The sequence below is a fragment of the Rhyacophila brunnea genome, unplaced genomic scaffold (genome assembly GCF_057557595.1).
Source record: "Rhyacophila brunnea isolate RB1 unplaced genomic scaffold, BYU_Rbru_1.0 scaffold_1, whole genome shotgun sequence".
Lineage (NCBI taxonomy): Eukaryota > Metazoa > Arthropoda > Insecta > Trichoptera > Rhyacophilidae > Rhyacophila > Rhyacophila brunnea.
Genome location: NW_028232751.1, coordinates 9193119 through 9335810, shown reverse-complemented (window position 1 = coordinate 9335810; position 142692 = coordinate 9193119). Strand labels below are relative to the sequence as shown.

At 34.7% G+C, this 142692-nt stretch overlaps 1 protein-coding gene across 2 annotated transcripts; it reads right to left on the bottom strand.

Annotated features, from left to right (window-relative positions):
* Positions 1 to 27817: 27817 nt before the first annotated feature.
* Positions 27818 to 134805, bottom strand: LOC147079453 (cell cycle checkpoint protein RAD1-like). Of its 2 annotated transcripts, XR_015069519.1 has the most exons (9): positions 134614 to 134805; positions 131102 to 131343; positions 129361 to 129595; positions 123609 to 123772; positions 84266 to 84327; positions 78819 to 78910; positions 57043 to 57193; positions 54472 to 54588; positions 27818 to 28003 (listed from the first exon to the last, which is right to left on the bottom strand). XR_015069519.1 is itself a non-coding variant. In XM_085941176.1 (4 exons), the coding sequence occupies exons 1-4, from the start codon at positions 134725 to 134727 to the stop codon at positions 123626 to 123628; spliced, it is 738 nt and encodes a 245-aa protein (XP_085797302.1). In that variant the 5' UTR covers positions 134728 to 134748; the 3' UTR covers positions 123555 to 123625. The 2 variants fall into 2 exon arrangements, 1 of the variants encoding a protein (XP_085797302.1); XM_085941176.1 differs by lacking the exons at positions 27818 to 28003; positions 54472 to 54588; positions 57043 to 57193; positions 78819 to 78910; positions 84266 to 84327 and having other exon boundaries at positions 123555 to 123772; positions 134614 to 134748.
* Between the last annotated feature and the right edge of the window lie 7887 nt (positions 134806 to 142692).

The following is a 142692-nucleotide window of genomic DNA, read 5'->3' as shown; positions in this document are numbered from 1 at the left end:
ATATTCGTAAAAAATATATGTAAAAATAGTCAATTATTTGACAAAATAATTAATAAGTTTTCTAAGTTGGTGGTACGTTCCACTATAGGTGTAGACTTAAAATAAATTTGTATAGATGTATAATGTGATAAATTACTACACAATTTACTTTGTTGATAATTTATTATTTTCATGCATGTTTTTCTGGGAAACTCAAAATGAAAAATGATTAAAAAAATATTCCTTATTACTTCATAATAAAATATCTGCAACTCTATTTTGTAAAAGTGTTGTTTTTTTGCCGTTATGATTGATATCCTGATATTAGGGTGATTGGAGCGATTGAACCCAATCAGACCTTTAGCTCTATGGGTCTTCGCGTCCTGAATGACTTCATCATCGCAATAAAAAAATGTTAATAAATTGATTGTTAATGATTTTAAACCATTTTAAACACAAAGTCCTTGGGCAGTATAATCATAAAATTCTCAGAAAAAATTAATTTTAAAGCTCTTATTACAATGGGCCAAATCAGGCAAATGTTGGCGCCCTTTGATACGCGTTGAAAGACTGATACCATGTTGATACAGCAAACACTTGCTGGCAAATGCGGCCATCTTCACAAACATTTGCCTGATTTAATATTCAAGAAAATGGCTCGTTGGCATTGGTGAGATACAACACAAAATAGTATTCGTAAGGTGACTAAAAGCTGCACATGGATTTAGGTATCATGTTTTTTTTATCTGTAATATAAAAGTTACTGAAGAATGGGGAAAAAATGACAAAAACATGAATAACTTTTGCGGCAAAAAGGCAAAAAAATATCTATCTTCTTAGAGAAGTAGTATTGATATATTATTATGTATTATCAAATTTTCGAGTCAATATATTGTTATAGTAGTTTTTCAAGTAAACTATTCGTACTATCAAGCAAAGACTAACCCTTTATGGAGGCTAATAATGTAATAATTAAGTGAAGAGAACAGCATCTTTTTAACTTCGATTATAATCTTTAGAATCAAAGTCAAGACTTTTTAAGCTTTCCTTCCGAAAAGATGTTTCCTTTCCACTGCCACTGACTTTTGACGCCAACTACTCACAGCTTCTCGTTGCTTCAACAGCAAAATACCACTTTCCAGGTACATTCCTCATATCCAAACACACCGTACTTTGATTTTAGATATATACACTTGGCCTGCGGGTGTAATTATTGTAGATGACCGCATTGTTCATAGAATTACTGTGAGTGATATCCATGTTACTTTGAAGCAATAAAAATAACGGAAACGTGTTACCGTGTTCATTATTTAGAATAGCCCTGCAGAACTGTTGAACAACAAGATAGCTGGAGACAGTGGCGCACGCAGGGGGGGGGCAGGGGGCCTTGCCCCCCCCAAAATATGAAAATCATCAGAATGATTTTACACATTGAAATCGAAAGCCAATAAACTATACCTTGGGCTTAGACAAACAACACGGCAAAAAATGATTTGTAATTCTCCAGCACCCTTTTTAGTAAAATTTCTTAGATTTTAATTTCTAATACAAAAATTTCGAAACACTGATGACAGGTTTTTTTAGAAACCCGTTCCCTAATGAAATTATCGGTGTCCACCCGAATTCTGGAGTGGTATAGGTGATGGCTGGGGAGGGTTGACAGGGCTCTAGCCTGGGGGCCCGGGCTGTGGGGGGCCGGCGTGTCGGGTTGACCAGATAAGTGAGATAAACATACATCATAAATTATCTTTAATAGTAAAAAAAGTCGCCTGCGGTGCTATTACACTTCATGACTATGAACATTTTAAATTATATAATTGTCCATAATATTTTCAGATTATTATACTGTGTCGATACTCGACAGCTCCATTATTAAAGTAGATGTATTGAAAATCGCCAATAAATCACTGTATAAGTACCCTCAATTTGAACTAAAACACAATTTGAAAAACGTTAATGTAGTGTTTCACACTGTCTTTAATCTAAGCGGTGGATAGGGGGCCCGTCAAATACTCTAGCCCAGTGGTCGGCAAACTCATCAGTCAATAGAGCCAAATATCAACAGTACAACGATTGAGATTTCTTTTGAGAGCCAAATTTCTTAAACTGAAATTATATGCGTAGGTAGTAAGTAGGTACACTGCTAATTTACTTAATAAACTTTAGTTAAAGTTTTAAGTCCTAATTAAATTATAGGTAGGTACACTGAATAAAACTGAATATCATACGTAATAATGATCTTATTTATTAATAAAAATTAAATTGTAAGTAAGGTATCCATAAAATTGAATCATGACAATGACTGACAAACTCAATGTGAATAAACGCCTTGCATCTCCTTGTAAAGTTTGGGTAAGTCAGGTTCGTATGTTGTTGATTTAATTTTAAGCACGATTCCAGGTTCTCATCAATAAATCGATTTCTCAATTTACTCTTGATTTCCTCTCTTGGAAATCTTTTTACTAACCACAAAACTTGCAATATTAACATTGTTGAAAGATATTCAGTACCTAATTAAATACAGAACTTTATTTTTCTTGACTCTTCTCCTCAGCTTTCTTCCTTGCATCATCGACAGAATATTTAGCGCAAAATTACGAGTTTTTAGTTGTAGTATCTCTCTAAATTTGAATGCGCTAACTTTTCCCGACACATAAATAAAGGTCGGTAAGGCATTTAAGTTTTGAATAAACGCTAAGTCTCGGTCTATTCAACATTACATTTACGGTTATCCTCTTCCATTTTCTTTGCTTCTTCTTTGTAGCCATGTCAAATATGGCAGAGAGCATATGTGGCAGAGCCGCACTCAAGGGGCCAAAGAGCCGTAGTTTGCCGACCACTGCCCTAGCCTGAGGGCCCGTTTCAGGATGTAGGGGCCATGGTGTAGGTACACCGAGTGCAATAGACAAAAGACCGATAAACGAGATATTAGGCTGTGTTGTATTGAGTAGGTTGTGTATAATTTAAAAGCAATAATACTTTTTTTGTCCATTTTCAATTAATATGTTGAAACCTCAATATTAAAAAACCAAAAATCTGCGATAAACATTCGGCGAAAAGAACGACTACACCCACTACGGTGGTGGTGTAAATCAAAAGAACATTTTTTTCGGTGGAATTCGGCATAAATATTGTAGCTCTCTAGACCAGTGTTCCCCAAACTTTCGACATCTGTGTACCCCTTCTATAATTTTCGTAACACTGAGTAATTCTCGTCAAAGAAAAATGCATATAAGTACTTTAATAACAATCAAAATATATTCCTTTTGTAGTACATAAACAAAATAATAATAAACGAAAAATAAAATTGATTCATAATAAAATATAAATAAAAGTTATATTTTAAAAAATAACATTCATTATAAACCATGAGAAGGATGAAATTATTTATGTTGAAACGACAGATCATCATAATTTGGTTCCCTGGTTATTAATTTTAATCTGAGATGCGGTTACACACCCAAAGGCTGTTCCTTTTTTTGACTTAATGTCTACAAATGCTGAAAAAGCAACTTCACATAGATATGAAGTTGAAAAAGGCAACGTATTTCAGGAATTTCTCTGTTAAAACTGGATACACATGTTGCATTTGCAACCTAAATGATGGTACACTCCTTATATTTATTTTGCAAGAATCCGTCTGAAGCTAATAATTCCAACAATTGCTCTTCTTCCGCATGCGATAAACCTTCTAGCATGGATGTTGTATTAATGCTTGTTGCACCAGGCGTAGCCATAACCCGGCGCAGCGCGTATCCCCACCAAACTCTTCCCGTACCCCATGGGGTATGCGTACCACACTTTAGGAAACACTGCTCTAGACCAAGCGGGTAGCACAACCGATATTATGTAAGTAATGTTTAAGCATACATTATGGGTGCGCTACTGGCTGGGGATATTAAACAAAGAGCCACATGCATACATCAGATGTATTGCACCTAAAAGGTATCAACTTATTTACAGATTATTTGTATAAATATACGTATATAATATATATATATTATATTATTTCACTGTTGTGTTATATTTAAACCAAATTTTGAAATTTCCTCTATACCAATTTTATTTTCATTAGCAAATAGCAAATCTCATGCCACACCACATTTTCTCCCACAGGTAGTTCTTCCGGGCAGATGGTATTATGAACACTATCTCGTACAGCAGTTTCGAAGTCGATCTGAATTTTGCGGCGTCGGAGCTTCTCAATGTCAATTTGTTCGCGCTTTGGAGGCCTCGCCTGGTGACTGAGTTTTACTCGGATGTTTCCAATGAGTAACTCATGATCTCTAAGAATATCGGCGCCTCTGTAAGTACGCACGTCGAGAAGTTCATTTCGGTGCTTCAAACTGTACAAGAAGTGGTCAATCTGCGTCCTAGTGCGTCCATCAGGAGACGTCCACGTATATTTGTAAATATCTTTGTGGGGAAAAACAGTACCTCCGATGGCGAGCTCGTTCAGAGTGGCAAACTCTACGAGCCTCTCACCATTATCATTGGGGTCACCGAGGCCGTGTCGTCCCATCACCGTAGGGCCAAGCACCGGGTCTGCTCCTACTCTCGCATTTTAATCCCCCATAACAATCACGCGGTCTCTTCGGAGGATGGCGGAGACTGCCGCGTGGAGAGAATCGTAGAAGGCATCCTTTATCTGCGCGTCGGCATCCTCAGTGGGGGTGTAGCACTGAAAGACGGTCAAAGAGCTATCTGGCGTCTTGAAGGAGGCACGTATCAGTCTCTCCGAGATTGGTTCCCATTTCACGAGGTAACGGGCCGCTCTCTTTGACATCAATACGGCCACTCCCTGGTGATGATATTGCTCCTGACCTGAGTAGACAATAGAGTAACCCTCAATCAACTTTATCCCGGCTCCTTTCCAGCGCACTTCGCTCAGCCCTAGGATGTCCACACCGTAGGTGTGCATGATGCGTGTGGCGTGCAGGTCCTTTCCGGGGGTACACAGGGTGCGAACATTATATGTCCCAATGCGCATACACGAGTTGTTAGAGAGGATTACTCTACCTGTTTCATTGTCCATTTCCATGCAAGGTCGTCGTTTTACAGAGCCGGTTGTCGTCCGAGGCTGCTGTGTAGGTGCTGTGTTAATCTGTTTCGTTTAAGGAGGCAAGGTGATTAGCCCAGCGCTCCCGAGGCCTGAGCCACGAGGGCCCTGAGGGTCGGCTCGACCGGGTTTTTCTGTCGGGGATTTCCTTCCCTTAGCCAGAAGGCCAGTTTTATGGCGCCGGTCACTCGCCCTTCACCCCCTGCTATTAGCTACAGCTTACGCTGCATTCCTGGAGGTCGCCGCGGGGAGGCCAGCAGATGGGACTTGCTGACAGTTTGGCATTTCCCAACTTTTGCTATGAACACATCTACTGACGTCAATGTGTCCACTTGGTGCCGACCAGCCGTTGACCACCAAACTACAAACTTCACATGGACTTATCGCATCTACTGAAGATTGAAGACTGGAATTTGATTGACCGGATATCCCACAACCAAGCAACCAGACGATATATTTTGGACACTGAAAGGCACAAAAAGAAATTGAGCAGTCTATCCGTTAAGAAAGGTGTTTCGCCTTCACTCAATTTAAATGTTGTTAAGAACATGTCTTCAGCTGTCTTGGATGACGCAACAATAGCTGTAATCGGAAAAGGAATGAATTTTGCAATAACACCTAAACACATTCCTGTTGACGACATCATGCAAAGTTGAATCTGCTATACACAAACTACCCGCTGCTATTGCAGAAGAAATACGACAAGACGCTAGCCGTATCCTCGGGAAATCAAAACCGCCACAAAGTAACATAACGCCTGCGGAACGTCGAGCATTACACGATTTGCGAAAAAACGACCAACTGGTGGTTTTACATAAAGGAAACGCGACAGTCGTTATGGATGCAACGGACTATATTACCAAGATGGAAGAGTTACTGAAAACCCTTGTGTATAAACATGTAAAGCGGAACCACACCGACAAAATTGACAGAAAAACGAGGGAATTAGCTCGATCTTCTGATATTCCTAGTGAGGAATACTGGAAAGTATTTACTAAAGCGCCGAAGACTCCTAGGATATATGGGTTACCCAAGATTCACAAGTCTGACTGCCCACTTCGTCCAATAGTTAGCGCAATCGACTCTCCCACGTATAGACTTTCGAAATATCTGGCGTCCCTTTTGCAACCACATACCAACGCTACCGCATCATGGGTTAAGGATTCAACACATTTTGTCAAATTATTAGCTGATATGACTGTAAAGCCTACTGACCTCTTAGTAAGCTTTGACGTAGAATCACTATTCACAAATGTCCCCCTAGATGATACCCTAAAATTAATAGGTGAAGTTTTCTCCGCCGAAATGACTGGACTTTTCAAGCACTGTTTGACGTCAAGCTACTTTAGCTTTCAGGGCAAAGTGTTTGAACAAACCGAAGGTGTCGCTATGGGGTCTCCTCAATCTCCCGTGGTTGCGAATTTTTTCATGAAAAATTTTTAACAGACAGCCTGCTCTTGCCACGTGTAGATTAAAACCTTCATGCTGGTTACGGTATGTCGAGGATACCTTCTTAATAAGGCCTCAGGGTATAGAAGCTCTGGATGAATTTTTGGCCCATTTAAACAATCTACATTCGATGAAGATTCAGAAAATTGGATGGTTCTCTAGGACACAGAGTCTACCGGAAACCAACCCATACCAATCGTTATTTACATGCATTTCACCACCACCCTGTTTGAAAAAATGGGTCTGATTTCGACTTTGATGACAAGAGCTCGGCGTATCTGCGAATCTTCGTATTTAAAATCCGAGATATCTCAAGTATCAAAGGCTCTTCAAGCAAACGGATGTTCTCACAATATGATCCAAAAAGCCACCAAAAGCAAAATCAACCGTAACCCGGTCAGTCAGGAGGAAGAGATACAGATACAGTTAAAAGGCCGGGCCTATCTACCTTATATCAAAAACACCACCGATACTATTTCCAGGATACTTGAAATCGAAACAATATTCTCAACATCGACAAAGGTCCGAAATATGTTAAGACCAGTAAAGGACTCACAACCTTTAGACTCGGCAGGTGTATACCAGTTAAGCTGTCATGGATGCCCAAAAAAGTATATAGGCCAGACTTCTAGAACAGTAAAGAAGCGTGAGAAAACACGAGAGAGCATACCGACTTAAACATTACACGATGTCGGCAATTTCCGAGCACTCGATGGATACAGGACACAAATTTGACTTTGAAACCAAGATATTGGGTCGGAATAAAGGATATTTCGCACGATTGGTAAAGGAGGCGATTGAAATCCATAGAAACCCTGAAAATATTAATAGGGATGATGGATTACGGTTAAAAACGTCATGGCTTCCGGCCCTATCAGCAAAATCTAATATTCGAGCCGGTATCCCTGGTCGTAACGATTGACAGATTACTCTGAGCAACGTTTGCTCTTAGCTAATCGGATTCCTTTTGACATTCTTAGAGCAACGTTTACATTCACATACCTACACTACATTTTCATCATAAAACATATCATCTCTTGATAATGGTCTCTGCAACGAGCCCGAAACGTCGAGTAAAGAAGGAAGAAGGAGACACGGTGGAAACCCAAGAATATACTACGAGTGCATACAATTTCTACCTTCATAATTATATTCTTACCACAAAACTTCCTCTCCTAAGTATAAACTCGCTAAAGAAGTACTTCTTAGTTAGGTACAATATTAGGGATTGCAATACCGAATTAAAATGTCAATACCAGTTTTTCGGTATTTCTTAAACATTAAAAAAACAGAAGTAGGTGCTTATCAATCAATATAGCTATTAAAATCTTTTTACAATATTATTTCATAGCAAAAACCTACATTTAAAAATATGTATTGAGCATAATTGTAGAACTAGTGGTTTTTTACAAATAATTTGAATATATTGATAATTTTAACTAAGTCCTCAAAAATGCATCAAGTGCAAATAAGTCCGGCTGCAGGAAAAGCTTCATTCAACGCTTGTACAGTCATCAATAATTATAGAATAATTGAACATTTTTGTCTCAGATGTTTTCTATTTCGAATAATATTATGACAATTCATCGCGACAATTACTTATATAAATATATTTGATGAAACTTGTTTTATTATTTTCACCTCAATATATTTGCATTTTAGTTAGCATCACATAACTTATAATTCATTTTCAGAAACGTAAACGAATGTGCTTTCTTTATACTGAAAATTCCGGTATTTTGGATTTAAAAAACCGGTATTATAGGTCATCTACTATTTTTACTTTATTACTTTTAGTGCCCACATGCCCAACGAAGGTCAAAATGGAAAGTTTTCTTAAACGTTGTAGATAATCTATCTACATAATTTTGAAGCCTTATTATCCTTTATATTTATTTTAAGCATTTGATGACTCCGGTACTTTTATTACATAAAACAGTATTCTTTTAAACCTCTCCATCTATTTTAGAATATAGTCATATTTCAGTACATCCATGTGCAGTGGTGTTAAATTTTTTAAGTTTTATTAATTTTTATACGCAATTACAAAACCATTAGTAAAATTTATGTTGACATTATTATAGTGAAATATTTACGATAAAAAATTATATTTATAATATCTGTGATCCCAAATTTGACAAGAATTAGTCACTTTATTATTTAAAAAATATGCAAGATTACCACATTTAAAGATAATTCTAAAGATATTGATTATAAGCTATGTCTTTGACCATTCAAATGTGATAAACATCCTACGAATAATGATTGCTTTATAATAATTGATAATATATTGACCTAAGAATATGGTAATTTTAATATAATATGGCTTCAAAATTATATAAATATATTATCTATAACGTGTAAGGTATGTCCAGGATCATGCTTTGAAAATAGAACAAAAGCTCCATTTTGACCTACGCTGAGCATGTCCCCCCTTAAAACATGGTGGTCGTTTTTTTTTTTTTTACAAAGCCACGAGTATTATAATAATATACGATAGCTGAAAATATATTATACGATAATATTAAAATATGCGGACATTTTGACAAATGACAGTGAAGAGTATTGCACTATCCTTTGGGTGATATAGTGATATTCAACCAGAATCTTCTGATCCACGAGTTTATCATATTTTATTACGGCACCCACCAGGCGGGTACATACGGGGTGGGCGGGTTTTCTAAAACACAATTTTTCTTTTCTCAGTTTTTTTCGGCAAATAAATTCACAAAACTACAAGTTTCTCATTTACGCTTTGATTTATAATATAATATTATTTAATTCGTAACATGTATGCACAATATCAGTATTAAATAAAACCTATTACAATTGTCAAGAATTCGTAATAATAATGTCGCGATTTTAATTTATCATGATTTTGCCCTAGTAACTAGATAACATTGTGTTATAGGCTGAATATAATCATCATCATTATCAGCCGAGGTTAATCCATTTCTAGATGAAGGCTTTTTCTACCCCCCCCCCCCCAGAAACTAAAAAAATACAAATAATTTCAGTGAATGGAATAGTATTTAGGAAGCGTGGCACTAACATCTTTTCATTCTGACACGTTTATCGCGTAATGGAAGGCGGCCGTGTACAAATCTTGGCTGCATATACATGACGGGTGGAGATGGGGTAACTCAAATCGTAGTACTTATTTTTCTTCTTCGTCAAGATCTTATCACTGAGGGTCATATCCCGGATGATTTTACTGACTTTTCAGAATTCTACGACACTTAAGGCCTGTATCAGTGAAACTTGTGAATTATTGGTGCAATTATCGGACGCATCTAATGGTTGTTTTAATATTTTTTCAAGACAGCGTGGACGACACAAACGATCCTTATGTTAAGTATTATGACTGTTAGGTCACGCATTCGATATCCACTTATGGATGTAACAAGTCGCAGGTGAATAGGTGATAACTCATATGTAAGAAATGGCAACTGGGAATGGAAAAGATGCCCGGAAAAGTGCAGGGAGAAAAGGTTATAAGAAGTAGGTGGGTGAATGCGGAAAATAGAGCCAATTACTATATTTTTGATAAACCGTCCCTCCCACCATCTTAAAAATCAGTAATAAGTAAATGTGGATATTTTTTTGAAATGGACCCCACATACCTTTTTTCTGTGTGTGTGTTTGCCTGACACTGTTAAAGGTCCTTTCTTATTCGCTTATACCTATATCCGCCGAACAACGGACTTGTCTGGCCAATAATTGGCCATTGTAAATAATTATTGACATTGCATTAACTTGGAAAATTCTATTACATGGCATACTCTTCTCTGCTTCCTTATCAATATTTTAGAAGAGAGTTCTTTGAATCAACCTTCTCAAGTTATTTATTATTTGTACAAATAAATGTATATACATCATAATATTTAAGTAGGACTATTGATGAAAATAATGTGTTTTTATAAATAATAAATAACTTACGAGTAAATAGGATGATTCAAAGAACACTTCTGTAAAATATTTCAAATGTGAGTTAGCGTTAGTTAGTAGTTAAACATCCTACGAATAATGATTGTTTTATAATAATTATTGACCTAATAATAGGGTTTTTTTTTAAATACGCCATTTCTATTGGCATTTCCCAGTGGTTAGGCTACAACATACGTTGCACCTGACCTACGTTGGGCATGTGGGCCGTTAAAGTGTGTGCGAATTTTGCTGAACCCAGTTGGGAATCGCCCATGATGGTGGAAAGGTAATGTATCCGCTTAGTAAAACGAGGGTATTGGGATCAAATCCTGCATCTAACAAAATTCACGATAATTGTTGTTTTTCAATGTGCGGTTGAATCCAGAGCATAGACCGAATAGGTTGAGCAAGTGGCTAGCATCCATCGCTCGTTAAAAAAATGTCACGAAACCTCTTCGCAAGGTGACCAAGAGATCCACACTAGATTGTAGAACCTAAAATATTTATTATAATTATATTGTGTAGACCGCCTTACGTTACAAAGATTTTTCCGCGGTTTTTATGAGGCGGTCTCATAATATGCCTGGCCGAATTCAAATCAGTATTACCCGATGTGAAGATTTTTTAAAATATTTAGAATCGATATTTACGTGAATTATTTATGAAGGCAATTAGGAAAGATAAATACAGCATATAATTAATATACAATGGCATACATCCACACACATCGTATATATTTCAAATAATTTTGAGTCAATGCGAACAACATTCTTTTGAGACACTTCAGATCAGTTCTGGAAGACTACACCGATGTTTATCTAAGGATAGTATATCCAATATCATTAGTAGTAGTTCCAATATCATTGCACATAACAGTTTTCCCACATATCAAATCCATTAACACAAGGCGCGGAAGACCAATGGAGAGCCTTTTAACAGTTAATACCACAAGAACTATTATACACAAATCGCCATACAGTAAAGTTACTGAAATGAAGAAAGAAGATAATATTATAGACTTGTTCCCTTATGTCCCTCCGATATTCCATAATTTTACAGAAACCTTCATGTTGAATTACTCAAAGATTTTGAATAAAAGATAGAGCTTTTTTCTCTTTCCTATAACAAAAACTATAGAAGCAAAGACCATTGACGGTTGCCAGGTTGGCCTAACAACATAGATGACAGACGTATATTAATATTTTGACTATGTGAGCCCCAGAACCCAAAAAAGCGCATTCATAATTATAATAATTACAAGATAAAAAGAACTTTTTATATACAACGTTTTTAAATTGTCTGTTGAATTATTATGCTCAATATGCTCAAACTTATACTTGATATGAAGTAAATAAAAAACAAACAAACAAATATAGAATACTGAAATGTCATTTTGATTTCCATAGTAACGCACGTATATATTAATAATTTAGTTGCTAGGACCACTCCCTTAGCAACCAATAATAGTCTTTTACTTTTTACGGATTTTTCTGAAATAACTTTCCATACAAAACAGAATTAACTGAAAATGAATTCAATTCTGCTTAAAGATGGCCAACAGCCGTATTCATACAGTTTTATTAATTTATTCATTTGAAAAAGACACATTTAGTACATAACAAATTATTAATTCAGGACGTTCACAACATGACATTTAGAATACAAATTACAAGTAATCAGTTCAGAAAATCAGAAAAAACAAGGTGGAGGAAAAAAAGAAAGCAAAAATAGTTTTATACAAAAGAAATAAAATAAAAAAAAACAACAATAATTCAAAAAATACAAATTAAACAATAAAATAGAACTTAAAAAACAGAATATATAATGGATCGCCAAAAATATCTACATCTCTAGGGAGTGCATTGACCAGCCGCACAGCCCTCGCTATTGGTGCCTGGTGAGCCTGACATGAGGAAACAGCTTTCACCCAAAATAGGTCATGGCTGCGACCACGCATGTAATTGACGGGTGCGTAAAAATTTAAATTTTCTAGAATATCGGGATTGAAAATGATACCACGTGAGAGCAGGGAAAAGTGCTTTAAGAGCAGAAGTGACCTACGAGCTTCAAGAGAATGAAAGGCGAGCATGCCTTGAAGAAAGTTAGTCGGAAAAGACGTTTGAGAAGGTGTCAAAAGGAAAATAATTATAAACTTTAAAATAGAGATGACGAAGAATTTTTTTCTGAACACGCTCTAAAACAAGCTTATAGGAAACCTCATAAGGACTCCCGATGATGGAGCCATACTCAAGAATACTCCGTACTAACAACACATAGAGTGTACGTAAAACAGTTGGATTCTTGAATGACTTGGCTTGTCTCATGACGAATCCTAGAAGCTTTGAACCGTTGAACCGCGCTCAACGCAGTTAGCCGTTTATCGGCCGAATAAGAAAACTATAAAAAATGAGATGCGTACAGGAATGTGCACTAAAATGAAACATGGCGGCCGTCCACCTCCTGTCACTCTGACACATGACAGGAGCATACTTATATACATACGTAAAGAGTCGGCAAAAATGAATTTATTACAAGTTTTTTTGTTTGTTTATAATTGTCATTATACTATAATATATGTAATACATATAATTATAATTGAGAACTCATCAATTTTGTAGCTTCGGTAGAGCATTTGCGAACTTTTAACAGTAATTGTGCCTTTTAAAAAACACATCATGAATTTTAATCCATAGTCTAGATACAATGCTCCCGTGGTTCGATTTCCCACTAAAGACGTCATAAAAATGCAGTATTTCCCATGGATATTAAGATGGATTTACGTAACATTACGATAAAATAGGTACTACATAATAATATGAGCCTTCAAGTTAATGCTTTATTTAAGATAATATTATATATGCAATTGGAAGCAGTCTGCATTGTTTAAAAATATCACCAAAACTGTAATAAACAAGATTAAAATCTCAAACACACTGGTAAGACTGTCATATGCTGATTGGTATAAATAAATGATAATAATTAGATCCCTTTTCATTTCGGTATGGTACATTAGGACGGAATTCTCGCAGTCAATTAACACGTCTCTCATAACATAAATGAAGTTAGATGCGAGGCAAAAGTGTGGCCACTCGATTCCTAAAAATAATATTTATATTGTTAGAAGTATAAAATAAATATGATGTCATAACTAATAAATTATTTAAAGTACATGATAATTATTCATTTATAATTATTAAATTTATATGGTACCGTTTGTACATTTTTACACCAATTCACAATTTCAATATTTTAAATTAATTATCGGGGAATCAAAATTTAAAAATTGGTAACATTAGTCTCGGCATGACGCGTATTACGTCAGAGACGTGACGTCACTATTCAACCGACTCTATTTAGGTTTATGCATGCAAATTTTCATTAAATAGCTTGAATGCAGTTAGCTGTTATATGCATACGCCAGTAAAAATATTAAAATAATGCATTGGCATCGTGTTCTGATATTATATTCAAAAAGTTTCAAATATCTAGCTAGTCGGGAAGTTAGTTAAAAATCGATTGCAAAATTTGTACCGGACAAACAAGAATACGAGCTAATGATAACGTTGTAAAAATTTGTAGTAAAAAATAAATAAAAGTCAGATACGGTTTATTGCAATGATAACAATATTGACATTACAAACATAAATTTATAGGGACATAATTATATAAGTAATAATAATAATCGTAACGCACTCCGATCATGGTGATTATTTGTCAGCACTTCCAGTCAGATTGATGACTTCATTCATTTCCAATGTGATGTAGGTGGCCTGAAGATTTCATCATAAATTTTTCATCGCTTGCTGTTATACTGCGCAGCCAAAAACCCGACGATCGACAATATGTTAATATAGATCCTGAAACAATAATTTTAGAAATAAAATTTATTTTTTTATTAATGTAATGTCAAAAAATAAAATGACAATGGTCGCCGTGACGTGCCACTTAATATGGACATCAGAAAACATCATAAAATAATATGAGTTTATTTTTATATAGATAGCTTTAATATAGATAGCAGGACAAAAGTTTTTATGTCGATTTCGTCACGTCACACATAGCCAGTTTTGAAACAATATAATATTATCCCATTTTTCAAAATACTATATTATGTCCTTTGATATGTATCATTTATTTATTTATTTTATATCTGTCGAGTATGATAGTGCTGTGAAAATTCAAAAAATATGCATGTTAAGGCATGCGTTTTTGTCGTTTATTGACATTTTTCAAAGTAACAAAAACAAACATAGACAAAAACGCATGCCTTAAGACATGCGTTTTTGTCGTTTTTATTATTGATTTAACCCTTTACTGCATAGTGTCGCAAATTTGCGACATTTCAAACTATTTCGATATAGCCAATGCCATCTGTGTAAATTATCAAATAATATCCTTTTTCGATGCCTAGAAAACTGTTTTACCATAAACATCTTACTTTACCGATTTTGTTTGGAAATTTCAAGAAATAAAGCATTTCTGCATTATAGTCTCTGCATTTCTGCTTTGACAGTTGACGAATTCGTATGTACGCGAAAATCCGCATTTGTAAATAAATAAAAAAAAATATACAGAAGATTGAAATTGGTTGAATAAAAATATCTACACATCAAATAAGGTGTGTACATTAGTTTTTTATAATTGTTTTCATTTGGTTTTGTATTTTGTCATACTAAAATGTAAGATTTCCAAATGTCATAAATCTGCGACACCACGCAGTAGCATACAAAATGTAATGAAATTTTCGAAAAATATTTTTTTCATTATTTTTCCTTCATTCACAAGGCATTTTGACACCAAGAAAAAATAAAATTTTTCAAAAAAAAAAAATCATGCAGTAAAGGGTTAAATATAATAGACTGTGTCAACAACCTATTCAATATTATTTTACAAAATATCTTACCCCAACAATACACCGATAATAGTGGTTTAAAAAAAGTGTCGATAGATATGGCTCGCTGTTTTGATAGAACGGGATCTTTGATTAAAAAATATTTGTCAGTCAATCAATGCCTTTACATGTAATATAAAAAAGAAAATAAGTGTTGAAATTAAAAATAAAATTGACTTATCCGTTTTTTCGTGCCCGCTACATAAAAATGACACTATTGATAAATACATCAAATATAGGCTTTCTTTTCAAATTAATATGTTTTGCAATACCACGAACAAAATTTTGAATGGAAAATTATTTTATAAAGGGCATAATAAAGTTTACTTGCAAGCACTGGAGAAATCCAACAGAAAATCAAAAGGAAGCCAATAGTATTTCTTTCATGAAACTTTATTTCTATCGATGCAGCTACCTATATGAATATTTATCTTTATCATCAATCAAACAATACAGCCATTTAAATATAATAAATTATTTCTAGTTTTATTCAACTCCTTGTAGGCTCGTTATTTTTATTTCAACAATTATGTACAGACCTATCTGTTTGCAATGTCCTTAATACATATTAAATTTTATACCTTTTCAATCTAAATTTATTAATAATATTATTGTTGAATACATCAAATGCATATTGTCTGTCTTATGATTATATTATAACATTATGTATTATAATAATTAATATGTATTAAAAGCATTTTATCTTATCATTCAGTTTGCCGGTTGTAAATAAATTATTATTTTCTCTGTTATTATTTATAAGTGTGTCAATCACACTAACACCATCGAAAAGTGATTTCGTCGTGTCCGCAATGCGAAAAGAATAATAATATGTCCTTCCTGTACCTATATATTTGCTATTTTACATGAAATAATTTTCTCTTATTTTAATATGCATTTTAAAACACACCTCATGAGCTTTTTAACATATTTATAGTTAAGTACGTATTCCCATTTATTTTATAGTTGTTACTAGTAATGTTAAATATTTACAATATCTGTTTAAAAAAAACATATTTGCGTACACATCACCATTGTTTAAATAACATTTGTCAGTATTAATGTGAGCCAAACATATTATCTTTTGAAGAAGTCATTTTAAGATTAGTAATATACCGACACCTCCTACGTATACTATTGTAACTAACAAAATGACGTTTTTCACTTTTTTTCATTTTTCGTATCCATAGTATGTATTACATATGATGCAATTTACAGAATTTCAAAATTCGTATTATAAGTGCGATTTTCAAGCATTGCATATTATTGTATATCAAATTTCTTGAAATTTTTCCGACGTGAAGTATGGTAACGTATTTAGCAATACTATACGCGGGAAACGCGTGGAGATCTTGCCGCGCGGGTGTATTGTTACTGCTAATTACGATACTTCACTTCGGACGGGAGGTGACACACCGCTACCACTGTGAACTTTCGGTTATATTGTATTTTTGTATGGTTTGGTAAATATTAAATACCATAATGAAGAGATCTAGACAATGTCAATAAATATTGCGCAATATATCCGCCCCTACAAGACTTTAGTGTCAAGAATACAAAAATTGATAGAAAATCGATGCGTGCACAAAAATGTGTGATTAGGCCAGATGGGACAATTAATAGTACAGCGTATAATATTATAGAAACGGATAATAATAGTAAAACAACAATGGACGAAATAAATTCTACCCAGGGAAACTGTGACTTTAGGATTCAAAGTAAGTTAATATTTTTAATCTTTTTCTCGTACGACAACAAAAAGTATCGTAAGTTATACTTTACTTTTAGTTTTTTTACTTGTAACTATTATTGTATGTAATATTTACCATATTTTACGTCGGAAAAAACTGAAAAAAAATATTGTATCTATCACTTATAATAATTTACGTCGTGCTTATTTTAGTAAAATAAATTGTATGTAGTACTTATCATATTATACGGCGACATACAATTTTAGTTGCAACATTATACGCGTGAAAACTTCTATAAATTCATGTTTATTTAGTTGTTTTGCTTTTTACAGAGTCATCACTGCCTTCAAGTGCTGATTAAAATATGATAATGGAACTTTTAGACATTATTTGTGACGATGATGAGACTAGTGCCAGCGTTGCTGATACAAACAGACTACATTCTCTCAAAAAGATTAACAGTAAAAGTAATTGGATATATTAAAAAATATAGAGCTATTTTTGTGAAAAATCACCTCAAGAGGTACTGTTATCATAAACTATGAGATTTATAATGCTTTATAATCATTTTTTTTTAAAAAAAACCTCAATTATAATGGTTAAGGTTTCGGGTGATCGAAATAAAAGTGGGAATATGTTGCTAAATTAGCGATCAATAAAAAGCAACGCAGAGTTTTTACTGAAACTCAGTCGCGGCGAAGTTTTACCATTAAATATCATCTGACGAAATATCAAAATGAAAATAACATGGAGCTGGTTAAGGTCTGCAAAAAAAGTTTCTAGCTACATTCTCTATTTGTGACCAATTCGTATTCACAGCTTTGGACAAGGTGGATAATGAAACCGCCGTTTTAACACCTGATCAACGAAGTTAACACAAAAATTGCAATGTTGTATTAACTGAAGATATGAATACCAGTATTTCCGACCATGTTAAGTCCATCCAACCGGTCGAATCAGATTATGTTCGACAGCGATCAAGCAAACTTTACTTAGATGGCGACCTGGATTTTACCCATTTATTTAAACTATATAATGAATGGTATGAGCCCATAATATACACACATAAAGCTCAAACAGAAAGGCAGTATCAATTATTATTTATAACAAATGAAAATTTTAAATTGTGTTGTGTCACTATGTCCCTAAAAAGGACCAGTGTGACCAATGTCACATTTTCAAAAACTTACAAGTCCGAGTAGCATCCACGGAGCAACTCCCAGTTTATGGCAAGAACCTTGCTCGTCAGTTAAGATTATTTGATAAAAATGATGTTCAATCATTACACGGCAAAATTGTATCTGCGAATTTTGACTTCCAAAAAATTTTGAATGCCCTTCACGGAAATTTGAGTAAGTACATTTTATTATAAACGTAAATTATCAGTTTGAAATTTCACAGTTTTTCAATTTACACAAAAGGTAGCTACATGATACATATAGCAGGAAGCTGAAGGCAAACGAGGTGCAAATGAGGACTCAAGTTGCTTACTTATTGTGGTCTATAAGCAAAAGAATTCAGGTTATGCTCTAACAATATAGGCCAGAACAGAATTTGCATTGTTTATGACTTTAACGTGACTGTATTTGGTCCATAAATACAATGTTAATGTAAAGCACACATCTTTGGAAAGGGGACGTACGCAAAATGAAGAGGACTGCGTTCAAGCCCTGATTGAAAGATGTTCGACAAACAAACAAATTTTTGCACCTCCAGAATGGTACTGTTTAGTTGGATGGACAAAACAAGAAGGAAAACCTGAGGATATGGTAGAGATCAATCACGTAGTATGTTTGATTTCAGAGCTCCATTAAATTATCATATATGGACTAATACAAATTAATGTAAATCAGAATGATCCGTTTAAGATTAATTACAAGTGCGACTTGTCCAGCACTGTCTACTCGACCATGGTCGTGAAAAGTAACACATAGCACACGCAACGAGAAACTTCATTTTCGGTAAAGGTTCTTTATTCACAAATATTGCCAATTCCAAAAGCTAAGACAGATGATTTACTGCATATGTGCAGCAATGGAATCATTCCTGAGCGTTATCTTGAGTTTTTCAGTAATTTTATACCTGTTAATACCTACCACTGAAATTCCACCAGCAGTTTCTGAGGAAGATTGATTTTATTATTTGTAAATACGAACACTTATAGCAAATTGTGTTTTTGTAGGATGAAAATAAAATCAGCTTAATAATTAATATGTCTAAAAAATCTCTTTTCGGTTGTATGTTTTAAATTGTGCATGCTTCTTTTGTCGCATCATATAATTGAAAATTAATTCCAAACTAAAAATATAGTTGCAGAATGATTTCTTTTTCAGTTTCACTTATATTTTAACCTGAAGTGCACCCTTCCACTTAATCACCCATTGTTATTCTCTTGTCTGATTTTCCTTTGATATTTGATATATTATTTAACCAAAAACGTTGGTTTTAAGTGATTGTAATTTTTCTTTTTTGCTTTTGATTTTATTTCAATATTTACATACTTTCTTGAATTGGATTTTTGATTGAAATAATTTTTTCTCTGTTTTTTTCTGTATGTTTAATTTTTATCATGTCATGAAAGTCTTAAATTTATTTAATGTTTTATTAAATGACAATAAATGCAATTTTATATAGAGTATTTTTTCCAACCTACCTATCTGACGAACCATACCATAACTTTTAATTATTGTTATTACCGAATTATGATTTTAAATACGCAAAAAATCCTAGGTGAAGGATTGTATCTAACATATACAATATATTTCACCAAAACCATGACGACGTAAATTATGATAAGTATCACATACAACTAAATGCATGTAAGAGGTTCCGCCGTAAACTATTGTATGTGGTTTATACAATATTTGGATCAAATTCTTTTCCGCACTATAATATTGTAACTGCATTTTCTGATTAACCACAGAAAATATTAGATATCCTTTAATGCAAAACAAATCTATTTATAATTTACAACTGACATCCCAAATTTGGTGCAAAACATTCAAAAGGTCGACTTACACCAAGCTTTTGTATCTTTAAACCGCTCTCCTGTAAAGTTGCGATTTTGAAGTTACAATACTCTACGTAGGAGGTGTCGATACATAAACTTTATTTTATTCTTATTATGATTTTTTGGTTATATTTTTTATTTATTTCGTTGTCTGTTATGATAGATAAAAATACATAATTCACGTTTGCTTGGTGAAATTTCATGTTATATTTTTCAATACCATCAAAGTGTTATTAACATTTAATTGATTTTTTTTTGTTAGAAGAATCACTATTGTCAAAAAGTTGATATACATACTTATGTATTATTATAAAATTGTATTACTTACCTTTATTACAAAATGTCTTGGTTTCATTATTATTAAGTAATATAATTGCAATAAATTGTATCTGATTGAAAACTGCGCGTTTTATTTTTTGATCCGAATTAATATTTTAAAATTATAATTATAAATACTTTTTTGGGCTCGGATCTATGGTTCTGTCATAGTCAAAACTTCGAGTCACGCCAATAGATGGTGCTAATTATAAGGGGCATCTTTTTGTGTGGAACTTACGAATCTATATATATATATACGTCTGTTATCTATGGATGTACCTGCCTGTTGTCATAATTTATTTATTTTATTATATTTCAAAACTTACAATTCACTACTAGGTACTTACTATTCACGTGATATTAATATAGTATTAGATATCTAGTTTTTTTAGTCAATTTTGAATTACCTTGCCATTTAATATGTGATAAAATCTTGACTGTCGATGGTAGATAAATAAATATATAGTATGAAACTTATTTACTGTGATTGAATGTCGCGTTTTAGTAGAGATTGTTTATGAAGTACAAACACCTAATAAAGTATTTTCTTATTATGTATCCAATCAATTACCAATTCCTAGAATGATGCCTTATCTGTTATATTGTTGTTATATTAAAAACTCTAATAAATTGCAATTATTTTCTGCCTTTTTATTTCACATTCCATTTCCCCTTTAAAATACATATTCTTTAAATATTGACTGTTAATTGTGGCGTCTGATTATAAAAACCGATAATTCAATAACAGATATTTACGGTTTTTTGTTATCGTAATGAATTTTTGGGTCTCCGCTGCGTGTTCTTCCTCCTCTCTTGAGAATAGGCTCTTCAACGAGCCCAAAACGTCGGTAAAAGAAGGAGGACGAACATGCGGTGGAAACTCAAATCTATTATGATCAATAATAGTGGTAAATGATGTTTTTCTGTGTCAAGTGTAACTGATTGGTTTTAACATTAGTTTTTTCTTTTATTTTCAAACTAGGACAGTACGCCCATTTCTATTAACTGATGAAGGCCTTTTTGCAATAAATACATGACAAATATATTTATATCATTTTAAGTAATTGGTTTCTATAAATCGTTTTTAAATATTTTTTCATAATGTGAATTTGCACATGTTTTGTTAGGTTTTAATCGATATGACGTGTGACTTATCAGTTTTTGTTATTAGACGCCTGATTTCTTGATGAAAAAACATTGTAGTACTTAATTGCAATAAAACACAATATTCGAACCATACAATTTAACATAAACGAAACCGGTCATCACGATTATTAAATTATGGGAAATCAGTATCGCATAATATTATTGTGCTTTATTTTAATTACTAAGTATACAATATTCACCAAAATCTACTACACAAATACATCATTACATGACCAGAGTCCACAGAGCACTGAAGGCCGGTTCGAACTGGTCAAGTAATTTAGTAACTTAACATGTATAAACAGACAAATTTGGTCAAGTAATTTAGTAAAATCATCTAGTCGAGTCGATCCATTTTTTCGGTCGAGTAAAGAATACGAGACAAGCCTGAACACATTATCTTTAGTAATATTCATTAGTTGTCGTAGAATTTCTTCCTCCCATTCTTCTAATATATGAAGAACTTATTTTTTTTTTAATTATACAAATTTCAATAAAAAGAATATTTATTCCTAAACTTTGTGAGTAATTCGTTGAATTCATTTTTTATTTTTGCTTTGTTACGTTGTGCTTTATTCATTTTGACACGTCACTCACTGATGTACTGTGTTCGGACACTTTTCATTTACTAAATAATTTAGTGGTAACTGAATCACTCGCCACTCGACTAAGTTACTCGACCAGTCTGAACCGGCCTTGAGAGCCTATTTAAAAAGATTCAAACTGAGAGAGGACGACTGCTCTCCATGTGTGAACACTTCTTAATTAGGGTGGCATGTTATTGACGGTTGCCCGATATTAAAAAGGGCTCTTAGAGCCCTATGCACAATCGTCTGTCATAATTACAACAAAATAACAACAAAACACTATCCAGAAAGCCTTTCATAGTTATGATCGAGTTGTCTATGGTCCACCAGATCTGCAATAGCAAATAATACCATATATAAAAATTAGGTTTACCTAAATTTAGGTAAATTATTTTGTAATTGTTGAACGATGACAATATGCACTTTATAAATTCAATAACAATAAATACACAACTTTTATTTAATTATAATACTTTTATGTATCCGTTATCAATCATTATACGTGATTTATTCATGATTTCACAGGCCCCGTAAGATATTTTTTTAACATGGTGACACCAGTATTAAGCGCCAAACGAAACATTTATCGATCTTGACATAAATCGATCTTCACATAAATCAATCTTCACATAAATCAATCTTCATTTATCTTTTGCAATAATTATACTATCACAATGAATATTCCACGGGCACGTGCTGCAAATTTTACAGCGCAGGAGAAATCTATTTTAATCGTTTGTGTGGAACCGGAGAAGTATGTTATCAATAGCAGGATTACGGATGGTGAAACAAACTCCTCGAAATATGCCGCTTGGAGCCGAATCGCGGATTCTTTTAATTCCACGTCTGGCGTTACACCGGTAAGTTATTTTACTATAGTACCTAATTAAATATTACAAAGCATATCAATCCTATTACCAATTTATATCTAATGTAGATAAATGGCTTTTCCTTATCTCGTAAAGGTACTCGGCAATGTATAATATAGTGTCATTCAAGGTATACCTACAACGAAGTATAATACAAAGCCTACAGCTATTTGTGTATATAATACCTACAGTGTAGTTAGGTTTTGCTTTGTTTCTGCCTCTAAAGACCACCACCATAAAAACTATTGGATATCATTTCCCTTTTCTTTACTGACTATTTCAAGATTAACCAAGCAACTGACACATTAATTTCAGCGTACTCCCGATACCTTAAAGAAGATTTGGAATCAGATGCGGTATAACGCAAGGAGGGCGGATTACGGGCGCAGCGGCGAAGGACCCCTATGCAGCATATGCAAGAGTCAAATGATGCAGTGGTATGATTCATTTTTATATTATTTTATTTACACCTCCACTAGGTTATTTTAAAACTTTACACTCATTTTTGGCATGTTAAATGATATCTGCCCGTCACAGAATATCAATTGTATATTCAGTGGAGGACCATAATAATATGATCGTGTGTCAAAAAATATTTAGATTTGAGCGAGAAAATGAAACAAGCATGCTAAATATTATAATGCCAACCAGTCAAATGTATAATTTGTTCAAAGCAATAATGATAAACATTCTTTGTTTCAGATTGACACACAAGCACTCCAACGGCAGCTGATACAAGAGCAGTTTGATTTGACGGTATGACCTATTTTTATATTGATATTGGTTTGTTTTTAATTTATAATGAAACTTGTATGCTATATTATGTTTTGGATCTTCAATCATCATGAAGCAACAAAATATTGTAAGTCTGTATAATTTTAATGAATGAATTTTTAATTGGTTGAAATCAGTGATCACAAAATATTGTAATATTTCAGGTGCGTACACAGCAGCGCGAAGAAGAACGGCGTGACAAAGTACACACCTTATTGGTATAAAATATTTCAATATTAAACATCAATATTAAAATATAAAACAGCGATCACAAAACATTGGTAATATTTCAGGTACGTGAAATGCAATGCAAATTCGAGCAAATGCAATGCAAATATGAGCAAATGCTAAGCGAAGAGGAACGCCGTAAAGAGCAACATGCATTGATGGTATGAAACATTTCATTATATCTTGGATCACTCTTACAAAGTATTCCACTGTTGCTGGCATTAATCTGTGTGTTCCTGATAACTGTATGAGAAAATATAGACCATCAATTATTAATTCCTTCGTTCACCTAAAAATCCCATTCCACACAGAATAGTTTTCACATTATAATTTTTTCTTCTCTTCAACTCATTGAAATTTAAGCAAAGTGTTAACATGTGTTGGGAACAGGCTTCAATAATAATTTATAATGTTCATACGGTGTCAAAATAAATATATTTAGTTATAATCAAAAATCCCCCAATGACAAAATGTTATAAATGTGTGTATTATATCAAGCTATTGAATTTATAATTTGTTGAAAATAGTGATATCAAAACATTGTAATATTTCAGGTACGTGAAATGCAATGCAAATATGAGCAAATGCTAAGGGAAGAGGAACGCCGTAAGAGGCTACATGCTCCGATGGTATGAAACTTTTAATATATCTTGGATCACTCTTAGAAAGTTTCCCACTGTTGCTGGCATTAATCTGTGTGTCCCTGATAACTGTATGAGGATATAGAGGATCAGTTATTCATTCCCTCGTTAATATTCGATCGTTCGAAATATTATATTCTATAAAAATAATTTTATTTCGGTAGGAATGTTTTATAAATATTGCGATGAAGGGTAAAGTCAAACGCTCAGTTTGTTTGCCTTGATGAGCATTTATTGCAATAAGGCGAGAGAAGTACAGGGGAAAAATTACAAAAACAAAAAAAATTAATACAAGCAAGTCATGTCGAATATATATTTAATTGTACGTATTGTGTATATGTAATTTAATTCTATCGACACAGGTTATACAGACCTCTGCAGAGACCAGTATATTTCTATATTTAAACACTATCGTGTACAGGAGAGCTTATCAATAATCTAAACAATTAACTTATTACTAGGCTGTTCGGCGGGCGGTAGAAGAGACGCGGTGCTTCCCAGAGCTATTCAATATTAATTTTATATTCATTTCAACTAAATTATACGGATTTTTCGGCTTATGTAACATGGCAGGTACCTATTTTTTAGGGTGCTTAGGCCTTGAGGAGTCGATCCTTGTTGCGCCGTGCTTTCTAAATAACCGCTATGTATAATATATCAATAATCATATGTATGTACATTATATCGTTTCAGGAATAATAGACGACTGCAGCGGAATATCCAGCAGTTACAAAAAACATTACTTACTATTAGATACTATTTATATTAGGTGCTTATCAACTATTAAAATAGGGTCTGCTTAAGCTGCATTGACACGGTCCAAGTGCCATCCAAGCGCACTCGTATGGGATGAATAGGATGCGGTCCGAGTAGCTTGGATAGGAATAATTAGTATGAAGCTGTCGCTTGGATGGCACTCGGTCCAAGTGTACTTGGATCGTACTTGGACAGTGTCAACGCGGCTTTAGCTCATTCAGTGTACTTCCTTGTATCTAATTTATATTTTTTTGTATTCACACTTCTCTACTGTTCAATAACTTTTATATAATACTGTTTAAATAATATTCATTTGTACTTAAATTTATTGGGTAGTTGAAATATCTACATTTGTCGTGTTATTGCTTATAAATTTTAATAAATAATGAATATTTCAGTATAATATGTATGTACATGTTTTATTTAGCACATTGATCAGTTTCAGAAAACTATACAAATTATATTGAAAAGTTACAGTCCATTAAAATGTATCATTTATAACACAAACATCAAAAATAGAGCTTCCAAACCGGTTATAAGTGATAATAAGTAATTCTTTCAAGTATTAATAGCTGACTTATTGATTATTAAAATACTAAACAATTTAAAAAGATTAACAATTAGTAGGCAATACAATTTGAATTTGAAGTAGGCTGTGATTAATTACCTATCCAGTATCATAAGCAGTGATCTACCACACTCTACCTTTGTCATTCTTCAACTTATGTATTTGGCTGAAGATAGTGAAGCATTACAAATTAATCAACACGTCTTGTATTTTATCATCCTAACTAATTTCCCATTCGTCGTGAAAATGGTGAGATTGGTCTTCTTTTAGGCAATCATCGTCAAACTATTGTCTAAACTATTATTGGAGTTACGCCTATTTTATAAGGTTTAGGCACCAAATGCTATCAAAAACAAATGTCAAAAATAATGTTCACTTCAAATCATTCAAAACTTATGTCTTAACAATATTATATGTAGGTCTACAACAATTAATATTAATAAAATTATTTATATTATGTACCGCATGAGCGAGTGATAACGTCACAGTTGGAGCATATGGACACCACGAGGCGCTTCCAAGAATCCCTGTCGTCTTGCATCGTTCCAAATCAAACCAGCATCCCGTATTCACTATAGATAGTATTTACCGGCTTTCCATGACACCGGAATCCGGTTAGCTTGAAGAACAGGCAAGCCAGGTTGAAATTATCTTCTGGCATCCGCAGCACCCGGCCGAGCCAGGTCCAACGCCGCCTCTTCACTCTCAGCGTGATGAGAGGCTGCTCTGTGCATTCTCTTATCTCCTCGTTGCTCCTAAAGTCATACCCCACCGCACACCCAGTATTCGTCGCAAACATCTGTTTTCGAAGCTCAATATACGGTTGCTCTGAGCCCTCGTAAGGTGCCATGATTCGCTACCGTAAAGCAGCACTGTCAGAATACAAGCGTCAAATAGGCGGTATTTGGTTTGGACCGAGTACAATCGTGAGTCCCAGACACTCCACATCGAGTTGAATGTTGCTCCAGCCATTCCCATTCAAATAGCTTAACTAACTATAATTCATAAACTTAACTAAAATAGCGGGCGATCAACGCTCTACGGGCAGCGATTCCCTCTCTCGACTCAATTCCTCCATGTAGAACGCTGGGTTCCTCTGGCACAATTTCCACATCTGATTGGAATTCGGGGTCGATATTGTGGAGGACAGCACAAGCCATTATTACAGCTACTGTGGTCATAGGTTTGGTTGTTACACCTCTGGCCAAACAAGCGAACCTCATTTTCCACACGCCAAAGAGTCGCTCAACGGAATTTCTTGTTTTCATTTGCGCCTTGTTATACCGTCTCTCGCCACGAGAAACAGGGTTTAAAACTGGCGTAAATAGATACGGTAAGCAGGGGTAACCGGAATCACCAAGAAGTGCACCAGGTATAAGCCTTTCTTGAAACCGTTGTTTGACCCTGCTGTTTCCAAAGATGTAGCTGTCATGATAGCTTCCTGGCCAACGAACGACGATGTCGAGAATCTCTAGTCTTGGACCACCAACAACCTAAAAAACATAATCAATTTTATATAGCAGGTCTTTGAATCCTCTAATAGGTACACACTTACCATATTATCATCAAAAGCTAATTTTAATGTCGCTACGTACACAATATCATTATTGTGAAATGAACTGTATTACTCTTATGTATCCACAATTCCCTTCTCTACGATATCTCTCAATGACAGTAAATTTGTCTCAGCTCTACTCTCTGAGTTGTTTCACTGCACATCAAACTCTCCAGATTTCTTTCTCCTTTATGATATGTATGCTCTGACATTTGACTAATAAACCGACAGAAGGATTCTGTTGCCAATTTTACGATTAAATGTCATTTTTAAAGAGAACATGAATATTACCTGTACATTGAGGGAGAAAATTCTTTTTCTGTTTCGGAACACTTCACCGTGCCCACCACCAGGATTTTTTATTTTTATGTGGGTGCAATCGATACATCCAGTGACCCCAGGAAAATTTCCCATCGCACGAAATGCCCGTCGAGTCTCACTGGATGTATTGAATTTTATGTATGTGCTATGATTCTGAGCAATGGATTTTGACACTCGTTTCAGTGTCCTTGATATGGTTGACTGATGCACTCTGCCAATATCGCCATATATGGACTGAAAAATAGATGGTTTAATTTGAATTAGTGATAAGTAATGGCCATTATAAATACAGACATTTGGTGAAACACCTTGTAGGTTAATCAAAAAATCATTATTTTTTCTCATTATTGAGGTTATCTATGATGTTTTTCACTAAAAACAATCTCATAAAATAAATATTACCTATGTAAAGAGGTAAGTAATGTTTTTCTTTAATTTAACTTACTTGAATGCTCCCTGTGGCATAATATCTTAATGCCAGAAGTAGTTGAATTTCGGGAGTTATTGGCAGACCTCTTCGCGTAGTTTTCTGCAAATCTGGTGCAACCATCGCGAATATTACATTCCGCGTGACATCTTTTGTGAACCTGAACTTCAACCGAAATTCGGTCTCATCATATCTTGCGTACGGGTCCTGCATGTCCCTGATATATCTCCTTGGTAATGGAGCATTTTGCGCGAATTCAATCATGCGTACATTATTCGCAATAATTGAAAACTGCGTATGCATATTTTGCATATGCATGCCAAACGAATTCAAGTTATTAATATCCATATTAAGATAATTTTTGAAATGAGTTTGTGTGTACTGTTTTAAAGGCACGCGATTATATTTTGACAGCAGCTGTCAGTGGTTAAGCAGAAGGGGGCGAGTTCATAATAAACGTAGTCTATGGTTAAGGATTCCTTACATCTATAATCTATAGTTAACAGATGGATTTCGGCTACTTACAATTTTTACTGTTATTTTATGGTAAGTACGAATTGAGCATCGGGCTCTTAGAGCCTTTCATAAACCTCAAGAAATACTAAATAACAAAATATCGAATACTGGCAGGCATGCCACACAGTTTCTTAGAGTCTGGAACAAAAAAATACAAAAAATTTTGGTGAATTTTTCTTCTTCGTCAGGCCTCATGACTGAGAGTCATGGTCCAGATGATTCGGCTGTCGAGGAACCTTAGTTGCAGGGTAAGTATCATCACTACAACCTTTGGCGGGTTTTGGCCTCCTTCAAAAACTTCCTCGATTCTGGACGATCACGCGCCGACACTCTCCATTTGTGGTGTCCGTATTTTCCTTTTCTTGATAAACATTATTTTCGTCTTAATATGAAGCGCTTACTTTCAAAAGCGGCTAAAACGGTTTTTCAAGTATTTTGAGTTGGATATATATTTTGATAAATATATTTGTCTACCACAGTATGGTCTGAGTTTTAATTTCAAAACTCGGCTAAATACGTTGATATTGATTATTAAAAATCTACCTTAGTTTCAAAATCAGCTAAAATGGTAGTAAAAGATAGATAAATTGAAATAATAAATATTGCATAAAACCGTTTTAGCCGCATTTGAAAGTAAGCGCTTCATATCTGAGAAGGTTAGTTTTGCATCTTCTCCCCACGAGTTTACTTTTTGGAGCACACTGTTGGTTTTTGATTCCAGTTCCTCTGCGTCTTTTTCTGTATCGTCAGCAAAGGCTTGCATGTGTGTATTCTGTGGTAAGATTATTGTTAGTAGACTGTCTAAAGCAATGTTCCATAGTGTTGGGCCACAAGTTGATCCTTGGATGCAACCTTGGGTCTGATCCTGTTTTATTTCTTCGCCTGCATACTTAAGTACTACTTCCCTTTCTTGTAGATAACTCTTGAACAGTTTGTATAAATTAGGTGGTGTTGAATTTATTGCGAAGGCATTTTTTACATGTGGCCACCATCCATTATCAAATGCGAATCTTTCAATTCGAGATGCGTTGTGATTATATGTACGGCTTTGTTTAGTGCGTATTCTGTTGGTGTCTGAGGGGTAAAGCCAAACTGCTTCGCACTTAGTTTGTCTTTTGCAAGATGCCAGTGCACTCTTTGAATGGCTAGTTTTTCAAACACTATTCCGAAAACGGGAAGGAGGCCGAGAGGCCTGTATGATTTTGTGTCCATAGCATCTTTTCCAAGCTTAAGAACGGCCTTAATGATGGCTATTTTCCAGAATTTTTGGGAACGAATGTCAGACATTTAATTTATAGCAACAGTATTTCTTCTGGGAAGTTTTTTAAGAAATTTCAGCAGATATCTAATGTGAGGTTGTCGTGTCCGGGTGCCTTTTTTGGGGTCATGTTCTGAAAAACGGACTGTATCTCAGTGAGTGTGAATTGGATATTGTCCTCACTACCCGGAATATGGTTGTCCGATATGATGTATCTGTAGCTGGATCATCGTCGGAGAAGAATTTTGCCATTAGGGCTTTTGCAGAGTCTTGCGGTTGAGTGCTTTACTCCCCCTGTGGTAAGTGTTGATTGTATGTTGCTGGCATTTGTTCTTTTTGTTATTTTATATAGTGAAGTAACACCTCCAGTAAGCACAGTAACCGGATATTGACCTATCCTCAGTCAATATTCTTTTTATCTTGACTAGCTCGGGTTGCGGTACTTTCGGAGTGGTGTTAGAATTGTTTTTTCGTTGTGAAGAAAGTGGAGTTTAATTTTGGAATATATATATTAGTTATTTTAGGTAAACGCCTCAGAATACGATTTTAATCCGGTAGGTATGTGCGGGACTTGAGTTCAGTTTCAGACAGCTTGAGTTCTGTAATTTCCGTTTTGATCTGAGAGTCATTCTTTTCGTTTTTGCTAGTTCAGCGTTCCACCAGATTGGATTTTTCCTTATTACATGTGGCGTTTTTTTTGGGAGTATTTTATGGCATGTGATTGAGATTGCTGAGGTTATCTACCTATTCCACTGCAGTGTCGAGTTCAGAAGTTGTGTGTATGTTTTCAAGGTACTGTTTAGCTATGTTGAGTTCGCTCATGTTTTGCCTTGTCAATTCAGTTTTTTTTTTTTCTCCAGTCTGTTTTCTCATTTAAATGCGTGTTGAGTCATTCACGAGTGATGGTGTACTAGTTGTATTGTTCCAAGTAAAAGTGATTTTGTGTGTTGTGTTTGGTGATGAGATAGTAATGTCGATGTGAGATTTTAAGTGTTTCCCGTTCCGCCAGAAGTTGGAACTGATCCTTCATCACATACGTGCCACCCAATGTTGGCTCGTGTCCGGAAACTTGTACGTATGCAGTTCGCCGTATCACACTTCACCGTGAAATGTTGTATCGGAAATATATGGCCGTATATTAAAGACCATCTAACTTCTTTGGGTCGTATAGTAGTGACATAAAATTCATCTCTAAATAAAACACGATTCTTGTCAGTTGATACTTTACAGGAAGCCAGCAGCAAAAAAAATTTGAAAATAGCCGATATACTGGATTATTTGTTAGGGTTATTTATTATTAGTTATAGGGTTAGGAAATCGCGGGAAAGAAAAACGTAAATGCGGGTATTAAATGTACTGAAATACATCGGGACTGAAAAAAATACACGCAATTGCCAGGAAAACGTGAATTCCGGGCACGTAAAAACGAGGTTATACTGTATATATAAACCGTTAAAATTGGCGAAAGTATGATAATAATATAGCAGTGGTGAAAGGATGGAGGTAGGCTGTTAAGATCCGACATAACTAGTGCACACTAAACTTTGTTAGTCATACATATTGTTATCATTGAACCGCCTACAATTTTCAGATAGTTTTCGTTAGTTTTTTAAATTTAATTAAGCCCTATGTAACCAAGCCATAATAGATAATAAGGAAAAATATTCGTTTATCTATAAAATATCTAAAATTATGATATTAAATCATACTTAGGTACATCATTTTAGATATTTAATATATAGAAGAATAATTTTTATCTATTGTAGTTTGATTTAGGCAGGTTTTTAAAATAAACTAACTAACACCACCTGTAATTTGTATTCTCAATTCAACTTGAATTTTCAATTTGAAAACAAATAAATATGACAATGTGCAATATTTTTGTGGGATCGCCCATAGCATACAAGTACTTAAAGTATTATGGTTCGATTAGGCAAGGTTTAAATCAATTTTAAAAATTAGCCAGCACCATCTGCAAATTGTATTCTTAGTTCAGTGAAAACGAATAAGTATGACTGGTTCTTAGATGCGTATGTCACTGGTAAATCTATCTAATGTTTTATTAGTTTATTGCACTTTTACACATAGAAATTTCTTTACTTTTATCCCGTAAGAAGTAAAAACAAATACAATAATGCTTTTTTTGAAAAAACAAACAAACACTATTTACCCGCGATTTCAGATTCATCTAAAAATACACAAAAACACATGTTACACTCGTGAGCGACTGGTGAATATAATATTTGGATAAATCTAAATTAGGGAAGTAGGTACCTACCTATAAATCTGCACGTGTTATTGCTGGTCAAGGATGTCAAAAGTCAATCTGACGTAAGTCAGACTGCGTAACCCGACAAAAAATTACAGTCCTGTTAAACCTGTTATGTTATGAATACATCGGTATTGTCTGATTGTTGAAACCGGTATTTCGGTATCGAAAAATACTGGGATACCGGTTTTGAAATACCGGTATTTCAATCCCTAGGTGAAATGTTTTATGTACAATTTACATGTAGCCATGTTGGCTAGGCAACTGGTAACCTATTCGCGTCGCTCCCCCACCAGCAGCTTTTCAGGTTGGGTTCTGCTCAAAATATTATCTATGGATGCAATATCGCAAGTAACTTTAACGTACACACACATAGAAACTGTTAAAATTAATTGAAATTAGCATGAGTAATGAATAATAATTTAAAATACTAATACATTAGAGTTGGCACTCTCCATCATTGAATTTATAGAGATAGTGATCATTCAAAATATTCTGCGGAATGACTAAACCATAGACTAAATTTGTCGCCGTGCCAGCACGTGACATGATCATAATGTAATTGCCATATTAAGCTCATGTGTGGATTAAGTACATGGTCAGTGCCATGTGGGTCAATATTTTAATCAATATGAAATTTGTGTGGAGTCTACCTAAAGCATAAATTTTGTTTCTCTTATAAAATTAAAATTTATCACATCAGAGATTTTAATAACTCAACAACATGTACTACAAATTAATGTACAGCATTATAAGTAAAGTTCGATAGTCTTGCCAGGAAACAAGAATGAGCGAAAGGGACACCGAACGAGACGAGGCGATAACAACCATATACAATTAGCCCCGCCACTTTCTGCATACGAGAAAGATATTGATTGAAAGAATTGACATAGAAAGAAGAAGATCGAGAAAAAGATCGGTACCATGTTAACTTCTACTTTTTCTTAATGCATATTATCTGTTCCTTAGGTACTTTTTGAAGTCTTACAGGATGCCGGAAAAGAAAACTTTTTATATACCACGTTTTTAAATTTTCTATTGAATCATATAAAATGACAATTCTATATATTAATAGATACTTTTTAATACTTGATAGAAATACTGAATAAATATAGAATACTGAAATGTCATTTTGACATTTCATATTGATTTTCATAGTAACACACGTATATATTAATAATTTAGTTGCTAGGACTTTCTCTTCCTTATTCTTCCTTTAAAATCTGATCGATAGCCGCTGGCTCAAGAATGGAGTGCTTGGCAAAAGAATGAATCAAATTCCCAATATCGTCCGCATCAACGCACCCGTATTCGCTTATATTTAGAAATCTCTTGAGCACCCTTGTAAATTTAATCATCAAATTATTCCTATTGCATTAATTAGAGAGCTTTTTTCGGCCATTATTACAATTTTGCTCGAATGCAGGAGTGACTAACGCGCGATAACGGATGTGTGAGCTGATGAAACGAAACTTTCTTTTTCACCAAATGCGGTTGTTTTTTCTTGATTTCATTAATCGAACGCTGCAATAAGTTTGCATAATACAAGCCGTTGATTGGTTTTACTTTCTGAAGATAATCAATGAAAATTACTCCATGCGCATCCTAAAAAACTGACGCCATGACCTTGCCTGCAGATGGAACTGTCTTCGCCGTTTTTGGAGCCGATTCTCCCCTTTCAATCGATTGTTTTGACTGTTCCTTCATCTCAGGTGTGAAGTGATGGACCCATGTTTCATCCATAGTTATGAATAGACGAACGAATAGGCGAACGGACAGCCGTTGGACGAATACAGTCATTCAGTGGTACCCGAGGGGCACTAAGTGGCCACAGGGGCGCCCCTAAACCCGCTGGATTGACGAACTTGTCAGGTTTGGTGGAAGTACGTGGCAGAGAAAAGAAAGGAACCGAGAAGAGTGGAGGGAGCTGGGGGAGGCCCTCATCCAGCAGTGGATAGACCCCGGCTGAAAATATATCATCGGTGTTTTGTAAAAAAGGGCGAATCAGCCATTTTGGCGAAATTGAGATTTTAATGAAAACACAATATGTACCTCACTAGCATTGTTGTGTAAAAACGGCGAACTTGTATCTCCACGGGAAAGTACTTAAAAACGATAATCGTAAGGGCGAATATCCACTTAGTGTTATGAATAAAAGGCGAATGTGACATATTAGGCCTTTTAAAATAAAATATGTCCTAAAGTAGTGGGTAAGTGTTATGATGTAAGGGCGAATATACGATATTCGCCCTTCTTGCATATCCACCTACATATCAATGTGACCATTGTTAAATCAAAATTGTCAAATTCGCCCAAGGTCGCTATCATTCGTGTCATTTACTATTGACAAAGCGTATTGGCGGGATTATTTTTAGAAATTTCCTCAATGTAATTTATGGCTCGATGACATTGAGCTACTTTACAAGCTGCTTGTCGTTGAGTTTAAAAGCGGGCGAGTCAGCTAGTGCGATTGTGATGATGACACACAAAACTTTCCACTCGCTCAGAAGCCAACAAGCTAGCGATTTGAAACCGTCATTTTTGGTACTATTTTGACAGGACGTATTGAGTAGTTCATTTTTTTACCGGCTGGTTCGCCACTATCGCTCTACTGCGCAGATACAGATCGGCCCACACGCTAGCGTGTAACGTGTAAAATAGTCCGGCTTTCAACTTTTCTCGGTAGATTGTTTACAATCTGCTTGTTAGCATGTTCGATGATGACACTGGGCGAGTTTACAAGCAGATTGTAAATTCGCTAACAAGCAGCTTGTAAAGTAGCTCAATGTCATCGAGCCATTTGTGATAAAAGAATGTTTAAGTTGACAGTTTGTTAAACAATAGTTTGAAATATAGTTATTTGCTTTTTCTACTAACTGAACAGCATTTGTATTCAATATTAAGTATTCATCGAGTGATACAACATACTTTACCTCAAAATGAGCGAGATGTAAGTTTTTTTGTTTAACTTTTCGTGTTGTACATTTGTTAATTGGTTTCGTTATGTAATATTGTAATGTTACATTGACATATTAATATTGTTTGCGTATGTATAGATAACATACCTACTTAATAATATAATATTCATTCTTTAAAAAAAAAATCGGTGTGTGTACTTATGTATGCGTGTTAGAAGTTATACTTTGGCGTAATAAAACTTGCGATAACCTAGATTCTTCGACTAGCTATTAATTATCTTGTTAAATTACACTCGTAAGAAAACGGGCTGCTTATTGAAGCGCCGTTGTTTTATTTCTATAAATTTTAACTTATATTAACTAAATTATATAATTATTTATCGTTGTTTTTATTTTTAAAGTAACAACTGCCACTATGATGTTTAAATAGTTTGTTTACGTAAGTAATTTCAAATGGCCGACAATAATAAATTCACTGCCCAGGCAACGGAACACTTCAAAACTATAATATTACACTGTACAATCGTTACGATCGAAGTATCATACTGTGGCGTAAAGGTAGTGCTTTCGGCTGATAACCGAACAATCGGTGGTTCGAATCCAATCGAGTATAAATCGAGTATCACCAAAAATACACTATGATCTGATTTCCCAAACGCGCTAAAAGAAATATAACTTCAAAAATGTGTTGTACTTTACCGCTCGTAGGGATGTTTTGACACGTAGATATTATTTATATTACCATTCTGACACGCCTAAAATTACAAAAAAGTGATACCTACTCGTTATTTTATTGTATTTCAGATTGTCTCGAGGACAACAGATGGTTATATTAGTTCAGTTCAAATTAGGTGTAATTACTGCAGAAAGATTGAGTGATGCTACCGCTGTTCACACTAATTCGCTGGCGATTTTACCTGAGAAACCTTAAGAAATCCAATCCAACGAAACAATTGCTGTCTCAAGTTATCACTTTCGTCGAAGTGATGAAAATGATTTGATATTGGACGAGAAAACAGGGAGCTTTGTGTCCGCATTTATTTGTAATGATTGTGGGCAGAAATATTGTTATAAAAGTAAATTAAAAAATCATTTGATTAAACAAGCATATGAAAAAACACATTAAGATAAAATACCGGAAATCTGGATATGGAAAGAAAAAAAAAACAACTAAGAGCCGCTGGAAAAGAGTTTAAAACTGCGACGGGAAATGTTGTTCAACATAGGAAAGGATTTAATGTTTTCTGCAGAAAATGTACATATTATTATAAATGCAGTGATAGATTTTCGGAGGAAGAAAAGGACATGATTTTTGGGAAATTTTGGAAACTCAGTGAAAACGATGGCAACCAAGATCAACAGAGACAATATATTTCAGATATTAAACTATTGAAAACTCCAAAAGGCAGCGTGTAAACAATATTTCACACAATTTTATTCATTTTGTATCTCCAGTCCAGTTAATTTGTTCTTACTTAATAAAAAATAATCAGATGTTCCATAACTATTTTGATTAGGTATAATATGCCTTTTAAGGACAAAAACACTGTTAATTTTCACTAGAATATGGTTTTGATTTAATTTAACTTTCACTATTGTATTGTTTTGTCTTCTAAAAGTTTAAATAAAATATTATAAACATAATAAAATTATTTTAATTATAATTATTCCCTAATAAACCCACACATTCAAGGGTGAACGTGCAACTGTTTCGTATTTTTATCACACATAAAGGGCGAATATCCATTTAAAATGATTTTTCTGACCTTTTTATACAAGTTTGTACATTTTTTTTATATTATCAAAACAGTATTTCCTCTAAGCTTTATTATGTATTTGTTAGAAATTTATAATCATCCATAGGTAATTAATAAATAAATGTCAAAAGTTAAAAATCCTCCTCCTGTAAAATAGCATTTTGGTTGATTCGCCCTTTTTACAAAACACCGACGATATATATAAAAGTATAGAATACACACTGTTTATGCAGCACTTACAAGTGGAAAGTAATCCCATGTTCCTAGATTTATTTTGACATCGTTTTACCGAACAAGAATATTTATTACAAAATTATGTGTTTATTACAATATAGTATGAATAACTGAATAAACAAAGTACTATTCTAAATAAAATATTACCACAGTAAGAGTAATAATAAAAAAGGAAGAAGTAAAAATAAATGTAAATGTTATGTTTTAACCGATGAATAAAACTTAAAATTAGTGTCAAAATATGAATTCTATTCGATTTCAAAATCCAAAGATTGGATTAACCTTTACCTTTCTACATCGTCAGTATAATCAGCACCGTCATTATTGAGAAATTGGTAGAAGGGTTTGGCATCTTTGAGTACAAAGCTTAGTATTTTTTTTAGATCAGTTATTTTTTCTGCTGATAATTTTTCTATTTAATGTATTATTATATTTTGACGTGCCTCCAAAACTAAGAAAGGTATCTTCAATAACATTGACAATATTATCAATATTATCATCTACTGATAATACAACAATATCTTCTTCAATCATTGCCGAGCTGGTAATTTCTCTTCTATTTTTCAAAACCATTTCATTTCTTGCCATAGCAACCATGGGTTTGCCTCTATTCATCTTGGAAATAAGGGAAAAAATATGTTACCACCAATAATCCCCATTTACATATAAATAAAATTATTTTTATAGAAAATCTCCTTATAATACACTAATAAATTGTTAAAGACAATATTTTTATTGTTAAGGCAATATTTATGTATCAACCAAATATTTCAATAAATAATTTTGCAACTACCAGTCAAGCACCAAATAAAATGAAAATCGTGAATCACATTTCGCAATAATCAGTTAAGCAACTGATTATGCATCATAAAAGTGGGAACATAATTTTTGCAATAATCAGTTTAGTGAAGACTGAAAGTGACACATCCTAAAAAACCCTTTTTTATTATTCAATTCAGCTTATCTTTGCCTTATATTTTTACTGTAACCTATAAAACAATAATTATAATGAATTTGAGTAAGTGGGGCGACGATAACTAGGCAGATATTATAAGAAAATGCAAAAAACGACAACGTTTGACATCTCAGTTTTACAACAGCGGCCATGTTGTTTGGTGGATGACTGTTTACCGCAAAATGGATTTGTTTATATTCTATAAACACATTTTTTTAAAAGTCTCATAGATGACAATACAGACCGAATTTGACCACGATCTTTTTTGCAAAACGTAGAAAACATATTCATATTGTCGTTAAATCGAAAAACGCAAAAACACAAAAGTGTCGCTTAACTGGTTACTGCATAACACCGTCCAAATTATCTTAAGTTTAATATTATAATATATTGTGCAGTTTTCACAATTTTACTGTTCTATGTCAATTAAAAAAATACATGGAAAATTGGTATTTTAAAAATGACTGCACTTTCGATCGTGAATAGCGATTGCGTTGTCATGTTATTTATTGTTTTGCTATATTGTCAACTATGCAACGAGTTCATAATTTATAAAATGGGTTATCACTCGGTGTTCACCGCATATAGATATTGTGTCTACGACACGTGTTTCGTTATATTATGAGCACCGAAAATTACATTCGAGTTTGTGTGGGTTATAATAATTAGGTATTGTTAATATTGGGTATAACGGGAGTATAAAATTCGTAATTCGAAAATTGTGTTGTTCTTAATTCGAATTTATCACAAATAATCATGAGTATGATTGATTTGTTCCATTTACAGGGTGGACCAGACCATATTGAAATGTTCCTTATTGATGTGGGCTGCAATATCCGGATGCATTTCAGCAAAATAAAATTCTTAAATAAGCAGTTCTACGACTTGGAACCTCAAACATATGCTTGTCACTTATTTCAGGTAAACGTTGATTTTTATATCACTATTTTCTTCCACCATAATATCATAAAATGGGATGAAATGAAATAATTATTACTTTTGAGTTTTGAGGTTTATATAATATCAAGCCTGTTTTAGCAAAAAGGCAATAAAAGCCTTTCTTGGTGAGACTGCTCATTGTTGTGTAAGAATTCCACATGTAGGCTCTTACTATGCCGCCATCACAGTAGCCGAGGTGTGATTGGCAAGACTTTTGGCGCATCTCTCGCAGAGACACAACAAAAGAACAGACTTTTTAGTTTTTTTTATAGGCTATATTTATGTAAGTATTATTGAAGTTATACTTCTTTTGGCGCGTTTGGGAAAAGAGATCAGAGTGTATTTTTGGCGTGTGACAAGGTTGTATCTGATGTAACGGATTTTGTGTATGACAGAAGTTGCAACACAATTAAATATCATGATTATTTGGCGCGTTTCTTGAAATTATTCATTCTTATAACTATTATAACATTCTACACTGTTAACTTATATTCATAAAACTTTATTTATATTGTAGTGTATATTTATTTTTTATTGTAAAGTTTGTGTATCAAGATTTGAGGCTATAATTATGTAAGTATTATTGAAGTTATACTTCTTTTTTGCGCGTTTGGGAAAACAGATCAGTGTATTTTTAGCGTGTGATGGAAGTTGCAACACAATTTATTATGATGATTATTTGGCGCGTTTGTTGAAGTTATTCATTCTTATAACTATTATAACATTCTACACTGTTAATTTATATTCATAAAACTTTATTTATACTGTAGTGTACTTATCACCGGCCTTCTTGCGCTCTTAGGCGGAAATGGCAGACCGTGATAATGTCATGGCCAAGAAGCGGGGGTGGGGGACAGAAACGCACGGTGTATTTTGTCAAAGCTGGTTTATTTTTATCGTATTTGCTATTTGGCGGGCTGCAGACGTGGTATCGCGGGCTGGGCTACTTGTTGCTTGGGCTGCAGACGTGGTGTCGCGGGCTTGGCTGCTGGGGCTTCGCATCCGAGGCGATGCTCACTGTCGGATGGGAGATAGGATCGGGGCTTGCGGCTTGGCGTACTGCCGATGGGGTCCTTTGTTTCCTGGAGATGCTTGAGAAGTCTGCTGACGCGGTCCTTTTGGCGGGAGATGTATCTTGGCTTCGCGTCCGAGGCGAGCAGAGACGATGCTCGCTGTCCGGCGGCCAATCGAAGAAGCTTTTCGCGCGTGTTCAACCGTCAGATTCGGCATCTTAGACTATAGATACATCTAGACGCCACCCGTTGCATTGCTAAATGAAGCCGTGTGCCTTGCGTTTGGTTTGTGGGCGAGCGAACACATTCGTCTACAAATGTTCGAGACCACAGACCATTTCGCTAGTGCTCGCCCAAAGTGCTCGCACTAGACGCTCAGAATTAAAATATAATTTTCTATTTTTTAACGTTATATAGTATTTTTAAGCGGTCAAAATGCAACCATTAGATAAAGATATCCATAATTTAAGTTATTTTAAAGAAACACTAGGTCACTGATATTAAAATATATAATAAAATACAAATAAATTATCTCGAACATGTATCAACTTACCTATGAAACGTAATACCATCTTCTTGCTTATCAGTACGGCTACCAAATTTTAAGACAACACACAGAACTATCTTTTCTACTTAATTAACTAAAAATATTTACCACTGACTTTATGTTTAACACAAAAAATAGAAATTTTAGCAACACGAGCTCGCCAGTTATCGACGCTATGTGAAGCGTTTCGCCCCGATTTGATGGCGATATTTTTGGAAACTGGCTCACACTTATGTAGACCTTTTATCTTACTCTAGCGCGTGTCGCAGAAATTGTAAGGGTGCCGAATACTTTCTCACTCGCACTCATGCATCGTTTTTGTTCAGGCCTTGTTCGGCATCATCCCGCTCTCGGTCGCGAACCTCCCTGTTTTACCGAAAAATTGACCGGTGGCGGCGCTATCGGTAGGCCGCGTCTGTTTTGGCGGGATTTTGACGAATTTGGATTTTTGATTTCGAGGCGGGCTCCGCTTGGCCGAGAACCGCGAAGAGTGGACGTAGGCTGTGGTGTTCTGGGAAAGTTGATGGTTCGGTCCGCCCTTTGAGGTAGTCTCCTGTGGGAGACTTCCATCTGGTATCATACTGTAGTGTTATACTGTAGTGGATATTTTCATTATTGTCGGCGAAAATACCAATTAGGTAGGTTAGACACTTAACTAGTGTCATAGATGTAATCCGACCCCGGCGGCATTCTGTCCGATCGGATTTTATTGCTTAGGGTCGAAATGTTTTTAAATGATCGACACATTTAACATCGAACAGTTTTAAGAAAATTTTTGACGATATTTTAGCTCGGAATATCCGATAAGTTGCTCATTATAACAGTGAATAAATGTATGGAGAAAATCATAAACTAAAATGTCAACGAATGTTTCCTCATTACATCCGAGATCTCGTTATGTCCGAGATCGTAATAACCGAGTTCGACTGTATTAGCATTATTTGGAATTTGCGTTGATGGATGATTAGTGCAACATGCGAGGGCACTTTTGATATTAGATTTATTTCAGTCGATTGTATAAAGATGTTAATTTAGTTGTGCGTGACTGTGTAATGTGCGTGTGCTCTGTCCCGAGGCTTTCGATAGACTGGTTGAAAAAGTGCCGCTACAGGACTTCGCTCATAGTGGAATACCTAATGAAATGGGATTATTGTGTTTATATGTAATATAATAACCCTTAGTTTATTCAATGAGCATAGTAAATTGATGGTAAAATTATAAATAAAGCCCATACCATGAATATATCCTGCGCTGGTGACATTACCAATGAGGAGGTTTTAAGACAAGAGAATTTATAGCTATTATATTTTCTGCAATGCGAAGATAGAGGGCAAATGAAGTGTAGGTGGGAGATTGTCTCGTGTGCGCAGCTTCCGTGACTGGCTCAATCTCCAAGGCGTTGGGCATCTAATTAGAATGGTGCAGGACATTTATGCATGCTGCAAGTCAGTTAGTTAAGCTACAATTATATTATGATCACGTCACGTACTGTCATATGGCTGATACGGTGACAAATTTAGTCTATGGTTTTGCCATCCCGCAGAATATTTTAAATGATCACTATATCTATAAATTAAATAATGGAGAGTGTCAACTCTAATGTATTAGTATTTTGAATTATTATTCATTGTTCATGCTAATTTCAATTAATTTTAACAGTTTCTATGTGTGCGTACATTCAAATTACTTGCGATATCGCATCGATAGATAATATTCTGAACAGAACCCATTCTGTAGACGATAGATAATAGATAGTAACTTAATAGAAAACCACTAAAATTAAAGAACACGCGATTTTGGCATGAGTCGAAAGTGCATAGGCATTTAGAAAATGATAAATCAACGTTCTTTGAGTCAGTCATACGGGTGTCGATGGAGCGCGGTACGCGTGAGGTAACCTCGTTGTTCTGGTGATTTTGGAAAATTTTGCTAATTGAGTTCAAAATGTGCTATGGGTTGGAGCACCAAGAAAATGCAAAGAAAAATGACATTACACACTTTTTTTCTGTAGTGGCAGCTTACTGTGATACATATCACGTGACTGCACATAACTTGATTATAATGTATTTGAACCTTTAGTAGCCAACCTTCGATAGAAGACAGCACCAAAAAAAAGAACAATATAAATGCATGGTGCATAATGTACATATAGATAGATATATACAGGGCTTTTTTTTCCATTTAACGCGGTGGAACGGCGTTCCAGCACCTTTTTTCACGGTTTTATTTCAAAATCAATTAAACGAAAAAATATTTGCGCTTAAGTAATTACAATAATAATTCGTTAAAATGATAAAATAAGGTACAGGTGGAAGCCATTTTGAATGTTGGCGTGTTAGTGTTAGTGAAGTAACCGTATAGTTTAAATAGCAAACCTGCGTATGTAACTAGCTTCATACGTATGTCTTTGCGTATTATGATTTTGACAGTTTGACGTTTATCGCATGGCGGCATCTGCGTATATTTTTATTTATGTTTGTTTAGTCAGTTTGTGTTACGATTACGTGTTGTGCAACTATTTTATATATTATTTAGTGCAACCCCAAGTTTAAATATGAAAAAAATTTCCTGTTACTTCTCAACCACCGGCAGCGGCGCCGATTCCGCAAATAAAAAGCTCAAAACAGTAACAAAAACGATGACAAAAGATATGGAAATATCGGTAAATGTAGATGTTCCTGAATCATCTCGAGCTGATCTCGGGGATCAAGGTCGAACTCAAAACGATTGGCCAGACTGCTGGTCATTAGATCAAAAAAACGATTTTTGCTCAAAAAACGAATGGTTGAACGTACACAAAATGAAACTTGGCTGCACAATTTGCAGAAACGTTGGAACTCTTGGAACTGAAACGACAATGGGAATGAAAATATCCAAAGAATGGGCCAATAATGAAATCACGTATTCTGGGAAAGAGAGGAAGCTACAATTGGGGTCACTTCGAAAAAAAAATTTCGATCACAGAGGATCTATTGCACACAAAGCAGCGTTAAAAATCATTTCTGAAGCCAAAAAAAGGCAGATTTTTAAAATCGTCATCTCGCGAAAAAGTAATAACAGCTAAAATTTTTCGAACTGCATATAAAGTAGCTAAGGAAAATCAATCATTCAATATGTTTGAAAGTGAAATTAATCTCCAAGAACTTAATGGGATCGAAATGGGTCATATTCTCCATTCCACTAACGCATGTATTAACATTGTAAATCATATTATATGTGATGAAATGAGAAAAAATGTTTTCAAAGAAATTGTTCAATTGAAAAATATAATTTCCACCATAAGCCATGGAAAGTTATTTCAGAAAAATCCGTAAAAAGTAAAAGACTATTATTGGTTGCTAAGGGGCTCCTAGCAACTAAATTATCAATATATACGTGCGTTACTATGGAAATCAAAATGACATGTCAAGTACAAATTCATTTCAATATTCTATATTTGTTTGTTTGTTTGTTTTTTATAATAATTCAACAGAAAATTTAAAACGTTGTATATAAAAAGTTCTTTTTATCTTGGTAATTATTTGTTTTTATTTAATCCGAGCAAATAAAAACGTTGTAAAATACGCTTAGTGCAAAAATAATATAATGGTATTTTTGTTTTTATTTAATATCATTTAATAGTTTTTGTATAACATTCTAACTACCCCCCTCTCAAGCAAGAGAGGCGCTGTTAAAATGGAATGCTTATTGCAACAATTACAACCAACGTATTGTAATTGTTACAATAAGTGCTAATACTTTGATACAAACCTACCCTAAGTTTGATAATATCTATCACTTTATCACTTTAGCGGTCGATAAGTACAGAATAGACCCACTGTATTCTATTATTTTTACATTCAGATAGGCATCTACCTAAATAAAATTCATGTGACGTTTAATACAAGTAATTAATTCGTGATATTTATATTTATTAATAATAATTAAATTGCAATACATAATGTTTCTTCTTATTTAATATTGTAAATAATGGCATACGCATGTTGTTTGCTATTTTATGCCTATAGACAAATATAATAGTCAATTATTACCATTTTATAAGAGGTAGATTCCTACCTACTATTATTAATATAATTTAATAAAACGCACATTTTTATAGTACTTTTTCCACTTTTATTAATTATATTTGGACCGGTTTCGTTCGCCTCAGAAGGACATTTTCAACTAAATAGTCTCTAATAAGTTTATAATATACAACAGGCATTTTTCAAAACAAATTCAAAAGGTGACAAATAATCAACCAATACCTACATTGAATTATTATCCCTCCAATCTCCAATAATAATATATCAATAACAATTAAATTTAAATTTAAATTAATGAAATCGGAAATTAAGGACACTAAACCGAATATTCTAAATGATTATTGACATAAAACAAAATAATTACAAGATAAAAGGAACTTTTTATATACAATGTTTTTAAATTTTCTGTTGAACCATATAAACTTGACTTGACTAGCTTAAACGATCAAAAAATTTTGTACTTGACATGTCATATTGATTTCCATAGTAACGCACGTATATATCAATAATTTAGTTGCTAGAACGCCAGACCCCTAGCAACCAATAATGGTGTCGAAAAAACTTTGCATACAAAACAGAATTAACTGAAAATGAATTCAATTCTACTTAAATATGGCTAAAAGTATTAAAAGAATGCATTTGCATCGTGTTCTGATATATTCTAAAAGTTTCAAATGTCTAGCTAGTCGGGAAGTTAGTTAAAAATCGATTGCAAGATTTGTACCGGACAAAATAAGAATACGAGCTAAGAAAAACGTTGTAGAAAATATGTAAAGCAATAAACAATAAATAAATTACAATAACACATTTTAATATATCACCAAACACAGAACCCGCTCTGGTGTCTTTTAACTTTGTCATTTTTCAACTTGGATAAACATGTATTTAGTTGAGGACAATTAGTATCTTTCACCATTAGATATAAATAGTAAATTTCCCATCAGTCGTGAAAATGATAAGTTTTCGTCTTCTTCTGGGCACTCACTGTCAAATTATCCTCGTAATATGCAAAGAGTCTACTGTGTGATACTAAGCTCTGGTTTAAAGCGCGGGAATTAACATGTTCTCTTTCTCTCACTCATATGCAGTGCTTTTAATGATTATAACAGGATTCATGAAGTGATACGAAAGGTCACGCGGGTTTCCTCATGATTAATGAAAATGACGTCACGTCAGCTGGTCAAGGAAATATAAATTGGAGTGGGTAATGCTCCCCATCTAAATGTCAATGAAATCATATTATATTACAACTGAACGATTTTTAAATTTTAACGACTTAATTCCTATAGGCATTTTGGGTTCGACCAAAATCATCCCGCGATCGACGCCTGTTCCACTCGATTAACAGTGTGTACCGGGCATAAAGATGTATTATTTTTTAATATTAATACTATTGACCGATATTATAATTAACTGACATGTAATATGTGCGTGTTTTAAATTGGTTAAATGTTTAACGGCCCACGTGCTCGTCGTAGGTCAAAATTGAGTTTTTAGTTAATCTCTGTGATCCCAAATTTGACAAGAATTAGGCATTTTATTATTCAAAAAATCTGCAAGATTAACACATTTGAAGATAATTCTAAAGATACTTATTATAAGCTATGTCTTTGACCATTTAAGTGTGATAAACATCTTATGAATAATGATTGCTTTATAATAATTATTGACCTAAGAATAAGGTAGTGTTTTTTTGAAATACGCCATTTCTTTTGTCATTCCCCAGTGGTTAAGCTACAACATACGGCCGTAGCCATAAATTGACAAACTATAATTGAAGTTGGGAGTAAAATGATATTGACGTGCGTCTTTGAACATGTACCGTTTAAAAAAAAAATAAAAAAAAATTCGGTTAGGTACATTTTTTGAATAATAAAATGCCTAATTCTTGTCAAATTTGGGATCACAGAGATTATCAAAATAATTTTTTATCGTGAATATTTTACAAAAATTATCTCGTAATAAATTATACTAATGGTTTTATAAATGCGTTTAAAAATTAATAAAGGTAAAAAATCTTAACACCACTGCACAGTTATGTACCGAAATATGACTATATTCTAAAACATTAGAGCGAGAGGTTTAAAAGAATACTATTTTATGTAACAAAAATACTTTATGCCGTCATCAAATGTTTAAAATAACTATAAAGGATAATAAGGCTTCAAAATTATATAAATAGATTATCTACAACGTTTAAGGAGTGTCCAGGATCATGGTTTGAAAATACAATAAAAACTCAATTTTGACCTTCGATGAGCATGTCCCCCCTTAACATAACACATAACCCAACATCACTTTATTAATGAACACGTAATGTAAATCATATTTATGATTTTTCATCATTACATTTATACATGGACAACTGTCACAGAAGCTGTTCTAAAACTCATTCTACGGTCGTAATAGGTATTAAAAATTCAGACAGTTGTATAATTGGTACTCTTTTATTCTATTTCACGGTAGAAATGTGTCCTAACTTTATTTGTTAAGTTAAACTACGTTAAAGTTATACATTTTAGAGGACCAATATTATGTAATTTTTTCAACTCATTTTTACAATTACAAGTAATTACAAGTAATACAATGACCATGATGGAATTTGAATTTAAATTCTAATGGATTTAAGTTTCCTACTATTCCATTTGAGTGGTTTTTTGCGACCCGGGTTTCGCCTTTCGGCATCTTCAGGAGCTGTGTACACCCACCAAAGGCAAACATACACTGACAATAAACACTCTTAACTCTAGCTTATAATAAATCAATACAATAAAGTAGGTAAAAACCCCATTACCTACCTATCAAGTCAAGGGTCAACAATAAAAAAATACAACAAAAAAATATGAATAGTTGAAGTGTTAGTAAAAAACCTAATTAGTAAAAACCCCTATCTTATTAATAATAATACACTCGATAAGCATATTATAATAAATCGTCAAAGCCAATAATAGATCATTACTAGTTATAAACAAAAAAAACTACACTCAAGAGGTGTAAATCATCAATTCTAGGAATAATGCTAACGTATTGGAAATTAATGGAGTTAACCAATGAGATATCAGTCTTTAGAAATCATTGGCTAAACAACCAAAACTCAATAATACTCCTACATGGCACCTACTTATTCAAATATATTACAGACCTACAAACTTATTTGTAGAATGGCTAAAAATAGAACTACGGACTACCATTGGACACCATTTTGAAAATGTCATTCGAATGTCAGATGTTGTGCAGTTACGAGTCTTGATTGGGTAGTTTTCGACAGTGGCTCCCCCATCCCATTCTTCAGATAAGTTTGTAGGTCTGTACAATACAAATAATCTTGCACTCTTAAGTGTCTTCAATATTTCATAAAATAATAATTTAATTAATAAGATAATTTATTTTAAGATGGTTTTCTGTATGCATTCTGTAACCACTGTCACAACAAAACGCCCTGCCGCGCAGAAATCAGCTGTGTGTCCGTGAAATAGACTTTTAAAGGTCGGGGAAATGCAACCTGAGCAGGAATTTACTATTCGCATTCATATTTAAATAAATAAAAAATACTAGATGGCAGTAGCGTTGGGTGGAGGTAGGCTGTTAAGATCCGCCATAAATAGTGCGCATTAAACTTTGTTAGTCACACGTATTTGTTTTCATTGAACTAAGACTACAATTTACAGATGGTGTTGGATAGTTTTTAAAAATCAATTAAACCCTGCCTTAACCAAACCATAATAGTTTTGGTATACTTTGGGCGATACAACAAAATTGTGCACACTTTTTCATTCATACTTATTTATTTTCTTTTGATTAAGAATACATATTCTACATATTGTTGGTTAATTTTTTAAAATTCAATAATCCATGCCTAACCAACCTATAACAGATAAAAATATTATTCTATCTATAAAATATCCAAAGTTATGTATGATTTAATTGCATAATAGATTTTTTCCCGACCATATCCGATCCTAATAGGATTATATGGGCCTCCACAGAGTAGAGGTTTGTATTAACAGATTATGTCTTTTACGAGAAATGGATGTCAGCCACTTGCTCAACCTATTAGGTCCATACCCTGACTCACACACAAATTGAAAAATAATATGTGTACTTGCCAGACCCAGGATTACAACCTGAGACCCACGGCGTGATAGTCCAACGCTTAAGCCGCGCGGCCACCGTGGGTCGCATAATAGATAGTCGAGTAATTTTTGAATATTATTTATTATGGCTTGGTTTCGAAGGGTTTAATTGAATTTTAAAAATTAACCCAAAATTGTAAATAATGTTATTGTACTCTTATATTTCAATGAAAATAAATACATATGACTGACAAAGTTTAGTGTGCACTATTTATGGATGATCTTAAAAGCCTACCCTTCGCCACTGCCAGAAAGTAATGTTTTTGGCAATTCTACCACGTTTTTAGTGTGTCTGAAGTGGTAGCAGCATAAAGATTAATAATTTATACGTTGGCACATTGAAAGATGGCGATTGTAAATTCTTTTTTATAATTTTTATAATTTTTTTAGACTTGTTTTGACATGATGTTATAATGTACGTATAGTATACTATTGCATGTGATTTTTTTTGAGGTATTCGATTAACACGATACACTCTCAGTCTATAATCAAACATTCGTATTCAAATGAGGTTTGTAGAATAATATTCCATTAAAAATGTGAAATAACAAACATCTAACGAAAACATAAAATATATTTAGTTAATCAATCAAAGAAAAGTACTTAACTACCGATAAGCAAGAATCAAAAATAAAAAAAAATCTATTAATATCGCGCTAATTTTTACTAAATAATTACAAGATAAAAAGAACTTTTTATATACAACGTTTTTAAATTTTCTGTTGAATCATAATTAGTAGTATATTAGTTTTGAGTAATTTGACTTTGAAATTGTTAAAATGTTTGAAATAATGGTCTAGCATGTGAGTTTATTAAATAATCGTAAAAACGTTGACTTTAAAAAAAAAGACTGTTTATTTATTAAGAACGTTTCCAGACGGTAAAGTTTGAAATAAGGAACATTTTGGTGCTAACTGAATATGTAATTTTTTCGAATTAGTGTTTTCTGCCAGAACAGTGACGAATATAAACTTGACTTGACTAGCTTAAATGATCAAAAAAATTTGTACTTGAAATAATACTGAAATATCATTTTGACATTCATATTAATTTCCATAGTAACGCTCGTATATATTAATAATTTAGTTGCTAGGACCATCCGCTTAGCAACCAATAATGGTGTCGAAATAACTTTTCATACAAAACAGAATTAACTGGAAATGAATTCAATTATACTTAAATATGGCTAAAAGTAAAGACATGAGTAAATACAATAGTAAAGTAATAGTAAAGTAAAGACATAAAAGTAAAGAGAAGTAAAAACATGATGGAAAAAAATATTTCGGGGTTTTTACAGAGATGGCGGACGTAATACCATTCAGTATTTTTTTGTACCTATACCATTTTTTTTATTAGTTACAAGCCCATTTCTAGACGGGTGAATCACGAGACGTAAACAAAAAAGGTAAAAAACACTCAATGTTATATTCCAGTGTCCTCACTTCAACTTCGAAATTTAATTGTCGACCCTTTTCAGTGGTAGTCACCCATTTATGAACCTGCATTCTTTTTTTTTTAAATGAACGCGATTTTTAGCTATGAAATTGCATCCTATTTGATAATTTGTCATCAATGGTTTACTACCCATGAAACATCCACCATGCTTCATCATCCATGATAGAAATCTTAACTTGAAAATGAGAACAGTTATAAATGTGAACTTGTATCGCGTTGTCATTTTCGTTCGCTTTTTTCGGGAGATTATTGCTTGTGTAACTGCATAAATAATAGCTATTATTATTTATATTGCACTAATTTCATTGAAAAAATAATTAATCTAAGTATATTCTAGCTAGGATATATATTTTTTATTAGTTTTATCTCCAAAAAAAATTTAAAATGGAGGACCATTCGTTTTTAAACAGAGGAAAACTATGCGGATTGTATGTCAGATATTCCCAGTGACTGAAGATATCGGAGATTTTAGTGTAATTTTCAATCACAATCAAATATTTCCGGGGATTTCCGCAACTAATAAACGTTTAAGAAGAAAGTGTAAAGTGTGTTCCCCACATAAACTTCGAAAAGAAACTATTTACATGTCCAAAGAGTGTAAAGTACCTCTACATCTACATATTGGTAATTGGTTTTCTTCGTATAATTTAAAAAAAAGTGTATTAGTTGTTAGTTCATTTTACATTCATAGTTTCATAAACTATTTCAAATAATTTCAGCTTTAGTGTGATAATAATTATTTCGTGCCTAGCCAGTTATCTAAAGGTATTATCCATAAGATTGAGTGTTGATTCAAATATTTTTGTGGAATGTAGATGTTTGTTTTACAATCCTATTGCTCATAGATTTTGTTATATGAACTTTTACGCACGCCTCTGCACTGTTATTGGATTGTCTCGATTCCTACAATAATACCAAATTGTAATAAGCGGTGGGAATGCATATGCGTGCATTTTATTTATTTGAATTTACTCGAAAATATGCACGCCACTGCACTGCCTTTATCGGCTAGGCCATAAAAATCATAAAACCAATAAATCACTAGTAAGTGTTAGTTCGGGAATGAATGTGCATTTATTTTTAAACACTTCACAGTTTGTGTGAAGTCTTTGTTATTTTATTGTATTTGATAATCAGAGATATGAGTAGCTAGCGCTAAAAATGAATTGATACGTATTCTATAGCGGTGTAAAACATTTTGTATTTGAATATTTTATTATATTTTTTAATTAAAAAATAATATACTGTGATGCTTTATATCAATAGGCTGTTTCCTTTACATTATATTTAACAAATTGAACTAATCTAATAACATATAATAAATAATATACGAAAATTTACAAATTATATACTTTACCTTTATGGAACGCGGGCCAGAGGTTGACAAGTGTTGAATAAATGACACAATTTGATGCATTGATATATTTTAAGTATTTTCTGAAAATTTTATTGAAATATATCAATAGGTTCAAAAGTTATATCATTTTTAACTTCGCGATCGAAATTTGTTGATTTTCATTAAAAAATACCGGATATTGGCGTAGGTTCTTCGCGAAAATTCGCGGACCGTATAGTGTTAATATATACGTGGGTTACTATGGAAATCAATATGAAATGTCAAAATGACATTTCAGTATTCTATATTTATTCAGTACTTCTATCAAGTACAAAAAAAGTATTTATAAATACATAGAATTGCCAAGTTTATATGATTGAACAGAATTTAAAAACGTGGTATATAAAAAGTTCTTTTTATCTTGTAATTATTTTTACTTATGATTTATAGAGCTAACAGTTTCATTTTGATCGATAAAAGGAAATATAAAAAGTCTTTTTATCTTGTAATTATTTGTATAATGAACACAGATATTGAAACAATGCATCCCATTGATTCCCATTACTCTAGAAATAAGTCTACCAAATTGTGCCTGCCGTGTGATTTAAGTATTGCGAAACTTTGGAATGAGTTCTGGGTTCAATTCCCAGTCATGACAAAAACATTTATGTGTTTTTCTCAAAGCCTGGGTGTTTGTGATTGTTCAAAATTACTAACAACCACCTTGTACGAAAAAGCAAGGACATGGTTATTAATAATTCAAAAAAAAAAAAAATACTTTTAGCCATTTTAAGCAGAATTGAATTCATTTTCAGTTAATTCTGTTTTGTATGGAAAGTTATTATTGTTGGTTGCTAAGGCGGCCATAGCAACTAAATTATTAATACATACGTGCGTTACTATGGAAATCAATATGAAATGTCAAAATGACATTTCTGTATTCTATATTAATTATTCAGTATTTCTATCAAGTACAAAAAAAGTATTTATTAATACATATAATTCGTATTTTTCCGCTAGGTTCTCTGCTGGCGTGCCACTTTCCCTTTATACATGGAATTATCAAGTTTAGTTTATATGATTCAACAGAAAATTGAAAAACGTGGTATATAAAAAGTTCTTTTTATCTTGTAATTATTTTCTATAAATGACAATAATATTTCTGTTGGGTAGTGGTCGGAAACCAGGGGCGCGCGGGCTGAATGAAACCTAATTGGTTATTTAGCGCCCATAAAAATGGTTGACCATACCAACATAACATACGGTATTGTTCGTAATATATGTAATAATTTGCAAATTAATGAATAATAATATGTAAGCATAATAATCGAAGAAGAAGATTTACTTACATACTTTTATATTATATTGTATAATAATTATTGTATCTACAGCATGGCTGGCCAAACCGCGGTCCACTGGGTGTCAACTCGTGGCCCGTGGAGCAGTGAGAAAATAAAATTAATATCAAATGCTGCCGCTAGATATGCTAATTTCGAAAATTGATATTCGATATTAGCTCAAGATTTTAAAAAGCACCGTGTGCTTTTTGCTACATTTGCAACGCCATTCTCCGTAGATGTGAATTTATTACCGGGAGATTTACAAATGGAACATTGTGAAATATGTTGTGATCAACAGTTAAAGGAGAAATTCCATCAGGTTGGTTTGGAAGAGTTTTACAAAACGTTTATTTGGATAAGGAGAAATTTCCTACATTTTACAAACATGTTCTAATGATGACTTCGCTATTTGGAAACACTTACACGTGTGAACAGCTTTTTAGTCGGATGAAGCATATCAAATCCCGAGTGAGAACACGAATCAATGATGTGCATTTGGAAAACTGTTTGCGTGTAGGAACAACCTCACTCGATATCGATCTTGATGCACTTAGTTCTGCCACACAAAATCAAACTTCTCACTAAAATTTATTATTTTTATATTATTTTGTTTATTTTTTATTATTTAAAAAAAAGTCTAATCTAATAAATATGTTTGATTCTCATGTTTGTTTTATTTTATTTCCTAAAATATAATATATATTTCTTTTTTTTTTGTATAATAAAAAAATCGGTTGTACGGCCCGGTAGGAAATCTCATTTTTAGAATCTGGCCCGGCTGCTGAAAAGGTTGGCCACCAATGATCTACAGTTAAATGGAAAACACAAAAGGGCACTTTTGTTAGTATTATTGAAGACTCACAAACTGAATTTTTAACAAGATTTACGAATTTTCATAAAAAAACACCGGATACGAGTTTGAATCTTTTTAATATTGTGGTGTCTACATTAGATTGGACAAATGACACGATGACACGATGAAAATTATTTATCATAAAACCTCTTTTAAGATATTTTTATTCCAACTCTTTAAGGGTCCATATTCTTGGCTTAGTTGCAAATTAGTATTTTATTTGGAAATTTGAAAGTATAAAAATGCACATCTGTTTTTTCGATACGGTAGTGCGCACTAATTATACGGGCGAATTTAATTATTGTCACCGACACTATTTCTAACTGCTTTTACACGAAGCCTATTACATTGATTTCTTTTGCTCGGCGTAGCTCCAACTACGTTATATTTTCTGCCAAAACTATTGAAGTTCACGCGGTGTGTTTATAGATGATTTAATAAAAAAATGCTAAGTATTTTTATCATTAGGAAAAAATAATAATATAATTACAAGATAAAAAAGAACTTTTTATATACCAAGTTTTTAAATTTTCTGTTGAATCATATAAACTAAACTTGACAATTCCATGTATAAAGGGAAAGTGGCATGCCAGCAGAGAACCGAGCGGAAATTTGAAACCTTGATATTTCAAAAGAAACATTGGTAGGTACTAAATAAGAAAAAAAATCTGTGAAATATTAATTACCATAAAAATAATACCCAAGAAAATCTGAATACATTACTTACCGCATTGAGTCCCCACCCTAGTAATATTGTGGGCATTCCTGTCTCGAGGTGAAGGTCTGGTGGAGGCAATATTACTGCACTTACAATCTCTCCATCTATCGTTATTGGAGTCGCAACCTAAAAGACCATAATATCAATATATGTACCTATATATTATTTTAGGTAGATAACAAATAATAATATATCACCGAATAAAACTTTTGTTTTGTCGTTATTGATCATCGTTCATTGTTATATAATGTGTATTGATATGAAAGGGTTTATGTCGGAGGGTTTGTTTCACTTTAATTAAATTAATATAAGTATACTTGGTACTTTTCAGACGAGATATTATAAAGGCGCGTCTACGCCATACTGCGCGGCGGTTTGCCGTTGGGAAATTTTAAATTAATTTGTTATTGGGAAGGTATTATTGGACGGATAATTTATGTACCTATTGTCATATTATATCTGTCGCTTTGAATTTTGTTTGATAAATATTCTTTTTAAAAATGTATTCAGTTGAAAATGTCCATCTGAGGCGGACGAAACCGGTCCTAATTTATTGATTAAAAGTGGAATAGGTACTACAAAAAAATACGTTTTATTTAATCAAACAACAATTATTTTAATCTATATTTTCCCACACTCGATATTTAAACCGATCGAGAAGACAACCTACTTCTCATTATTTTTATGTTCCCTGGTTATGCCAGATGTGCATTGCGTTGTCTCGCAAAATGCCGACCTAATGGCCGCATCAACGTGGTGCGAACAGTGCAACTTATAGCGCCGTTTCTTAGGCCCGTTTCAGACGGGACACCGGTGTCGTGCTCGATATAATATAGGAGGCCTTTGTATTCGAATAAAGGGGCTTATGTATTATGTTTATGAACGCCTCAGAGCTAATGAGTCAACAGTGACAGAAACAGAACAGCCAGAAGTAAAATGAAACATTCATTTTCGTGGAATCTATTTATGTTAGGTTAGGTTAGGTCATTATTTCGTTGTACCTAGTCACTCAATCATTTTGAACATATTGTATTGATTAAGATGAGATATCCTAAGCTTGCCGGCAACACCGAGTTAAGTTTATTTGAAGCTTTCTAGCGATTAGTAATGCAGAAATTAGGTATATAATTTGATTTATTATGGCGTATTGAAAATCTGTGCTATTAAAAATATATCAACATAATAGAGATAGGACAATTTCAATATTAAATTTATATTTTTCCTGAAAGGTCATAGTTATATTTATCGTTGTTCTGTTTTGTCACTGTTCTGTTTTGTCTGTTCTCCTACCCACCGCTAGAGTTAAAGGCGGTGGGACACTTTTAGAGAATCGTTTTCTAAATGTTGTTTCACGTAAAATTAAGGGTAGGTATAAGGTGTATTTTTAGCGATTTTTTTGTATTGTTCAATAAATCCACTTGAATTATGGAGTTGTCGAACATCAACATACAGTAATCAAAAATTGCATCACACAACTTTTTCTTATTCTTTTGTCCATGTCCGATCCTAATAGGATCATATGGGCCTCCACAGGGTGGAGGTTTGTATCTCAACCTATTGGGTTCTTGCTCTTGCTATTGGGAACCTTGCTCAACCTATTAGGTCCATACTCTGACTCGTACACAAATTGAAAAACAATATGTGTACTTGCCAGACCCATGATTCGAACCTGGAACCCTCGACACTATAGACTGGCGCTTAAGCCACGCGGCCATCGTGGACGTCACACAACTAGACATTTTAAAATGTTAAGATTATACAAATAAAATAGCGCCGCAGGCGACTTTTTTTCTCATTAGGGCAAATTTGTGATGTGTGTTTATTTCACTTGTCAGGTCGACCCGTCACGCCTGCCCCCCCAGAGCCCGGGTCCCCAGGCTAGAGCCCTGTCAGCCCCTAATATCTGATAAAGCCTCTAATAAAATCTGTTCTATTATTAGTGTTGTTGTTAGTCTCCCTTATGCATTGTTTTAAATTATATCGTGCTTATTTTAAACTATCTGTTTCAATAACTGTTTACACGTAAAAGTGCTGACTGTCTCTACAATCTCATTCTTCAAGAGTAAGCGAGACGCGATGTTGTCATTTTATACTACTATTTTGACGGGACAGGACGTATTGAAAATCAGTTAACCTCAAAAGAGTAGTTCGTTTTTTTACCGGCAGGGTCGCCAATATCGTTCTAGTGCGCAGGCGCAGATCTTACTTGCGCGGAAAAAATCATCACGATTTGGAAGCTTCCAATCTTGTTTGATTTATGCACGCATTCTTGCCAACTGCAGGATTATACATGTTTCTCCATAAATTTTCTTTCTGTGCACAGTAAATCTATGCACGTGTAAACGGGGTGTAAAACTATGTTGATTAAAAAAATCGCTATTTTATGGATCACAGATTAAAATTCAAATGTTATTGTCCATTGACCCAATATAGTTGGAAAGAATTACCAACAAACATTTTTCTCCTTCCCGTAAAATAATTGCTGTTATTGTGCAAACAATTTCTCAGGAAACGGACAATGTCCTCACTGGGTTGCAGAAGCAATAAAAAGAAAATGTCTTTATAATGGCAAAGTCTGACCTTGACCAATGCAATGTCATTGTGGGCGTAGATGTCCGAAAAGACGGCGTAGTCTTCGTGGCAAATGACCTTGCTAATCTTCACAATGGTAGGTCCGGAGACAGACGTGTTTCTGACGCCATACTGCACTGTTGGGTACGGCTCCTTCAAACTGTAAAAAAATGCCACATTCATTAGTTAATAATTACAAGATAAAAACAACTTTTTAAATACCACATTTTAAAATTTTCTGTCTAACTTTCTGTCCACATTTTGAAATAATCATATAAACTTGACAATTCTATGTATTAATAAATACTTTTTTTGTACTTGATTGAAATACTGAATAAATGTAGAATACTGAAATGTCATTTTGACATTTCATATTGATTTCCATAGAAACGCACGTATATATTAATAATTTAGTTGCTAGGACCCCCTTAGCAACCAATAATATTGTTTTACTTTTTACGATTTTTTTCCGAAATAAATTTCCATACAAAACAGAATTAACTGAAAATTAATTCAATTCTGCTTAAAAATGGCTAAAAGTATTAAAAGAATGTATTGTCGTCGTGTTCTGGTATATTCTAAAAGTTTCAAATGTCTCGCTAGTCGGGAAGTTAGCTAAAAATCTTCAATCGTCCAATACAAATCTTGAACAAACAAAAAAAAATTGTACTGGACAAACAAGAATACGTGGTAATAATGATGCGCTTCGTTTAAGAACACTTGATGTTATTGATATAACGTGGAATCTGAAAATAATATGTTAAAATAAACATAATATCATAAATGTTGAAACAGAATATTTAGAATCTATTGAAAAAGTTATGATAGTGAAGTTAGGTTATTATTATATTGAAGAAAAAAAATGTGCGCCCATAACGTGATAAAATATCATTAAATTATCTCTATATATATAAAAATCTCGTGTCACGATGTTTGTGGACGAACTCCTCCGAAATGGCTCGACCGATTTTTATGAATTTTTTTCATGTATATTTGTTAGGTATGAGAATAGGTCAACAAGTATATTTCATACTGCTAGGTGATTAGGGTATCTCTATCCAGAAAAATTTTCTTTTATTTTTTAGACAATTTTTTTTTTGTATTTTTTTTATTATTTGGCATAAAAAAATTCCTATAAACCCAAATTTTCACCCTCCTACCCCCACCCTCCCATTTTTTAATCGCGATTTTATTATTTTTGTATGAACAAATTTAACCGTCGTTCGTATTTCAAACAGAACAAAATTATTTATGTTGTTGAATGACAGATGGCGCTACGTCCGAGAAGAATTCAAGAGAAGCATCGCGTCATTTTGACATTTCATTTGGCATATCACAACGCAGTGCGTGCAAAATTTTGTACGATTTATTTTAATTTATCTATTTTTATGTGCGTGTATTACAGTGCACAATGCCAGCAAGACGCAAGGGGGGCCATTTGGGCCGTCGAACGATTAAAGCAACAAACATGCAAAATAGTAGAGCAGAAAGAACAGACGAACAAATCCAACAAGATAACAAAAACGTGCGTGTAAGCATGTCGCAATTGCATGCATCTCAATCACAAGAGGCACGAGGTGAACGAAATCAACAACGACAATTGGAACGGAGCCAAGCGCACCGGTTTGTAGATAACACACGCAGAGAAAATGACCGACAACGCCAACAAGTACATCGAACATTTACATCCGCTTCGTTCCTTCGTCTCGCATTCGAGTACGAGCCAGATATTGAATATTCCGCTCATCCGAAAGTGCTGATTGGTGCTATGGACAAAGAATATCCCCATTATTATGCGCTCAAATTCAAACATGAGTCAGCCGGGATGTGTTGCGCATCAGGAAAAGTGCAACTACCAGAAATTGAGATACCACCAGAACCATTGAACGGCTTGCTCATCGGCACGGTTCCAGATTCAAACCTGTTCCTGAAGTCCATTCGCACATTCAATTCATGCTTCCAAATGACTTCGTCCGGAGCAACAGAAATAGTTCACAATACTGCGGCAAATGGTCAACAATTCCATTCTACGTTCAAAATCAAAGGCCAAGTATACCACAAAGTAGGCTCATTGCTGCCAATGCCAAACGAACCACATACATTTTTACAAATCTACTTCATGGGCGCGGCGGTGAGGACATCAATCATGTGGATGCACGTTGCGGCTACAATAGCCTCAATTCGCCTAATAACAGGCGCATCGTCGGCGAACTGGACGCCCTGTTGAATGAGCACAATGAATTATTGAAATTCTTCAAAGCACACATGCACGAATTGCAAAGTGACAATCACGCTATTGCCATCAATCCTGATAAAACACCAGCTGGAGAGCACGTACGTCGATTCAATGCGACTGTTGTTGACGACATTGCTGGAATCATGGTTGGCGATCGCACATCGACGCGAGAAATCGTGATTCGAAGAAGAAACAATAATCTGGAGTTCATCGCTGACACACACCGTTCATACGACGCTCTCCAATATCCGCTAATTTTCTGGAAGGGACAAGACGGATATTGCATAAACATTAAACAACGAGATCCTGTCACAGGTAATTCATTCATTATGATCATCATTACTCATTTTGAATTGAGAAAATGAATGGTTGGTGTTTTTTTGTTTTTATCGGCAGTCATCATCTACAGCGCTCCATTCCTCTTTCTGTCATAGATCCCATCCCCACACACTTACGATACATTCGTTATTTTTTATTTAACAACCAAAATATTCACTAGAAATAATTTATATGGCAGTACAACGTTTGCCGGGTCAGCTAGTAGATATATAATAATATATACATGTATATATTATAGTCAGGTAAATTGAAATGCTTTGGATATAAACTAATGTAAGTTCAATTTGGATACATAAAAAAAATTAAAACCTACAAAAATATTCATTGAAAAAATAAAAAATATTTTAGAAAATAGTGCGTCTGTGCAAGTCTTGCGCTGTGTTACAGACAGGTGAATCAATACATGTGGCGAAGGCTCCATACAAGGCGATTATTTAAAGCCTTCCTTCTTAAGGAAAATATTTTTTGATTATTTTATATTCTATAAAAATAGTTTATTTATATATAAAAGCTAATTTTCCACAAACACGTATCTCAATTTTTGTCAGTATTGAGTTGTTTGATTCAATGAATTCAGAATTTGAATACGCACATATTCCACTAACACGTATCTCAAAACATACGTTATAACATAATAGATTTATGCAATTACAAAAGACTTTTATAAATATTAGAAACTCGTATCGTGAGTTACGTGTTTGTAAGTATGCAGAATACTGAACTGCGACAGATGATTATAATGAAGCACCACTTTCTCGTAAGTCAAGACACGTGTTTACTGCAGTAATATTGTGGAATGATTCACAGTAAAGTTGCAACGCATTCTCGTATCTCTGATAATATGATTGATTGGTCAAAAGTATAATGCGATAGATTGAAGAGACATAACATTTTTTTCATGAAAATATGTGTAACTATTTTAAATGGATATTTCATAGAAGAAAGTTTATTTCTGGATTGAAAACTGAGAGAATAAACTTGTTATTTGCCTCTCCTGAAAAGTTGTATTTTTTGCGATACGTTTTTTAGAAAATGAACGACAAGATATCGTATAACATGTTGGAATGTATTTTACAGATAACAAAACAATCTGCAAAGGTTTTAAAAATATATATACCACAGCGCGACATCTATCTTGACGTAAATAAAATAAATGTCGGATTATTTCTCAAGAAATTGTGATATTTCTTCGTATGTAATTTACGTCACGTAACCTCAGCCAGTCTATCGAATTGTATGTTTATGTTTATGAACATATTTATGTTAGGCTCCTATTGCAGAGCTTAAAACCTTCGCGCTTAATATTGTTGTCATGACTGCACTGCACTGCACTTTGTCCAAAACAATTAATTAGATAACTTTAAAAAAAAATCTATGGCGTTTAATCGCATATTAATAAATATAGATTGTTTTTAAAAATAAAAACAAATTTTATCTAATATTTTTTATGTACTTATAAAAATGTTTTGAAAAATACGTAATTGAAACTTATCGCTCAATTTTTATGTCGTCAGTGAATTTTTAAAGTTTCATTGAAATGGTGTGTCATTGTCATTAGTGTGTACATATTCATTAGTAGTAATATCGTATTATCTTCTTATTTCCCGTAAATATACCTGACAAGTGTGCTCTTTTTCTCAGATCTCCACAGCCTATATCTTTCCAAAAGTCACCCTTCGCCACTGATATAATATAGGTAAATACATCTTATAATAATTAATACACTAAATATTACTTACAAAATGACGACGAAATTTCTTACCTGCATTCTTTTTAAATTTTGTGACCTATTCTATTAGTTGTAAAATACTAAATTCTTTTTTGATCTTTGTCCTTGTTAAAATGATGTTTATGATAATAATAATTGTGACACATTTTTTTTGAAAAGCAAGTTTTCAATTTTGAAAAAATCAACATTTTATTCTGCCATCTAGCTTATTTTCATACCCTATCGGGTATATTATTTTTGTGAATGACAGACAGTTGGAAAGACTGAGTGTGAACTGGCGGAAATTTATTTAGTTTTTTAAATTTAAATTCGTGGAATTATATGGCCAGAACACATATCTATTTTCATATTAACACTATCGACCTAAGGTACTTACTTGATGGAATTTGAATTACAATAGTACAAAACTTAGATCCATTAGCATTAGAATATCTGTTTTCATTTATTCCCCACTGAAATAGTAATTATTTAATCAGGAGTTATGCATATTTTACTGAACGCTATCCACACTATAGCTAGTTTCTAGGAAGTTATTTCTGTGTTTATCATAGTGCAACTGTCTTGCGGCGCTAGTTTTTTAAGACACGGTATACGTGATGTATCGGATGGTGTAAAGAACGCATGTTTAGATAACATTGGCTATGACTGTCTATATTTTTTAAAGATAAATATAATATATTAAATATTAGTCGCTTACTTAACCAAATAGAATTATGCTTTCCAATTAATATACATCGAAAAATAACATGTGAATTTTCCAGATCCGGGATTTGAACAAAAGACGCATGACTGTACAAACGGACACGATACAACTCGTCTACTGTGGGTACAATAAACGATTAGAACATAATATGATGAAATTTAATATTCACTTAGGTACCTACTGATCATTTTTTTATAATGTATCTATAGTTTATTATATTAAAGCTAATTTCTGTATATATTAACACAACATTTTCACAATAAGATAATATATTATATTATATTTAAATATTATTTTTGTACAAAAACTGATGTTTTTTATTTGGAGTAAATGCGACGCTAATATATGCGATATATTTTAATGCAATTATTAATATATAAGGATCGGACATATCGGAAATATATATTTCGTTACAATTCATAAAGTAACCATATTCCACCCAAGGGGAGCATGTGGGTTTTCACATAGTGGAGATTGTATTATAAAAACATTTTTACGTGGAGTAGCTTCAGCCATTCACCTAACCGAACTGCGTCGGATCAAATACATAAAGACGGACGGTCTACCAATTAGACTATCGGATAGGTGCAACGATTACATACCCAATATTTTATAGTAGGCATTATAATAAAGGTATCCTTAGTTACTTACGTTGTAATTTCATTAATTTATCATCATTAGCCAGGGTCGATCCACTGCTGGATGAAGGCCTCCACTATGTATATCCACTCTTCTCGGTCCCTAGTTCTTTGCTGCCACGCACATCCATCGAACTTTATGAGCTCGTCTAGCCAGCGGGGTTTAGGGCGTTCCCGTAGGCATTTAGTGCCTCTTGGGTACCACTGTATAGCGGAATCTGTCCAGCGGTTGCCCACTCGCCGAGCGACATGTCCAACCCATTGCCATTTCACCTACGTAGCGACTTATATCACATCGCGTACTCTTGTCTTCTTTCTTATTCATCGGATTCTTTTTTGATGTTTACGCGTAATGCTCAACATGTACCTTTCCATGGCAGGTTGCGCTCGCTACTCATATTTTACAACATTTTTATTAGCTCGTAGTCTTATTTATCAGGTGGTTGTTTATCCGGTACAAGTCTTGCAATCGATTTTTAACCAACTTCCCGACTAGCTAGACATTTGAAAATTTTATAATATATCAGAATACGATGCCAATGCATTCTTTTAATACTTTTAGCCATCTTTAAGTAGAATTGAATTCATTTTCAGTTAATTCTGTTTTGTATGAAAAGTTATTTCGGAAGAAATCCGTAATCCAATCCACCATTATTGGTTGCTAACTGGGTCGTCCTAGCGTGTGTTACTATGAAAATCAAAATGACATTTATTCAGTATTTCTATATTTGTTTGTTCTTTATTTACTTCATATCAAGTACAAGTTTGAGTATATTGAGCGTAATAATTCAACAGAAAATTTTAAAACGTTGTGTATAAAAAGTTCTTTTTATCTTGTAATTATTTTTGATTTGTCTTACATTAAGAGTCCATGTTCACATAGAATTGGTATCACACATTGGTGGAACACTTTACACTTAAGACCCAATGGGAGGTCACTTTTGAAGATACTATTCAGGCGCCCAAATGCATTCTATGCCAGTTTGGTTCTGCATGCAATCATGTCATACATACCACCATGGCCCCCACATCCTACAGCGGGCCCCCAGGCTAGGATCTTTGACGGGCTCCCTACCTATCGCTAAAGATAAAGGCAGTGTGACACTCTGCAGTAGCATTTTCCAAATGATGTACGCAGTAAAATTAATGTGTACTTTTTACTATTCGAGAGAATTTGTGATGTGTGTTTAAATCACTTATCTGGTCGATTCGCCACGCCGGGCCCCCAGGCTAGAGCCCTATCAGCCCCCACTTTGTGGAGGCCATGTATACCACCCATCATCGTCACTCATGGATGGTATAATAATTTGCACTATTAGCGTCGTTTTGTTTGTCGGTATTGTGTGTAAAAAAATATTCTAAAAAATGCACTTGCTAAGATAATCCTCAGTCAAAGTAAACGTCAAATCATCGGTTCGTATCAAGTCTTCACCACTAGTAGATACTGTTTCAAATAAATTTTATTATATTATTTTTAACAAGTTATTTTAACTCATTATTGAAACATATTTTTCCATTAAAAATTTTCCCCAGGCAGAGAGAGATATCGATGTTTTCATAACCTTCGATTTTATACGGCCTTGAACGTTGTGCAACGATATTGAAATGCAGCTGCATAAAATAGAATCCAGGATGCGGTATAATGCAATTACGTAATGGCTCTGATTGATTTTGCAATCCATCATTCAAATCAGAAGGCTGCGCTACATATTATGTAAAATATTTCTACGGTGGCCATATCATTTTCCTCGACGGGTACGTAATAACATTCAATTCAATTCAATTTTTGTTTTTTAACAAATTGTGGACATTATAAATTATAAGTTCAAGACGTTCACAACATGACATGAAATATAATTATAAAGAAAAAGTGGTACAGTTCGGTTATGTGGAATACAGCGGAAAACACATTTTGAAAATAGCCGATATACTGAATTATTTGTTAGGTTAACCTAACCTAACCCAACCTAATCTAACCTAAACAAACTCAAACTAACAAATAATCCAGTATATCGGGTATATTCAGAATGTGTTTTCCGCTGTATTCCTCATAACCGAACTGTACCGAAAAAGTAATAAAAACGATAAAAATGAAATTATAAAAAGAGAACATAATAATATAAACATACAATTATACATATTATAGAAGTTCAAAGAAGTACATACACCGAGTTTGCTAAGGAGACCCTATTTTAAGAATTTATAAAATAGCGTCCACCTAAACTCACCCTCACGCAAGAGGAATATTCAACACCCGAAGCAATTTGGTTGAACATAGTTATCGCCCTCTCAATTTTGGCATTACCAGTGGCAGGTTGGCTTGGGAGAATAAACAACTAATGCTCTCTATTTCTAAGATAGTTATCAGGGACATACAGGTCAACACTGTCCAGAATGGCAGAGTTCTCATATATACCACGTATAGTTCGAAAAAAAATACGTAGCTAAACAAAGATTTCTTCTAAATTGCAGACTGCAGTATGTAAGCATACCTAAGAAAAAGTCAGTTGGATAAAGCCACGGACTCTCGACCATAAGGCCATACTTCAACTGATGCGGTGCCCAAACAATAGACCCACTCTCGAACCTGCTTCGAACTAAAGAATTAAACAAAAGTTTTAATACCGTAACATCCGAAAAAACCCGGGAAGTACACATAACGAAGCCCAACATCTTAAGCACCTTGTTACAAATGGTAACTAGGTATATGGCTAATAAATGTCAGTTTACTCTCAAACGCAATGCCATGGTCCCTTACAGATGATATTCGTGACAGAACTCTGCCATGCATAGAGTATTGGAAAAAAACAACACTTTTGAGGCTTTGGTAAACGACAAAAGATTGCATTTATCAATATTGAATTCTAGTTTGTTACGCCTGCCCCAATCTAATATATTATTATCTATATCAAGTTAGAGCTACGACAATCGTCCAAGGTGACAACTTTCAAAAAGAGTTCAAACAACAAAAACATGGCATTTTTTATTACCAATGCTATGTCATTTATAAAAATCGTTTTTTAATTGTTCTTTATTTCATTAGTTAATACAGTGAAACCCCGTTTTACGTTTTTGAAGGGACCGATATATATATTTTTTCTTGAACCGAAACGAAAAAAATATCAGTTAGAAGCCCTGGTTTTTACCATAGGAATCTAGTTTAATAAGTTATTTTGGAGATTCCAAAAAGATTTTTGAATCATAATATCTAGTTACAATGAAATATATATTTCTAATTATAAAATTATCTAAAAAACTAAAAATATGTATAACTTAAGAAATCTTTTTTTTAATAATATCGAAGGTCTCAATTTTGTAATGCTGACGAGGCGTGGCGTCCAGAATTCATTCGATCATCGACGACGCAGCAATCGTTTAGAAGAGGATTCTTCATCACGACATTTCCTCGACCGGGTGAGTAAGGGTCTAGGAGGATTTGGCGCTGGGACAACTGGACGCCATGCAATTCGAAAATAAAAAGACGTTAGGTACTTATAGGTACTTTTAAAAAAATATTTAACATTATTATTTATATTTAGATTATTATATTATGATTTAATGGTTGGTGAGAATTTAAAACTGCACACGTAAATAATGATTTAATCGTGCATATGTTTAAATTCCAACGAAAAAAGAGTTTTTATTTTTAGGCGTGGTAATTCTCAATCCGCAATAAAAAAAACGTTATGTTAAGAGTAAAATGAATTAAAAATATTGGTACTGTTCGGTTATACGGAATAATCACAACCGTTATCACAACCGATGCCTGTGATGCGTAAGTGGCCAGTCTACTGGTGGAACGAAGACATTGCTAAGCTCCGCCGCGAATGCCTTTCCTCCAGACGCCGGGCTCAACGGAGACCTAGCAACGACGACCTCCAACGGAATCACCAATACCACAGGAAGGCGCTACGGAGAGCCATCAAAGAGAGCAAGGCAAGATGCTGGGCCGAGCTGTGCAGTTCGGTCAATGAAGATCCCTGGAGCATGCCCTACAAAATTGTGAGAAAGAGGCTCCGGACTGCAGTCGTAGATCCCTACCTCGAGGGCCCGGGCAATTTGGAGTCGGTAATAAGCACCCTTTTTCCACAGCACCAGCCCAGAGAAAGTTCCTGTGCTGCGATGGACGAGGTAATCAGCCCATTCTCCGAAGCAGAACTGCTTATAGCTGCCAAGCGCATAAAAACCGCGAATGCACCAGGACCAGACTGCATTCCAAACGCGGTCATCAAACGAATCGCATTGACTGACCCTGGGCTGCTGCTGGCGGTTTTTAACACATGTCTGCGGGAAGGAACTTTCGCTTCGCCCTGGAAGAGGCAAAAGCTAGTCCTTATACCAAAGGGCAAGGGGACGCCACCTGGCCCATCTTCGTACCGACCACTCTGCATGCTCGATGGAGCCGGAAAGCTGCTAGAAAGACTAATCCTTCAGCGACTCCAGGAGTCATTGGAGGACGAAGACAAAGGACTGTCACACAACCAGCACGGTTTCCGTCCTCGTCGATCTACCATCGATGCAATAGCGAAGGTAGTAGCGACAATCCGACTTGCCTGGCAAGGAAGTGTCAAGGCAAGCAAGCACGTCGTGTTGATTGCACTGGATGTCAAGAACGCCTTCAACACGGCGAATTGGAAATAAACCCTCAACGCGTCAGGCTCGTCGAGAGCTACTTCACGGTGCGAGTACTCGAGTACAAGTGCATGGACAAGAAGTGCCAACGTAATGTTTCGGCGGGTGTTCCACAGGGCTCAGTCCTTGGGCCAGCTCTGTGGAATGCGATGTACTATGGCCTTCTTAAAATCCCCTTGCCCGGAGAAGCGACTCTGGTTGCCTTCGCCCATGACGTGGCCGTCCTCGTCACAGCCAAAACAACCCAGCTACTACGCTCTGCTGCAGAGGAGATTCTAAGAAAAGTCAGAAGATGGCTTGACAGCAAAGGGCTCGAACTCGCTGTCCATAAAACAGAAACCGTCTTTTTCACAAGGCGTAGAAAGCTGGCGCCGCCAAAACTTGAGGTCGACGGCTTCGAGGTGCCGTTCTCTAGATCATTACGGTACCTCGGAGTGCAGATCGACGACAAGCTGCGATTCGCAGAGCACGCAGAAAAGGCGGCGTCCAAGGCAACGAGAATTGCAGAAGACCTTGCCAGGCTGATGCCCAACATCGGTGGACCAAAACAAAAAAGACGTAAACTCTACTCCGAAGTGGTCCACTCCGTCCTCCTATATGGGCCGATGCCACGAAAATAGAGAGGACGAGGCTCACTCTGGCAAGGGTGCAAAGAAGTAGTGCACTCAGAGTCGCTTCGGCATACCGCACGGAAAAAGGCAAGCAGTGTACAACGGCCAAAAAAAAGTTGACGCTAAGGAGCTGACCATGCAAAAATGGAAAGAAAGGTGGGATGCCTCCACAAAGGGCAGGTGGACACATCAGCTCGTCGGAAACCTAAACGCGTGGTGCGAAAGGAAACACGGCGAGCTGAATTACCACCTGACCCAAATGCTCACGGGTCATGGATGCTTCTCCAACTACCTTCACAGGATAAGGAAAGAAGTGACCCGCAAATGCCATCACTGTGGAGGCCATGACGATAACCCCGCACACACGCTGTTTGACTGCCCAGCTTGGGAGGAAGCCAGAAGCACCCTGAAAAGGATTGTCAGCGAGGAAGCAATGTCGCTGACGAACATGGTTCCCTCAATGCTGGAAAGCACAGCTGCATGGTCAGCATGGGCAGAATTCGCATCGTGCGTACTCAAGACCAAAGAAGAAGACGAAAGAACCCGGCGAGGAGAACAGGTAGAAGTGGCCTAACAAAAGGCAAGGACATAGTTGCCTCCCTGAAGTAATGCACAAAAGCGGATTCCGGGGGGGCAGCTGAGAAGAGGAGGGGGGTTTTAGTGGGTAAGAATCCCACACTACCACCAGTCAGTCGCCGCTGACTGCTGGTGGTGTCTTAAGAAGATTTCCCCCCGCCGGAAAAAAAAAAAAAAAAAAAAAAAGGGTTAGGTTAACCTAACAAATAATCCAGTTTATCAACTACTTTCAAAATGCGTTTTCGGCTGTATTCCGTATAACCGAACAGTACCAAAATATTAAGTAGTAGATAGAAACTGATTAAAATCCCTCGTCTTCGTTCTGTATACGTGTCTACAACGGTGCGGCGTCCGATTTGGTGATTAATTTTCGATTTTGTTATATTATGGTCACCCTAGTTTATTTTGAAAAGCGGCAATGGAAAAGTTTATGTTTGATTAAAATCAAATCCATCATCGAATATTAATTTGTGTGGAGTACCAGTGAGTTATGATACACCGATATCGATTTTATCTTAATTTTGTTTTTAATACAATAGATTTCAGTGGAAATAAAATACGCCACTGGCAAAACATACGAATTCATTATCTACAACCTACTCAGTTTGAATATTTTAATTAATTAATACCACCTATATACTGTTTGATATTATATAATATTTTATTTCATTTATACAATATGAGGTGATTTATTTATTTACACGCATACGTATATTATATTTCTATCATCATGATCATCTATAATATTTTAGTTTTTTTACAACGTTTTTATTATCTCGTATTCTTGTTTGTCCGGTGGTTTTGTGTCCAGTACAAATCTTGCAATCGAATTTTAACTAACTTCCCGACTAGCTAGACATTTGAAACTTTTAGAATATATCAGAATATGACGCCAATGCATTCTTTTAGCCATCTTTAAGTAGAATTGAATTCATTTTCAGTTAATTCTGTTTTGTATAAAAAGTTATTTCGGAAGAAATCCACAATCCAATCCACTATTATTGGTTGCTAACTGGGTCGTCCTAGCAACTAAATTATTAATATATACGTGCGTTACTATGAAAATCAAAATGACATTTCAGTATTCTATATTTGTTTGTTTGTTTATTTCTTATTTACTTCATATCAATTACAAGTTTGAGCATATTGAGCATAATAATTCATCAGAAAATTTAAAAACGTTGTATATAAAAAGTTCTTTTTATCTTGTAATTTTTTTCCACCAATTTTAGGGCGAATTTGTATACTGTCTAGTCAGGCATGGCCAACCTGCGGCTCAAATAAAGACTTTTTGTGCCCCATTGCGGCGGTTTTCAGCTTTCTATATTTTCCATTTTAGTATTCATATTACAATAAAAAAAAATCTCGTAAATTTACCACATTTATATTATACTTTATGAAATTGAATCTTTCTTGTTGTGATGCGTGCTGGTACCTGTTTTTATGCTTATGCCGGCTCCCCACACTCCGTACTTAAGGGGGATCATATATGGCAACAGAGAAAAACATTGATTTTTATAAAAAATATAAATGTGTATAACTTGAAATCCTTTTTATTTATATGAAATCTTATTTAGATATGTTCCCAATATTTAAGCTCGAATTTGATATAAATAAAAAGGATTTCAAGTTATACACATTTATATTTTTTATAAAAATCGTTGCGAATCGTTCTTTTTGAAATTAAATATAAAAGCGAAGTGTCTCAGTAGGTTGCCCGATGAAAACACGACCAATCTACTACGATGCGCGTCGGCTAAATTACCAGTCAATACGAAAAGATATCACACCATATACAAAAACAAATGTCACATTAATTATAAGGTAATAAAATATTTTGAATAAGTAAGTTCTTTGTTTTATTTTTTTATATGAGTGGCCCACCTAAGCTCAGTAATATGTTTTGGCCCACCCAACGAATTGGGTCGGGCACCCCAGCGGGTCTATTCTATCCACAAGCCTGCTTTCGGTCCTCGCTAAATAGGGTAGAAAAGTATCGACTTATTAACACTTATTGTAACAATTACAATAAGTTAACTGTCTGAACTGTCAAAACTGTCTATCTCGATCTAAAATTTATCACAGCCACAAGAGGTGCTGTTAAAACATAGTATTATTGTAACAATTTTAACTAAATTATTTTAATTGTTACAATACATGTTAATAATTCGATACTTTCCTATCCTATTTAGCTGCCGTAACGGACCAAAAGCAGACTTGTGTATAGAATAGACCCGCTGCTAGAGTTGCTATTTTATCAGGCTGACGACATCTAAAGCATTGAATACGTTTGTACACTATTTTAGCAGATCGTACCTAAGGTACCATATCAAGTGTTTTTTCCGTTATAATATCAATAGGGCTTGGAAATCGACGAATTATTATAAAGATGATATTTTGACCCAAGCAAGCACCGCTTTAGTACAATTAAAATTGTTAAAGTGCACGAAAATGCCGAAAGAGGCACGCGGTTTGGTTTTTTTTTATCACGTCGCTATTTCTCGTAAGTTGTCGGCTATTGTTGGCCTGCTTCATTCAGTTCTTTGAGAAAGCCAATTCCTTGTCATTCTTTTTATTTGATATCTCTATGCTTCGCCAGAATATGTCACCTAGCACGTAGCCACCAAGCAAGGCTACCTATGTGGCCTCAGCCTTAGTGAAATCGCCGTCAAGAGTCGTAATACAAAAAGTTAAATAAAATCTATTTGACATAAGGCTATGTGGTAATCTAATCAGTAATCACTTTGATTTTAATTAATCTTGTCGTCAGTTCAGTTTTAATTACGGCGTAATTATATCCGTCCGTAAGTCCATATTACAGAGGCTTCAACTTTTTACATCGGTAGGCAATTTCCTTCAGTCGCGATGCTATTGCGAACTGGAGACGATCTTTTATTTGACCTTGACCTTTCCGTTCGCAGGCTCAGAATTGTGTCAAGATAATTGCATCATTAATTTTCCATGCCACCGAATACCAGTTGCATAGCGGCACGTGTCATATAAGGGCTGCAATCCCGTACTGAACATTCAGTCCCGAGATTTGTATTTACGATCTCGAATTCGCGATATTAGAATTGATATTTTTTTCAAAAAAACAATATTTTTCAGCGGCTTCAATGCGAATTCATACTATAGGAAGAATTTATATGTTTTGATTTTTATTACTTAGAAGAAAACCAATGTTTTAATAAATTTTTACTGTAAACGAGCGTTTCCAATTTTAAATAAAATTAAAGAAATACTTATTAAAGTGAAAGTAAAATTTAAATAAAACTTGATATATTTTACCACGTTTTTATTAGCTCGTATTTATGTTTGTCCAATACAAATCTTCAAATCGATTTTTAACTAACTTCTCGACTAGCTAGACATTTCAAACTTTTAGAATATATCATATCAGAACACAATGACAATACATTCTTTTAATACTTTTAGCCATCTTTAAGTAGAATTGAATTCATTTTCAGTTAATTCTGTTTTGTACGGAAAGTTATTTTGGAAAAAAATCGTAAAAAGTAAAACACTATTTATTATTGGTTGCTAAGGGGGTCCTAGCAACTAAATTATTAATATATACGTGCTTTTCTATGGAAATCAATATGAAATGTCAAAATGACATTTCGGTATTCTATATTTATTCAGTTTTAAATAAAAATACTGGACTTCAAACTCTGCAGCGTTAAAGCTCCGATTCAGATTCAAGTCAGATTCCTCAGATGTTCAAATTTTTTGTACTTCAGAAATAGTTTCATTTTCATACGCAATAATAACATCTGTAGAAGTGGAAAGAAGTTTTTCCAATCCAAGATCATATTATCTTAAGATCAATTCTTTATCTTAGATCAAATCGTCGAAGATTCACTTTTGAAAATTTTAAGCATTATTTTTTTATTTATTGTAATAAATCATTTTCTGTTTGTGAATAAATAATAAATTACACTGTTGAAATATATATGATTTACTGTAATAGGTACGTATTTTTAGTACATATTTATGAAATTGCAATAACATATTTTCCAATTATATCTACATAGTTTAGGTACATATTATTTATTTTTTAGCACCTAAAAATCCTAAGCCTACTCATCACCATTAACTGACTAATACTTTCTACAACTGAAGACTAAAAGAAACAAAGTAAACGATTCTGGTCATTAACGTCTGGATCTATTCATAAGAAATTCATAAACAGAAAGACATCGATGAATGTTGGTGAAATAGAAACTCTACCTACATTGTAATAAGGGTGATTATTACAAATCTATTTTAGTGTTTTTGTTGCCTTATTATTATTGGAATGAGTATTTTCGTTTTCTAATCGTCTCAGATGAGAATCACGTGAAAGCTAATTCTGGCATATTTTATCGGGATTTTAAGCCCTGATATCTGCAGTTCAAGGTAATGAATCTGGAATAGTCATAGAGTTATTCTGTGATAAAGATATAATATACGTATTATATAAATATTGATCCTTGAACTTTATTAGTTATTAACTGAAGTGTTATTTGTTCCCATTTACAGCTAAAGCTCTCTGCTTCTCGGTCATGGAAATTATTGTAGATTTTCCGAGAAATAGAAATAGAATCAGACATATGCATGAATAATATTACCCACAATAACTGCATGCAAATAATATGAAATTCCTCCCGGAGAAATTCCACAATCGAGATTCTGTTATTCGAGAACCAACTAAAATTTAATTTTGATATTGAAGTTTACTTTAGAGTCAATATTTTTTCGTATTTTACTATCTAGTATTTGGTGACATTATATTATAAAACAGCATGCGACCTTCTTTCACGACCCATGTGTTTTGAGCTTTTGGCTTATATGATATACTTTGGTATCTCTGGATACTTCGTGTATTGCAGTACCTTAAAATTTACCTACCATGGAACACAAAAATAAGGGACTGGGTTACCTTCCGGATGTGGCTGTAAGAAGGTACAATTTTCGAGAGTGGTATAATATGGGATAAATTTAAACAGGTGTAATAACATATACTTTATATTATTTTCAATATAATACAAGGTGAAAAGGTCTTTTTATATACCACGTTTTTAAATTTTCTGTTGAATCATATAAACTTGACAATTCTTAGTATTAATAAAAACTTTTTATTGTACTTGATAGAGATACTGAATAAATATTATAGAATATTCAAATGTCGTTTTGACATTTCATATTGTTTTCCATACTAACGCACATATATATTAATAATTTAGTTGTTATGACCCCCTTAGCAACCAACATTAATAACTTTCCATACAAAACAGAATTTAACTGAAAATGAATTCAATTCTGCTTAAAAATGGCTAAAAATATTAAAATAATGCACTGTCGTCGTGTTCTGACGTATTCTAAAATGTTTAGCTCGTCGGGAAGTTAGTTAAAAATCTTCAATAGTCCAATACAAATCTTGGACAAACAAGAAAAAAATTTACTGGACACACAAGAAAAAATCTGTACCGGACAAACAAGAATACTAGCTAATAAAAACGTGGTAAAATAAAATAAATAATCTAAACGTAAAACATAAATAACGTAAATAATAAATTTCTACCATCATTAAGTCCTAAGCCAATGTTGGCTTCTAAGTCTTTGTCTATGGCAACAGGTTTGAGCGTTTTTATCTTATTAATAAGGTCTGTGGTACCTACTTAAATTAAGTGAATTCGAGTGTAATATTTTGTGCGGCCATCAACTCGACACTTTGCGGTAGTGAAACCTCCGTCGTCGCATATTATAATAGCGGTATTTGGGTGAGGATAATACCTCTAGCGACAGAATACGAAAAGTGCAATTTAATATAGGTATTATAGATATTTACTCACAATTTACTAAATACAATAAAAAGAAAAATATTTTTTTTTTGTGATTTTACCGAGGCTTTGACTGCGACTCGCTGTCATATTGCCTCTTCTCTTCTAGAAGGGGATCCGTCGATCAGGTCCTCACTCCTATTCTGTTAAATAACTTTACAATTTTGCCTAGCTCTTTCGTCTTACCTTCTACGCTTCTTCCCATGAGGACATACAATCTTTTGCCCATTCTGTGCCCTGTTCTTAGCCTCAGTATTAACTTAAGCTCATTCCTCGTCAAAGGAGACTCTACAAACCAGGGCACCTCTCGTGGTGATGGTAGAATAGACTTACTCCATTTTCTAATGATGCCCTATGGTGAAAATCTATCCACATAATTTGGCCCAATTTCTTTATAGCTTCATTCCAGTCCAGGTTTTCTGGTATTGAAACCCCCGAATGGCCAGCTTCCTTTGCCAGATCATCCGCCCTTTCCGCCGCGATGGGATCCATTGAAGGCATAGATCTCCTCCTCTATTTTTCTTGGCATCGATCTGGTCAAGGATGTGGTATGCTATGGTTTTACTGTTATGTGAGCGAGTTGCTGCGGCAAGATGTTGTAAAGCGCTTAAGAAAAATATTTATTGGTATATTTTTTAAGTATAAAATATACGTTAGTTAAATGAATTCAACTTATTATTGCATATTAATATCTTATGGTAATTGTTATCATTAAACAACAGTTTAATTAGTTTTCCTGGAAGTTATAGGAAGATTTTTTAACATTTCACAAATGTATTTTTTGTACTGAACGAGACCGCACCAAATCTGATTACCAAAAAGTATTTCAAGTTATTATAATGTTTTTAGATACCTATGTATTGATTTTTTCGGATGCCAATGATAACCGAGCTGTAACGCGTCGGCTTATAATATCGTGGATTAATAAATCTGGTAAATTCACATGTTGTTTTTCAATCTGTGCTTGTATGGTCCTAATAAATTGAGAAAGTGGCTAAAATTCATTTCTTGTAAAAAATCTGTCTTAATTAAAATTATTAGCACTTATTGTAACAATTACAAAAAGATGTTTGTAAATGCTACAATAAGTGTTAATTATTTGATACAAACCTACCCTATGTTTGATAATATTTATCACGTTATCACTTTAGCGGTCGATAAGTATAGAATAGACCCACTGGAGTCCCATAATATGATCCTTTAACGCATTCGCTGCTGAATAGATAATGAGATTTTAATTGCCCCCTTTAAAATGCACGTTAATTACATCGATCGGCCGCCTGGTCATTACGCGCCGTGTGCGTCTTCCGCGCCGTGTGCGTCTTCCGCGTCCAAAGTATTAAGGATCGAATATGGTGAAGTATATATTATATTGTATTATATGTAAATCAACTATATTAATAATCATTACTAGCCAGTTGGCAACAGAAAGCTTGGTGTCCTAACCAAATAGTGGTTGATTATTAAAAAATATATGAAAGAAATCTAGATGCGAGTTGATGGCATGGTTCCATGTTTTCTTTATTTGGGACGGACTTTCATTCTCCCTAATGGGTTTGAAGCTGATTTATCACTTTTTCAACGACTGTCTTTCAGGTGAAAAATCTGGTAGTTTTCTTCAAAATATCAGTAGGTAGATGACAAAAATGTATGAACATCGATCATTTTATGTACTGAATTGAATTATGTGAATTAAATGTTATATATTATTTGTGTTATTGTTAATTAAGTTCTTTTATTCATAAAAATATTATATATATAACTCATTATATCACTTCAATAACCAGATTATCTTACTTTTTTTATGGTATATAGTCTAAATCAGTGGTCGGCAACCGGAGGTTCAAACAAATTTTTTTGAGGACCATAAGTGGTTAACCATATTAACATAAAATTCGGGACGTATATAAAATTATTTCAATAATAATTTGTATATGAATAGAATCTACATCGGTTTTTATGTAGCAAATTTTTAACTGTAGTTTGTCAACAAGCACAAAATACCATTTGGAATTGAGTATGGTGATGTACTCTGTGTGGCTATTAGTTTCAAAAGTGGTAACTTAATTCTGGTTGTTCTACTTTTGTATCATTATGTAATTACCATAATAATTAAAAATATCAAATCCAGCTCCGTGTGTTGGTAAATTAGAAATGAGCCGTAGGTCGATTGCAAAGACATTTATATGCATCAGCCACCATGTTTTATTTTTTACGGCTAAACGCTATTAACGTTAACTAAATGTGCTTCAATGTGCACACCCACGATGGCTGCACGGCTTAAGCGTTGGCCTATTGCGTCGTGGGTCTCAGGTTCGAATCCTGGGTCTGACAAGTACACATATTGTTTTTCAATTTGTGTATGAGTCAGAGTATGGAATTAATAGGTTGAGCAAGTGGCTGACATCCATTTCTCGTAAAACAAAATCTGTCAATACAAACCTCCACTCTGTGGAGGCCCATATGATCCTATTAGGATCGGACATGGTCGAATGAAAAAAGAAAAAATATGCTTGACAGTTATTTGAGATTATTTCCAAATGGCAGAATATGAACGCTATCGACTTTGAAGCTAATATCCTCATGATTAATCTTTTAAAGCGTAAATTATTAGTAAAATGTATTAAATTGTACTTTTCATATTTGTTCTTTCCGAATATACAATGGCGATTGGAGATAACCAAATTGACTCCTGACCACTACAACACCAGTCAGTTTTTGACGGGCCATGGTGGATTCGCTGCCAAGCTCTACGGGCTTAGACTTGTTACCCGGCCAACATGTCCATGTGGCGGAAAACAATAGGGTGCAAACCACATCCTCTGGGAATGTCCGAGAATGTGCTCCGAGAGGGAAGAGATGCTTAAGTCGCTCCAACCAGCTGTTGCGCCCATCGTCGGGCCGTCCGACCAGGTTGACACAAAGATCAATAATCATATTGCATTTTAAAAAATAGTGGCGTCTTATTGCGAACATGATCACGAAGATTTATTTGTCTTTCAGTAAACTCAGTCAAAGCCAGTGGCAAAAAGTGTTAAGATCCGACATAAATAGTGCAATTTAAACTGTGTCAGTCAATATGTATTTTTTGGTTTTATTGAATTAGGCTTACAGTTTATAATGTTTTTTTAAAAATCAATCAAACCCTGCCTAAACCAAATCATAATAGTTTTGGTATGCTTTGGGCGATCCGACAAAATTGTGCACAATTTTTTATTCATACTTTTATTTGTTTTTTTTATTAATATTATAATATTATTATAATATTATTAATTTAAGATACATATTATTACAGATGTTGTTAGTTATTTTGAAATCATTTATCCCTGCATATCCAAACTATCGATAAAAAATATTCTTCTATCTATAAATATCTAAAATTATGTATTGTTTAATGGCATAATTTTAGATATTTTATAGATAATATGTGGCTTAGATTAGGCTGGGTTTAATGGAATGTAAAAAAATAACATACATTTTCTACACATTACAGTCTTAGTTTAATGACAACAAATACTTTTGACTGATAAAGCTTAGTATCCATTAATTATGTCGGATCTTACCAGCCTACCTCCACCCTTTGCCACTGATCAAAGCTCACTCCAAGCCTTGTGTATCTGCTCCTGAAACTTTAACTGCTGATGCTCCACATCCAAACGTATTAAGGATTAACGGATTAAGACCGAGTGTTGAGTGAGTTGGTTTGGAGGGGTCCATTTTTGTGTTCACTTTTAATATACTGTCCCTAGACGCATTTCACTCACTGAGATATCCTGGGTTCCAGCGGCTAGCTCAGGTGTCCATCGAACCCCGGATTCACAAAAAAGAACAATATATTTATGTTTGTTAGGTTAAATAAAACACTAAGTCTTTCTTGTGCGGGTCTTAGCGTTATATATTTTAATATTTAGTTGGACAACGTTATTTTGTAGTCTTTTACATATTTTGTTTTTACAATCAGTTTCGCAGGTCCGTACATGGTTTACAAAGGACGCTTACTAACTTTCTTTTTTCTTTTTAAATTTCCCGTACCCACGCCGACTAGTAAAAAGGACTCGTGATTGGCCAAATCTGATCGCATGATCTTTGATTCACGAGCCTGACCCTGGCGCCGGCGCGCGAGGATTTCACCGTTGCGCAATGCGCGGCAAAATTTATTATATTTGAATACTTATATTTAGTCTTAAAATTATCTCTTTCATCCATCATCGTTTACACTTTTTAAATTAAATTAAATTTATCTTAATTACACCTCCGCCCAATATGTGATCTTCACACACCGGACGAAGGCCTTTACTTATGAATAAAAAATACTTACGTGGTTGAGCAAGGAATCAGATTAGATGTTTTATGAAGCCGTTTCTAGAGGTCAGGGTTACGTTTCGACTTATAGCTACTAAATGATTATTTTACACCGGGAGAAGCCCGCCTGTAACAGGGGTGTGTATCATCACCATTAACCACAGCCTTTATACTATTGACATAAAATATATTCTTACCTGCATACGCAGTGTCCAGTTGTCAAAATTGTTGATGCGTCCAAAATAGTACCGCCGCAGTCATGCATACCCTTTCGGTTCCTTATGGAAACCTACAATAAAAATATTACTATAATTCCATACAATATATATATAATCGTTAAGAACATGGAATTCGCGTGGGCATAGCGGTTCATTTGTGAGCTGTTGTATCGGAAAAAGATGGTCGTATAGTACTAAGGTCAAATTCATGTCTTAATAAAACACTTAAAAATACATAATAAAAAATCCGGTATATAAGATAATGAAATAAAATTGAACATTTTTAAAAATCTAGTTATGTCATAGGTATATATTTAAATAAATAATATTAAGGGGGGACACGCTCGTCGAAGGTCAAAATTGAGTTTTTATTGTATTTTCAAACCACGATCCTGGACACTCCTTAAATGTTGTAGATAATCTATTTATATAATATTGAAGCCTTATTATCCTTTATAGTTACTTTAAACATTTGATGACTGCATAAAGTATTTTTGTTACATAAAATAGTATTCTTTTAAACCTCTCGCTCTAATGTTTTAGAATATAGTCATATTTCGGTACATAACTGTGCAGTGGTGTTAAGATTTTTTACATTTATTAATTTTCAAACGCATTTATAAAACCATTAGTATAATTTATTATGAGATAATTTTTGTAAAATATTCACGATAAAAAATTATATTGATAATCTCTGTGATCCCAAATTTGACAAGAATTAGGCATTTTATTATTCAAAAAATCTGCAAGATTAACACATTTGAAGATAATTCTAAAGATATTTATTATAAGCTATGTCTTTGACCATTCAAGTGTGATAAACATCTTATGAATAATGATTGCTTTATAATAATTATTGACCTAAGAATAAGGTAGTGTTTTTTTGAAATACGCCATTTCTTTTGTCATTCCCCAGTGGTTAAACTACAACATACGGCCGTAGCCATAAATTGAGAAACTATAATTGAAGTAGGGAGTAAAATGATATTGACGCGCGTGTTTGAACATGTATCGTTTAAAAAAAAATTAAAAAAAATTCGGTTAGGTACATGTTCAAACACGCGCGTTAACATAATTTTACTCCCTACTTTAATTATAGTTTGTCAATTTATGGCTACGGCCGTATGTTGTAGTTTAACCACTGGGGAATGACAAAAGAAATAGCGTATTTCAAAAAAACACTACCTTATTCTTAGGTCAATAATTATTATAAAGCAATCATTATTCATAAGATGTTTATCACACTTAAATGGTCAAAGACATAGCTTATAATAAGTATCTTTAGAATCATCTTCAAATGTGTTAATCTTGCCCATTTTTTGAATAATAAAATGCCTAATTCTTGTCAAATTTGGGATCACAGAGATTATCAATATAATTTTTTATCGTGAATATTTTACAAAAATTATCTCGTAATAAATTATACTAATGGTTTTATAAATGCGTTTAAAAATTAATAAATGTAAAAAATCTTAACACTACTGCACAGTTATGTACCGAAATATGACTATATTCTGAAACATTAGAGCGAGAGGTTTAAAAGAATACTATTTTATGTAATAAAAATACTTTATGCAGTCATCAAATGTTTAAAATAACTATAAAGGATAATAAGGCTTCAAAATTATATAAATTGATTATCTACAACGTTTAAGCAGTGTCCAGGATCATGGTTTGAAAATACAATAAAAACTCAATTTCGACCTACGACGAGCACGTGGGCCGTTAATAACAGCGTTATTATCAGATATGTAACACTAATCAATGTAAAATTAATGTGCTTATTGAATCTAATAAAATTGAAGCATTACCTACCGTCTACGCTTCACAAATGACGCATTATATTTTGATTTCAATGCAATGATTTCGAAGTGAAGAATATAATACTTTGTCAAGCAAAGCAATACAAATAATGCTGCCATTCGTAACATCATAATTATTATTATTTGCGCGAAATGGGATTTTCTGAATTAGCTGCATTTTATTGATAAACTTTGTGCTAATAAACAAGCACATCCATCGCACAAAATCTTGTTATTATTCTGTCAATTACGTTTTTTTTTCATTTTGTTGTATTAAATAGGGGAGAGCAGGTAGGATTCGTACACAGGGAGCATTCGTACAGTGGCGATATCTTCACTATCCAATTCATTGGCGTGCTCACGTTTGTGTGTAAGAATCCCGCTCATACGCATAGTGTAACCGCGGGGCAGGGCATCAGTGCAGCCAACAGCTTCGACGGAGCACGCCGATAGGTGTTTTCGCTCTACGTAAGTATTTTTTGTATTCACTTTTGAACACGCTTAACTGTTATAAGTTTTGCACGAATGTTATAAGTGACTTAGTATAGTTTATGAAGTGATAACTTTGTTTAATATGTAAATAGTCATTTTAGGCTAACTATAGCGGTTATTTTTATTTTCAATTAATTTGTTGATTTCTCGGTTTGGGGTACCTTCGTGCAGTTATAAGTGGGGTAGATTCGTACTGTACGAATGCTCCCCATTCCTAACTGCGTGGCAGTAGAAAGGTTGTTCACCAAAAATATTATTGTTACAGAACCATGCCGCGAATATATGTGAAAAAGGGGACCGGAACAGGAGACGTTGATGAAGATGCAATGATGCAAGATGCAGCCGTTAGAATCCACGTAAGGTGGACAATCAACTTCTACAGCGGGCCAAGATGCCAATGTGCCAGAAACTCTAACTGCAGAAACAGAGATTACTCAAGAAGATCTTCCATGGAGCTCAGCGCCAGTATCACCCTCCTTGCTATCACCTACAACTGCACCTGCATCTTCATCAACTGTAGGATTAATAACTCCAGAAATTATCCGGCCCTATCCCAGAGTGGACAGAAATGCGTTAAAAAAGTCGAAGAAAGGAAAACTACCAGGAAAATCGAGAATATATACAGATACCCCTGAAAAAAATAGACTGGAAGAAATAGAAAAAGGAAAACAGTTGAAGAAGCAAGAGCAAGAGAGGAAGCAAAGGGCTAAGGAGATGAAGCGAGCATTACATTTACTGTCAGATACAAGAACCAAAACAAAGAGACAGAAGAAAACTTCAGGGACAACTAAACCAAAGAGGCAAAATAAAACTGTAAAGACTGATAGTCAGGATGAAACTGATTGTGAGGATGAGGCTAATATGAGTTTAAGAGAAAGTTCTTGTTCTCTCATCGAAGAGACGTCTGTAGGATTGGATACTGACAATGAAACTCCAGTTACGTCAGAGAACATCAAATAAGAACGCTTTGTGATAGTAGAGTTCAAGAAAACAAAGACCGTTTAAATTATCTTGGGCAGGTGCTTAAAAAATATAGTCCCGTTGAATACAAAGTTTCATTTTTGAGGAAGAAGCCTCATACCTGGAAATTTGTCTTTCCCACTACCAAAGATGAAGGAACAGTTTACATATCAGATGTGGTATGTGTTTTCCCGCTATCAAAATCTGCTTTTACAGCAAGAACAGCCCGGATAATATTTAGCTTCGAAAAAGACCTATCTATATACAATGTTGGATAGTACAACTATTAAATACGATTAAGTCCTATTACTCTAATGGTTAATTTTATAATGTTGGTTTATTCGTTCCTTTATTAACAAAAAAATAAATAAAAGTGTTATGTTTTTATGACTACATAGTTATAAGCACTTTAACGCTTTCGCTGCTGAAGAGATAATGAGATTTTAATTGCCCCCTTTAAAATGCACGTTAATTACATCGATCGGCCGCCTGGTCATTACGCGCCGTGTGCGTTTTCCGCGTCCAAAGTATTAAAAACAATAACTGTTAATTATTATTACATGAAGGCTGATTCTGTGTTAGCTTTGATCTCAATACATGAATATATTACATTGAATAAATAGCATTTTCTTTGACTGTACGAAGGTTCCCCATTATGTACGAATGTGCCCCACACTATGTACGAAGCTACCCCACGTGTGGGGTAGTTTCGTACGTTTTCCATTTTTCAGAAAAGTTACCGTAGCTTCGCCATGCTGATTTGTATCTAAACTATACTTCACTATTATTAAAGCCAAATATATTGGATATATAACAGCATTGAAGTTATTTAAAAATATCTTACAGTTTTGTTTTTATACGGCTTAGAGTAAAAAGTGTACGAATCCTACCTGCTCTCCCCTACCTGTTATATTTTTTTACCATTTAAAAATGTGTATGTATTATTTTATGAAATAAAGGGGGAGGCGCCAAGATTAGATTTTATTATATGAGGGGGACGTAGTAACTAGTAAGTTTGGAAACCACTGTTTAGCTGTTATAAACTATGATCTGAAAATTTTGTCATTTTTTTATTATTAATATGTTATGTTCATTTATAATATTACGCCATAGAGTTTCTTCTTCTTCGATGGCGCTACAGCTCAAGTCGAGCCCTGGCTCCTCCACCGCCGTCCTCCAGCCAGAACGGTCCTGCGCACGTCTTTTCCAGTTCCTGATTTTTAGCAGCTGGTTAGCATCTTCTGTAATGTAATCACCCCATCGCGTGCGTAGCTTGGCCTTTTCCCCCCTGGCTTTCCTTCGAGGATCTTCTTTGGTATCCGTGGCCATGGCCTGCCCAGTTTAGCCTAACCGGAGCTCGGTTTCTTAACAATAATTAATATAAAAACTAATAAATGACAAAGACTTGCGAATATAGACGAAGAATTATTGAGGGTAGCTATGACAAATATCGACCTCATATTTCTGAAATCTGCAAAATCAGACAAGCTCAGGTATCACATTAATTGATTTTCAGATCAAATAAATTCCATTTTGTTACGGGTAATTTTAGTTACAGTTTTTCCATGTATTTATATATCTTTTCTTTAATATTTTTTTTCTTTGACTGTTTTGTAATAACAGTTATGTTCGCATATTTTCTTTGTTTTATGACCGTTTGATTTTGGTGCACCGCATTTTTTTCTTATGATCAAAAGACAAGTGCACCGTGACTTCGAAAAGGTTAAGAACCACTGGTTAAATGATAGACGTTCAACTGATGATCATGTTAAATGTGGATTGTTTAATTTACTTGACACATTTTCATTTTAGTAAAATATGATTTAAATTAGAAAATTTTGAATAACTATTCAGTTACAATTAAGGAATGATTGACTCACCCAACAATTCCTCTCAATAAGTATATATTTTAATATTCGTCTGAATATTCATACAGGTGTAAAAGTAGGTAAATATCAGTCTTTCTGATTTTATTATTTTTATTCAAGACTGTGTATTGCAAAGAGATTGAAAACTGTCCGCCCTCTTTGGTATGTACAGAACGTGTTTTGAATGCAAAACATTTTCATTACAACTGAGTGCATGTAGAAAATAACCAGTGAATATTTAATATTCTACATGAACTCGGCATTAAAAATCGATGCAGGCTTGCGATCTTTAGTAGGTACTCACCATAAATGGGAATTCATGATCATCAGACAGAGTTCCATTGACGATTCTACTCTGAGGATATGCTGAAATCAAAATAAAACCTTTTTAACATGTATATGTTTTACCGCTCGCCGTGACACAGGCATTAAAATAAAATGCTGTGCACAAAATTCAATGCAATTAATGCAGAATTTTACCAGCCGAGTGGCTGACGGTTCTCGTCCGATCACCGAAGTTAAGCGACATTGCGTACTTGGGTGGGTGGCCGCTTTTGTAATATGCAAAATAACATTTTGACATTTTATTATTAATATGTTAATGATATAATTCATCAAGATCAGCTTAGACTAAATAATAATTGACGATAAAAAATATTATTAAGTATATCTATAAAATATCTAAAATAGTGTATTGTTTATTTATGGAATAATTTTAGATATGTTTTTCACATGAAAAAATAACGCGCTCGGGTGGGTTCGAACCACCGACCTTTCAAGTGAAGGTAAGTAAGCGACGCTCTGGTATACGATGAACGTCATACTCTCGGCTCAAGAATCAGCGACATACCGAGAAAACGTCTGATAATGGTAAGGCATAGAAAGAAGTAGAACGAGAATAACTAAAAATCACAGTACTTATATAAAACTCGCTATATAAAAGTTTAGGCCGTATAGTTAAATATAATATATATATGTATATATAATATATATACGTATATATAATATTATTATACAGTTGCAGATAATTTAATATTTTATTCCAATCTTACATGTATTGTATACGTAACCTAAATGCATATTGCATATAGCTACTTGGTATTAAATGTACTATAATAATATGTTACTTATTGTATCTGATCAATCCTATCATCGAGTTTTATTATATAGTGTTTTATAATAGAAGAAAAAGTGGCATTCTTATAACATTTAATAATGTTTAAAACAATTTATACACCAAAATATATGGACCCCAGGCCAGGATATTTGCCCCCCCCCCCCTACCTATTGCTAAGGTTAAAGACAGTGTGATACTCTAAAATAGAATTTTTAAAATGGTGTTTGAGGTAAAATTAATGGTATTGAATGTATGTTAGAGAATGCTTGTATTCATTAATACATCCACTTGAATTATGGTTTATTTGTCGAATATTGACACAATCATAATAAATAATTATTGTATCCTACAATCGCATGTTTTAAATTATTAATACCAGCGTAGTAAAATAGGGCTGCAGTTGACTTTTTTAGTATGTGAGCAAATTTGTAATTTGTGTTTATCTTACTTATCTGATTGACCTGCCACGCTGTCCCGTCCCCTAAGCCTGGTCCCCCAGGCTAGAGCCCTGTCAGTCGCCCACCCTGTGGGGGCCATGCACCAAAATTGCATTAATTTATATTTTTTTAGTTGATATATAATTAAATATACACGAGAAGAACTAAATGTACATTTCCATGTATTTGTGTTATCAATATAATAACAAAATAATGTGATACCTGAGCATCTTACAATGAAGGTAAAAGTTTTATATATTTTTTGACTTGATATTTGAAAGAGCAACGCGAAGTTCTTGGTTAAGACACTTCAAGAAAGACTGCTTATTATTTTTAATTATAACTTGAGTTGAAAAACTCATATTGTTGAAAAGCACACATATATATATATCGTAGATATGGGAGCTGAACTGCAATAGCGGCGTCAGAAATCCAAGAATATTCTTTATTAACTGAAATCCAGAAAATAGCCAATACAACATCGGCAAAGTTTAGTTTTAAAGTCCCATCGTTTCTCAATTCAACTAATTCCTCTCAAATTTATAAAGAAAGCGCTTCTAAAGAACTTTCGGCATAGGTTGTGAAAGGATTTCGAATCCAGTCGTATTGATTGAATGAATGTAATGATGAAATTTCTTTTGCAGCAAAGTTAATTGTGTTTGAGACGGATCCAAAATTAATTGCTTGTTTTCAATGGTGGTCTGGCAGGTCCTTTGGTACATTTGTAGAGATCCTTGTTTCAACTCCTTCTAATTTATCAGAGCACGTCAATCTATTATTTTCATTCTGACTTTGCATTGTTTTATTAAGTTCATGCAGATGCTAAAATATATTACCAGCCATGTACATAAATTTGGCTATTAAGTAATTATCGTATAATATACAAAATTATTTGTTTTTTTTTTTTTGCAAGCAATGCACCGCGGCACACCTAACAATGTCTCACGGTGCACCGGTGTGCTATAGAACTACAAGTCTCATGACAGTGTTAAACAGTGTAAGATTCTCTCAGTTCAGACGGCATCCTAGTTATTTTCGTGGAGCGTACGTGGCATAGGTGCTGGTGCATTATGGCTCATCCATCAACATTGACCTCGGCACTTTAACGTGAGACCTGGCGGCGGCGCTCGTGTTGTATCTTGTCTATGGTTTTCGATTTATAAGTATTGAAAGTACTGAAAAACGAGAGGAGGGGATGTAGTTCACCAAACCGCCGCCTATCACTGTAAAGATTTCGCACTGTAGTTAAAAAATTCCGACTACAGCAAGTTGTAAAATTATTTGACCCCAAGCAAAATACAGGTTCCTAAGAATTTAAATGCGGTTTGCTATTCGTTTCTTTTAACCCATTGAATACAGACGAAAAGAGAGAAAATAGTGGACCAACAGTCGGATAATTTTTATTAGTAAATTTGAAAAAAGTTTACTAAAACTGTTACAACTTTTTTATTGTGTTCTATTTCAATATCTTTTTAAAACTTATACAAGTATTAACACATTTCATTTCATGATCCTTTTCATGTAGAGTTTTAAGAAAACAAACTAAAAATATTATTTTTATTATGGACAAGAGGCGCCAAATTGACTCCAATTGTATCAATGGGTTAATTACAAATTATCATGTCAATATTCATCTAAGTAAAAATTATGTTTGGAATTCTTAGTCCGATCCCAATAATTTGGACTATAAATTTAACAGGAGTCTTATAGGATAATACGAGTATATCTGTTTTGACATTTAGTTAAGTAGGTAAACTTCACAAATATTAAAATCGCTCAATTGACATTCCGATTTTCAGACACATGCAAAGGCTGCCATTTTTTTATGTTCAGTGAGATTACTTAACTGCAGTAATAAACAGTTTTATAGAAATTTTAATAGATTTTTCAATTACATCGTAATGCCAAAGTGTAGTATTATTAGATGCTTATCTAATCATTGTAACGAATTGTCTTTTCACACATTCTGCAAATTGCCAAATAAATGTCATAGGAGTGGTGTGAAGTTCTCCACAAATTAACCTGCAATGCAAAGTCACTTGTAGCTTAACTTAATCAGCCGTCCAGTGGTGGTTAAATTTCATTCATTTAGGCTCCATCTCTATAGAAAGTTTTTTCAACATCTTTGGTTTATGTAATTGAATTTATTGTTAGTATAAATTTGCCTTGAATCTATCTGTATGGCGTGAGAGAAAAGATAATATGTAAATGTGTAGTTGTGTGTATAAATAGAGTGAGAAAGGGAGAAAACATTATAAGGGGTAAGGTGAAAGAAAACATACATGTGAACGCATTTGTTTATATATATATTTATTATGACATAATATTGGTTATGTTTACAAAACGTGCTCTTTACTAGGTTGTATTGAATGACTATGCGCATGTACGCTTGAGACAGAAATGAAAAATGAAATCATAATAAAAGTTGCAACATTCAGTCTTCACTCAACTGGCCCAGGCCACAGCCCTCAATATCACAGCTGAAAATTACAAACCTCCAGCATTTAGAACACCCAAACATCGCCGCGCAAAATAAATTAAAATTAAAAAATACAAATTAAAAAAACATACGAAAAATTGCTATTAAAATAAAACATACATAAGTATAAACTGTTTAAAACACACATACATATAAATACAAATTTAAATTTCAATATTATTAGCGATTAGGTTAGGTTAGGTACTCAACAATACAAAATAATATTATTTTGCGCGCTACTGTCGGCGCGTTAACGTCCCGCGTGCTGAAGTTGGGGTTGTATTGCGTGCTTATTCCGGAGCGCTAATGCCAGCGTGCTAACATCGGCCCGCTAAAGTCCGCGCGAAAGAGCAGAAGGGTGCCAGTGACTACACCAGTCAAGTCATACCAAGCTTCCCTAAGTCTCGAGTACTAATGATTAGCACTGAGTCTGTGCAAACAAACCCTTAGGGTACGGAATTAGTCAGAGGAGTTTTAATGATATCTTCAAGAATACACAAAGTAAAAAGAAAATAATAATATATAAATGAGAAGACATTTTGTAACAATAACATGGCATTTTATTTATTTGAAGGTGGTACAATAATTCTTCAATTAGCAATATACATACATAATATTATTTTATGATATGACAATGAATGAATGAATATTGTAATAGGTTACACAACTCACAACCTTTTCACTGCCCTGTCAATTTTATTAGGTGAGTGTAGGTCAGCTATGCTTTGAATAAAATAAATTGATATTTTCACACTAAAATGATAAAATATTGATCTGAGAATTACATGTAGAGAGAGGAAGAGAGAAAATAGACATAACATTGAAAAGAAAATGTGAGTTACCTCGCTATACAAACTTTGCAATTTAACTCGCTCATGGCAACTGCAGGTTAATAATAAAATTATACTGGACAAACAAGACAGAATATATAACACAATATAACATAATAATATATAGATATGTCAGGCAGTGTAGTAATGACAATCATGGAGCCATATATGACGTACATTATGTTGGCAAAAATAGAAATGTACATGTTTGAACAACATATTATTATAATGTATGTAAAAAAATTTATACATAGACAAAATATAAAGGATGACCATCAATTCACGTAAGATTTGAATTTTGCACAATTTTGCACCAAGTGTTGACAACGAAAAAAAGACAGCGTGACAGCTGACAGTTCAGGGTTATTAAAAATGGAGCGCTACACAAAAGAACAACGCGTTTTCATTGTTGAGCAATATTTTAAAAATAATGAAGGTTTGGCAGCTAGTCGCAATTTTCGTTCAAAATATGGTCGGAATAGTGATTTGACCAGTGGCGGCTCGTCCGTATGCACTGCGGAACTGCAGCACCCCCAAGCAAATTGAGAAAATTGTAATATTATTATACACATAAATTTATGTATATAAGAAAATATCAATATTAGTTAAGCTTGCCCGCGCACCGATACATCCAATAATAATTATCATAACCGTGATGAAAGTGATGCATCGCTTGACTTCATGCGGTACCATTTTCGTTAGAATATGCTCGAATACTCGATCTATTAATGTAATACGGGACATTTTCAGTGGAAATTCGTTCTATGAAAAAAATATCAGCATCCATATTCCAATTTAAAATAAAATTGGAACCGCTAAGCCACCGGACATGCCGGGGACAGTGTCACCGCTGTCAAGGCGATGGACACTCGGCTAGCTGTCGCCACGCCAGTCCAAGTTGCGTACGATGTGCAGGACCGGACTGCACAAAAGAAAATGGGACAGATCCGGCCAATTATAGAGGATGCCTGAAGCATCCCGAACACACGAGGATGGCATTCACAGATGCTGACAGAACGCTGCCCACACTGGCAACAGAACCAGATCAGCCTCCGACCCCAATACCACAAAACCAGAACACAAACCGCAATCCAGTCCTGAAGAAATCAAAGACATTATGCACAACTTAAAGACACCATTTCCCAAAGAAAACTACTAGCCGCCCATGTGGGTATTGTAGTTCAAAAACTCATAAAAAAAGAAGCATGTATCAATGCGAATTATGCCAAGTAGCGTTATATTGTATGGAATGTTTTGGCCCATTTATGTACAAGTATGTAAGTGATGGAAAGAAATCTGGAATGACTTGGAACAGTCTAGAACAGATATGTGCAGTCAAGCTACCTCATTGGCTGACCTCAAAATTGTTATTAATATAACAGTGTGGCCTAAAACAAAGTGCTTGAATATACACGTTATGGCTTGATTCACTCATTTCCATCACATATCATATTTTGCATTTACCAACCATATCATTATCGCAAACATCCTTCCTAGAATACGTAATAATTGTTATTCGCAGAATGCAAAAATATTTCAAAATTAAATTTTATATTCGTAATAATAATTATCATTCTATCAACGCATGTAGGTACACACCAAATCGCATTACAAATTCATGTTTTTGAAACCGAGCGCAGCAAATTACTCAATTAGACTCAACCTACATCACTTCGCCAGCGCAGGCAATCAGTCGAATTAAAGGTAACAATAATCTTGCATTTAACTAATGACCACATTTTATAACAACAAACCAAATTCTTTCAACTGTCATAACAATCGACATTATTGTTTACAATCAAACGTCAAAACAATCTTTCACTATTCAAACTAGGTATTGACCTCAGCAAATATAGTAGCATATCAAGCATCATCATCAACCTGTAGAACAAAACAAACAAAGACCGTGCAATCCGCCTTCAGTACATGCACAATATGTACTCACAATTTAGACTGCACAGCTCCACGTTTAGATGATTCTAGGTAAGTCCAAACTCACTAACTCACAAATTTACAAAATGTCATCTCACCCACAACTTTTTAAAAAAGCAGGGAGACTCCTGTAGAGGTTTACCCAACTCCACAACCGACGTATTATTGTCTGTGGTCATTCGTGTAGCACAGACAATAATACTAAGCAGAAATAAGAGCCAATAAGTTAGTCGCATTTTAGGCATTAAACAGTACAGTCAGATATTCACTCGTGACTCCGTGAAAATCCAAACTCAATCAAAATTCATAATGTAAAATCCTACGTAATCAACTTTCAATATCAATGTATCTTTATTCGTAATGCCGTGTACAATCCAAAATGTTTTTACCAGAATATACAACAAACAATGTCAATGCTGCGTCTTATTTCAATTGTGCCCTGAACATATCATCACACGCGCGACGCAACCTTCTACATACAAATAATAGATGTTGGATCTACACATACGAAACAACTGAAGATCTGACATCTATAATGTATATTATATTAGCTATTGAAGAAATACCAAGCATATAAGATACAATTTCGTTAGTCGAACGTGCATTTATAATAGTAATCGCAGTGGCACTACCGGTGATCTAGTAATGTAATACAGGACATTTTCAGTGGAAATTCGGTATATCAAAATAATATCAGTATCCATATTCCAATTTAAAATAGAATATATTGAATAGATAGAATTGCAAATTTGTGTTTTTCATTTTTTTTGTGAAAATGAAAAATTATAACGCTATTAATTTCGCGATAAAGTTTCAGTTGGTTGCTTTCTGCACAACGCCAGTCAGTTCTTATAATTTATATCTTTTCCTATACTCTTTCTACGTAATATTGCAAAATATAGAACACATATTATTTCTTGTCCGGACATATTCGGAAACTTTGACAGACCCGCAACATGGATTCTAGGCACACAATATCTTTGAGGGACAATCCGCAGAGCCATTTTATAAAATTGAAATTCACGAACTGGACATCAAAAGAGATGATCGCGCTTGCTTCTGCAAAAGAAGTCCGCCTGAGATTAAACAGAACTTTATTTTATCACAGAAATTTTGTATGCAATGTATGTTATATATTTTTTTCATCTGGAAACATTTTTAAGTAACATAAAAGTATGCACGATGTTTCATTGACTTTGGCTGAAGTGGCTGTCCTATTCACCCGCGTCACGATCCTCAGTCATGAGATCATGAAGAAGAAGAAGAAATATTTCGTTTACCTAAATAATTTGTATTTTTCGTTTCCGGGGTAGGGTCCGGACCCAAAAACAAACCCCTCTGTGCGCGACTGAATAGCGTTACGTATTCATCAGCCTGAATGATGGCAGAAAGACCTCCATTGAAGACATACAGGACGCAAATCTCGCAAATCAAAACATAATCAACAGCATAAATTTGTGATATATATATGATTGTCATTTCGATAATAAGTATAGTTAAATAAGTGTTCAAACTTTCATGTTTTACAGCGATAGCGCGTAAGCCACCCTTCGCACAAAGTAAACATGATAGCACCAAAGCTGTCTCGTCTCTTGGAACATCAGTGAATGAATGACACGAATGGTTGTCTTGCAACTTACAAAGTTATGTACCCCTCCAAGGTACACGGCATTCATTATGTTTCACTGAGAGACACCCGCAATATGGCGTTCTGCATCGTATCGATGAAGGATCTACCTTACCGGGATTTAGTTATTATTACATAGGGTAACATGTGCCGTCCCCCTAGTATTTAACAATATAATTTAAATTTAGTATAATTTAGCATTTAACAATGTAGTTAAAATGCAACTGCGAACGTACCATCATCACCTGGTCATGGTACTTACAAAAGTAATGTAGCAGTCTGTGCCACACAAACTATGGTTAAAATACATATTTATGTCTTAACAAGTATACTTGAATCACAATATGATCATACTTGCTAGTAATTTATAACCAAAATGTAAACTCTTTCAATATGGAAAGAGCACAAACATGTCTGTTCAAGGACATTCATACCTGATGGGAATACCATAGAAAAACTGTACTCACTATGTGAAAATTATTGTGCGGTATGCACGATGAAAATGTATAAGATTTTATTTTTATAAAAAAAAATATGAATTCTCATATTATTGTTAAGAATTACTATAGTTGCGTTTCTACGTAACAAAATAAGCCTAACTAATGTAAGAAATGTTGTTTGTTTTGCATACATAAGTTTGTTATCAATTTCAGAATTGCTGTATTCTACAAAATGTTACATCTGGACGATGATTTCGTGTGCTAGCAGTAACGTAGAGATCCACAGGGGATAGACAGCAAATAATGAGTGGCATTGCGGCCATGAAATACGCTTGAACTCCTGCTGGTCTGAGACGTGCTGCGTCACAGCCTGTGCTGTGAATACCAGATGAAAGTTAAGTTGACCTCTTTGTAATGTTTCCCAAATATTGTAAACGTAGAGCTTGCATGTAAGTCATGCATATGGAATTTACGACACAACTCCGTAGAGTCTTTGTGAGTCTGGGAATCCGCGCCAAGGGAGATGCTTCCCGGCGTGGATTTAGCTGCTACGAATAGTGGCCGTATCCACTCCTTTTGATAAAGAGAATCTCATGCTCTACACCGAAAGGTGGCAAGGGAAGGTGGAGGTGAGAACGAGGTCGGCACGAGCAGAACCAGAATTATAAGTCCGATAAAGGTAAAGTCAGTAATCCTCTTTTAGCTGCAATATACGTAAGTATCAGATAGCCATTTAGTTAATGGTTTATTACTAGAACATTATTAAATAGAACTTTCAGTTCTATTTAAATAAACGTTACAGAAACCAAATGGAAAATTCAAAAGAAAATCCATTGTCATCCAGCTTCGAATGTCAGCTGCGAAGTGTCACTGAGTGTCCCAATACGGATGGCAGCCGACAACCCACAACTGATGAAAACCAAGATGGTATGATTCAGTATTCAGAAATAATCATCGATGTTATGATGTAAAGTTAATAATTAACCATTTAAAACCTCCTGTCACCTCCTCCGGGTCTGAATGCGACCCAACCATCAATCTTAGGCAAAAATATCAACTAGGCATATCCAGATAGCACAGAGGAAATATTTGTTTTATTCAAATCCTCATACAATAAAATTATATAAAATGAAATGAATATTTGCAAAATTATTCTCTGAATCCATGTTCAGAAAAATATTCTACAATTCATTCACCCTAAAGAAAGATGCGTGGAATACGTGCGACACGCTTAATGAAGATGGATGCAATATGACATACTGGATGCAGAGCAAAAGATGATTATTAAAGAGACAGAGTATAACACGTTTGGCATGGAGAAACCATTACCATTGCAAAATCCGCAGGTTAAATATGATAATTTCTTTGATATACCTACGTGAATTATTGTCCAATAAATGTTATAACCGGTCAATTGGCTTCTCGTCAAAAGTTTGAAGTATTTGAAGGATGAACCTGGAATATTCCACTACAAGTATGTGCACATAGGCATTCAATATAAACAAATCCTATTGTATGGAAGGGGAAAGAACTCAAATCGACCAGCAGAAATTTTAAAAATTGTGTACTAAAAATATACCAAATCAGCCAGGTAAAAAATAAAGATTTACTAACGTGCGATACCGAAATAACTTTATTTACATTTATAGTTAAACACGTTTATCAGAATCCAGTTGGCATGATGTACTTACCGTGTAGGCATAAAGTATAGACTGCAGACCTACAAACTATCTGGAGAATGGTCAAAAATGGAACTACGAACTACCATAGGACGCCATATTGAAAAACGTCATGCTAATGTCAGATTTGTCCAGTTACGAGTCTTGATTGGGTAGTTTTCGACAGTGGCTCCCCCATATCATTCTCCAGATAAGTTTGTAGGCGGGGTTTGTAGATTTGAACGCGCAGCCATTGGCAACGCTGCAATCGCTTCCAATTTGACAACATCGCGTTTACAATGGACTTACAATGTGTTTTGTTATATCCAAAATCTAATGTTTCCAGCGCATATTTTAAAACAAAACTTGGCATTCATAATTTTACCCTCTACAACCAAAAACGATTGGTGGTCATTGCTGTGTTTGGATTGAAGTCGAATGTGGGCTTACTACAAATTAGCTTTCTAGTGTCATAATTCTAGTCATATGTTCATATGTTCATATGTTCTAGTGTCACTTTCTAGATTCATCCTTTTCTACCTCTTTCTGACTACTATAAAACCATTATTCTGTATAGTGATGGAGCTACAAACCAGAAAAATATGTAGTACTCGCTAATGCTTTATTAAATATTGCAATGCCACGTAATATCACCACTGTATAATAAAAAATGGAGAAGGACCGTACTCAAATTAAGGTTGATCGATGCGCTCAGTAATTGAAGAGGTTGAGAAATCAAAAAAAATATGTTCATGCTAATTATGTAACTGCGTTTAATGAAGCCAGGAAAAAACCTAAACCATACATGTCACATTTATTTATACGAGTAGCATCATTTTTTCAAAAAAATTAATGTTAAATTTTACAAATCCATACGACCAGGAGGAAAACTAGAAGACACAGTCGTAACTAATATTCGAGCACTGCAATATAATGGATGGAATTAATGGAAATATTAATTTCAAACTGCGTTCTAGTGATGAATAAATTAAAGTACCTACTATTATGCAAGCGAAATTTTTTGACAGCCTCCCTCAACTATATCAGGAAAGCTTAAAGGCTTAAAAAAAATTAAATAAGTACAAATACCTTCAGCCGTTGAAAGCAAGTATGGAGGCCGATTATCACTAATATAATATAATAATCTGCCATTTGAAAGCTAACTTAAATACACTTTAATTATGTAAAATGCAATGCTTATTTCCTCTATTTGAGGGGGTCAGAAGCTTTCTGACAAAAAATGACTTTTTAACCTATGAATGCAGAATCATAAAGCTAAAAATTCTACACGTTGTGAGCTGATGTTTTACTAACAAACTTGGCTTTCTACCATAGAAAATCGTTGTTAAAAATTAGCTTCAGAAGCAAACCCAGCTTTCTTCACTCTAAATGTTTCGTCCCATACAAAAAGTCACGTGACAAAATGGCGGCTCAGTACATTTTGGCGGTTGACGCGCGAGTTTTCGCTACGGCTTATAATCGTGATTATTGTGCTAAAATTGTGAATCAAAGTGTTAAATTACAAAATTTTGAAAGATGGAGAGTCACCCTTTGGAAATAGCTTCAAATAAAGCTAGGAAACGTTCAAGATGTCCAGAAAACTGGAAGAGAAATATGACTAAAATTTCGAGGTATGTAACTGTCACTTGACCAATAAGACAAGCATCAAAACTTTTTTAGAACAATGTAATTCTTACAATTTTTTTTTTTAAGGTACAGTCCTAAGGAAATGCCGATTGCGCCGACATGCAACCACAACCAAAAGTCATTAAAATGTGCCAATTTAAAGATGAAGGATAGTACGATATGAAACTAATTTTAAATATTATTAACTGTTTTTAATTTAAGGCTATACTTCAGTTGAGGCATGGTCTAAAAAGATCCTGGCTAGGCGATGCGCGGATTTTGCAAACGACGCGTGCCGAACGAAATATAATTTGACATAAAAATCCAACATGCGTCCATTAATATTATGTTTATTGTTATAAAACTAATAATAATAGTATATTCATTGACATCTTTTCTTTTTTAAGTACTTAAAAACATTAGGAATATTTTCATCCGACGCCGTGACAAAACAAATCGACGTGCAGACACCTCGACTATCGGTCAGTCTCCGAATGGCAATGCGGCCGAAACTATGTCCTACATAGTCTTGAAAATTATCAACCGTTTCACTTATGTACGCTCTTAATATCATTGTTTACCAAATGTATGTATTATGTTATAGGAATAATTATTACTGTAACATGTTTTTTCTTTAAGAATATTTTTATTTCATAGTTCATAGGCTAGACATTAATTAACATTCTGGCAATTTATTGTAATCATTATTATATAAACTGAAGTAAAACACTGTTTTGTGTCTACCACTGTCATGTATTTTATCACAAGTATATTGAATGCTTACGCATACAAACCGATGCTTATTTTCATGTGTAATGCAAACAAAAAATCCTTTCCATTGTAAGTAATATTATTAGGTATATCTTATAATGAGAAATAAATGACTTTAATAAATTTGTTTTTTTTTGTGCACGTAAAGATTTTTTTCATTTATTCAAGTTACAATGTTTGTCTTTGAGTATTTTTACAATAAAAAACATGGCCGACAAGTTAAAATCTAAGAAGCAAACATGGCTTTCTTTCATGTTGTCAAAAGCAAAGTCAGACTTCTTGATGGGTGAGAAGCAAATGCAGCCTTCTTGATATTTATTATGCATATATCTTAAACATGTAATAAAATTAATGAGTTTTAAAAGTTAAATTGACTTTGAAACACAATATTCCACTATAATGTATAGCTCACATAAATTAAATTAAATTGTAAGACTTCTTATCAGTTTTTGACGTTTTACTCAAAACTACCCACGTGGTAGAAAGCTGCCTTTGCTTTGGGCACCTCATTTATACAATTTTATTTAATTTTCCAACATAATGTAAACAAACTTGGTACTGTTTATTTTAATTCAAACATTGTAACTCCCAGCTCAAATCTCAAAAAAACAAAAGCAAACCATGTAACTCCTCTATCTTCTTTATTAATAAATATTTGGTAAAAATGACCAGATTTACGCATTTATAACATTAAAATTCTAATAGTGTTTTTTCAAAATTTTCCTAAGCCTGTCCGTTTTATTTTAAAACAGTTTTTTCTTCCCCCTGTAAAGTTGGTCAATATGGAGTTACAAGTTCCGCGCATTTAGGCGACGAAATATGTTGGTCTTACGCTAGACAAACGACTCACTTTCTTCGAACACATTAGCGGAAAAAAACGCCAAGCCGACATAGTCCTAGCTAAACTCAGACCCATGATAGGTTACTGTTTACTGATAGGTACTGTTTTGTGAAATTTAGGCATAGGTACATCCTATTAAAATGGTTTTGATACAAAATAATATTTTTGAAGTTATACTTCTTTAGGCGCGTTTAGTAGAGGGTACAAAAATTGACAGCTGCGCGCGCACACCGTTACGAAAGTGCGACATGATCACGTGATCGGGGTACCATCACCATACGGAATGAAGCGACAAGATAATTTTAAACCAGCGGCACTCCAATAAGCGGCCCCTTTTCATGAGTGTGTAAGATAATTAAGGAGGGGAGGCATAGAAATTCATTATCAAATTAAGGCTTTCAACACATTTTAATCGATCAATACCTATCTAAATACAATGGGAAAAATAAAATATATTTTTTTATTTCAAAGAGAAAGCCACAAATTAAAAAAAAACGACTAAAAACAAGGGTTTTACTATAAGATACATTTATTGAGTAATTTCTTGAAACAAAATTATCGATTTAATGTTGTTTAATAAGTGTTTTTGGAACTAGCATGTCTCTTTTGTCAATTAAATATAATTTAAATGTTTTTTTTTTCAATCTAAAAAACATCGATTTATATAATTTTTTTAACAATCGACCATTGCCTGATACCCTTAAAAAAACGACTAAAAACATGGGTTTTACTATCAAGATACATTTATTGTTTCAAGTAATTTCTTGAAACAAAATTATCGATTTAATGTTGTTTAATAAGTGTTTTTGGAACTAGCATGTCTCTTTTGTCAATTAAATATAATTTAAATGTTTTTTTTTTCAATCTAAAAAACATCGATTTATACGAAAAATAAATTTTTTTAACAATCGACCATTGCCTGATACTCGAGCACAAATCAAATCGTGAAAGTAACTTAATAAAATTCTTCCGTTACCATATTTTTTTTTTTTAGAATTATTAATAACCATGTCCTTGCTTTTTCGTACAAGGTGGTTGTTAGTAATTTTGAACAATCACCAAACACCCAGGCTTTGAGAAAAACACATAAATGTTTTTGTCATGACCGGGAATCGAACCCAGAACTCCCGGGTGGAAGGCCAGCGCCTTACCTACTGCACCACGAGAGCCGCCTCCCTTACATTATTATAGTTCTAGATTTTTTTTGGGCATTGTAAATGGATACGGACGTTATTGATTGGTATATTTTTAAGGTACACCTTCATGAGGATAATAGAATAGGTGGCCGTTCTGACCACTGGCTCTAACATTCAGCTATTCTTCGACAACAGCGATGAAACCTCAAGAAAGTCATCCATAAGTGTGAACAGTTATAATTTTTATGATAATTATCAAACGTATTAGCATTGTATAATTATAGAAAAAAATATTAGGTACTCAGTGGGATAGTCAGAAATAGTGGCAAATTATGGAAATTGTAATGAGGCGAATTTATCTATATATTTCACTATGTATGTATATATATATAAAGAATGGTCGTCAATAACATAGCAATGATGAATGTAACATAAAATTATGTCCCGTTATAAATTGTTTTATAATAAATAAAAAAACATTGTACACCCAAGATTCTTTTTGTTTCAACCCTCCCCTCCTAAAATGCAACATTATACCCCGTTTACACGTGCATATATCGTCGGCTTACGACTAAAATCCACTAAGTGCATTTTTCGCTGATTTATAGTTATTAATACCACCAAGTGCAGAAAAAAATACTCTTATAAATATAAATTAATAATTTCTGTTTGAAATTTACCACGTACTTTCGTAGAACTTAACCATTTCATCAATCCAGCGGTTTCAAGACCTTGCGGACATTTTGTACCTCTCGGGTACCAGTGAATGACTAGATTTGTCCTGGGATCGTCCCTTTTTCGAGCTATGTGTCCAGCCCATTTCCATTTGATGGTTTTCGCGAACTCTATTACATCGCAAACCGCTTTTTGTCCTTTTGCGTTATGCTCGACATGCACCTCTCCATACTACGCTGTGCTACTCTAAGTTTTTAGGTCTATATTTTACTTAGGGTCCATGTTTCACATGAAAAATATACTTTATATTATTTTGGTACCCGTATTTTGTCAATATACGGAAAAACCGCGATCACGATTAATAATCAACATGCCTGTGGTAAGATATTCTTTAAGCCAATGTATCGCCCCATAGTTATGCCGAAGGTGATATTTTCTATATTATTTGAATTAAATAAAAAAATGTTATTTGTATATAAATTATCAATTTTAACTAAATATCTGTTAAAATGACTGACGAGTTATATATTGAAGATTCATATACATAATAAGAAAACTAATGTACCAACAATAAATAAAATCATATTTTATAAACCCTATTTCAACAACATAAAAACTAAAAAAAAACCCTTGATATAATAATATGGCAAAGGAGTTTTAAATTGTCGATGAAATTTTCAAAAAAACTATACCTATAACCTTTATTTTTAGGGAAATGTTTTTTTTTATTATTTAACTAATTTAGCAATATTCACAGAAAAATAATATTTCATTTACCAACACATAAATTCCCGTAAATAATTAAAATAATGATGTGTATAATGTTTTATAACTTAAAAGCCACACTACATCGAATGCCAGTATTGAGTGAAAGCCTTAGTTATTTTCATAAACATTTTCATAGTTTAAATAGAGCTTATGAAAAATTACATCAAAGCTAATCTATAAAAAAATCCCGGAGTTTTTAGCAATGTTAAATCGCGGGATTCCGGTATTGCAAACCCTTAATTCCAACACATATAAGAGTATCTATAAATAATCAAACGACGGTGTTAGTCTGTCAACAAGAGCGAATGATCGATTTATTTTACGGCATTTTTATAGGCAGCTACAAAAGGCAGCATACAAAAATACTATAGAAAGATTTACGTCAGAAATATTCAAAATATGCGAGTTACGCGTGCTTGACAATGATTGAGTCGTGACTAGGGATTCCAATCCCAGGATCCCGAATTTCGGGCAAAAATATCAACTAGGCATACCCAGATAGCACATCGAGAATTTCTGAGAAGCGCCAGCTGAACCTTTTTCAGCTTTTCCGAGCTGCTAATAAAAAAAATCTTTCAGAATAATTATTATTTGTGGGAGTGTTGCATGCCTTCCTGAAAAGCGCCAGCTGGTCTTCATGCGACATTTTGATAAACCGGTAAGAATGAATGTCACATGACAGATCAATAAATAGTACCTAATGTCAAGCCGGTCGTCGTGGACTGAGAATTTGAAGTGGGATTTCATTTATGACTTCAAAATCAGATGATAAAAGCCAAGAAATGTCTTCAAATCAATTAGAATGTGCGTTTCGTTTACGTGACAAATTTTAATGTATCCAGACGTACATAAATATAGAAAATAATACATTCTTCAACATGTGTTTATATTCACAATAAAATAAACTTTGTATCGCTTAGGGTAGCCAGTAGATGTAAAGTCATACGTAAACTATTTCTTTTATTCAATGAATAATTCACAAAATTCGAGAATGTACTATTCTAATTATTGAATATACATTATTCTGAAAATACTCATGAGAAAATATAGCTTATACTATAATCAGTGTCATATTTCATAATATTATAGTCGGTATTATTATAATAGACATCACCAGTTTTCATGATGATTCAGAGCATCACTGAAATCATGTACCTCTTACAGCCTTCTTCGTGGAAGACAGGGAGATTCAATTGATTGTAAAGAGAAGGTCTAATCTCTCGCAAAGAAAAAACCTAAATTGAACACAAAAATGGAATAGCTATCTAAGCAGTTGGAAATTGACATGTGTAAGTCTGGAAAATTTAGGTAGCTAGGCCTCACAGAACATCTAAAGGAGTGACTTTAGAGATTCAAACAGTTGATCCCAAACAACCCCGACATTGAAACCAAATGGAAAATTCAAAAGAAAATCTTGTCAATATCCATTGACGTCCAGCTTTGAATGTCAGACTGATAGTAAAGTTATCGAGAATGATTATTTTAATGCTTGCCATCACTCATCATCTAAAAATTATTGAAGATGGGGAATAGCCAAATATTTAATGTAGTCATCTACATTAAAAAAAAAAAATTCTACAAGGGCGATTCAAGAGTCCAAGTGTGCCAAGGATTTATAATACTCTAGATCATATTTCTTCTATACATATAGGTATATAATATTGATCTTATGACGTTGTAGATTTCTACCCAGCGATGTGTCACTGAGTGTCCCAATACGGATGGCAGCCGACAACCCACAACTGATGAAAACCAAGATGGCATGATACAGTATTCAGAAATAACGATTGATGTTATGATGTAAAGTTAATAATTAACCATTTAAAACCTCCTGTCACCTCCTCCGGGCCTGAATGCGACCCAACCATCAATCTTAGGCAAAAATATCAACTAGGCATATCCAGATAGCAAATCGAGGCAGAAAAATAGTATAACAAACATATACTAGATTAGCACAAGGATTATCATCGTAATACATCGTATAATCTCCATAGTACATCGCAGCATAAATGCCAAGAAACATCCAATCCATCTACAAAAAAAATGATTACAGGCCGACTGTAGCGCACAAACGATAAACAAATCGCATAGACCACAAACGCGCCTATACTCGTGCTACGGTAATGTTTAAAGGCTCACCCAAAACGTAGGATCGGCATTTGCCATTTTTAATCAAAAATGGAAAAAAAATATATGAATATGCGAATAAGAATGATACCATATGGAAGAAAGGCTAAGTATTATTCAAATCAACTCATAATGTCAAAAACATGTAATTCTCCTCGCTGAACAAACATGACATCATACCGCGAAGCCACAAAAAAAGACCGCGTCGGCAGCACGCCAAGCCGCAAGCCCTGACTTCTTGCCTCGCACGCCAAGCCGCAAGTATCTCCAGCACTGCCAACGACAATACCCTGCATAACGATATAATAAACTCCTGCCAGCATCGACAACGTGCGTTTCTCTCAATTCCACCCCGCTTCTGGCTAGTAATACGGCCTTCACCATTCTCTTCGACAGAGAATGGCCGGTATCAGTACATTCAACATTCGTACATATTTTCAGGCACCAATCATGTACAAAAGTCGAGGAAAAACTTTTGCTCCCAATTACCATTGAAAATTTTTAAATTGTACGACTACTGGATGATTTTATAAACCTACACCTCGCATTGGCAAAACTAGATCCGGACACTACAAAGTCCTTTGAGATGACTCGTCGGGTCCCCTCCTACGTGGAATTGGTTGACTTTCTGGAGCACAGATTGAAAGTGTTGCAGAGAATTGAATATCAAACATCATATCTGTCCAATGCAACTTCGGATAGGCAAAAATCAGCCGTCACGGCCCGAAGGATTCCTATGCCACGCGCCTTAATCGCGAGAGACACGCCCCAGGGAAGGCAATAACAATATATAATATCGCTGAGCTTATTGGAAAAGCAAGTACGTTTTGTAATTTTAACATTTGCAAAATCTACAAACACAATCATAAATATATAAAGTTTACGTTTCAGTAAATCTATATTATAAAAATCAATATTTGTTTGTTTGTTTATTCGTATTTTATGCGCTGCCATACCGTTCATCCGATTGCGATAAAACTTTTGTCAACTTATTGCTTATATCTTTTTTATGTATATCTTTAGCTGTATATCTTTTTTCACTCCGATATTGTTTGACTCCGATATTGTTTGACTCCGATATTGTTTGACACCGATATTTGAATAATTTTTGACATGGCTCTGTCAAGTAGACACTCATTGCAAAAACGATGAGGTGTACGAAAAAAGGTTTTCCACCTTTCTTTATTATATGCCCATATCAGAAAACAGGAAAACGGGTGCCGCTAGCACAGTTTCAGTTGAAAGTAATTCAACAACTTATACATGAACACAAACCTGATGTGCCCTCCAATTCCGCACTGAGGAAAAGGAAGTCGGAATTGCCATCACGTCTCACAGAGAGCACTTTATGAGTAAATTACCTACAAAAGAGGATAAAGCTAAAGCAATGAAGAGATGTGTAGTGTGTTTGTCCAAAAGGTTAAGAAAAGAATCGAGATTCAAGAACAAACACAATAGTTTAATTATAAAATGAAAAATTATAACGCTATTAATTTCGCGATAAAGTTTCAATTGGTTGCTTTCTGCACAACGCCAGTCAGTCCTTATAATTGATATCTTTTCCTATACTCTTTCCACGTAATATTAAAAAATATACAACACATATTATTTCTCATGCGGATATATTCGGAAACTTTGACAGACCCGCAACGTGGATTCTAAGCACACAATATCTTTGAGGGAAAATCCGCAGATCCATTTTATAAAATTGAAATTCACGAGACTGGACATCAAAAGAGAAGTCGCGCTTGCTTCTGCAAAAGAAGTCGGCCTGAGATTAAACAGAACTTTATTTTATCTCAGAAATTTTGTATGCAATGTATGTTATATATTTTTTTCATCTGGAAACATTTTGAAGTAACATAAAAGTATGCACGATTTATCATTGACTTTGGCTGAAGTGGCTGTCCTATTCACCCGCGTCACGATCCTCAGTCATGAGATCCTGAAGAAGAAGAAGAAATATTTCATTTACCTAAATAATTTGTATTTTTCGTTTCCAGGGTAGGGTCCGGACCCAAAAACAAACCCCTCTGTGCGCGCCTGAATAGCGTTACGTGTTCATCAGCCTGAATGATGGCAGAAAGACCTCCATTGAAGACATACAGGACGCAAATCTCGCAAATCAAAACATAATCAACGGCATAAATTTCGTAGTATTCATATTGAAAAAAGGGGCTTAATCTTAAAAGAAATGTCTTTCCATTAAAAAATTCAGCTCACTGGTTGGAAACAAAATATATCTATTAATTAGGTACCTACAATAAAAGTTTAAACAGGATTTTTTATTTTTAATCGGGTTCGCGATGTCTAGTTTACTTTCGTTGTCCTTAGACGTCACGTGAACAGCAATGACACCAAATAGGTTTGCCAGTCACTAGTGAGTTTTGGAAGTTGTCAGGTGTATTTTTAAGTGTACCTATCTAAAATCGTAGACTCGCAATATTGTCTATAGAATCAGAAATGGCATTTAAATTAGATTAAGTGGTATACCTTTAGTAATGTATCCATATACCACATTTCTTAGATATTGGAGTCATGAAAGGATGATAAAAATACTGTACAAAAAAATGTGGCGGCATTTTGTCTAGGAACGTCACTGCAGTAAATGCAACATTATACCCCGTTTACACGTGCATATATCGTCGGCTTACAACTAAAATCCACTAAGTGCATTTGTCGCTGATTTGTACACAGATTGCCAAACCAGATGGAAAAAGAATGTTTTAAAAAAATCCAGACAGTTCGGAATACCATGTGTGAGCTCAGTGGGACAAGAACTAGTAGTTCTTCAGTGTCTAGATACAAAAGATTGCACAAAGTGTTACAGAAAATGCAACATTATACCCCGTTTACACGTGCATATATCGTCGGCTTATTTATAGTTAATAATACCACCAAGTGCAGGTAAAATCCACTATGTGCTGAGGGGCTCAATAACGTCGCTACAAGAAAACGAAAACACACTATCCGTATGTTATCAGAAATGTTAACAATGAAAATCAATTAAGTGCACTTGGTGTATTTTCTTTCACAAAATTAGTACATAATTTCAAAGAGAATACACCAAGTGCACATGGTGGATTTTACTCGGCAACATATAAAACGGTAGAGCGATATTGGTGAACATGTCCGTAAAAAAACAAACTACTCATTTTGAGCTTAAGCGATTTTCAATACGACCTGTCAGATAGTGCTATAAAATGACAACAAGCCACAAGGTGACTACATTACAAAAGATGCCAACTGCTAAAAATCATGAACTGGAAAAGACGTGCGGAAGACCGTTCCGGCTGGAGGAGGGCGGTAGAGGAGGCCAGGGCTCGACTTGAGCTGTAGCGCCATCGAAGAAGAAGAAGAAGTATAAAAGTTTATCAATAAATATTTTTTGTGCTTGCAATACAATAAAATTATTACTCATCCTCCACTATCATGTTCTAATGTACCGATATCAATCATCAATTGTCAAAATAAATCAAATACTGATGCATGTCACTAGAACTTGATTCATCTATTGATTTCATCCTTTCATTAGGATCAAAGAAACTTAACTCAGACATAGCTGAACTTAATATTAAAAAATACATGAAAATAAACTAATATTTTTAATTTTAAAAAGTGTCCAGAAAACCAAAGCACTGCCCTTTAATGGTATTAAAAGATAATTTAAAAAATATTCATTGATTACTGGGGAAGCAGCTGCTAATCGAGAACTGGAAAAGACGTGCGGAGGACCGTTCCGGCTGGAAGACAGCGGTGGAGGAGGCCAGGGCTGGACTTGAGCTGTAGAGCCATCGAAGAAGAAGAAGATTACTGGGGAAACCTGTTTTTGGGCTCTCCTGTAAAGTAGAGGAAAATGGGATGCGTTTCTTTGACTCTAAGGGGCCGACTTGTAAAGCCAGTTCTCACCTACGCATCGGAAACCTGAACATTAGCTCTGCAAAATGAACGAGCCCTGAACATTTTTGGAAGAAAAATTCTCCGCCGTATATATGGACCGATCAAGGAAGGCACCAATTGGAGAAGATATAATGCTAAGCTCTATGGGCTATACGAAGATTGCAGCGCAGTTCAATCAATTAAGATTGGGAGACTGCGATGGCTAGGTCATGTGCACCGTACGGATGACAATGAACCGGCAAAGAGAGTGATGTCCGGCAATCCAATGGGACGTAAAAGAAGAGGCAGGCCAAAGATTCGCTGGTTGGATGGAGCTGCCAGTGACTGCCGTGTTCTAGGAGTACAGAATTGAAAAGCGGCCACACTGAATAGGGACAGGTGGAGGGAGCTGTTGAAGGAGGCCAAGACCCACACCGGGTTGTCGCGCCACTGTGCATGATGATGAGGATTAATCAAACCACAATGAAAATACGATGAGACGGTACAGCGGATTCTGAGATGGGGGATGCTTTTGAAAATACGTGGTTTAGTCTATCAAAACATCCATGTATCCAAGAATTATTTCGTACTTGAACCTGTAATAATTTACATACCATATTCGATGAATGCATGTGGAGTAAATATTTTCTAAAATAGTATTAGGTTCTGCAGCCCTATGTTCTAACTAGTGATATCAAGTCACCCGACGACATGACGTGACATGACGTCAGCCAATACACGCGCTCGAGGCAAGCCGCCCAACACACACTGTTCACCATAGATATTATTACGCTGAAACACCTATTTGTGTATGGGGACAATGAATAACGCCAGCATTTGACTAGCGTTATTTTATCGAATGCTATTATCACTCCGGTAGTACTCAGGCAAAAATATCAACTAGGCATATAGGATCCAAATAGCAAATCGAGACAGAAAAATAGTATAACAAATAATTGTATACTAGATTAGCACAAGGATTATCATCGTAATACATCGTATAATCTCCATCGTACATCGCAGCATAAATGCCAAGAAATATCCAATCCACCTACACAAAAATGCTTACAGGCCGACTGTAGCACACAAACGATAACCAAATCACGTAGACCACAAACGCGCCTATACCCGTGCTACGGTAAGGTATAAAGCCTCACCCAAAACGTAGGATCGGCATTTGCCATTTTTCATCCAAAATGGAAAAATTTATGAAAATGCGAATAAGAATGATACAACATGGAAGAAAGGCTAAGTATTATTCAAATAAACTCATAATGTCCAAAAGTCAAAAACATGAAATTCCAGCCTTTCACCTCGCCTAACAAACATGACATCATATCGCGGAACAGCAAACCAATTCTCCGCGAACATAGGAAATTATTTGTTTTATTCAAATCCTCATACAATAAAATTATGCTCGCCGATAATATAAAATATTATTATTAATATGACATTTAAGAACGATTAAGAGCGTACTTCAGTGAAACGGCAAATAATTTTCAACAGTAAGTACGATGAAATTTGGCACTCGTCGCCAATCGGAGACCGACAGTCAAGTGTGCGCACGTCGATTTGTTTTGTCATGGCATCGGATGAATATATTCTTAAATCATGTAAAGATGACTAAAAAACTTTACATATAGGGGAAAGTATGCTATATCGTACAGTCAGATAAATCGTACCACCTCAATATCTCTAAAATTAGCCAACATTTTTTGAGACTAGCAACATTCAGCGAAGCATAGCCAACTTCATAGTCGACATGTCATGTTTGATTTTGTTCAATGCACGCGTACGTTTGTCATTGAGTAATTTGGCTTTGTTGCATTCTTCATCTAACTTATACGGATCTTGCGTAAGGTGATTTCGAGGGTGAAGGTAAGTCTTTTAATTTTTTTCTCAAACAAAGTTCTGCTAACATGTTCATACAGTTTAATATTGAGTCACGGTAAAAATGTTTCAAACATATAGTTGTTGTGATGTTGGATAAATCGTACCACCCATGGCTTGTTAAGTCGTACCGGTACGATTTACCTTACCACGATAAAACCATTAGTTGTTGTTTAGTGACAAAACTGTTTTCCTGTTATCATTTCAGATGACATCGACAAGAAAATACAACCAATGGACTAATACAGATTCCTTGCAGTAATTTCGGCAATCAAAAATAATGAAATGGGACCAAATGAGGCTTCGCGAGTATTTAAAGTTTCTACACCTACACTCAAGAGACATTATGCAAAAACGGAATGTACCTATACGCAAATGATTTGATCTTGCAAAAGGGAAGACCAACAATTTTTATACCTGAGCTTGAAAATAAGCTTGTTGAACATTTACTGGCACTTGAGGCTCATATGTTTGGTTTGACCATCAGTGATGTCCGTCGATTAGCCTATCAAGTTGCTGAGAAAAACGGTATTTCACATACTTTCAGCAAAATTAATAAAATGGCAGGTAATTGTTGGTTTTATACATTTATGAAACGCCATCCAGAATAGAGCATCCGACAGCCAGAATCGACATCGTTAAACCGGGCCAAAGGGTTTAATCGAGAAAATATTACTCATTTCTTCGACTTGTTGGAAAGTCATCGATGAAAATGAAATTACCGCCAGTGCCATCTACAATATGGATGAATCAGGATTTTCCACGGAGCAGAAAAGGCCCCAGAAAATTATCGGGCAGAGAGGTAAGAAACAAATTGGCAATATTACAAGCGCAGAGCGAGGTGTCAACACAACAGTGGTCTGTGCTGTTAGCGCTGCTGGTCATTATGTTCCACCAATGATTATCTTTAAAAGAATGCGCATGAATCCACAGCTTCAATAAGGCGCGCCTGCAGGGAGTATTGTTACGGTGTCAATCAACTCACGGTGTCCGGTCCATGTCCGTCCCAAACGTGTCCAGCCCAAGAAATCCATTATTTGATCAAACTCTTCCGCATTTACATCCTCGAGAACTTTTTTGCATTCAGCAATTATATAATCCTCTGTCTCTTTGTTGATGTACTCCTTTCCGAGCTGCTTCACTTTGGAAGAGAGGAACTTGATGCAGCGAACGCGAACTATATCACCTCAATCGATCTTCCTACAATTCATTCTTCTGCGTTATGATGTCAACGGAGAGCCGGATTGATAGCATCTTCTGTTGTCTCTGTGAAGAATGATATGCTCTTTGGCGATGTTCCTCATCTGTTTCAATCTTTGAAATCGTGTAAAAGTGTGTAAGATTATTACGAATGTATCTAAATTATACTCATTATCTGTTATTACTAAGAACTGCCGAGTAAATACCTACAAATGTCATGCCGCACCGCCTACTTGTGTTTTTTCCTATATCCATATTCCTTAATGGTAACATTTCCTATTGCTATTCCCTTTATTATCTTCCGTTCCTCATGCGTTTTTTACATTTCAGATTCATTCCAAACCAGAGCAATAATACAGCAGCAGGGAGAGTGATAATTCCTCAGCGTTATGAGTTATACAATAGTGTGTCAAGGGTGAAAAATATAGATTTACTAATTAAAGAAGTAACAGGGCTTTTTGATTCTGTCTGTCATCCAGGATAATTTAGATGCACTTTTACTTCCAAGAGAACATGGTATAATTCTTTTGAATATGCCTGGACATACCGCTCATCGACTTCAACCTTTGGATGTGTCTTTTTCTAAGCCTTTGAGTGCCTACTTCACACAAGCTATGGAAAAATGGCCGCGGGCAAATGCTGGCTGGACAGCCAGTAATACAATACCAGGTTTCGCAATTACTAAACGAGAGCTACGAACGTTCAGCAACTATTGGAAATGCTGTTAATGGTTTCAAAAGTTTGGGTATTCGGCCACCAAATAGACATATCCTTCAAGACCACCTCTTCGTTGCATCTGAAGCTTTAAGTAGTTCAGAACCACAGCCAGGAGCATTGCCTGGATCATTGGAGCAACTATCGGACCTGACTCTATCTACATCCAAGCAACCAACATTGACTAAAGATTTTCAAGTCTCAATTCATGAGATTTTCCTATTCCAAAGAATAAGGGGACCAAAAAAAAGCGAACTGCTCAGAAAGCTGCTGAAATAACCGCAAGCCCTTTCAAAATTGATCTGGAAGCTTCTATTGCTAAGCGTTTGGCTGCTAAGTTACCAAAATTAAAATTAGTTGTTGGCCAAAAGATTAAAGATGAAGTCCTCATCAATCAAAAGGATAAGAAACCCAGTAGAGGCGAAAATTTTGCTCGACGTAAGAAGACTACTTCTAATCTTATCTTATAATTAAAATTATATTCCGGCCACAGTTTTTTGCCAAATAATAAAGACTTTAGTGACATTGAAAGCTCGTTAAAACACCAAAAGAGAATGTATACTCCGCATGATTACATTAGGGCAGCGATCGCCAAACAGTCGTTCGCGAGCTACCTGTAGCTCGCGGCGGCATTTTCGGTTAGGATATTTTATCATATTTATAAATTTAAGTAAAGCGCCAAGATGCCTAATTTCGTGATTCCGTTCAAAACACATGCAAACACAGCAAATGAGGATACTCCGCCAACTGTATGTACCTATTATTTTTTTCCCGTACAATTCTTGAATTGAACATCCAGAATAATTAAAGTCGAGATCTTTTGATAGCGTTCCTTTTTTTTATTACAAAATCGGTTCAAATCGGTTATGGGGAAGTCAGGCGGGACCGCGCTAATTATTTTCATAGCCGATTTTGGCAAAATTCATGAATTATTCAAGAATGAAAACCTAACCCAACCTAACCCAACCTAAAATCCAGTATACCGTCTATTTCCAAAATGTGTTTGCTGCTGGCTTCTACATAACCACATAACCACATAACCAGGTATATAACCAGGTATATAAAACTAGTTTACCTTTGATTCAACTTTGAAGCATAAAAATAATTAATTTTTATATATTCTGTCCACAAATTCTGACTATCTTTACAAGGACCCAAATTTATTATATAATTGACAAAGCTATGTCCTTTTCCAAACAGTTTATTGATTCAAAATTTAGTATACTTTGAAGTAAAATAATGTAGTGGACACAATAAGTATTTTTATACAGGGCTCAGAAATTATAGTAAATCACCAAACAAAAAAAGCCGTTGATAAATTCTGTTTGAACTGTATGTATTTAATTTATAATGACCATTGAGCAAAACCATAAACAATCTGTTTCTAAATCTCATATGTGTGATATTGGAACAAATCTTTGTTATCTCATTGATTTTTACAACTGACGTTGGAAGATAAGGTTTCATATCATAGACTTAAATAATGAAATTAAACTCTGAAAGTAATTCCAAAATTAATCTGAATGTTCAATTGATACAGGGATGTATAATAAAATTATTATTAATGTAACAATAATTAAAGAATACATCTCTATAATTCACCAATATTTATATGTAGAATTTACTTTTGTTGGATTTGTTTTACATATTTTAAGTGCCGTGTTCTTTACGAACATCGGCAATTATTGTCAAAGTAATCTCCACCTTTTGGATGACTTCACCGAACAACCACGTCCTTGGATTCTTTCACGTAATAAATTCTTAGATTAGACTTTGCCTTAGGACTTTATTTTGCATGTCTTGAATAACATTTGTTGTGTAAGACATAGCGACATTACAAAATTAGCAAGCGATCATTAATTTATCAACCCAAAGAGGTTGGAAGGTCTTTAATATACGGCCATATATTTCCGATACAACATTTTACAGTGAAGTGTGATTCGACGAACTGCGTAAGTATCCGGACACGATCCGAATGATAGTAAATTTACCTATATGTGTGGATTTGAAATAACAAAAAGTGAATCTCGTTAATAATGAAAAATAATCCTAGAGCAGTGGTTATTAAATTTAATTGTTTGATGAATGCAATCAATTATTTACTTTTATTATGTTTAAAGTAATTTTGGCAGCTCTTTGAAAGATAGTCGGTCATTTACTGAATGAGTTGTTTTTACGCTATAAAATTATCATTAGTGGATTACATAATAGTTCCCCTTACACTTACGTTTCTGTGATTTATAAATTATTAGAAGCTAAGATAAATACTAATTGCTTTTCTATGTTTATAAACAAGGAAATATCGTGATGCATATTTGATTTGATTTGTCCCACGTTGAAAAAACTCCGATATGTTATTTTTACAAGACGCTATTTCTGACAACTATTTTACGTTCAGGGATCAATGTTGCCATTATTGAATACTGGTGGTGATGTTCAGAGAAATTTGTCGTAATGATACCATAGGTAAAATTGATAAAGAAATTATGAGATATTGATATTAAAGTAATCTTTGTAACTATTAAAATACTGCATTGTTTTAATAAAAAAATAATAAAATAATAATAATAAAATAATAACCGACTTGTACTTTTTTTTTGAAAGTACCTAATCCCAAAATTAATTTTCCCCAAAACAGACCTTCTTTGCGGGTGACACATATTTTCTCCGTATCGACAATATTAATGTGTGGTTTTCTAAATAAGGGACATTGGGGACAAAGGAAACATTGGGGTTCCATATAAACTATAGTCATCTATTATTATGTACTTGATTGTAAAATTGTAGAAATCATCGAATTCTGAATTGAAATCAAAACCTAGATATATATTTTTAATCGAACAATGTCTTTACAGAATTTTGTTCCTTTACCAAGGTTTACATTACATTACAAATATAAAATGAAGTAGGTAAATAATGTCTATAAATTCAAATTTTGATAATAATATTATCAATTTATATTATATAGGATAGCTACTTCAAATTATTGTTAATATCTCATGAATTAAACTACACATTCATTTAATCTTTCTTCTGTTGATCTGTGTTTTAGTCGTGTAATCTTCACTCTACAGCTCGTCGTTTCATAGCCAAATGCAGTAGAAACTTTATGTTTTATATTATTTTATAGTATATATTATTATATAAAAAAAATGCTCCATATTATAATCAATACAATATAATAAAATAATATGTTGAATTTACATAAAATTTAAGATCCCTAACAGGTAGGGCACAATAATAATGCTTCAAATAGGCAGTGGAGTGCTTACAATTTATTCTTCACATGATGGTTATTACGAGGAAAATGTGACCGACTGAATTTTCTCATTATAAGCGTTACTCGTTATATCAGAGAATAGGTATTTTTAAATGACCCGTCACATAACACAAAAAGTTGCAATTCAAACAAAAATACACACTTAGAATTTTTCCCCGAAACAAGCATGGCATTCATAAACTACAAAAGAAGTTGTTTATTGTAATGAACGCTGGTAGGTACCTACGAACTTCACACACCTTAGATTTTTTACAAGCAATTTCAACCATATGAGTGTATACTTTTTCAATATTGTCTGTGAAAACACCAATTAGGTAGGTACTTAGACACTTAACTAGTGTAATAAACGTAATCCGATTCCGGTGACATCCTGTCCGGTCGGATTTTATTGCTTATGGTCGAAATGCTTTTGAACGATCACACATTAACAGTTTTAAGAAAAATTTTGACGATATTTTAGCTCAGTATACCCGATAAGTAGCTCGTTACAAAAGTGAATAAATGTATGAAGAAAATCATAAACTAAAATGTCAACGATTATTTCCTCGTCACATCCGAGATCACGCTATATACCTGATTCTAATAACCGAGTGCGACTGTATATTATGACATAATGGCTGTACATTATACAGCCAGACTAAAATTATTCAAGCCAAGAAGAAAACATCACAAGTGAATAAAAAAGTCTCCGCTTCGAAGATTAAAATACCCAAAGCGAAGAAGAGTACTGCTGAGAATAAGACAGGTTGTTGTATCTGCTTCCCCAAAGATTGACCGTACACGAAAGGATCATGTTCAGAACAGTTACTCTGATGCATTTATGTACGATATAACAAGCATTATGTGAGTAAAATAATACCGATTTAAATGATTTTATTACAATTTGTTTACGAAAAACTTCCTATGGTATTTTCAAAAATCCAGAGATTATGTTTTTATTTATAATTTTATAAGATGAGGTAGTACAAAGAAATATTTTTCCACCTGTTGGACCTTTCTTTATTAGATGCCCATATAATACACTGTCAGAAAACAGGAAAACGGGTGCCGCTAGCACAGTTTCAGTTGGAAGTAATTCAGCAACTTATACATGAACACAAACCTGATGTGCCCTCAGAATTGCCATCACGTCTCACAGACAGCACTTTATGAGTAAATTACCTACAAAAGAGGATAAAGCTAAAGCAATGAAGAGATGTGTAGTGTGTTTGTCCAAAAACTTAAGAAAAGAATCGAGATTCAAGAACAAACACAACAGTTCAATTATAAAATGAAAAATTATAACGCTATTAATTTCGCGATAAAGTTTCAGTTGGTTGCTTTCTGCACAACGCCAGTCAGTTCTTATAATTTATATCTTTTCCTATATTCTTTCCACATAATATTGCACAATACAATATCTTTGAGGGACAATCCGCACAGCCATTTTATAAAATTGAAATTCACGAACTGGACATCAAAAGAGAAGTCGCGCTTGCTTCTGCAAAAGAAGTCCGCCTGAGATTAAACAGAACTTTATTTTATCTCAGAAATTTTGTATGCAACGTATGTTATATATTTTTTCATCTGGAAACATTTTGAAGTACCATAAAAGTATGCACGATGTTTCATTGACTTTGGCTGAAGTGGCTGTCTTATTCACCCGCGTCACGATCCTCAGTCATGAGATCCTGACGAAGAAGAAATATTTCATTTACCTAAATAATTTGTATTTTTCGTTTCTGGAGTAGGGTCCGGACCCAAAAACAAACCCCTCTGTGCGCGCCTGCATAGCGTTGCGTGTTCATCAGCCTGAATGATGGCAGAAAGACCTCCATTGAAGACATACAGGACGCAAATCTCGCAAATCAAAACATAATCAACGGCATAAATTTCTTAGTATTCATATTGAAAAAAGGGGCTTAATCTCTACTTATGCATGACATATGCACACCACTTGGGTCCTTCTAGTAGAAGTTCTACATTACGTATATTCACTTACGAGGTACTATACATTTCAGGTAACGATTTGCCATACCTACCACTTAGTTCTCACTAAAGCCTGTATAAACAATTTGAAAGCTTTTTTAATTATCTTTATATAATGATTATATTTATAATAGTTTAATAACATGAATGTTCCTTCAATGATAAAAAGGTTAAAAGTTTAATTATTTCAACGTAAAACTGAACAAATCGAAAGCGTGGATCAAATGAAAAAATTTAATTGAGTCAAACAATCCCCAGGTCGCAGAAAGTTGGTTTTATTTTTGCGAAACAAAGAATAAAAGCCACAGTAGATTATGAAACAAATCGAGCAGTTTGGGATGCTGGTTTGACCTGGAACGAAGCAAGAACACTGGCGAGCGACAGGGATTGATTCTTGGAGGCGCCGCGTGGTGTCCAAATGCTCCAGTTAAGGGGCGGATATGGACAAAGAAGAAGAATAAAAAAAATCTTTTAGAATAATTAATATTTGTGGGAGTGTTGTATGCCTTCCTGAGAAGCGCCAGCTGGTCTACATGCGTCATTTTGATAAACCGGTAAGAATGAATGTCACATGACAGATCAATAAATAGTACCTAATGTCAAGCCGGTCGTCGTGGACTGAGAATTTGAAGTGGGATTTCATTTATGACTTGAAAATCAGATGATAAAACCCAAGAAATGTCTTCAAATCAATTAGAAGGTGCGTTTCGTTTACGTGACAAATTTTAATGTATCCAGACGTACATAAATATAGAAAATAATACATTCTTCAAGATGTGTTTATATTCACAATAAAATAAACTTTGTATCGCTTAGGGTAGCCAGTAGATGTAAAGTCATACGTAAACTATTTCTTTTATTCAATGAATAATTCACAAAATTTTACGTTATTCTGAAAATACTCATGAGAAAATATAGCTGCTTATACTATAATTAGTGTCATATTTCATACCTAATATTATAGTTGGTATTATTATAATAGACATCACCAGTTTTCATGATGATTCAGAGCATCACTGAAATCGTGTACCTCTCACAGCCTTCTACCACGTCTTCGTGGAGGACAGGGAGTTCAATTGATTGTAAAGAGAAGGTCTAATCTCTCGCAAGGAAAAAACCTAAATTGAGCACAAAAATCGAACAGCTAACTAAGCAGTTGTAAACTGACACGTGTATGAGATGGTACAGTGGATTCTGAGATGGGGGATGCTTTTTAAAATTTGTGGTTTAGTCTATCAAAACATCCATGTATCCAAGAATTATTTCGTACTTGAACCTGTAATAATTTACATACCATATTCGATGAATGCATCTGGAGTAAATATTTTCTAAAATAATATTAGGTGGTGACCCACGCCAAGTGTCACCTCCTCCAGGCCTGAATGCGACCCAACCATCAATCTCGGGCAAAAAAATCAACTAGGCATACCCAGATAGTACATCGAGAATTTCAGAGAAGCGCCAGCTGAACTTTTTTCAGCTTTTCCGAGCTGCTAATTATTATTATTGTATATAATTAAATATATTATATAACTTCAGAGACATGTTTTGTATTTGTTTTACTTGACAAAGAAGAATAAAAAAATCTTTTAGAATAATTAATATTTGTGGGAGTGTTGTATGCCTTCCTGAGAAGCGCCAGCTGGTCTACATGCGTCATTTTGATAAACCGGTAAGAATGAATGTCACATATAGGGGAACTTTACATATAGGGGAAAGTATGCTATATCGTAACGTCAGATAAATCGTACCACCTCAATATCTCTAAAACTAGCCAACATTTTCTAAGACTAGTAACATTCGGCGAAGCGTAGCCAAGTTCATAGTTGAACTTTACTGTCATGTTTGTGTTATGTTTAATGCACGCGTGCGTTTGTTATCGAGTTATTTCGCTTTTTTGCATTCTTCATATAACTTTTTCGTATCTTGCGTAAGGTGATTTCGTGGGTGAAGGTAAGTCTTTTAATTTTTTCTCAAACAAAGTTTTGCTAACATGTTCATACAGTTTAATATTGAGTCACGGTAAAAATGTTTCAAACATATAGGTTATGTTTTGGTGATATTAATTCTAAAAAACTCAGAGTTGGATAAATCGTACCACCCATGGTTTGTTAAGTCGTACCGGTACGATTTACCTTACCACGATAAAACCATTAGTTGTTGTTTAGTGACAAAACTGTGTTCCTGTTATCATTTCAGATGACATCGACAAGAAAATACTACCAATGGACTAATACAGATTCCTTGCAGCAATTTCGGCAATCAAAAATAATGAAATGGGACCAAATGAGGCTTCGCGAGTATTTAAAGTTTCTACACCTACACTCAAGAGACATATGCAAAAACGGAATGTACCTATACGCAAATGATTTTTATACCTGAGCTTGAAAATAAGCTTGTTGAACATTTACTGGCACTTGAGGCTCATATGCTTGGTTTGACCATCAGTGATGTCCGTCGATTAGCTTATCAAGTTGCTGAGAAAAACGGTATTTCACATACTTTCAGCAAAATTAATAAAATGGCAGGTAATTGTTGGTTTTATACATTTATGAAACGCCATCCAGAATAGAGCATCCGACAGCCAGAATCGACATCGTTAAACCGGGCCAAAGGGTTTAATCGAGAAAATATTACTCATTTCTTCGACTTGTTGGAAAGTCATCGATGAAAATGAAATTACCGCCAGTGCCATCTACAATATGGATGAATCAGGATTTTCCACGGAGCAGAAAAGGCCCCAGAAAATTATCGGGCAGAGAGGTAAGAAACAAATTGGCAATATTACAAGCGCAGAGCGAGGTGTCAACACAACAGTGGTCTGTGCTGTTAGCGCTGCTGGTCATTATGTTCCACCAATGATTATCTTTAAAAGAATGCGCATGAATCCACAGCTTCAATAAGGCGCGCCTGCAGGGAGTATTGTTACGGTGTCAATCAACTCACGGTGTCCGGTCCATGTCCGTCCCAAACGTGTCCAGCCCAAGAAATCCATTATTTGATCAAACTCTTCCGCATTTACATCCTCGAGAACTTTTTTGCATTCAGCAATTATATAATCCTCTGTCTCTTTGTTGATGTACTCCTTTCCGAGCTGCTTCACTTTGGAAGAGAGGAACTTGATGCAGCGAACGCGAACTATATCACCTCAATCGATCTTCCTACAATTCATTCTTCTGCGTTATGATGTCAACGGAGAGCCGGATTGATAGCATCTTGTGTTGTCTCTGTGAAGAATGATATGCTCTTTGGCGATGTTCCTCATCTGTTTCAATCTTTGAAATTGTGTAAAAGTGTGTAAGATTATTACGAATGTATCTAAATTATACTCATTATCTGTTATTACTAAGAACTGCCGAGTAAATACCTACAAATGTCATGCCGCACCGCCTACTTGTGTTTTTTCCTTTATCCATATGAACCTTTGAGTGCTTACTACACACAAGCTATGGAAAAATGGCCGCGGGCAAATGCTGGCTGGACAGCCAGTAACACAATACCAGGTTTCGCAATTACTAAACGAGAGCTACGAACGTTCAGCAACTATTGGAAATGCTGTTAATGGTTTCAAAAGTTCGGGTATTTGGCCACCAAATAGACATATCCTTCAAGACCACCTCTTCATTGCATCTGAAGCTTTAAGTAGTTCAGAACCACAGCCAGGAGCATTGCCTGGATCATTAGAGCAACTATCGGACCTGACTCTATCTACATCCAAGCAACCAACATTGACTAAAGATTTTCAAGTCTCAATTCATGAGATTTTCCTATTCCAAAGAATAAGGGGACCAAAAATAAGCGAACTGCTCAGAAAGCTGCTGAAATAACCGCAAGACCTTTCAAAATTGATCTTGAAGCTTCTATTGCTAAGCGTTCGGCTGCTAAGTTACCAAAATTAAAATTAGTTGTTGGCCAAAAGATTAAAGATGAAGTCCTCATCAATCAAAAGGATAAGAAACCCAGTATTTGCATTTACATTTGCCCATGCGATATGCCGCCATAACAATATATATTACAAAAATAGTTATGTTGTCGGGATTTTTGTTCTTCAAATTGAAGTAACTGCTTCGTCTGCCTCATGTATAACCACCACTGCTCTTAAAAGTTGTATTTGTGTTTGTTTCTTTATTTGCCGCCCCCCCTATGCAACGCATGACCAGTCTACCCCCACAGGACGTAACTGCTTTACGGGATGTCATTGCACAAACCCATTACAGGAGATCATTGATCCAACAATCAGCCATCATACATTCTTGAAATGCTCATGTGACTTTTGATAATTATTATTAATTGTGGTTTTTTGTTTTTCCAGATTTCTCCAATTCTCAAATATGATCTACACCTCAAACAAGTATACCATGGATATTAATAGTCTTCCACCAGAAATATTAATCGAGATCTTCACTTACCTCTCATTCGATGATATTATTTGCGTAGAACAAGTTTGTAAGCGATGGAAAGAGGTCAGCACGAGTCCTGGAATTTGGGATCGGATGCTGATCAATTACAATTGGGATCCTTTTGAAAGACGTAATGAACCCCACTTGCAAAAATTTATAAGAAAATATAGAGGCCATTTCAATCTTATTAGATTCGTTCAATTCAACACGATTTCGTATGTAAAACACATGGAATATATTTTTAGCAACTGTCCTAAAATCAATAAACTTGTGACTGGTGGTTTTTTACGTAGAGATAACCTAATATTGCACAATATTCATTCTCTTCGTGATTTGGAAGAGTTGACTTTTTTAACTGGCAACTTGCTTTTTAATGTTGCAGAGATTGATTTCAGTAGATTTCCACTATTGAACACTTTAAGAATGTGCGATAATATGTCTCTCCGAAATTTTGATACACTTCTCATGTATCAAAACCTTCGGCATTTAATTTTAGGTCATATAGTTGTATCTGACTATAAACTCATAAAATTTTATGATAAGAGAAATGTTTTCAAAAGAAGTTTCTGTAGATTTAAATAATATTTATCAATCTGACAGTAGTTTTAACGATAGTGATTATTAGTTGATGGAATTGACTTTATCAATACAACAGCCATGGAATTCATGAAAATGATATAATGAACAGTGCTTATAATCTGGTCGTAGTGAATGGATTTTCTTTGTAAAGTTCCTTGAAATCAGTCAACGGCTGGTACCTCTATGTACTACTTCTAATCTTATCTTATAATTAAAATTATATTCCGGCCACAGTTTTTTGCCAGATAATAAGGACTTTAGTGACATTGAAAGCTCAGTAAAACACCAGAAGAGAATGTATACTCCGCATGATTACATTAGGGCAGCGATCGCCAACAGTCGTTCGCGAGCTACCTGTAGCTAGAATACCATTAAACAATGTAATACTATTGAAGAACAGAACAGCATCGAACTGCACAATGCCACTGAACAATTCAGCAACAACACTGAGCAATTCAAACAAAAATACACACTTAGAATTTTTCCCCGAAACAAGCATGGCATTCATAAACTACAAAAGAAGTTGTTTATTGTAATGAACGCTGGTAGGTACCTACGAACTTCACACACCTTAGATTTTTTACAAGCAATTTCAACCATATGAGTGTATACTTTTTCAATATTGTCTGTGAAAACACCAATTAGGTAGGTACTTAGACACTTAACTAGTGTAATAAACGTAATCCGATTCCGGTGACATCCTGTCCGGTCGGATTTTATTGCTTATGGTCGAAATGCTTTTGAACGATCACACATTAACAGTTTTAAGAAAAATTTTGACGATATTTTAGCTCAGTATACCCGATAAGTAGCTCGTTACAAAGGTGAATAAATGTATGAAGAAAATCATAAACTAAAATGTCAACGATTATTTCCTCGTCACATCCGAGATCTCGCTATATACGTGATTCTAATAACCGAGTGCGACTGTATATTATGACATAATGGCTGTACATTATACAGCCAGACTAAAATTATTCAAGCCAAGAAGAAAACATCACAAGTGAATAAAAAAGGCTCCGCTTCGAAGATTAAAATACCCAAAGCGAAGAAGAGTACTGATGAGAATAACAGACAGGACTGCTTCCCCAAAGATTGACACACGAAATGATCATGTTCAGAACAGTTACTCTGATGCATTTATGTAAGAGCAATACATGTTTATTTTTTCACTCAATAAGTATTTAATTATCTATTAGGCGCACGTTCACGTTGAATTGACAGGAATATATTGCCGATGAAATTGAATTGATGGGGACAGGAGGACATTACTGGATAAGCTGAATGGAAAGCAATTCAGAAATGTTGGGTGCCCTACGCCAGTGCTCCGCAACCTTTTCTCACCCATGGCACACCAAAGGTATTCCCAGAATTCCGCGGCACATCACAGGTAAAACAATCTATACATAAAAATATGCTGACCCCACATGCTGAAGCGGGCCCCCTATCTATCGCTGAGGTTAAAGACAGTGTGGTACTCTTAAGTAGGTAGTGTTTTTCAAATGGTGTTCGAGATAAAATTAATGGTATTCATTGTATGTTTAGCTATTTTTTGTATTAATTAATACAAACACTCCACAATCACATATTTAAAAATATTAGTATTAGCGTAGTAATATAGCACCGCAGGCGAATTTTTTTTAACCATTAGGGAAAATTTGTAATTTGTGATTATTTCACTTATATGGTTGATCTGCTATGCCCCCCCTGAGCCTGGCCCCCCAGACCAGAGCTTTGACGAAAGAGAAACCCGAAGTTCTTATCACCCGTCAAGTATGACTGATTATCATTTTTAATTATAGCTTGAGTTGAAAAAAGTTGCTCAAATAGAGGTATATGTCGTATAAAATGGGAGCTGAACTGCGATAGCCTTGTCGGAAATCCAAGGATATTCTTTATTAACCGAAATCCAGAAAATACCCAAATGGAACATTTGTATATAACGGTCACACAATGAATTCACATCTTACAATTATTGACTATTTAAGAAAATTGTCCCACGAATACAAAGAAATTGTAATGATATCGGACGGTTGTAACTATCAAAATAGGAACAAGGTTCTCGGGAGTGCATTGAGCGATTTCGCAAAATCCTACAATAAAGTGATAAAACAGTTGTAGAAAAATGGCACACAATGATAGAGATAGAGGCAGACGCTGTGCATTCAACTTGACTTGGACTTGACCAAATAATGAATATATTGTTTAAGGAGAATTATTATTGTTCTAACTAATGTTGCCGTTGTAAATGAGGCAACTTCCTTAACTTGTAATTTCCCCAATAATAAAAAATAAAAAACTTTAGAACATTATTTTAAGCCGCCGATTTTCTCACCTTCCGATTACATTGCGAGAATGCATTTAGCTCGGCCTAGACAGCCATACAAAGTAAATTCTATACATTACGATTTCTTTTACAAACTGATAATGATGATGCCTTCATTTTTCGGATAATAATGAAAACAGAGATTGATGATACATAATCGGTAGGCTTGACTAACTTAAAAAAAGTATGTCTTTCTGAATGTAAAAACAACCTGTAAATACGACAACGCAGATTATTCATTAGAGCTTAACACACAATTATTAAAACATTTGTCAACCCCTGGTTTACATAAATATATATATATAGATAACATAAGAAAATATGACAAAAACATATATTATAAACATGTTAGGCGCACAAGGTGTTCATTAACTTTAGACTAGTTTCACTGCAAGGAATATATCACAAGATTGTATGAACCAATTCTCATTAGTGACCTCCCATTTTTCTTGGCGTTATCATATGAACATAAATGAAAGGATCTAGTCATTAAAAATAATATGGACTCTCAGTAAACAAGAAGTCCAGACACTTGAGATAACACACCACGGTATGGAGAGGTGCATGGTGGGCATAGCCCGTAGAGGACAAAAAAACGAAATAAGTGGACAAGGCGACAAACAAGAATGTTTGATGTAAATTTACTAATAATCATAAATGCAGGACAGGAAGAAAAAACATTAGACAAATCTACTTCTTCGAAAGCTAGACGTAACGATCAACAAGATAGTTTGCTTAAATAAGCGCCAGTCCAACGCACACAACCGAGAGGAATGCAATCAGCTTGTATCATTGTAATCAGCAATATTACTAATCTTATCGCCTAAAGATCCTTACATAACCTTTTGAACCAACATGACATGGGTAGGTACTATACAACCTTGTAATTCCAAAGCAGTGACACAATATCGTCAGTCAGACATTAAATCCACATTTATTTCACAAACTTGTATGAATAGATGCATTAGTCCGCTTCTGCTTCCTCTGTGTCGTCATCGCAGTCCAGAACGAGTGGGATTATGTGGTACTGGATGAACATCTGATGCTGCCCTTCCTTTTCAATCATCTCCTGCACCAGCAACACTCCTCGAGAGTCACACTTCATAGCCACCTGAAAGTAAACAAAAAGCTCAAAGACTAGGATACATACTAAGATATAATGTACCAAGATATTTCTAAGAAAGAAGTCAACTCCAGGGATATAGCCGCCAAAAGTAGAGTAGAATAATGATGAATGGCACAAATACATGACCTATTTTCTTAGACTAATATTCTTAGTTGATTAATCATGCACAAGAACAATGCTGTACGGCACATGCTGTTCTTCGTTGTTCTCGTATAAAAATTTTATTCGCAAGAAAAACGGTATAAGGCACATACATGCTACGCTGTTCATCATTATTATCCTACAGGAATTATTGCTTATTGATTTTTTAATTAAGGATTATTTTTATAATAAATTATTATTCAACCGTGTACCCTGTATGAATAACTACATCTTTGAAATAAAATAATAATTTTATTTGCTTTATTTATTCCTTAACATTTTGCAAATGTGCTATTCATCGTTGTTCGTTCACACTCTTCAATTAACCAAACCATAACAGTTTGGATACGCTATGGACAATCAGACAAAAATAATACACATTTTTTCAGTCGTAATTATTTGTTTTCATTGAATTAAGAATACATAATATTACAGATGGTACATGCATAGTTAGTTTTTGTAAATTCATTAAGCCCTGCCTAATCCAAACCGTAGTAGATTAAAAAAAAAAATATTTTTGAATCTATAAAATATCTAAAATTATGTATAATTTTATTGGCAGATATTTTGTAAATAGACGAATATTTTTAGAATTACGTATTTTGTCTTAGGCAGGTTTAATTGAATTTTAAAAATTAACCAACACCAAGGCCTGAACAAAAACGATGCATGAGTGCGAGTGAGAAAGTATTTGGGGCTCTATATTACGACCGCACACCCTGGATAAACGTCAGATTTCTTTTTTCAATACTTGAAAGCATCTAAGCAAGATTTTTTGAGCATAGACAATCATCGAAAAAACCGCTATTATATGGCGAAAACGCTATTATAAGCGTAGACAATAAGTAAAAATATAAAAATTATTTACAATGTAAGTATAAAATTCAAACATTTTAAATTAATAAAATTACCCGTTTTCAAAAATCAGTATAGCATAATAGAGTTCCCCAATGCATTTCATAAATTTTAAATATTTATAAAGTAATGAGAACCCGGGGTTCCAGCGGCTAGCTCAGGAGTCCATCGAACCCCGGATTCACAAAAAAAACAAGAGTAATTCAAACGGTTGGAGTGTAAATAAAACACGGTCTTTCGTGCTCGTAACGTGGTCTTCTTATATTTTACATTTTCTTTAAACGTTTACATATTTTGTTTTAACAATAAGTTTCGCAGGTCCTATCCTATCGGAAAGGGGACGCTTACTAATTACTTTTTTTATTTTTCAAACTTCGCGTACCCACGCCATTCCAGCAAAAAGGACTCTCGTGATTGGCCAAATTTTATCGCATGATCTTTGATTCGGCGAATCACGAGCCTGACCCTGGCGCAGGCGCGTCGAAATTTGGACGTTGCCGACAAGCGCGGCAAAATTTATTATTTTTGAATCCTTATATTTAGTCTTAAAATTATCTCTTTCATCCATCATCATTTTTACTTTTTAAATTAAAAAAAATACTTACGTGGTTGAGCAAGGAATCAGATTAGATGTTTTATGAAGCCGTTTCTAGAGGTCAGGGTTACGTTTCGACTTGAGCTACTAAATGATTATTTTACACCGGGAGAAGCCCGCCTGTAACAGGGGTGTATCAGTAACCTAAGACATTCGTGCACTCACCAAAGCGAACTATTCGCAGCGAATATTCGCCAATCAAGCTCGTATTGGCTTACGGGAAAGAGCACGCGACGTTCAGATTTCGGAAGGGAATTAAGTTATTATCTTACAAAGTTCAATATGGAGCGCTGCGATTGTTTGACGTTTCGGTATCGAGCATTCAAATAATATATCAATAATTTTATATTATCATTGATACAATTATTTGTCTCCGACACTGCCATCCATTCGCATTTACCACATTAAAATAACCCGAAAAAAGCACCCGCATCGATATGGAAGGTCCGGTCAAAAGAGTCTCAAAAAATAGCCAAATATATGACAAATTGATGGCTTTCATTGTATCTTTTGATCCTCTGCGTGAATAAATGTTACGTTTGTTCATTAACAACACGTAAGTAGGGAGCATTACAGCGGCATTGGCTTTTTTTGAGACTCTTTTGACCGGACCTTCCGTACCGATGGTGGGTGCTTTTTTCGGGATATTTTGACGGAGTACTTGGTGAATATTCGCGTTGGTTTGTGCGAGCCTTAAACCTTCATTTAAAAACGCTCTAAATAGGTAAGTAGGTATACGAAAATAAGGAACATTTTTCAAAATAACGTTATAGATAACAATATTTTATATATAAAATTGAGCCGTGTTAACTAAACGACATTGTTATAATTTCTTTAATAGCTTTTATTTACTCTTTGATTAGTGATTGTTCTTATAAGATTGTAATATTTATATCCATAGTCAGTATTCCGTAACCGAGAAAATTAAGATTAAAAAAAATACGAGGTTAGTTTGGTATAATATTTAATATGAAAGATAACACGCTTCATGCATATTTATTATATGTATATTATGCCGAAAGGTAAGTTTTAAGTAGGAAAAGTGGCATTTTAATGAAAACCAGTGACGTTTAATTTCAATCAGTGTGAGCCGTTTTATCGAGGCTATTTGACCGGGCCATTTGTTTGTGGAAGCGAAATGTTAAATATCATAAACTGGAGCCTGTTTTATTTATTATACATTTAATTAAATGAATACAAAATAAATACGGAATACTGACTATGGATAAATATTATTATCTTATAAAAACAATCACTAATCAAAGAGTAAATAAGAACAATTCAAGCCATTTTCACTCGTATTTCTTATTTTATTGATTAAATTTGAGTCGGAATTATCTGAAATAATAACAATATCGCTTTATATAAAAAATATTGTTATCTATAACATTATTTTGAAAAATGTTCCTTATTTTCGCATACTTACCTACCTATTTAGAGCGTTTTTATACGAAGGTTTAAGCACGAGTGTCTTTGTCTCAAAGGTTACTTTATAATTATTTAAATTTTATGAAATGCATTGGCGAACTCTAATATGCTATACTGATTTTTGAAAATGGCGAATTTTATTAGGTAATTGAAAATGTTTGAATTTTATTCATTGTAAAAGATTTTTATATTTGTTCTTATTGTCTATGCTTATAATAGCGTTTAAACCATATAATAGCAATTTTTCCGATGATTGTCTATGCTCAAAAAGTGTCGCTTAGATGCTTTCAAGTATTGAGTAAAAAAATCTGACGTTTCACTGCGGTGTACTCTCGGTAAATTGAGCCGTATTCGGCACCCTTACAATCTCTGCGAAACGCGCTAGAGGAAGATAAAAGGTCTACATATGTGTGAGCTAGTTTCCAAAAGTATCGCCGGCAAATCGGGGCGAAACGCATCACATAGCGTCGATAACCTGCGAGCTCGTGTTGCTAAAATTGTTATTTTTTGTTAAGTAGAAAAGATGGTTCTGTGTGTTGTCTTAAAATGTGGTAGCCGTACTGATAAGCAAGAAGATGGTATTACGTTTCATAGGTAAGTTGATACATGTTCGTGATAATTTATTTGTATATTATTATACATTTTAATATCAGTGACCTAGTGTTTCTTTAAAATAACTTAAATTATGGATATCTTCATCTAATGGTTGCATTTTGACCGCTTAAAAATACTATATAACGTAAAAAAAAGAAAATTATATTTTATTCTGAGCGTCTAGTGCGAGCACTTTGGGCGAGCACTAGCGAAATGGTCTATGGTCTCGAACATTGTAGACGAATGCGTTCGCTCGCCCACAAACCAAACGCAAGGCACGCGGCTTCATTTAGCAATGCAACGGGTGGCGTCTAGATGTATATATAGTCTAAGACCAACACTATTTGCAATTTGTGGTAATGAAAACATACATATGACTGACAAAATTTAGTGTGCACTATTTATGTCAGATTTTAACAGCCTACCTCCACCCTTCGCCACTGAAGTAGATCGAAGTACAATTACAAACCTGGGAAGCCATCGAGGGCCCTCATGATGACCTGGAGGTGAGAGAACTTATAAAGAAGGTTGACGACTTCGCCAACCTCGCAGAAAAAACTGTGCAATGTGTCCGATATCAAGGAAACGAGACAAAATTATCATCAATGTTAATACTAATATATTCTGTAGGGCGTCATCAATTTTTCACAAAACTAGATATTATAAACTCCAGAAACATCTCACTCCAGGCTTTTGAAGAATAGTGTCTGATAAAAACTACATTGATACAGTAATATTAATATGTATCTATAGTTTTTGGTTTTTATGTGTTGCAACTCGGATGCTGTCTTCGAGATCTAGCGATTTCTGTTCTTTGTTTTCAAAGGGAAAAGATATTGTACACCAGGGGGGGCAAACTGCGGCCCGCCGGGTATTTTTTTGCAGCCCGCCATCATTAATTGTACTTCTGATTACGAATAACTTTTTTATATATTTTTTAAAAAATATTGACAATAAATTAAAATTTGAAGAATTTGTTGTTTCGTAAATGTATTATCTCAGTACGTCTTCCTTGCGTCTCGTCTCATACTATGTAACCACTATTTTCTTCGTTGAACATCGTGACACATTTAAATACTTTTAACTCCACGTTGCAAGGAAAAAAATATATGCACATGATATGGTAAAAAGTTTGAATGGATTTCAATTAAAACTCAAGTTATTCCTTCGACAAATATCGAATAATAACGTGGACCACTTTCCTACTTTGAAGTTTCTGAATATACCAGAATATAAATTTAAAGAATATGGTAAAATTATTAAAGCTCTGAATGACGACACAAAGATTTGGTGACTTCCGAAAAATTGAGACAAGTTTAGCAATAGTACGCAATCCATTTTCCTTTTTATTGATCTGCAGTGTGACACTGATTTAAGAGAATCGCATCGTCGTGAAGAAATCTCCAAATTTTGGAATGCCCTTAATTCAGACAAATTCGGCCAACTTAAAGATTATGCAGGAAAAATGTTCGTTATTTTTGGATCTACCTATATATGTGAACAAACATTTTAGATCATGAACCTCAATAAAAATTCTTTACGATCAAATATCTCCGATGCTCATTTACAAGCAGTTTTGAGAATATCAACTAAATGTTAAAAAATGTACAACAGTTTCATTCATCTCATTAATTTTTTGTAATGTTTATTTTTCGTGATAATAAATAGTGTGTATCTAAAAATCGTATTTTACTTGCGGCCCGCCGCTCATTTTGAATTCTTGAATTTGGCCCTCCATCCAAAAAGTTTGCCCGCCTCTGTTGTATACAGAGGTAGGTAGGTTATTTGCAAAAGGCAGCAGCATCTCAGTCATTTTCACATGACACGTACAACTTTAAAAGTTGGACAGATACATATTTCCAATACCTATATAGTAGACGTCAATTTGCATTGTTTTGGGCAATCAAATTTTTACCTCATTCCCCGATTCCTGAATTAGATGAATTAAAATATCTCTTACCTGAGGCTCAACTGTGGTAAAGGTGAAATGCAGATAGTCAGAAGATATTCGCATCTGGATGACCTCGGAAGACTTCTCCAGGTCGCTGAGCACGACCAGCAGCTGTGGTCCTTTCACCAGCTGAGTGGCTTGCTCTGACACGTCCTCGTCCCCTTTGAAGTACATCAACTCATTCGCTTCTTGCGTTTTTATTTCACAGTCTGTCACCACATCGTCACCGGTCAGAGGTTCCAACCTAAACAAACAAGATTTACTTAGCATGTAGATTGGCATTTATATTCTTTTTTTTGAAAAGGGACTTTCGACTATTTATGCAAAATTTTAAATAAACATTGTTTGCGCCAATATTCTCATAAAACTTTTACCAAACATTCCCGACCATATACCCCTCCAATTGTTAATGTCAAAAGACACATCACCAATAATTGTTTAGTTACAATTCAACCGCTGCCGCGTTTACAGTTTTCAATCATAAACTCATTGCATGTTTTTTCCAGAAAAAACTTTATGGCGACATCTACACCATTGACTGTCCCACCCATGGCCCCCACATCCTAAAGCGGGCCCTCAGGCTAGGATCTTTGGCGGCACCCCTACCCTCTTAAAAGCAGTGTCACGCACTATATTAACATTTTTCAAATTGTGTTTTAGGTCAAATTAAAGGTACTTTTACAGTGTATTATTAGCGATTTTTATTACATCTACTTTAATCATGAAGTTGTCGAGTATCGACACACACTATTAAAAATTAAATCACACAATTATATAAATTAAAATGTTAATGTCCATGAACGATAATGGCGACTTTTTTTTAAAACTATTAACTCTAATTTATAATGTATATTTATCTCACTTATTTGATCAATCCACCAGGCCGGGCCCTCCCGAAGCCCGGGCCCCCAGACTAGAGCCCTGTCAGTCCCCCCCTTATGGGGGCCATGGTCCCACCCGTAGATGATAGACTATCCGCATGGGAGGCGAACCTAGCATCTGACGGCCTCGAAAATTGGGTAAAGCCAGAAGAGCATCATATTCCACCTGGAGCCAGTCTCAGAACAGACTGAGAACCATGGTAAGGCGCACCCGAGACATGGTGAAATGGGGGTTCTTTGATGATCAAACCAGCGAGTGAGGTGAAATGCAAAGCGTGGAGCACCTATTTTCATGCAAGGCTTGCCCTGTAAGCTACAACTTCGACGAGATCCTACAAGCCGAAGAAAATGGTGTTGCCTTTGGTAACTTCTGGAGCGACACATTGTAGCTAGTGAAGACCCGACACGAAGAAGAAGATAAACTCATTAACAATTGGCAGAAACAAGTGCAGGGTGACTCGCCGCGAAAGCGATAAACATAACAAAAATCAAAACAAGAGTACGAGTGCGTGATTCGGTATCCACCGGGAGCGCTCCTGTAACCCAGCAGTCAATCATGAAAATATTAGTGCCTAGAATACATCCCTGTGTTCTCTATTCTCCACAAAACTACAGCTTCCTCAAATAATAGAGTCCAATCAAAAATATCGCCAAACATGATTCATTTTTGCCCAAATTTTGGATTGTATACTTTCCGTATAACCTCACTAATTGCACCAATGTAAGATAACTTATTTTCAGTTAAGTATATTGTTTCATATAATGTCGAACGTTTAAAACTTCTATCTTGATATATGTTCACACATGTAAATAAATTGAAATCTTTCTTAGTTAAATCATATGCCAAAGAATCGGTGAAGAAGACTTACAAAAGGAAGAGAGGTTCCCTGTTGCCCTTGTAGTACATCTTGAGACTGCAGTCCTCGGACGATCCGAAGATGTTGGGACATTCCGTTAGCACTGTCACGTTGACTTTGAAGTCCACATTGTACTTCTCGGGCACTCGGTACTGGCTGAAGTTGGCCACAGAGATGTACGCGGAGGCCTGCACGCACTTGCTCTGCTCGACCGTGAACTTGAGGCCTTGTTGCGAAGCACAGAACGTGGCCCACTGTAGAGGATTAAAAAAATAATTATTGTAGTGTTAATGGCATAAACCAGCGATTTCCAAGCTGGGAAGCGCGGAGGGTAGCAACGGGAGGCGCGAAAAGTTTAACACAATTAATGTAGCCACAGGCTTGCAGTTTGCAAATACATAGTTTATAAAACGGCCGCTAGTTATAAACTACATAAAAAACAGTCCTATAAAAGGTTGTTTGCAAACCTGTCTGAAAATATGGAATCTAATTTTATAATAGCTCACTTCAATACTATTGTGAAGCGCGCTGGCTATTTCGTGATAAAATGAAATAAAAGGGTCAAATCGTAATGTTGAAATTTGAGGCAAATTTGTTATAAATATAAATCAATGAAAGGACCACTAATGCTTTCATTGAATTAAAAAGACAAAGTGAAGGTATTCATAAAAAAATGGAGCTTTCGAAAAAATAAGTTCGCCATGTTTCCACTTTTAAATGATTTCTGCACCAGATATATTGAAGCAAACAAAAATCTATTTACCGAGTTCATGGTTAATTTTCTAATGCACTTTTTACATTATTTCATTAATAGTAAAAATGATACACTTAAATGATAACTCCCGTATATAATTTAGGTACACATTAGTGCACCACACTGCCCTTAACCTCAGCGATAGGTAGGTGGGCCCGCCAAAGATCCTGGCCTGGCTGCCTGCTTCAGGATGTGGGGCCCACGATAGAATCCATTTGTCAACGAAGATGAATTTCGATTGAAATTGATTGTGCTAATGAACACGCACATTCATCGCATGAAAAACAAATTAATTTAAAAATTCATATAATATAGGTAGTTAGTAAAACATTGTTTATTTTTATAATTATCTTTTTACGTTTTATTAAGTCGTATTCTTATTTGTCCGGTGGTTGTTTATTTAGTACAAATCTTGCAATCGAGTTTTTACTAACTTCCCGACTAGCTAGACATTTGAAACTTTTTGAATATATCAGAACACGATGCCAATGCTTTATATACTATTAATACTTTTAGCCATCTTTAAGTAGAATTGAATTCATTTTCAGTCAATTCTGTTTTGTATGAAAAGTTATTTCGGAAGAAATCCGTAATCCAATCCACTATTATTGGTTGCTAGGGGTCTGGGGTCCTAGCAACTAAATTATTAATATATACGTGTGTTACTATGGAAATCAATATGACATATCAAAATGACATTTCAGTATTATTTTTATCAAGTACAAATTTTTTTGATCATTTAAGCTAGTCAAGTCAAGTTTATATGATTCAACAGAAAATTAAAAACGTTGTTTATAAAAAGTTCTTTTTATCTTGTAATTATTTCATTTTTGTATTAGTACATTCTTAACTAATTAAAAAGGTGTCTGTATTATTTAATGAAACAAAAGGGGGGGAGGCGCCGAGATTAGTTTTTTTTTAAAGGGAGGCGTAGTAACATAAAAGTTTGGAAACCACTGAACAGTATTCTGGCATCAGAGAAATAAATTTATTTTTGTAATGGGATGTAATTGAAAAATTTCTAAAAATATAACCGCATATTTCAAAGCAATGAACATCCTACTTAAAATTGATCCTGATGAAAAATGGATGTAATTTTATTAGTATTTTTTATCTTCTAAAATTGGAATCAAGGCCTGAACAAAAACGAACCATAAGTGCGAGTGAGTAAGCATTCAGCATGCTTATAGCTCCGCATAATGCGTTAGAGTAAGGTAGAATTTCTAAGGCTGAATTATATTCTTTGTAAACGTCGCCAGTAAATATAGATTTAACTGATTACATTCATTTAAAAACTGCGAGCTTGTGTTGCTGAAATTTATTGTTTTTGTGTTAAAAATAAAGTTGGTGGTATACATTTTTAGTTATTTTAGTAGAAAATATGGTTTACTATAATGTGTTTAAATTTGGTAGTCATACTGAGAAGCAACACAATGGTATAACGTTACATAGTTAAGTTCATAATAATAAAATCGGGGCTCTAGTGCATTTTGCTGAACGGCCAACCTTCCATGATAGTCCTAATTCTTCACTAAATACCAAATTTATCTTTAAAATGAGTGTTGAAAATTGAACAGATACGAGGGCATTGGTGACTAAGTTGAGTAAAATTTCAACTTAAATATGACAGAAATGTGAAACGGTTTGAAGCCAGATTCGGTTTATTATTTTATGACAATCCGGCCATAAAACGCGAATGTCTTCAAATATTACTAATATACAGTTTCATTTACGTGACATGACTTTAATGCATTGAAAATAAATAACATGATATTCTCTAACACGTATTTAAATTTCTCCACACTCGAGAATCGCACCTACTTACAGTCACACGCAGAAGCCTACCCCCCTTATATTCAATATTCGGCAGATGAGGTTTCATTCACAAATGATCATTTATTTCTATTCCCGAACAAATTATTGATAAGTTTTGTTCAAAGGACAGTAAAAATAAATTGCCATGATAGATCCTAAGCGGAGCAAATGGTCCTCCACAGGTTGGAGATTGTATTAAAACTTTTTCTACGAGGAACAATAATTTATACCCATTAATTAGTCCAACCTGTTTTTATGAAAATAGTAATGACACTTATAATACATGGTCCATAGGATATACTCCAAGGTAGCTAAAATGCCTAAGTAACCTATATCCTTTCATACAAAGCAGTTTAATGTTTGAATCCTGATCAATACACACATGAAAACTGCCCATTTAATATACAGTCGAACTCGGTTATTACGATCTCGGACATCGCAAGATCTCGGGTGTAATGAGGAAACTATGTTGACATTTTGGTTCACTGTTATAATGAGCAATTTATCGGAGCTTATACCGAGCTAAAATATCGTCAAAAATTTTCTTCAAACTGTTAATGTGTCAATCGTTTAAAAACATTTCGACCCTAAGCAATAAAATATAAACTGACAAGGTGCTGCCGGGATCGCATTACGTTTATGACATTAGATTAGTGTCTAATTAGCTACCTAAATGGTGTTTTCGCTGACAAAAATGTTGAAATAAGTAAAAAAATCCCAGGTTTGTGAAGTCAGTAGGTGCAATAAACTTCTTTTGTAGTTTATGAATGCCATGCTTGTTTCGGGGATTTTTTATTTTCGACTTTTTTTTACTTTTTGTGTAATGTGACCCCTCATTTAAAAATAACTATTCTCTGATATAATGAGTAACGCTTACAATGAGCAAATTCAGTCAGTCCCATCTTTCTCGTAATAACCAAGTTCGACTGTAATATAATATTGAATATTTACTGACCTCTTGAAAATTGATGACCTTCAGAACAGAGCAGAGCATCTTCACATTGTTGAGAAGCGCAGTAAAAATGTATTCAGAACCTCCCAGAAATTCATCTTGCGTATCAAACACCATCTTGATGTTTTATAAATTAATTGTCCATTATTATTATCAGTGTTTTATTTAATTCTGAAGCAAATCATCAATTGCATAATATATAGAATTCGTTATGGTACCGTACTGGATCTGCGTAACGCTCTGCTCCACGCACTTCCCAAGCACCCGCGAAATACTGGAGGCGACTTACTTGGGGTAATGTGCTTACAGATTTGGGACTCCTAGGCGAGCTTTGTGGCCTATTCCCGTTATATGGAGTAGCTGTCTGTAGGTAAGCATGATTTTGTCTGTGAGGCCCGGCCTTGGTGGCTTCGCGACTGAGCGAGGCCGGGTTGGAGATCTCAGGGGTGTGGTCTGGAGTGGTATAAAAAAGTAGATCAAACTTTACGCACGCGTCCGTCAACTTCCGGCCGGCTCGCTTCCTCTTCAGTCCGTTGTCTTCACTTCCTGGCACCCGCCATAGCCTGGAAGAGTTTTGAGTATCACGGCTCAAAACTCTGCTTCTTGGCAGTTGGCAGGGGAGGGTTTCGGTCCCGATTCGGCGGCGATTTCTCGCAGAGTGATCCGCATGTAGATCTCTTCGGTTTTTTGGAGGGTCTCTTTGGCTTGGGCGAGCAGCTCTTCGAGGAAGATCTTCATTTTCTTGTTAGCCAGATCAACGGCGATGGTCGACTGATGTTGAATCTGGCTGATGTCCTCTGATGGTTCAGGTGTGTCTGGCTTGTTTGGAGTCTGGGTGATTCGATTCCAAGTGGTTTTATTTAGTCTGGGTTGAGACTTGGCAGTGTGGGCTGGTTTTCCATCTGGGTTTGACGTCTTGATAGGGCTGGGCGGTCGCGTGTCAGGTGATTGTATTTCTGACAGCGCACGCATTGTCCATCCGGGAAATTGCGTCGAGGTGTTTCAATTGACACCCTTATCTGCATGACTCGTTGGGTTGCAAATATTTTCAGCCCTTTGTCGGTTGATAAGAGCTTAACAAGGACTAGAGGCATTGGATGCTTGCTCGTCCTTTGGGTCATGCGTGTTGTTGAAATTATCGGCAGTTTTTTCTCGAGAAGGTCGTCAGTGATGTCATCCGTCCTAGCATGAGACGGAATACCCCTGACGGAGACCTTCAGAAATTTGTCTTCCTTAGGTGTCAGGGCTGATGACTTGCGAAGGGCTGGGATCTTGTATGCTTCCTTCTTGACGGGCGGCAGCGAGGGTACCTTCTTCGATTGAAAGTCAGCATTCCCCGCCGCCGACCGATGAGACTGGGGCTGTATATCCTTGCTTGGGGTTTTTGGCGCTTTTGATTTGATGGCCATTTCCCTGAGGGCTTCTAGGTCTTCATCATCTTCATTCGCTTTGTGGTCGTCAGCGTGGGCAGGGGCGGAGGCTTGGGCTTTCAAGACTGTTTGAGCGTGCTCTTGAAACGCCGCCAGCAAACAAGATATGAAGCGGCAGGTATTCATGGAGCAATGGCGCTTTTTTGCTAGACAGCTTGCGGAGCTCCGCCCTGATGTCGGTAGTGGTTTGATCCATGGTAGGTAGGTGGAAGAAGATTCGCGGCTGGTGGTCAGTGGTAGTTAGGTTCACTGGTAGTGATGGTCTTTTTGTAGAGTCGCTGTGTATTGAGCGGCCTTTCAATCCAGGTGGAAGATCGAAGAAGGCGGTGTCAGACAGTGAGCGAAGTATCGGGCTGATTTTTCACTTGTGGTGGAGCTGCTTACAGAATGGTGCGAGGGCAGCTTGACCGAGGGCGAAATGTCGGTCGAGTCAGAGTGATTTGGTAGTTCACACGGAGCGGTCAGGAGCGTTTGTCGTGCGACTGGTCTCGGCGAGTGCCAGTCAGCGAATGGCTCGAGGCGAGCACAGACGTCAACACTTTGTATTGAAGCGCGGGACACGGACAGTTGTTTATCTTCGGAACAAATCGGTAGATTTGGTCTGAGTGTCCCTTGATTTCGGCAGCGATACGTAGGCTGTCTTCTAGCGAATAAAAAGTGATTGCGTCGGGTCTATCGATGATCTCGCACCCGCGTTCAAATATGCTTGCGAATGTTGAATAGAACACAGAAGGACATCGTCATCAGATACTGAAAAAAAATGAAACAAATCCAAATTAGCTTCTACACACCTACACACAATTGGGAAATTTTTATGTATGCAGTTGGCCGTATCGCAATTTACTGTGAGATATTATGCCGGGTCCACACTGGCAACATGTCGCGCGACAACCTCATTAAATTTTACAATAAGTATGATAATTATCGTAAAATTTCTTACGCAATTATGATAATTATTGTAAAATTGAACGAGGTTGTCGCGAGACATGTTGCCAGTGTGGACCCGGCATTGTATCGGAAATAGATGACTATAGTAAAGATCAAAACTGTAATAAAATGGAAAAACAAAAGAAAATAGGTAGATAAGTAGATGTCGGATTACAGTACACTCTCAGTAATCCGCCACTCGATTATCCGACAACTACTATAATCCGCCGTTATTTTTACTAGTTGAAAGCAAAAATCAAGCTCTATAATTCGCCGGTATTCGATTGTCAAATTCAGTAGTCCGCCACGTACAAGTATACAACGCAGATGAGACGGGTTTATTTTGGAAACTTCTCCTTTGTAAAATGTATGTTTATCGCGAAGAAAGTAATGTACCAGGTAGGAAAGTGTCCAAGGACCGCATTACAATAATTATGCCGTGCTCCAATGCAAACTGGACACACAAAATGAAGCTTTTGGTCATAGGGAAGGACAGGAATCCAAAGTCATTCAAGAATATCTGCCTCACTGAACAACTGGATGTGTCAAGTGATTTACTGTTTAATATTTAGTTAATAAACTTAGTTTATAAATATGTATAATTTAGTAAATACTTGATTGTGATTATAAATAAAACCGTAATTTGCTAGTAGAAATTTCTAAAAAAAAACTATTTTTACGAAATACCTACCTGTTTTAATTGTTACCATATTTTGTATGTATGCACTATAATCCGCTGCTTTCACTAATTGGGCACTTGTCTGGTTTTTGAGGTGGCGGATTACTGAGAGAGTACTGTACAATAATACATAAATTTACATAAAATTCTGGTAGGTGCTCATAAGTATCAAGTTGTACTTGAGTATCAAATATCTGATAATGACAGTGTATCAGAATATATTTGCTACCTACCTACAAATAAATAATAAATTAATGTTCTTATTGAATCTAATAAAATCGCAACTGTGCAATACTCATAAGAAGAATGCATAAAAGTCTCAATTCCATCACTTTCTGGTAAGACAGCTCACAGTGAACTGTGCTCTGGCGAAATGTAATGTAGGTATACAATTTACATGTACCTAATCCTAGTTAATCCTAAGTTCCTTAATCCTATGTTCTAGAATTTGTAAACAGTGGAATAATTTTGATTGTGGTATTGGCATTAGAAATTCTTAGAGTCCATCTTCTATAAACTGGCGTGCGATTCTCCCCCCCCCCACGCTTCAGCATCCATCTCGTTCCCTCCCATTGAAAACTTGCAACAGTTGAAGGTGATGTGATGGCACAATGCTTTCTGTGTGATGCCAGTTTATAATATAATACAGATTAGGTACTAGAATTATTTTAAAAACCCAATAGGCACCTAGGTATATTGTATTGAAACAAATTCATTTTATACAATGGCATGACATCATTGAAATGAATTCCAAACAATATGTTCTATTTATAGATGTGATGCAGGTCTCAGACTAAAGTTTGCCGTTTTTTTTTTACTTATACCCATTGGAATGGTCTGAGCAGAGAAAGCATTGTTTTTTCAAAATAAAATAAGAACATTCTCGAAAAAGAGTGAAAGAACATGTACCTACATAAATGTAAACATATTAATATGCTCCAAACCAATTTGAATGAATTATGAATAAAAAATATACAAGCAGTCCTACCTACATAGTACATAATTTGTCTCCAGAAAATATGAAAGAATGTTGAATATACAAAAGTAGATAAGAGACTATGAACAAATAAATTCAATTGCATCATCTTTATCTGCATGGGCAGTTTACTCGGAATTTAATATTACTTATACCTGTAAAGAATGCCTCAGTATAAATTTGTCAAACCAATCTTTGCTGCTTGAAATTTCTTGATATACCTACCTACCTAAGTGACCATACGTCGCGTTTTTAGGTAGCCCATCCCGTTGTCCCCAAGCACAGCTTCGGGAATCCGAAATGTCCCATTTTAAGAAAGAGAGCAACCCACAGAAACAATTGGGACATATTTGAATAGGCGAATTTAACCAATGGATGTCTTGATTTAAAAAGGATTTATTAATAAAACTATTGTATCCAAGATACAAGAAGTTTTTAACGCTTATTCACTTATTTCTAACTACATTACACCGCAAAAAGTGACAGAATGGAACACTGGGAACGTTTCAACCGGAAGTCGTTGGGTGGAATTGCTCAAACACGTTCCCACCAATAATTTGAATCATAAGAACTTTCGTATAATTATTAATACATTCTATGTCCGCCCAGCACTACTGCACTGGTAGAAAGAGTATTTTGTCTTATAAATAACTTGTGGATGATTAAAAAAAACACAATTGCAAGTCGCAGTTCTTAAAGCAATGTTAATTACCAAAGTAGGTAGATTTTAAGAAGTTCTGCAAAGAATTTCATTCTTATTTGAAATCAAAACCAGATAAACTTAAGCATACTTTTAGTCCTCACAAAAATATAAGATCACACAAATTATTTATTTTCACGTGTTCATTCCTGTTCTTTTCATTATATGTAATAAATAAAAATTATGAATGCGTGTTTTCTTGAATACACATAGGTATTACCAAAAAATTGTCAAAAAACCATTTGGGTTGGGTACCCCTGGTGAAGAAGGCTAACTTATTCTAACAATTATAATACTTCGATATACCTACCTAATACAAACATGAAAAACTACCCTCGATAGCTGCCGATAGCAGTCTTGTGTATAGAATAGATGTGCTGGTTTTAATAGCACCTGTACACGTGCACGGATTTATTGGCACTAATAACTGTTTACAGTCTACAGTACAGGCGGGATCATTCTCATATTTACATTTAAACTGGGTTTATTAGAAGTTAATATACCTATAAATAGTTTACGTTTTAGACCATTCTTTCTCAAAGTGGGCGCTGGAGGCTTTCAGGGGAGCAGTAGAAGGCTCAAAGAAAATTAGGGGGCGTTAAGGAAATCTAGAGGGGCGACGCCAAACAAATTCTATCTATAAAAATCCGACGGAATCTAGACACGACTCCACTTGAGATACATACCAGACTGGATGTTGGATCGTTTTTCAAATGTCAACACAGCAGGATCATCCCAGTTAGAAGAACTTATAGAAGTGATAACAAACGAAGAATTAAAAATTAAATTCTAGAATGGCTACCAAGAATTTTGGCTGCAGAAGCGAATCTCTCTGTACCCTGGGTTATGGTCGGTTGTCCAACGATTTCTGATAGCATTCCCATCGTCGTATTTGTGTGAACGTGGATTTAGTGATGTAGCAACGTTGCTAACTAAAAAGAGAATTCGGCTGCAAGTTACTGAATGTGGCGACTTATGGCTGTTTTGCTGTTTTAATGTTAATTCGAGCCTGATATTAAACAAACTTGTTGAAACGTATCAGATTCAATCTTCACATTAGATAAGTTTTAAATTCAAAGCCTTCTTTTCATGTTAATAAAAATACTTCTAAATATGATAAAGTATGAGTTATATTTACTCTCATTGAAACATTCTTTGATCTCAGAAATAGGATATGGGTCAGACCATTGCTGACTCAAGTAGAAAGCCGATACATTTACAATGACCGGTCCTACTTTTTCAGCCCCTCCCGTTGTCTATGTATGAACTGTTGCTTCATTGCTTGTCATTATTGTATAGAGTGCTCTCATCCTGACGTGTCTGTCATGTTCACACAGGGAATGGTTTGATTTGAATAGATAAGTGATACATGATACATAATACACTAGCATAAACACACCTTCTACAATAATGTAATGCATAGATCAATGCTACATATTTTTTGGAAATGGAGAATACCTGAGTCATCTGCGCTTTGCCGATGACATAGTAATTTTCTCGCAAGACTCAGAAGACTTCCAAAGCAGAATGCAGGAACTCGCTGAAGTAAGCAACAAAGTATGTTTGAAAATAAATTTAACAAAGACGAAAGTCATGTTCAACTGCTTTGCGTGCCAAAAAGAGATCCTCATCAATGCCACTCAGCTCGAACAGGTGAAAAGCTACATCTATCTGCGATAAAAAGTGTCTACATATGGATGTATATTTGATGAAATTGTTCGCAGAATCAAACTAGGCTGGAGTGCTTTTGGCCGCCTGAATTAGGTCTTCAAAAGTGACCTTCCACTGTGCCTAAAGCGCAAAGTGTTCAACCAGTGTGTGCTTCCCGTGATCACGTATGCGTATGAAATATGGACCCTAAGTAAAAGATAGATCCAGAAACTTAGAGTAGCACAACGTGGTATGGAGGATCTCAATGCTGAGCACAACGCGAAAGGACAAAAAGAGGAATTTTTGAGGAGAGTTTGCGATGTAATAGAGTTTATTAAAAGCCTTAAATAGAGATGGGCTGGACACATAGCTCGAAGAAGAGACAATCGTTGGACAAATCTAGCCATCCAGTGGCATCCAAGAAGTACAAAACGTCCGCAAGGTAGACCTAGAGGCCGCTGGATCAATGAAATGATAAAAGTTCTGCGGAAGTACATGGCAACGCAACGCACAGGACCGAGAGAAGTGGAAGGAGTGGATAGATTCAGGCTGATGGATGATGATGATTTATTAAAGAAATATGTGATTTTAGTTTGTTTACCGGATTCTTTTAATGATTTTCTAATACCTGTTTAAATTCCGAGCTTTGAACCAATCCTTATGTTAACGAAAGCGAGCGTTTCTTTTTAAATAAAATTCATGCACCGATAATCCGCAAACCGGATAATGGGGAGTTAGCTGTAACTATTTTTTATTATACAGTAAGTAGCACGGGTTGTCAACCGGGTCCGTACCGCCCACTAGTGGGCAGTAAGGCTTCCGTGGTGGGCGGTGGGTGATTTTTGCTTTTTTTGAAAATTTGGCTTCACAATTTTTGTTTTTCGGCATAGCTTTAAACACATTGTGATCGGATTAACTTTTTTCATTGCTGCATTTAGAAAGTAACACTTGCCTAATTGCAAATTCTTAGAATTTCATTCTGGGAACCAAATGCAGGCTGAAATGATGCTTTATCTTTGCAAAAAGTGCTAAGATAATGCCCACAGATGTGCAGCTGTTTTCGACCAGGCAATATTTGTTGTCCTCTTCCTTAATTCAATACGATGATAAAGAAGAAAGAAGTGACAAACGTTTTTATGTGTTCATTGTGTGGTGCACAGACAACATCTTGTGGCTAAGAATTTAAGTGCAAGTCTACACTCATCGTTAAATATAATAATTAAGGCGGTTAATAAGATTAAATCTAATGCAATTTTGACTTTTGTGCGAGGACAATGATGAGCAATTAATCAGGCTACTTTTACACACAGAAGTTCGTTGGCTCTCTAAAGGTAGGTAAATGCCTGTCTCGCTTTGTAGCATTATATGACAGTATCGTGCAGACTATATTTTTTTTACCAATATTACCTAATACCAACCTTGTGCTCGGTTTAAATTAAGTAAATTAAAAAATATATTGCCAATACAAATTCTACCTCCAAAGCTGCATTTAATGTTTAAAAAATTTGGTAACATTTTACAAAATGATTATAATATAAATTATTGTATTAAATTCTGCAGGTTGGTTTATTTATAATAGTCGATGACTATTTAGATTCATCGAAGTCGCCTTTATTTATAGAAACGCTAACCTACTTATGAATCATAGAATTACATAATATATGCTGTCAGTTTGTGGATCCATGGATACTGAGATCTTTTATGGATTGTCGTTCCTATG

Bases quoted from the DNA above. Each gene is read 5' to 3' on its own strand.
- LOC147079453 (XM_085941176.1), bottom strand. From the start codon at position 134,727: ATGGTGTTTGATACGCAAGATGAATTTCTGGGAGGTTCTGAATACATT. The intron at 131,344-134,613 runs GTCAGTAAATAT...AATCCTCTACAG, and splicing joins AGGTCATCAATTTTCAAGAG to TGGGCCACGTTCTGTGCTTC. The intron at 123,773-129,360 runs GTAAGAGATATT...GTTTACTTTCAG, and splicing joins TTACCACAGTTGAGCCTCAG to GTGGCTATGAAGTGTGACTC.